The sequence below is a fragment of the Mercurialis annua genome, linkage group LG3 (assembly GCF_937616625.2).
Source record: "Mercurialis annua linkage group LG3, ddMerAnnu1.2, whole genome shotgun sequence".
In the NCBI taxonomy this organism is placed as follows: Eukaryota; Viridiplantae; Streptophyta; class Magnoliopsida; order Malpighiales; family Euphorbiaceae; genus Mercurialis; species Mercurialis annua.
This window is the reverse complement of record NC_065572.1, coordinates 9,272,132-9,389,139: the sequence shown is the minus strand read 5'-3', so window position 1 is coordinate 9,389,139 and position 117,008 is coordinate 9,272,132. Positions and strand designations below refer to the sequence as shown.

At 31.6% G+C, this 117,008-nt stretch overlaps 6 protein-coding genes and 4 long non-coding RNA genes across 10 annotated transcripts in view; 4 read left to right on the top strand and 6 right to left on the bottom strand.

Annotated features, from left to right (window-relative positions):
- The first annotated feature begins 8,989 nt into the window (after window positions 1-8,989).
- Window positions 8,990-11,465, top strand: LOC126675112 (uncharacterized). Its single transcript, XR_007639683.2, has 4 exons — window positions 8,990-9,247; window positions 9,343-9,406; window positions 10,764-10,837; window positions 11,244-11,465. It is a non-coding gene; the product is annotated as an uncharacterized LOC126675112 (long non-coding RNA).
- Window positions 11,466-32,579: 21,114 nt separating this feature from the next.
- On the top strand, window positions 32,580-37,330 carry LOC126674100 (V-type proton ATPase subunit d2). Its single transcript, XM_050368476.2, has 10 exons — window positions 32,580-32,905; window positions 33,050-33,170; window positions 33,567-33,674; window positions 33,752-33,854; window positions 34,764-34,844; window positions 34,956-35,041; window positions 35,210-35,269; window positions 35,371-35,419; window positions 35,658-35,792; window positions 36,924-37,330. Exons 1-10 carry the CDS (start codon window positions 32,725-32,727, stop codon window positions 37,053-37,055), a joined length of 1,056 nt encoding a protein of 351 aa, XP_050224433.1. The 5' UTR covers window positions 32,580-32,724; the 3' UTR covers window positions 37,056-37,330.
- Window positions 37,331-38,197: 867 nt separating this feature from the next.
- LOC126672220 (NAC domain-containing protein 89-like) lies at window positions 38,198-40,615 on the bottom strand. The gene is made up of 4 exons (XM_050366170.1): window positions 39,875-40,615; window positions 39,763-39,817; window positions 39,072-39,135; window positions 38,198-38,420 (listed from the first exon to the last, which is right to left on the bottom strand). The coding sequence occupies exons 1-4, from the start codon at window positions 40,613-40,615 to the stop codon at window positions 38,198-38,200; spliced, it is 1,083 nt and encodes a 360-aa protein (XP_050222127.1).
- A 215-nt stretch (window positions 40,616-40,830) lies between these two features.
- On the bottom strand, window positions 40,831-42,143 carry LOC126672219 (NAC domain-containing protein 105-like). The gene is made up of 3 exons (XM_050366169.1): window positions 41,387-42,143; window positions 41,161-41,236; window positions 40,831-40,900 (listed from the first exon to the last, which is right to left on the bottom strand). Exons 1-3 carry the CDS (start codon window positions 42,141-42,143, stop codon window positions 40,831-40,833), a joined length of 903 nt encoding a protein of 300 aa, XP_050222126.1.
- Window positions 42,144-54,702: 12,559 nt separating this feature from the next.
- LOC126674128 (uncharacterized) lies at window positions 54,703-56,091 on the top strand. The gene is made up of 2 exons (XR_007639441.2): window positions 54,703-55,368; window positions 55,704-56,091. It is a non-coding gene; the product is annotated as an uncharacterized LOC126674128 (long non-coding RNA).
- A 660-nt stretch (window positions 56,092-56,751) lies between these two features.
- LOC126673771 (tubulin alpha chain-like) lies at window positions 56,752-59,170 on the bottom strand. Its single transcript, XM_050368032.1, has 4 exons — window positions 58,988-59,170; window positions 58,619-58,853; window positions 58,035-58,405; window positions 56,752-57,558 (listed from the first exon to the last, which is right to left on the bottom strand). Exons 1-4 carry the CDS (start codon window positions 59,078-59,080, stop codon window positions 56,905-56,907), a joined length of 1,353 nt encoding a protein of 450 aa, XP_050223989.1. The 5' UTR covers window positions 59,081-59,170; the 3' UTR covers window positions 56,752-56,904.
- A 6,693-nt stretch (window positions 59,171-65,863) lies between these two features.
- On the bottom strand, window positions 65,864-87,171 carry LOC126672218 (uncharacterized). Its single transcript, XM_050366168.1, has 6 exons — window positions 87,159-87,171; window positions 86,846-86,914; window positions 86,399-86,562; window positions 67,096-67,833; window positions 66,304-66,540; window positions 65,864-66,091 (listed from the first exon to the last, which is right to left on the bottom strand). The coding sequence occupies exons 1-6, from the start codon at window positions 87,169-87,171 to the stop codon at window positions 65,864-65,866; spliced, it is 1,449 nt and encodes a 482-aa protein (XP_050222125.1).
- Window positions 87,172-88,277: 1,106 nt separating this feature from the next.
- Window positions 88,278-91,443, bottom strand: LOC126673866 (uncharacterized). Its single transcript, XR_008790311.1, has 4 exons — window positions 91,052-91,443; window positions 90,670-90,977; window positions 89,118-89,191; window positions 88,278-88,633 (listed from the first exon to the last, which is right to left on the bottom strand). It is a non-coding gene; the product is annotated as an uncharacterized LOC126673866 (long non-coding RNA).
- Window positions 91,444-95,920: 4,477 nt separating this feature from the next.
- On the bottom strand, window positions 95,921-99,278 carry LOC130014630 (uncharacterized). The gene is made up of 4 exons (XR_008790310.1): window positions 98,991-99,278; window positions 98,609-98,916; window positions 97,057-97,130; window positions 95,921-96,572 (listed from the first exon to the last, which is right to left on the bottom strand). It is a non-coding gene; the product is annotated as an uncharacterized LOC130014630 (long non-coding RNA).
- Window positions 99,279-115,961: 16,683 nt separating this feature from the next.
- The window catches only part of LOC126673862 (ABC transporter B family member 19), an 8,283-nt gene continuing 7,236 nt past the window's right edge, over window positions 115,962-117,008 (top strand). Inside the window, exons 1-2 of the mRNA XM_050368175.1 lie at window positions 115,962-116,426; window positions 116,509-116,563. Coding sequence (XP_050224132.1) covers window positions 116,163-116,426; window positions 116,509-116,563 — 319 coding nt within the window. The 5' untranslated portion in view covers window positions 115,962-116,162. The remainder of the gene's footprint in view (window positions 116,427-116,508; window positions 116,564-117,008) is intronic.

The following is a 117,008-nucleotide window of genomic DNA, read 5'->3' as shown; positions in this document are numbered from 1 at the left end:
TCGATTAGTTTATTATTTGGATAATTATATTTTTATGGATATGTTATAGAATTATAGTTACTTTTTATTGATTTAAGTTTGTGACCATGTAAATAGTTTTGCTGTAAATAAAAAATCATAATTATGTTTGAGGACTATTTGTTTCATTTTGAATCATATTGAACTTTAACTTAATGTCAAATAATTCAATCAAAAAACTTTATTTACAAAACAACTTTTTTATTTTCTTAAGAGGAACTATTTTTGGAGAGAGATGGAAAACCAGCACCTATTTGCAGATAGGTTAATAAATTTGAAAATGAAATTTATTCTAAATTTTAAAAAATAACAACTAATAAAATCTCAAAAACTGTTTCTCAGATCCGCTATTTACTAAATTTATGAATTGCTAATAAATATTCATAATTTACTATTTTTATGCTATCGGAGTCTTATTGTTCCGATCAATTAATTCTAATCGGTCAGACAAGCACTTGTTATAATGAAAGTAATCAATAATTTAAAATTTTCAAAAAAAATAATTTTTTCATAATCTCTAAATATAATGTTAGTAATAATTCACTAAAAATGACATGACATGCTTAATTTAATAGTAAAAACGTATTGTTCATATATTAAAATGTTCTCTTAAAAAATTCACTTATTCATTGTACCAAGAAAAATAAAATAGGAATGTAGAATAAAAGGACATATGAAGATCTACTAAAGTTTGCGAAATATTATATTTACTTATTTACAATGCTAAGATTATATACAACAATTGACTTGGAAATCTTAAAACTATTTTGTAAAAAGGAAAAATAGACATTTATTATATCTTTGAGCTAAATAGATTATAAATTAATAAAAACATTAATTTAATTTGTTACTATTTCTTAAAAGGTTGATGGTGCATCTTTACTTTGATTAAAAGGTATTATAAAATAGATTATAAATTCCACTTTTTTTAATTAAATAAACAGTTAAAGATGATAATATTTTTTTAATTTAATTATTTTGATTGGTTATTGATGATATTATTGTTTTCAATATAGAATGAATAAAAATGAAATTTTATTTTGTGAAAACATAAAATCCATTTTATTGTTAATTATGGATATTGTTTAATTGAATATGATATGCGTAGAATGAATTAGTTATCCAAATAAAATAGAGGAATATATTTGGAATTCCCTACAATAAACATTTGACAACTTCCAAATACACTTTATAATAGTGGTATTTTTTTCTCATGTTTTGACAATTTAGGTTGCCACATAATTGTTATTTCTAGTCTAATTATTTGCTAATGTTTTGATCCCTACAATAACAATTTGATTAATTCCGTAACGTTAATTATAAAAAGAAAGTAAATATTTAATGTTTATAGAGTGTATACTTATTATTAAATAAATGGAAAATATCTTAAAAACACTCAACCTTTATTTCCTTTTCAAATATATTATGATCTATTTTTTTTTTTGAGATAATAATATGACCTATTAATATTGGCAATTTCATTCAAATATGTATCTTTCATTTTCAATTGTACCCATAAATATTAAATTGGCATTTTTTTGTTTCAAAAAAAGCTCAAATAAATTATTTATTTTGAAAGTTTTTGAATGAAAAAGAGTTTAAACAAATTATTTATAAAAAAATTGATTTTTTTTCAAGTGAAACAATTGAATGTGAAAGGATTTAGACAAAATTGTCGATTTTAAAAAATAAAAATATATTAAAAAAAAGATAAAAGATTGATGGTTTTTAATGTATTTTACCTCAGTTAAACTAACATAGTCTACGATTATAAATATTTTATTTGCTTCATTATTGTTATTTCTAGTTCAATTATTTGCTAAAGTAAATTTTCATTTTACTTATATGTCGATCTTTGATTAGTTTATTATTTGGATAATTTTTTTTTTTATGAATGAGATAATTAAATTTTTATGGTATAGATTGGCTTTAGTTTTATCTTGTACTGTTATGCTCTTACCATTTGAAACATATCTCATTCGTTACGTCAATTTTTTTTATTAATTTAAAGTTTACGGAATGATCGATAAATAGTTTGCAGCAAATAAAACAAATCATAATTATGTTTGAGGACCATTTGTTTCACCTTAACTTAATGTCAAATAATTCAATAAAAAAACTTTATTTACAAAACAGATTCATTATTTTCTTAAGAAGAGCTGTTTTTTATGAGATCTGAAAAAATAGCACATATTCATAGATGCAGTAGTAAATTTGAGAATACAATATCATCTACAGTAGCAAAAAAAGCAACCGATGAAATCTCGCAAAATATATCTCAGATTCGCAATTTACTAAATTGGTGAATAGCTAATAAATATTCAAATTTAACTATTTTTAAGCTATCGGAAAGTTGTCGGAGGAGTTAGTCTTATCATCCCCATCAAATATTTATTCCGTCAGTCATACATTAAAAAATTTAGGAAGTTTAACTCTTCTAAAATCTAATATTAGTAGTAACTCATTAAAAACAATCTCAAACTTGTAGTAATATGAATCTAATATTAGCAATAATTCATTAAAAATAATCCGGCATACTTAGTAAGAATGTATGATTTAAATTTGAAAATCACATGTTTATTTTTTTCTTCCTCGTCGTAATAAAAAAAAATCAATTAGAAATGTAGGATAAAATAACATAAAAAAATCTACTAATATCAGATAAAAGGGTTTCCATACTTATTTAAAATGCCAATATATATAATTATGTATTTTTAAAAAAATTATAAAGTATTTTGCTAAAAAATAATATATAAATTTATTAAGAAAGTGCTTGAGTTTTTCAAGACTTATTTATTTGTCAACAAATGTTTCTTAAACAACTTATATAAAATTTGCACATACATTTTAAATATATAGGGAGTGGTCCTCAAGTTCAAAACATATATTAAGATATATAAAAACAGACATTGTTAAATGTTGTAAGGTACAGCAAAAAATATCTTGATTGATTTTTGTAGTTAAAAGGTGCTGATAAGCCCTTGAACTTTTCAAAATTCAAAAATAGCAACATTTTAGAAAAAAAAGTTCAAGGCCTTATTTGTACCTTTTCCCTAATATTTGTTATGAGTGATAAATAGGTGGCACGCCACGTCAGCTTAGGCGTTTGTTTTTTCATGGATGGATATTGAAATAAAAATATGGGTTTCGGAATAATCTGGTTGTGAGGCGGAGCGAGGTTCGGAAGCCGCTCGCCTACGTTTATGGATGACTTTGGATATGAAAAGGTTTTGAAAAATGGAGTCGCCATCTAATTAAGCTAGTAAATGTCTTTTATACCGACTGGGTAGATCTATCACGCTTATGGGTGAGACCATCTTACATTATACCAAAAGACCAAGTTCGATGGACACTACTAAAATTCTTATACTTAGTTTACTGATCACATCGTATTTACATGACATATTCGGTTATCTCATCTTAATCATACATGCAGTTCATATGATATTGTACTGAAAATGTAAACAAGTCTAGAAAGTTGGTAAAGGAAAGAAATAAAGCATGTGAGACGCACGTATGACTCAATCTGGGATTGGCATGTGAGACATGTGGCAGGTACTCCTAAACAAGCAATTAATCCTGGTATTTTTTATCATGTAGCAGACAGTGGTGGGTCTTGATAATTTTGCGTACACAAAGTCTAAATCGTATGCATTAAGTGAGATTAATTTTATTTAAGTCATCTTAAATGCTTATGCAACATTCTAATTACATTTCATGGCAATCCTATGATTTCTAAGTGATTTGTTGGACTTGCTAGATTTAATGCTAGGTTAACGTGGTTAAGTTTATTAGCCTGTTAATATTTGAATTATGGACATGCTTTGAAAAGTGTATAAATAATGAAAACATACACAAGGGAAGTTTGATATGCATACAAGATTAAGAATACTTTATAACCTTATAGAATCGGAGTGTTTAACACTCATCTATCATCTGGCTGTTTGTGTGATTAGAATCAGGACTCGGTCAAAACACAAATTTTTTTATCTTGTTGATACGGATCCATTTGTTTAAACTGGGGTCGATTCCCAATTCAAACAAACCCGACATAGCTTCTAAAAGTTTCTAGTCTTTGACGGACTTGGGATTCAGGACCCACATGAATTTAAGCCTGACATACACTATGTATGGTCCATTATAACATAGAATAATGTCCTACAACTAATTGCAAAACTGTAGGCTCAAACGAGGCCTAATTCCAAGCTCAAACGAACCCGAAAACAAATTGTGGAACGCATCTAAAAGATCTAGGAGAGTCCGTTGGCGAAGAACAGTGGAACCACATGGAGTTGTGATGGCACTACTATGAGTGGCGACGATGGCACCATGGTATGGTGGCGTCGGAACCGTCGCGGCTAGTTTGCGAGAGTTGTTGTTTTGGTCCGGTTTCATACAAAAAAGGCATAAAAACAAGCAGGAAACATGTAAGGAAAGGTCGAATATACTCGAAATATATGTCCAATGACATCAAAAACACAAACTAAACATGTTTCTAAGCTTAAAGTTATGGAAATCATGGAAAACCACTAATGAGGCAAACAATGACAATTTAAGTCCTAAACATGCGTTCTAAGCATCAGATTTGAACATGATTAGCATACAATGATTAAAACCGGTGGAAACAACCAATAAACATTTTTCTAAATCAATTTTATGGCAATCATGAAAGAAGAATAAGAATATATCAATTATGGCAAAAATATTAAAATAGTAAAAATAGACTAAACATGCATCCTAATGACAACTTTTAGCACAAACATGCATAATTGACATATGAATATGAAAAAGTGATAAAAGATGAATCTGGGTCCTTAGAAGTTGCGTTTTGAGTCCTTCATTTTCTAGCAGTCCGAATGAAGATCCAGCTTATGTTTGATCAGCAATTATGCATTTTGAAGAGATTAAAGCATAGAAGCTTATTTGATTGACTGGTGTGTGTGTGTGTGTGTGTGTGTGTGTATGGAAGTGTATGGTTTGGCCAACTAAGGGGATTCTAGGGTTTGTGCGTGTTCTTTGTGTTTGATTAATTACCTATAGTCTGACGGGTTAAACCCTTAATTAATGTATGCTAAGGTTCTATTTATAAAGGTTAGGGTTAGCTAGAGTCTAAGTTCGATTAGAAATCTATAAATGGGTGTTAGAGTTGAGTGGGATGTGTGCAAGTCAGTACATGGGTGAGCTTAGAAGTCTAATTAGGATAATTACAATAATTAAATTCGTATTAATCATTAAATGGAGTGCTAACTATGGCTAAATGGCTTATTTGATGTGCACAAGTATCAAAAAAGACTTTTGAGACCCTAAGGGTTTGAGTATGGTCAATTTAGTCTGTCAAACTTGCAAATTGACCCATAAATTTATAATATATTGTAATTACTCCAATGTCCAATTTGAAAGTTTTTTTTTGTAATTATGTCCAAAACTTTAAATTTTATTGTAATGCTAACTTTTGCGTCTTTAACAATTACTGTTAAACTTAAACTTTCATAGTAGCTCTTTTTGAAAGTTAGGCAACATTTTCAAAATTTTGTCGTGATTGATAAAAGATACAAATGTCTGAATTTAAGATTGAAATTCAAAGATTTAGACACAATTGCAAAAAGACATTTTGTTGGACCTTTGTCTTTTCATACTCCTTTGTTTTGACTTTCACAATCAACTATGAGTGTTCTAATATTATTTATAAGTGTGTAGGAACCTATAGGATCGCTCGGGAGTCAATTTAGAGTCTTCTAGCAAAAAACCACAATTTCTATATTTCGGACTTCTAGTAAGTTTTCGCGAGGGTGACACATTTTGTCATGGGAGTGACAGTGCTGTCACGGGGGTAGTAGTGTTGTCGCGGGTGTGACAAATTATATCACCGGCGTGACATTGCTGTTTTTTTCAAAAACATATCATTTTGACGAATGTCACGGGCGCGACATAGAGCATCATGGGCACGACTTTCATAACCGTTGAAAGCTTTACAGATATATTTTTAATCCACAAATGGATGGTGGACATGTGGCACTAGCCGTTGAAGTGTTTTGGCATCTTGCACATATCTCAGGTGCGACGCACAATGTCACGGGCGTGATAATATTGTTTTCAGCAAAGTGGTTTTTGTTTGTTTCCTCTTTGCTTGTAGTTGCATTAGGTATAAATATAAACTCACTTACAATGTTTTAAGTTTAATGATTTACAAACATTGAAACAACAAACCTCTCGTCTTTAAATTTTTTTTGTTTGTTGTAATTTTAGAGTAAGCTTGTAAACTCCTAAATCATTGTATGTTACAGTTTTGCTTTGAGAAAACTCAACCCTTATAAGTTAGATATTGGCTTTGGAAAATATCATAGTTGGTTTTTAGGTATAAAGCACTAAACTTGAAGTTAGCTTAAAAAACTTCTTGTGAATCTTGTATAGTGGATTCTATATTTCAAACTTTGTTTGAGTAGTGGATTATGATCTATTTGTGGTTCGAACCACTCTAAATCTCTTATGTCAATCCTCTATCCCTTAAATTTTTCTAAATCTTTTATTCCGCATTTAAAGAGTTTAATCTTTCGATTCACAATCCAAAAACCTTATTTGTCATACCCCATAGAGAATTACACCTTTTCGAACTGGACATAATTATAAAAATTAAAAGGTTTAGTCATAATTGACAAAAGCTGCAAAGCTTTGGACTTAAAAAATAATTGTGCCTTTTTAAAATCATGTATATTTACCATCAGTTTTTGCGATTTTTACCAAATATTTTCACAATCAATTTATATTGATGTGGCACGATGTTATACATAAGACAACGGTTGAAAAGATGATGATATTCTTTACACGATTTTTTATTTTTATCACGACCTTTGAAAGTCATATAAATCACCACCTTCAAATCTATCACCCCTTTTAAATCCGATAAATTTTAGTTGAATAGACATACAAAAAGTAGTGTGGTACTTTGAATCACATATGAAGGTGAAATGGGAGAGTTGGTGCTAGATTTGAAAGAAACAAAATGTCGCGATAAAATTGATAAAAATGTGAAAGTGGTGATTTAATATGTATTTAACCTTTAAAAAATGTTGTAGCACGTCATTTTCCGTTTGACTAGTCAGGTAAAATTTGCCAAGATAGAATTAAATAATTTAAAGGGTAGTGATTTTAATTTATAAATTTTAAAAGTTTTGGTAAATTTAAAAAAGGGTGTAAATGTGCTGATTCAATGTGTAATTAACTCTTATAAAAATTAAAAGGTATTGTCGTAATTGACAAAAGATGGATTTGAATTATAGTTTTTAAAGTAATTTTATATTTACCATCACCTTTTCGATATTTACTAAATATATCCAACAATCAGTTTGGATTGATGTGTCACGAAGCTATACATTTATAAGTATAAAATTAATCTTATGTGGCGTATATAATATCACCCACATCAACTCCAAACCTATTAAATGTATATTTGGCAAAAATTGAACGAATGATGGTTTGTACAAATATATTTGATAACATGGTCAAAATTGTGGATAGCTATAAACATTATACCTATTTTTTTTATCATAGTTAATTTTAATTTTAATTTTTGAAAGTCTTGTTACAATAGTTAGATAGATAATAATTGGAATTATTAGCGAAATACCTATTTTGGCCAAAGTATTTACACCGTTTTTGACCATCTTACCTTTATTTCATATGCTATCTATTTTTGTAAATTTATAAAAGTACCCACTATATATAGTAGCCCCTCATTTTAGGTTAAATTTTTACATAACCACTTTTTTTTCTCTCTCTTCTCTCTTATAGTTCTCTCTTCTTTTCTTCTTCTTTTTCTTTTGATTTTCAGTTTATCTTTTCTGATTGCTTTTCTGTTCGTCTTTTTTGTTCGCTTTTTCGTTCGCGCTTCCATTCGTATATTTCCGATGGATTTCTCGTCGTTTCTGGTCGTTTTTCTGTTTGTCTCTTCCGTTCGCACTAGTCCGTTCGCGCTATGGATTTCTTGACATCATTTTAGATTTGTGTAAATATTTTATGTTTTTTGTGTTGATTTAAATTTTTTGTAAATAAATTATTGTAGATCTATAATTTTTTGTTTATAAAATTGTTCTATTATTCATAAAATTATTTTGTCTTTCTCTTATTCATATATTTGTTTATTGCTACTGATTTTGTAAAGAACAAATTGATATATGGTGTACTTTTAGTGATTTTATAATATATTTACGTTATAGTGTATTTTTGGTGTATTAATAGTGTATTTCTAGTGTTTTTCGGGATATCTATGTTTTGGCGTATTTCTACCATTTTTTTAGTATATTTGCAGTGTTTATTGTGTATTTGCAGTGTATTTATGGTATGGACCAGAAAATCACTATAAAAATGTCATAAATACAGTATGTATACACTATTATTACACTACAAAAACACTATTGTTACACTATAAAAATACGATAAAAAAATAAAAAAAAATCCAGAAAAAAAATCTATATAAAGAAAATATATTATTAAAAACTGAAGGACTGTGCAATCGGTCGGTTCGGTCGACCGAACCGGAAAAAAACGAAAACTAAAATTTGGTGAAAACTCAAAACCGAAAAAAGGTATTTGTGAATTAAAAAAAAGTATTTTTCATAAATAAAAAAAGTCAGAAAAGAAAAGTTAAAAACTAACATGTAAAAGTGTAAATAAATTACCGAAACATGTATTCTAAAAAATTACCTGTAATACCCCGTGTTTTTATGACTCGATTCGAAGGTTGGTTGACTGTATAATGTTCGGTTTAGGTTGAACACTAGCCGTGTTTTCACTTCGGTTTGTGCATGTGTTTTGGTGTCGGTTTGGTTAACACTTGTGTGTGCGATTGGAGGATCGTATCGTAGCTTTCGGGACGTGTTCGGACATGTTTTAAGTCGGTTTTAAAGCCTCGACTAGACCTAGGACCGGACCTCCTGAGTAGAACCGGTTTGGAGGTCCGGTTTGCTCAGTTTTACTGAGCAGAGGGCAAACCGGTTCTCTGACCGGTTCTGCCCAGTAGAACCGGCCAGAGGGCCGGCTCACTTTGTGCTTGGCCGGTTCATTGACCGGTTCTGCCCAGTAGAACCGGCCAGTGAACCGGTTCACTACGGGACGGATTATAAAAGCCCGTTTCTGAAACCTAATCAGCCCCCACTTTTTCCTAAAACCCTAAACACGATTCTAATTCATTCCCAACTGATTTCCTACCTTTCCTTGGTGATTTAGACATTCAGTAAGTGTTCTAGACCTATCCTTTGTTGTTTAATTCATCGATTTCCTTGTCTCTTTGAGTTGGATTCATTAGTTATGGCGTTTGGTTGATTGTAGGCTTGTTCTAATCAAATATATTATGGGTTCTCTTCCCTTGGTTGTTCTTAATCTATTACAAAAGGTTAGTGACTCTAAATCTTTGTTATAGTTTGTGGAGATTGCTAGATGATGTGTTAATTCAATACTTTGGGTAGCTTGGCTTACATATCTGTTTTGCCTTGATTCTAAAATCTGTAAATGTTAATTGGTGTGGTTATTGGCTTGTTCTTGTCACTAATACATTGGGTGGATTTATTTGCTTAAGTTAATTGGAGGATTAATGCTTTGGGTAATGTTTTGAATTGAAATTCTTGTTTTAAGCTTTTATTACAATCTGGAAATCTTTGAGTAAATAAATCATAGGTTGTAGATGTTAATCAATACATTGGGTCGGTTAAAGAAATTGTGCTTATGACATCGTACTATCAATTGATTAACATTGTTGGATTAAATTCTGTTTTGAACTTTAAGCTAAAAGCTGGAAATCTCCTTTGAAGGGTAAATAGGTTAATAACTAGCAACTAATACATTGGGGGATTTGTGATATTTTGACTAAGGCTTAATCATATGTGAATTAAGGTTTCACAAAGGTTTAATTCGCTGTTTTGAATTGTTAACCTTGCTGGAAATTATTTGCAAAGGTTAGTTTAAAGCATTTGAGATGTTACTTGGGTGTTATTGAATTAAAGGCTTAGCAAACGTTGTGGCTTGTATTTTGCTCACTTAGGGTGATTGTAATCAAGCTACTAAGGGCTGGAAAGTGTTTTAAAATAATGATTTAATCTCGTTACAAACGTTAGCTTATCTTAGGTTGTGGTTTATCAATGGGTTTAATGAGATATAAGGCATGTAAGGTGTTAAATGGTTATTTTGCGTTCGGTCAACCTATTTTAGGTTCAAGATGAACTTGAAAGGTGTTGAATCTAATCGAGTCTATTTAAGTGATATATTTAAGTGTATGTACCTTGGGTGTTACTTGCCAAGTGTTGGCAAGCTTGTTTGGCTAAATTATGTTTTGGCATTATTAAGTTAGGGTATGAGTTCTTATTAAAATAACTTTGGTTTCATTTAAGATTTGATTTAAGACTTTGGTTTTAACTTTGGTTTATGGATGGGTCGGGTTAGACGTGGTCTCCCAACATGTGATGTTGAGCTATACTGCAGTTAAGGCTAACACGCTACTTTGGGAAATCTTTTGATTTTAAATGAAGTATTTAAGCTATGAAAGAACTTTGGTTTTGTTTTAAAGATAAGAACTCACCTAAACTTAATTTGTCTAACTTTGTTATTTGGTTTGAATGAAATATTTTGGATATACATTGGTTGTACTTGGTCACCTTGGTTGATTCTTTGGTTGTGTTCGAGATGCTAGTCCTATGTGGTGTCTAGTATTCTTAGAGTTAGGGCTTGTTCGAATTTTAACTTGTATAATGTTTTAGACCCGTCGACTGCTCGTGCTTCGGAGTCTACGCAGGGTTAGCTGTTTGCCAAGATTCACATGGATAAGCAAGCAGTGAGTTTGTAGTGCTATTTACCGCTTTATTAAGTACCGCATCGTATTTTAATATTATAAATGCTTTTGAACTGTTTTTACGGATTATGGATCTGGATTGAAACGAGCTACTCGATAGGCTTGTATCGAGACTGTGTGCACCGGTAAGTACTCTGGGAAACGGCAGACTGAAGTCTTGCTTACGCTGGTTTATATATATATATGACGAGGATTTGTTCCCGTCCACTCTGGGTTTATCAGTATGATAGGTCATACTTACGCTGGGATCATTTCAATACTGTTTTCCATAATCATACTATATTAGTATAAAATGTTTTGATTTAAGGGTTTTAAACTTAGTAAATGTAAATAGTATTGCGAACTCATCTCAGTATATCTGACCCCGTTGTTTTCCCAATTTTTCCAGGTTTATGATTTAAAAGCTTGGTCATCTCCAATTATTGATTCTTGGAGGTTTTTATGTTAATAAAATTACTCTATTGTTTTAAACTCTTAGACCGCAGTAGGACTAGTATTTGTTTTGATTATCGTACTCTGAATTGTCAGATTGGTCCGATTATTTTATTATTACCTTTGGTATGTATACTCTGGATTTATCTCGTTATATATAAAGCATGCTGTTGAGACTCGGTTCAGCTGAGTATTTCAGATATTTAAGTTGTTTATATTAGAACTGTGATATAAATTGCTAGACTTAGGTTGGAGTCTCGGTTGCACCCGAGCAGTGTTTCTGCAGGTTTATATGTTTGATTGTTTTCCGCGAGGCTTGCTACGGGTTTTGGTACGACCATACCCATACCCTAGCGCCGGTCGCGATCCATGAAATTGGGTCGTGACATTACCATATAATAATTTTTCTCTTACATCTCTTATAACTCACGAGCGAATTTTTGATTACAAATTCGATCAATTTCTATCTTTAGTCATTAAATTTATAGGTGATGCAGGAAGAAAGTAGGAAAAAAAGTTGGTGAACAAAATAAAAAATATAAATTTATTTTTTATTTTAATTATTTGATCACTTAGTACTTATGAGTTGTAATATTTGATAGAGCATAAAATTAGTTTGTTTCCTTTACAAAGAGTTTACCATTTACCCTAATTGTAATTGATTTAATCTTGCATATATTAGGTTGATCTGATTGATTTAATTACCTTCTGGACAACCATAATTAGTGGGATTAACATTCCCTTCTTATCTATATAATGTAAGAGAAATTCTTAGGTCGACTCAGTCCACCACGTCATCCGTGGACTAAACCTATCATATTATGACACGTCATTAAAATAATGGCATTATCGTAATATTGCTATTCAAAAGTGTAAATAAATAATAAAGAAAATTACAATAGTGCCACTATTTTAATGACTTGTCATAATGTGATAGGTTAGTTCCCGGATGACGTGATAGACTTAGTCTACCTAAGAATATCTCATAATGTAATGATCTTTGTTAATAAAATACACAACAATATTCATTCATATTTTTTATGGTATCAGAGCTGTAGATGAATAATGATGTGTCACTTTTATAATTAGTAAAACCATTAGCAAGCAGAAATGAGCCTAGTTCAGTGTACCATGCTCAAGGAGCTTGGCGTAGGTCATATATTGCTTTATTTAGCTTACAAGCATGAGATGGATACTTGGAGTCTGCAAAGCCAATAGGTTGCTGCATAAAAACACAATCTGTGAGAGTACCTTGTAAAAAAGTATTGTTAATATCAAGTTGATTCAAAATCCAACCACGAGTTATAGCAAGTGTAAGAACAAGACGTATAGTGGCAGGTTTTACAACAGGGCTGAATGTCTCAGTAAAATCAATACCAGGGCGTTGGTGAAAGCCTTTTGCTACAAGACGGGCTTTATATCGTGAGATGGAGCCATCTGGATGTTGTTTAATCCTATAAACCCATTTACAACCGACAATATTTGTGTAAGGGAATGGGGAACTAAAGACCATGTTTTGTTATTTTTGAGAGCAAGGAGCTCATCGCGCATAGCTTCACGCCAGAGAGAACACTTGTTGGCTTGTGTATAAGATGTGGGTTCAATTTGCAGAAGGGTAGGAGAGGTTGTCGTATGAAGTGAAAAGGGAATTTTTGGTTTATGAATGTTGTTTTAAGCCCGAGTGACAATGTGGGATGATGGGGCTGGTTTGGGAGAAGGTGATGAGGCAGATTGTGCATTATCACAACATGGCATCGTAGAAGTATGTGGAACAGAATAAGAAGAACTAACATGTGTTGGTGAACATCGAGAAGCATATTGATTGTGGGAGAAAGTAGCATCATCCATACGAGTAGTAGACACTGGTTGCGAAGCGGAAGATGTAGGAGGATTTAATGAGGATTTAACAGGCAATATATTTGGAACTATAGATGGTGCAGACATACACTCTTCCGATTCGGCAGCGGTTGTGAACAATGAGTTTAAATTCTTATTTGCAAATTGAGATAATATCTTGGAAAATGATTGAGAAGATATGGAAAATTCAGAATCAATTTTGTTTTTGTATGAAAATATTTTTTCAAAAAAGACAACATGTCGAGAGATAAATATGTGATTTGATTTTATGTCAAAACTAATGAAGGAGTGATGAGAAACAGAAAATCCAAGATAAACACATGGACGGGATCTTGATTCGAGTTTATGGTTGTTGTAAGGTCGAAGCCAAAGGTAACACAAACAACCGAACATTCTTAGTGATGTGTAAAGGGGATTATGACCAAAAAATTTGTGATAAGGCGTGTCATTTTGTAAAACAGGTGTGGGCATCCGATTAATAAGATAAACAACACTTTGAAAAGCGTAGGACCAAAAACGAAGTGGGATGGCTGCATTTTGCAAAAGAGTGAGTCCGGTTTTGACTAAATGTCGGTGCTTACGTTCAGCTGACCCTACATGTTCAGGTGTATATGGCGGAGAAGTTAGATGTTGGATTCCATAACGTGTTAGGCGATGAGATAAGGCAGTATATTCACAACCTCCATCACTATATACGGTCTTGATTTTCATTTGAAAATAATTTTCAATAAGAGTTTTAAATTTTTCAAAAACACTACCCACAACAGATTTTAATTTAAGAGGATAAAGCCAAGTATACTTTGTAAAATAATCAGCAAAAATAACATAATATTGAAAATTACCAAAGGAAGTAACAGGAGCAGGGCCCAATATATAACTTGAAAAGGCTTATCACAGTTAGTAGATGAGTTTTTAAATGACAATATATGACTTTTGCTACAAAGACAAGAATCACATACTGCATCAACATTAGAAGAATTTGAAACTGAAATGTTGTTGTTGGCTAGGATTTTTCTTTGAATTGGAGGAGATGGATGGCCAAGACGTTGGTGCCATATATTTGATGAAAGCGCATCAGAGGTGGACGAAGTGATACGAGATGATTTGAGAGAAGACCACTCGTAGAGATTGTGCTTACTCAGGCCTTGCGCCAAGGATGCCCCCTATTTAAATCCTTCACAAGAAAATGATTAGGAAAAAATTAAATGGAAGTCTTATTTTGTTTACAAAATTGAGAGACTGAAATTAAATTTTTCTTTATCAAAGGTGCACATAGAATGTTGTCTAGTTTAAATGAAGTAATAGGAGAGTAAATAGTAGAATAACCAACATGAGAGATAGATATTCCATTACCATTACCAACAACAACGTCTTCATTACCAACATAATCTGAATGCATGGACATATTATGAAGATCTGAGGTAATGTGATGAGTCGCACCAGAATCAAGAACCCAATTGTTATTATTGGGGTTCGACTGGACTCGATTTCAACATATATGATTTGCTTGGGGTCGAGAGTGGAAAGATGTTGATTGTCCAGATGAATGGCAAGTTTTTTCATTATGACCATATTTGTCACAAAAGTTAACAAATACGATTGCAAGATTAGTCTTGATGTCCCTGATAAGAGTTTTGATTCCAATATCGTGAGTTTGATTGAAAAGGAGAAGAGTTCATACCTCGTCCATAAGAGGACTGTTGTCGATTAGACTGCAGATTATGTTGATATGAATTATGTCCATTGAAATTGTTGTACAGATTACTAGTGGTGTTATTGTAGCCACCACGAGTTCTGCCACCTCCACCTTTATAATTTGATCGCTTTTGTGTGAATTGAGCTGTAACTTGTACATTCTCTTCTTTTGGCTCACCATGAATGATCTCCTCATTAATCAGTTTGTCATGGAGATCTTCAAATGAAATGGGCGTGTCACGAACACGAACGGCTGCTGTGAGTTCTTTATACTCATCTCCCAAACCATTTAATGTGTAGGACATGATTTGGGCATCAGTTAGAGGATGGCCAATGAGGGCTAAATCATCAAGAAGGCTTTTAACCCTGTTCATATAGGTTGCAATAAACCTTCCTTTTTGTTGGTCATAAGAGAAGACATGATGGAGATTATTCGAGTATTAGAACGATTGACATTGGTGGTGCTAAGCTTGCATCTGCAGAGGTAGTGCAATTGTTGATTGTGAGACTTATAGAACTGTGAACTGTGGCTTGGATACCTAGAAGAACGAGTCGATCCTGACGAGTCCAAAGAGTAAACCTTTCATCATATACTGATGGATATGGTTGTGAACCATCTATATAGCCAAAAAGTCCATAACTGAAAAGTAAATTAGTCATTTGAGACTTCCAAGAAGCATAATTTTCACCATTCTTTGCAAGTTTGAATGGAATTTGAGATGAGGCATTGAGAGAGATCAGATTGTCATTAGCTGAACTGATATTTTCTTGAACCATGACTGTTGGAATTGTGTGAGAGGTAGCTGCGTTTTGAGAGTCTTTGCTGGTTTCCATCAGATTATTGTATCAAGAAGAAGAGCAGAAGAACGAGTATGAAGGATCTTGGCTTTTTTTAATATTCACTAAGTGTATTTTTTTTCCTGTTTGTCTGCCAAATTAGATAAGTTAACAATTCTTGAAGGCCTCATATGAATTTCTTAAAAATTGCTAAATTTGCAATTTCAATTTTTTTTTTTTTGAACAAATGAATGAACTTATAAAATTTGAAAACCGAAATCATAAAATTAAACTTCGTTATAATTGGTGGATCAGTAAATCCAGGCATAATAAAGAATTTGCAAATGAATTTCACAAAACTAAAAGAACTATTTTTTTGACTAAAATATCCTTATTTTAAGGGTCATTTTTATTCTCTTTTTTCTTTTGCTGTCATTTTTATCTCGTTCCTTTTTTGTTTCTCTTTCACTTTCCCTTTTCTATATTCTCCATATCCAGTTATTACACGACAATAAATGTCAAACGACAAAGGTTTATTTTGTTAACTTATCTTTATATATTTAACTATTTATTCACTTAGTCTTGAATAATATTACCTTAGATTTTTATAATTAGTTGAATAAATTTTGTAGGTATTATTAATTTTAGTTTTCTTCTTGTCATTTGTTATATATTTAATTTCAATCATATATGTAATTGTTTTACATAAATTTTATATTGATTGCTATTTTGTTGTTTATATAAATGTACAATTATGTGTATATATTGAATTATAGATTAACAGTGTAACATCCCGTAATTTTAAGTGATTAAATATTGTCACATGTCTGATATTTTATTAGATAAGAGTATGTAAATTAAATTTAAAGATAAATTTAATTTACAAGTGTCTCTAAAAATATATTATGTCTATAAGATTTCAAATTTAAATTTGAATATTTATATACTTAGCGGGGCTAAGAAAAACTTATGAATTAGATGCATAATAATTCATAAGTCCCGAGCGACTATTTTTGGTGTTAATATTCACAAAATAATTTTAAAAGGTTATCGTGAAAATTTGATAAAATTTGGGAGTATAAATTTTATTAAGGGTGGTTAATATAGACCTGATAAATCGAAAATAATTTATTAAAATAAAATATAAGTCGGATGCGAATAAAAATTATATTTTATTCATTTTATATTTTATAGAATTTTGGGTAAATTTTCACAAAATTCGGAAATCGTTTCCGTTTGAACTACAGACGACTAATTAAGAAGTTGGTTTAAAGTGCATGATTAAACTAGTATTAAATCACACTTTTGCCAAACATATATAAACATTTCAAATCAAAAGAAATGAGCATTAGAGGCTCATTTCTTCAGTTCAAAAGAAACCCTCACCTGCTCAGTATCTAGAGAAGACGCAAGCTAGGATTTCGGATCGGTTTTGATCATTTCTCGTTTATAACTTCGTTTCTTCGACGATTACTCGAGTAATCGAGGTATTAAACCCGTATTAAACACTTATTTCAATTTTATTTTGAATATATATTTATTTATAAACGGTTATTGATCCGAACAATCGATTTAAACGTTCGAATTGTGCATTGATTGCGTATAAGTGTAATATGACGTTAAATTAACGTTTTTGCAGTATTTTGGACTATGAAAGCACGTCGGAATGGCCCGGGGATCGAATTACCCGTGGCCGACTTGCTGTGCGAACGCACATGAGTTGCTGTGCGAACCCACATCACTAGCTGTGTGAACGCACAACTATTCAATTGTGCTAACGCACAGTGGTTTGCCAACTAGACGTTTTCGAGGACTTTGACGGACTTTTACGGGGGACTTCCGGGGGGCGATTCCGAGAGATTTTTGCCTAGTAACCCGAGATGTTTTCCGACCAGATCTAAAACATTTTAGATAAATATTTTTAAACCTAAACCGAGCTGGTTTAAAAAGAGGTTGTAAAAGTAAAGCTAATCTTTTAAAAAGGACTTTAAAAGAGTTAAAGTCGACGTTCAAACGGTTTAAAAGATTTAGCAATCAGTTTTGCTAAATAAGTAGTATACGACTGTAAATTGTTTTGATAATCAAGTCGATACTAATAAATGATTTTAATTAGGTATTGCTATACCTAAAAGGACTTCTAGAGCAAAGTATAAATGTTTTCTCAAGGTGAAAACGGTTCAAATGATTTTTAAAAAATGAGACCATAAGTGTTATGTGAATTGTATGCTTTGTTTGAACCGAGGTTCCCGGACCTAGATGGTTACATTGAATGAGTATTAATGTGTTTGTCTTGTGTGTTTTGTGTGTTTGATCCGACCAGCTGTTAAGCAGTCAGACCACGACTCCAGGAAGTCTGTCACACATAGGGCTAAGTAGTGAACTTAGCAGTACTGTGAGTTTACGTGTTTATATTTGAATATCAGTATTCAACTGTTTTAAATCCACTAGTTTCGCATTACGTGCTACGCACGTGGCTCGTAACGTGACTCATCAATTTATCATATTAATTAAATTTATTATAATTAAAATTATTATAATTATATTAATATATTTTATTTATAATCAATAATAAATTAGAATTTTCATTGCAAACAAATTTAATACTTCTATTAATTAATTTTTAAAATCAATGAACATAAATAATATTTATTAATAATTATATAATGGGTTAAATACAAATTCATACACCAATTTTGACCTAATTTACAGTTACAACATAAACTTTTAAATTTGGCAATGTCGGTAATGAACTTTGTACTTTTGGCAATCGATACACCGATTATTTTCCGGGACAATTTTGCTGAGTTGGAAGCCGGAAAGAACACGAATACTGACACAATGAATTTTAGTATTTGTCATGTAATTTGGTACGTTTGCAAATGAAATAACGAACTTTAGCGTAATTTGCAATTATAACACTAACTTTAAAATTTTGGTAAAAACGGGCATCAACTTTTACTGTTTGGCAAATCAAAACACTGTTTATTTTCCAACTTCTGAGCCTACGTGGCAATCTCGACTTGCAACTCAGCAAAATTGTCTCGGAATATAATCGGTATATCGATTTGCCAAAAATGCAATGTTCATTACCGACATTCCAAGTTTAAAAGTTTATGTTGTAATTGCAAATTAGGTAAAAGTTGGTATATGAATTTGCATTTAACCCTTATATGATTTATTTTATGTACAATTAATGTTAAATTAGAATTTTTGTTATGATTTACTGTAAAATTAAAAAAAAATATCAAATATTACTTTTTTTTATCTTTGCACGTGAGTTGTAATGCGATTCACTGATTTATATTTCATTAATTTATTTTTATTACAAAAATAGAAAATAATTTGAAATTTACATAACATATAGAGTGAAAAATTGTAATATTTATTTTCGAGAAAAGTCATAATATTTATTTTTATTATTAATTAAAAGGACTATTTTTGAACAAAAATAATAATGTAATAATAAATTTTATGGGTTAAAAGTGCTACGGGTAATCTATATGTTATATAGTGATAGGTTTTACCGTCTCATATATACTATAAGATTTAAATCATTAGATATAGTAAAATATTAAGTGAAAATGGGTAAAATTATTGTTCTTTTTAAATCATAAAATATTATTATACTTCCTCTGTCCTATTGAGAAAGTTTCATATTCCATTTTACGATATTCCATTTAAAAAGTCTCATTTTATCCTTTATTTAGTCATTTTAAAAAAATGAAAATTTTCATTATCATTAATAGGAAAAAACATGAATAGATAAAAATAATAAATATTTGCTTAATGTGTTTATAAAAGCAAATAAGACTTGTAACTAAAATGGGACGCACCGTATATTTGTAGTAGATTTTATATATAATTCTGTTGAAGTATAAATCACTAATTATATCTAAAAATATTAATGACAAATGAGTAAAATAATTTGTGAAGTGATTTTTACACTCCACTATGTTATAACCGCACTCCATATTTTAACAAAAAGACCAATATATTCTTGTGGTGTATATATTTCTTTTATTTAGTTCCACCCATCAAATGCAGTAAATTCACTAAATATCATATTTTCCTAAAACTTTTCATTTATATTATTACAATTGCAAATAAGTCTTTTATGTTATTTTTATTTCTTAAATACTAAAATAATATATTGCTACATTAAACTGTAATTTTGTATATATAATAATTTTTAATTTGAGATTTTTCTCAGTCTTGAATTTTTTTCATACATAATTCATTTGTTTAAATATAATATTTTACATATAAAAATTATCTTAAATTATCATTATTTCAAAAAAAAATTATTAATTACTAAATCAATTTATTTTAGGAAAAATATTATCAAATCTTTCAAATTTTAAATTTTTTTATTACTAACTAATTATCTCGTTATATTTAGTAGTCAAACTGAAATAATAATAATATGTTCAACTATATCATATTTTTAAAATAAAAATAAGAAATATAAAAAAATTTACTTAAATTGCTTAATGTGTTTTTAATATATGTGAGTAGTTAATATATCTAGTGGATCCATTTTAATAAAAATTGTAAATAATCGGGTTAAGCACACAAATCACCCAAATAGTCAATTTGTTTTCATAAATACATCAGCTATTAAAGAAATGCAAAAATCTCTCAATTAAAAAAATAAGTTTCCATAAATACCTCAAATACAATAACACGGAGAATAATCATCAAAATAGGACAATTATGTCCTTCCTTAAGTATTCACATTTACAATACCCTCTCTTACTTCTTCTCGTTATTAGCACATTTACAATAAGACGATTATGTCCCTTATAAAGTTATATTAGCACAAACAGATGTCTTTCTCATGATCTTCTCTCTTTTACAAGCTCCACTGCCGGCAACAATGAAAGAAATCCGTTTCAGATCAGCTAGTATGTAGTTATTGATTCTGGTGGAAAGCTTGTCCTGAAAGACGTTAAGAATACGACGATTCAGTTTGAGGAAGATCTAGCGGCTGCGTGACGGCAATCCGGTTGAGATCCGGCGGCAGTCTGCTAAAAACGTATGAAATCTATCACTATCTAGCAAAAAATCTCCTCGTCCAATTTATTGATCAGTAGGTACGATGGTGGCGGTGGTGGTGGCGGTTCGTTGGTGGTGGTTTAGTAGTTGACTCTGCCACTACTTTTTCTTCTACTGAATTGTTTGTTCTCTTGAATTAGACTTAATCTAATTGCAGTAATTGATGTCTGTACAATTTAATTGTGCTAATTATGTTATAATGTTATTGCTTAGATTTTGTGTAGTATTTGCAAATTTAGCTAAAGTTAGAGTCTTCCATTTAAAGCCAAATTCTAATTATAGATTGTCGTGGTTTTATGTCACTGTTAAAGAAATGACAAAAAAAAAGACAAAGAAGCTAACAAAATTATGATCTAAATGTGCATAAAACTTTAGCTTTCATGGGCAAATTAATTGGTTAGTACATGAAAATTGGTAATTGTCAAAAAAGAGTGTTTTCAGTTTCAATTAGACTAAACTAGTTTAACATAATCTAAAATTAAGATGACATGAAGTTTATATAAATTTAAATGCAATGATCAAATGTAACATATGATGTCAAAATATTCCTTGAATATACAAGTTAATTTGTTGTGAAATTTAAACTTATTTTTTTAGAAAAACAAATTGACAAAAAATTACAATAACTAATATTGAAATAAATAAATTTTGTCAAAGATAATGAAAAATTTGGTTGACATTCGGTTGATTTACGGTTGATATTTAGTTGATTTTCAGTTGCCATTTGGTTGATCTTTTGTTGACATTTGTTTGATCTTTAATATTTAAAAAAATAAAAAAAATAAGAATTTCAACAGATTCAAACAAATCCATCAAAACAGTAGAAATCGATGTTTGTCAACATTAAGAAGAAAAGATGGTAATAATTGTTTTAAAATGAATCGTGGAAGAAAAATAATTGTTTTTTGATATGTGGTTGACATTTGGTTGATTTTTAATTGATTTGTAGTTGATGATGAGTTTACATAAGGTTGATTTTTAGTTGACTTTGGTTGATCTTTTGTTGACATTTATTTGATCTTTAATGTTTTTTTAAAAAGTAAAAATATAAGAATTTCAACAGATTCAAACAAATCCGTCAAAACAGTAGAAATTGACGTTTGTTAACATTAAAAATAAAAAAAGTGTTAATAATTATTTTGAAATGTATCGTGGAAGAAAAATAAAAAATATATATTTTTGATATTTGGTTGACATTTAGTTGATTTATAGTTGATGTTGAGTTTATATAAGATTGACTTTGTTTTAATATCAAGTTCACATAAACTTGAATTTGAATTGACATTGAGTTTATATTGACAATTACAAAAGGCCTTATAAATTTTATTTTTCAGTTTAATATTGATTAATTTCCCACTTTATAAATTAAATTTGACAATGTTAATATTTTAATAAATTAATTTGATTAGGCTAAGTTAATTTTAAATTTATAATCAGTTTTTTTAAGAGTTTATTTTGAGTTGAAATTGAGTTAACATTCAGTTTACATAAGGTTGATTTTATATTGATATCAAGTTCACATAAAGTTAACATTAAATTTGCATCGACTATTGTAGAAAGACTCATAAAGTAAAAAAATAATACCAATTAGTTATAAATGTTAAATACATGAAAGTTGATTTAAAGTTTACATAAGGTTGATTATAAATTATAACAACCTAATACTTTACAATCTGACTCGAATATTGCAACCAAACTAAACCAACCTTTTTCTAAATTTCCTAATGCAGTACAATTTAAATGAAAAAGTCTATACAAGGCATTTATATTATTCCAGAAAACAAAGACCAATTAACAGTAAAATCAATATGAATAGATAAATAAAATCTTAATATAAAAACTGATTCAAATTGCCATAAAAATGGCCATCAACAACTCATCTTTCTCAAGTTACAACTCATAGAGCCAAAAGACAACGCAATTATAATACTATCAGATAGATATGTGTCAACTATCCATTTGACGCCGGCAACCGTCAGTCCACCACAAAAAAGGAAGCGAATTTTCGATTTAAAGAACTGTTCTGATTACAATAGTAGCTGTCATAGTTTCCATCATCCTACATCAAATTCATATTAAATATATACATAAAACTAAAAAGAAAATAAAAATTCTAAAATAACAAAGACATTACTAAAAATCCAAAAAGAGTATATTTTCAAGCAACCCAGTCAATTTCTTCTCTCTTTTTTTTTTAATTTTAGATATTCAACCAATTAGTTGTAATAATCTTGGATCTCTTTTTAGACTCACTGTAAAAATGGTAAAGCACACTAATCATAATTGTAACCGTGAATCAATAAACCAATTTTGAATGGAAGTTCAACAAATTAAACTCATGTTCACACTGTCAAGAAAGTCTTCATCATTATCAAAAAAACATCGACAAGAACAAAGCACCAATTCTTCTAAAAATTTATAATTGTAGTAGCATCTACCATAGTTCAGTATCACCTGCAGTATTGATCGGATTTGGAGCATATATGGCGGCCAATATCCAGCTGTGACGCTTCCAATCTCGTCTCCTCCATCCTTTCAACTCCGTCGAGCGCGATACCAACATCAATCTCTCCCTTTTCAGATACGCCTTTGATCTCATCACCGGAGTTAAGACAGCTCTCGAACTCTCTTACCCCCAATAAAGTCCTGTTCAAACATTCTCGCCGTCGCCAGCGACCTCAGTACTTTGTTGGTGAGTCACGTGTAATTGTATAAGAGAAGAGAAGTATTAGTAGGTGTATATCGTGACAGTATAAGGGTATAATAGGATTAAAAATGTGTTGAGGTAAAGATGAAAACTTTTAAAAAGTAATGAGAGATTACTGCATAAAAATAATTTATGAGTCATTAATGTATGACTTTATAAAATATGAGGCACAGAGTGTAATTTCCTCTAAATAATCGAACAATGTGAGCCTATGCATGAGCCTCAAATACTTGAATTGAATTGAGATTGTTGCATTATGACTTATGAGTAATGATCTTCTATGAGGGTGGTATATTAGCCTACATGAAATTGTTTTGGAGCGCATTTATAAATCTTGAATTGCAAAAATCGGTTCCAATAATTTTTTTCAAATCACTCATTATTATACTTTTGATTTGCTGCTACTGAATATATTTGATATTATTGCCAATTTACTAATTGTTTAAGTTGTAGTAGAAAATTTTTAATTACTCAAAAACTTGTAGATATAGATATAGCATAAAATTTTATAAAATAGGTGAGAATTTTAATTATAGGGAAAAGGTGCAAAAATGACCCTAATGTTTTGCCCGTGTCTCACATATGCCACTAATATTTTTTTCATCTCAAAAATGATCTCAACGTTTCCAAAAGAGAGCACTTTAACCATTATGTCAACATAAATTTATAACAGTGTTAACTCAATATGATGTGTCAACAAAACATATAAATTAATTAATTTTTAATATATATAAATGCCATATGGCCAATAATAAACAATTAAAAGTAAAATTAAATCCACCTCATTATCATCATCTTTTTCTTCTTCTTCTTCTCTTTTATCAACACCAAACTCAAACAAATATCAAATCTTCACTCCTCTCATCATTCTCTTTTCCATTGTTTCTAACAATTCTCTGTTTGTTTCATTTTCTTTTTCACCATTTTTATTCATAATTCCAAACAGAAGAAAAAGCTCATATTTGTTATTTATATTGGATACGATTTTTTTCTGCTACCAAAGACCCGGAGGCATAATTTACATGTTTGTTTACAAAGTGTAGAAATCCAATAATTATATTATATTATGTTCTGTTTAGTTAATTTTTTTTGTTTTGAGAGGCCATGATTGCTTAAATGCAGCAAAGATGTTAGAAATTGTTTACACTGGCCCAAAAACGAGCTCATACGGGCTAATTCGGATTTTTGAGCTCAAAAGCCATCACTTATCCTTTTATTCCTATCTTAGCTTAATATTTCTCTTTTTTAGTCATTATCTTATTTTTAGTCATTATCTTAGTTATTTAGCTTAGTATTTATCTAAATAAGAGATTGTATCTTACTAGACTAGGTTTTCTATTTTAGGGTTTGTCCCCTATAAATTGCTAGCTTTAGGTTTGTATTCTCTACAACTCAAATTATCAATCAAACACAAACTTCAAAGCCCTGCGCTTTTCTATCCCCAACCCCCGCGGTTGGTTAATTTAGGAGTAGGAGTAGTTCAAACAATAATCTCGCCTGGGTTTCTTAACCTCCATATTAATGTTTTAATTTAGATAAATCAAACCCTGTTCAACCTTTCGGACCGAACCGGTTAAAGCATCAATCCACACAGTACCCATCTATAAATTCAAAGATTCGAGTTTGGAAATATTTTCCTGCGAACATCTTTTGGCGACTCCACTGGGGACGCGTTTATGGTGAGCACAAAAACCGGAACGGCGAAGGAAAGTGAGTTACAGGTGCACTTGTTAACATAGCCGAGTCCAATCCGAAGTAGGTCGCACATCATCAGGCGATTCAGACTCAGGCTTGGAGGCGATCATGACAAAGGATGACAAGTCAGGGTACAGCTGCTTGGGGACCTACGCACCTCCCGCTGGAACAATGACCGTCAGGTTACAGCTGCTTGGGGACTAACGCACCCCCCGCTGTGACAACGACCGTCGATCTCAAAGTCAAGCATCCAAACCAAGTACATGAGGACAAGACGAATGATTGTCTGCAACCTACCTCCCACTCGCCTCTCATTATCACGTGCCGATTTCATAACCATGCGTAATGAGGTAGCCCAGAAAAATCGGCGGTTATTGATTAGGCGATGAATCAGATGGATAAAGCCATCAAAATAATTTAACGGGAGAAAAAGGCAGATTTTGGTAGGTTAACAAGTGTCTTGGAATTATTGGTGAGAGCCGAATTGACCTGAGCACCGAATAAATTCGGATGCTAAAGACATTCGGCCAAGCAGAGGGTCAGATAATAGGGGATTAATATTGGAAATTTCTTGGTTGTCTCTTTCTGCATGGAGACTAAGGATATAGCCAAATCAAACATCTTGGGTGGCCGATATGTGCATAATTAATGTGGCAATTGTTGCATTGTCATAAATGGTCCAGGCATTAAGAAAAGTAATCGGCCAACTTTTGTGTTCAAATCAAAACACTATCATTACCGATTAAAAGAGTTAAAAAATCGGTTTCATATTAATTGACACAATTTGATAGTGGCCGAACAACTTTATAAGTTTAAAAAGAAATGTGATCGGCCAATTATTTAAGGGTTGGACGATTTCAGTGGTCAGTTGTAAGGGTTGCTTCGGAGGTCAAAGGCACGCGATAAAAATACGTCTCTTCACCTTACTTGACATTCAGCTAAAAAGACGTGGGAGGCATTGTTTACACTGGCCCAAAAACGAGCTCATACGGGCTAATTCGGGTTTTTGAGCTCAAAAGCCATCACTTATCCTTTTATTCCTATCTTAGCTTAATATTTCTCTTTTTTAGTCATTATCTTATTTTTAGTCATTATCTTAGTTATTTAGCTTAGTATTTATCTAAATAAGAGATTGTATCTTACTAGACTAGGTTTTCTATTTTAGGGTTTGTCCCCTATAAATTGCTAGCTTTAGGTTTGTATTCTCTACAACTCAAATTATCAATCAAACACAAACTTCAAAGCCCTGCGCTTTTCTATCCCCAACCCCCGCGGTTGGTTAATTTAGGAGTAGGAGTAGTTCAAACAATAATCTCGCCTGAGTTTCTTAACCTCCAGATTAATGTTTTAATTTAGATAAATCAAACCCTGTTCAACCTTTCGGACCGAACCGGTTAAAGCATCAATCCACACAGTACCCATCTATAAATTCAAAGATTCGAGTTTGGAAATATTTTCCTGCGAACAGAAATTTTTTTTTTTTAAATCATGTCATTTTGACTATAGTAACTGAATTAAGGCTAAACCCACAAAACCCTATCTCTCTGAACACCAAAAAGGGTACCATACAATACTCATTTTGAGAAATTCCAGAAATGGTAGCAAAGAGACCAAGTTTCGGTCATGCATTTCGTCGAACACCTTCATAGCATATTGTAAAAGGTCGAGTTTCATGTACATGTCGGTCAGTGCAGTGGCTGTGTATATATTTAAGTAAAAGCCAGATTTAATGAGATGGGTTTGAATAATTTGGGCTTAGAGATGGGAGTTAAGTTTGTCACATGCTTTAAAAAGATGAGGGAAAGTGAATAAGTGTGGATGTATAGAAGCAAAGTGGAGTTTTGCATGTAAAGAAATGGCTTCTCTGCATAATCCAGCAGGCTGCTACCAAAATTTTGCATTAATGGTGCTTCTTGAGAAGCTTTCCCTATGAAATCATTCATTAATTAACAAATAATTTAGCTTTCGTGGAAATTTATTACCAAAATAATATTTATTTTGTAAATTGATGTTAGTTGAACAGTGTATATTTGTTTAAGTTTGGTATAAAGAGATAAAAGAAGAAGAAGAAGAAGAAGAAGAAGAAGAAAAAGAAGAAGAAGATGATGATGATGATGATGAGATAGATTTAATTTTTTATTTTTAATTGTTTATTGTTGGCCACATGGCATTTATTTGTATTAAAAATTAAATTATTTATATATTTTGTTGCCACATCAGATTGAGTTAACACTGTTATAAATTTATATTAACGGAATGGTTAAAGTGTTCTCTTTTGGAAACGTTAAGGTCATTTTTGAGACGAAAAAAACATTAGTGGCATATGTGAGACACAGGTAAAACATCAGGGTCATTTTTGCACCTTTTCCCTTAATTATATCAAAAGTAGTTTCAATTGGCTAATATTTAGGTAGAATAGTTATTATTGAATAATAATTTAAATAGTATTATAGTTATTATTGAATAATAATTTAAATAGTATTAAGGATGTTAACGTAAATGTGCCTGTTCCCCTCCCCCTCCCCCCCCCCCCTCCCCCATCCGTGCTTTTATATAGAGTATAGATCGCAGTAGTGTAAACTTAGTCAAGAGAGATCCATTGAAACGAGCTACCTATTGGGTAGCAATTAAACTGCGTGATCACTAACATTGATTTTAGAATTACTTTTGTCGTGGGTATAGAGGTAATCCTGTCGTATTAAGTCATTGGAAAAGTGGATGCCCTGACTCAACAGGTAAATCCTGAGATGGAAATAATACAGTTACAGTCGCGGGTAAAACCGCGATGGCAGTTTCATAATTGCGGTCCAGGTACCAGAGATACAAAATTGGACGGCAGTTGTGAATATATATGTTAGGATATTTGTGGACTAGGGTTCCAAATGGATCGACAAATTGGTAATATTCTATATATATAACTGATTTATATATATTATGCGAGTTTAGTATTTAACTGTAAACTGTTTACTCATTCAGAAATATTTATATTTCCAACCTTGTTGTTGTTTCCCATTTTCAGCTGATTAGCGTTGGGGTTAGTCGAGCTTCCACATTCCTGCTTCAGGAAAGCTCTTCTTTTTTGATATTGTACATATGGTTTTGTACTCTCAGTACGTTGTAATAGTATAAGTTTGATATGCCAGCAGCCGTGTTACTAGTCCTCTGTTTACATACTATGATAAAATCTAGTGCATGTGTATACCTTTTTGGTGGCTGCATATTGGCATTGTGTGTATAGTTACCGAGTCGGCCTCATGTATTTGGTGTTTCAAAAACAATATGTTTTATATACGTCGGCTATGTGTAACAAGTCCGCGGTGTATATTTTAATATGTTTAATACGGCCGTTTTGAGACGCAAAGGTTTCTATTATTTTATTAAACATATTAATTGTTGAAAAGAGTGACGTGTGGTTTGGAATAAAACTCCCTATGTGTTATGGAAAGCGAGATATAAGTCCCTGGTTTACAGTGTCTACCTCGCCAGGTTTTCAGAAGAAATCAAGGGTTGAGATAATACGATTATCTAACCAGTACTTCTGAAACCATATTTCGCTTATATGTTTAATTTTAGAAAGGTATTTACGTTAAACAAAAAAGGTTTTAACAGTATTTTCTAAAAACGGATCGTATGCGAGGTACGATTTTATAATAATATTTGCAAATTTTTTTAGAGGTTTTAGGCTTGGTACGGATTTCGAAACAACCACTCTCATTTCCGAGTGCCGGTCGTGACTTGGTTTGGGGTGGCAATCAGGCCGTGACACAATATTTATCCATATTTTTTTACTTAGAAAGTATGAGGTACATTGATAAAAATACTTTAACCACTTTTGTAACTTTTATAGCAGATGTCAGATATTTGATGGTATTATTGCGTTTGTTTAATTCTTCTAAGAGACTATTTGCAAAAATTTGACAACTATTATGCTAGAAAAGACTTGATAGAGCAAATAAAAAATAATGAAGATTCTTGCAGTTTAATACGTATAACATCACAAACATTTAGGACTTTAGTCAATTTATAAAAAAAATACTTAAAGATAATAATTATAGCTGTGTTGAGGAGCAAATATCTAAATATTTATGAATTTTGGGATGAAATAAAAGTAATAGTAGTGTAAAAAATTATTTCGTCGAAGTGGAAAGACTATTAGTCATCATTTTTATCATGTCCTTAAGTTTATGATTTTAGTAAAAGATGAAGTTGTAATACAACCTGATGGTTTCATAATGCATTGAGAAGTAAAGAAAGAATTTACCCTTTGTTTTCAGTTAGTATTCTATAACTTACGTTAGAAATTTCATATAGTAATATTGATAAACTTTATCCGTGATCTAATTAGTTTAGTGTATGCAAAAAATAATCGTGTACGTGCAATTGATGAAAGGCCTAATCACTCAAAAAACCCTCACCTTTATTTTTTTTTTCAATTCCACCCCGACGTTGAAAATTTGTCAATTTTACCCACTTTTGAATTTTCCGTTTTCAATTGTACCCCAATTTTTTATCTTTTGTTAATTTTTTAACTTAAATGATGAAATCATTCAATTAACTAAGTTTAAACATGAAATTAAATTCTTTTTTATTCAAAAAAGTACAAATAAGTCCTTTATTTTTAAAAACTAACTAAAACCCATAATCATATTAACACTAACTTAAATTCTTAATTAATTTTACTAAATTTAAATAAATTTTAAAAACGTACAATTAATATATGCTAGACATGGAAAATGTTTTAAACAAATTTCCAAACGAAAAAGACGTTAATTTAATTTTTCAGGGTACAATTAAAACACAAAAATGCAAAATAGGGTAAAATTGACAAATTTTCAACGTCAGGGTATGATTGAAAAGGGGCTAAAAGGTCGGGGTTTTTTAAGACATTAGACCTTGATGAAATGTATGTTCGTGTTAAAATTGCAAAAAAAGATGTTTCAAGATGTAGAGGAAACAAATGAATGCCTACTATGAACATAATAGCAACATGTAGGTTTAATTTAAAATTTCTTTATGTGTTACCTGGTTGGGAAGGGTCACCATTAGATTTAAGAAAATTAGAAAATTCTCTAACAAAAAAAAATAAATTTAAAATTTCTAAAAGTGATTTCATCAAATTAAGAGTTATTTAAACACATTTTTTTTAATTTAGTGAAATTTGTTTTACTTGATATAGGAAATTTTACTTGTTGTTGGATATCAATTAAAATCTAGTCTTATTATTCTATATAAAAGTATTAGATATCATTTGAAGAGTACTTTAGTTCTCTTTCTGAAAATGCAAAATAGTTGTCCAATCTTCGGCATGCATGATAATATAATGCAATTGAAAGGACATTTACAGTGGTGAAAAAATATTTACCATTATAGTTAGAGGAGCAAGAGTTGAAAAGTTAGATAGCATCATTGACAAGATAAAAGCTATAATAGGTTGAAAACTATCTAAAAACTAATAAATGTAACGATATAGCTTTTTGAAAAAAAAAAAATTAGATGGAATAATACTGCAAAAACAGATGAAGCTACTGCATCTGTTTTGATAGTGGAATTCATGTATGAATTATCTCCTTTGTTCATTTATATTTTATAACATGTTATATGAGTGATTGAACATTGATCTTTGTATTTTTATTTTAGGTTAAGCAAGATTACAAGCTGGTGCGTGACAAATAGCTATAGTTTTTAGATGATGCTCGTGAGTTAATTCGAAAAGATTATGTATATGGAGATGGTGAGGAGAGTGCAAAAGAAAAAGTGCACATGTGGCAGACAGAGTAAACTCATTCCATTGATAATATTGATGAAACGCAAAAGAACGATGATATTTTTCTCGAGCAAATGGATTATACTACTTTGTTTAATATAACATCTCCTAATGGTTCAAACTTCTCAAATTACTCAATAAAATGCATCATCATTTGCTAACGCAATCAAATGCACCTTCCAAAAGTACAAAGAGGAAGAAGTGAGATCTTATTTTCGAAGAGATAAAAGATGTAAGTTCTTCAATGATTGAGATTATACAATCAATTGTAAAGACTAGCAAGCGAATATATTCAACGAGTGAAATTATATCGCAGCTTAGAAAGTTAGAATGGGTAATTGAGATATAATTTGAGCACTTGATTTCTTGCAACACAATAAACATTTGGTTGAGAGAATTTTTGCATATAACGATGAAATCAGACTTTCATGATTGAAAGTGAAGATGGAAGACATGAATTTAATTGGAACCTTCTAACAGAGTATATGTTACATTTTTTGATTTATGAAACTTAAAAAACAAATTATGGATTTTGTTTGATGTTCATTTAAGTTAGTAGTTTATGCTAATAAATTGGTGGTTCATGTTAAACTTATAAGTTATTTTTTATTTATGAAAGTTTTATTGTCCTTTCAATATGAAAAGATTATTTGTCCTCTTTTTACGTAGAGTTTGTGAGTCTTCTATTGAACAACGATGAATTAAATTTTTATTGTGGTAGAACAGTTATTTAATTTTGATTTTAATTTTGTAAAGCGATTTGCGAATAAAAATTTATGTCTTGTTTTCTATCAGGTGGAACACTTATACTCTTTTTGAATTCTTACACTCGTAACCGCTTGATATTAATGTAAGATTATTTCTTATGTCAAAAAAATGTTAAACTTATTAGAATTAACAATAAATAGCTTTATATACTAATTGGAACACAAATGATTTTGATCTTATTAATTCTAATTATTTATATATAATGTTTTTTTTGAGGAAATATATATAATATAGTATACAATAAATTTACTTTATAGGATTAAAAATTATATAAAAAATAAATTAATACAACTAAACCGTATTCTATATTGAAAGTTAATAAAATGATTATAATGTTAATTTAGTAATAAAATTAATAAAAATTAAATTTTAAAATTCATTCTAAAAATAAATATCTAAAATTTATTTTAGTTGTGAAATTTAAATACATTTCATTACATAATAATGTTTTTAAAGGGATAGTAAAAGACGGTTTAATAATTATTTTTAAAAATGTTAGGGTCATATTTAGACTTAAAATAATAATAATATACTAAGTGAGACGTGGTCTAAATGTTAGGGTGATATTTGTGCCTTTTTCTCTTTATTTTTTTGATGACTTAAGTAGCAATTTGCCCCCTCAACTTGTAAGCAATGGGCAATTAACATATAAATTAATTCTGTGGGCAAATTAGTCATGAACTTGCATATTATGGGCAATTAGCCCCATTTTGAAAAAATAGCTTAAACTTTGACGGGGCAAATTGCCAATTGAGGGACAAATAACTTACAAGTTTAGGGTGCAAATTGCCAAAATGGGGCTAATTGCCCATAATATGCAAGTTCATGACTAAATTGCCCACAAAGTTAATTCGTGTGTTAATTGCCCATTGCGTACAAGTTGAGGGGACAAATTGCTACTTAAATCTTTTTTGGCGCAACGGTTGTGTGCAATAATTTTTCATCTTTTTTTGATAGATAAAATTGGTTGATACAAATTAGTCCTTCCCTGTCCTCCATTTCATCACACATTCCCTCTCGATCTGTGCATCATATACGGTGTCGTTTTGTTCGAAGAGGAGCCTCCTATACTGGTTCTTCTTCCTCCTTTGCCTTAGATCTGCACTGATACAAAAGAAAATGTACGGCTTCGAGGCGTTAACATTTAACATTCACGGCGGTTACTTAGAGGCGATCGTCAGAGGACACAGATCGGGGCTATTGACGGCGGCCGATTATAACAATCTTTGTCAATGTGAAACCCTGGATGATATCAAGATGCATCTCTCCGCTACTGAATACGGTCCTTATCTTCAAAACGGTACCGTTTCTGTGTGATTGACTTTTTATTTACTGTATAGATCTTTAATTGCTGTTTTGATGAAGATTGATTGAATTTATGATTGCAATTTTGCGTTATTATTGTCAATTATTTATTTATAAGCTGGTGATGATTTGATTGCAGAGCCATCTCCGTTGCATACAGCTACAATTGTGGAGAAGTGTAGTCTTAAACTTGCTGATGAGTACAAGCACATGTTATGTGAAGCCACTGAACCATTATCGTCCTTCTTACAGTACTGCACGTATGTCGGACTACGATTACTACTTTTTTACTGGCTAATTCTTGTTTTATTATTGAAAATTTATAATAACTGTCGGCGAAATAGTTAAAATGTTCTAGTTTCTTAGGAGATCGATCAATTAATTGATTTTATCTGCATTTATTGTAAAGTAGTTTTCATAAGAAAAAAAATGAGAGTGCTAGTTAAGGTCAGAGGGTAGGGATGGAAAAGTAAAGGGGGATGAGCTTGGATTTGAGAGGAATAGGAGACTTGAATGCAAGGCTCACACACAATATTTGAATGTTCTGTCTAGTACTTTTGGCAATTAATTAAGCCCGTGCGAATTCCTCCTTGTTATATCCAATATGGAGAATTCATGATTATTTTGATTTATTAATCCTTCTGTGATTTTAATAGTTACGGTCACATGATCGACAATGTTGTCTTGATTGTCACTGGAACCTTGCATGAGAGGGATGCTCAGGAGCTTCTGGAAAAATGTCACCCTTTAGGCATGTTTGACAGGTATTTGCCCCCGAATATTACGCCTTTCCTGACCTAGTTTATGATCCTTAATTTCTTTAACTGTTTCTCTCCCTCAGTATTGCTACCCTAGCTGTTGCTCAGAATATGCGGGAGCTGTACAGGTTGGTGCTTGTTGACACACCATTGGCTCCATACTTCTCAGAGTGCCTCACATCAGAGGTATATATTACTGATGCTTGTATCGCTTTGCAGACTAGGATCTATATAACTGCATATTAAAGTGCAAATTCTAGTTTTTCCCAGCAACAGGCAGACAGCATTATAGTGAAATAATTTGTGTAACTCACTGTTAACCCCCCCTCCACGAAAAAACATAAGCAAAAAAACAAAGCATTAAAAATCCATGCTTATTGATTACTTAAGCTAAAAGAAAGTTTAGCTTTTCTTATTTGATGGTGAAATATTGAAAAATTCATTTTTTGATGGACACTGCTCTTTTACCCTTAAATCTTGTTCTTTCTCCTTTACCATTTTCTTTGTTTATCATCTCACTTATTTATTCATCATCCATTAGCAATTTTGGAAATTGGTATTAGGCCTTCCCTTAAAGACTTCAACCTTGCCCTCAAAGTTTGAAATTGTCACCGAAGGAAAATATTTTTTGTTTTTAGTTGTTTAACAGGAGTTTTGCTTAATATCTTGGCTAACTCAAATCAACTTTTTGCGATTGCCTGCTTTAAATGATAAGTCTGATTGAAAATACTGTTTCCTTTTCTAAAGAAAGAAAATCGAATTTTCTAATCATCCGGGTTCTTTTTTTCAAAGTTCCAATGTAGTTAGTTAGAAGTATATTGTGTTGGAATGTGGTTGAGATGGGGCAGAGACACCTGTTTCATATTGTAAAGAAATGCATGCATATTAAGCATTTTGAAAAAGTTGGGTGGGGCATTTGATAATCATGAAACCATCAAACCTAACGGAATGAGGGATATTTTTGGCATTTATAGAAATTCATGATGCAATATAATAAACCTTCAGGGAGAGTAGAATTTTCACCCTAATTTGATTGAATTATTATTCTTTGTTTATTTATTTTTGGATCTCACTATTCATTTTCTACATTTTTAGGACTTGGATGACTTGAATATTGAGATTATGAGGAATACCCTGTACAAAGCATATCTGGAGGATTTTTACAGGTTTTGTCAGGTGAGACCTCCTGAACTTGGGGGGAGATTTGAATTTTCTCCATATTCATATCCTTGTAGGGTTTATGCAGCTTTTATATTTTATTTACAAGTTTCTTGCATATTTATTTAGAAACTTGGTGGCGCCACAGCTGAAATAATGTCTGATCTCCTCGCCTTTGAGGCTGATAGAAGAGCTGTCAATATTACCATAAATAGGTATTTTTATGATTCTAATTTTATGGTAGTCTCTTTAATAGGAAAGAGAACAAAGAGCCAGTGAGTTATTATGGTTTAACTTCACATGTTATATTTTCTTATGAGTTTTGATGACATTAACTCCCCATTTTTTATCCTTCTAATGTCAATGTGTTTCATTTCATGTAGCATTGGCACTGAGCTTACCCGGGATGATCGTAGAAAATTGTACTCTAATTTTGGCCTACTGTAAGTTATTTGCTTATGCTTGAAATTAATTTACTTTGCCTTGGATCTTTATGATATTATTGAAAAATTTCCTCTGACAATGGGTATCTATGTCAAAAAAGCTATCCATATGGTCATGAAGAACTGGCTATCGGTGAGGATTTAGATCAGGTTTGTCATCTGCCTAAATTTATGAAATAGATAGAAGAGTTTGGGTTGCTGTCTAGATGCTCCTGTTTGTTCTGTCTCTCTGCTTTTCTAAAGGCTTTCATCTTGTTTGATGCTAGTAGATTTTTCCCTTGCGTGGATTATGTGATCCCACTTTTAAACTTCATTGTGCTTTTTAATTTACTATATTGTTGTATTGCTTATGTTTATTTATTTGTATTCTATTTGTTTTTTTTTGTAGGTTCGAGCTGTGATGGAAAAGTATCCTCCTTACCAGTCCATCTTTTCTAAATTGTCTTATGGTGAAAGTCAGCTGCTTGACAAGGCATTTTATGAAGAGGAGGTGAAGAGGCTTTGCTTAGCTTTTGAGCAACAGGTTTGTATACGGCTTCATATAATACAATAAACAAATCTTCTACTTTTGGTTTTCATGGGATATTGATTTAGGGTGTGTTTGGAATTTCTGTTTGGTGTTAGAAAAATGATTTTAGAGTTTTTTGAATTATTCATATGATATTTTATTTTTTTTATAAACTGATTTTTGAAACAAATACGTAGTTACCTGTTTTTCTCTAACAGCTGTCTTCAAAATTTTAAAGTTAATTAATTTTGTTTGTTTCTGAGAAATCACTTTTTTTAAATTCAATGCCCATAATCCTCTTCCTGAGCCTTGATTCTTTCAAAAGAACAATGTCAAACATCCTCGTAGTCTCGACAATGACTTGAGTTTTTCTTACGGAGTTGCTGTAGTTGGTATTTACAAAGGACTTATATGTAATAAATACTGAAACGAAAATGTTGAAACAGAAACAAAAAAAATATAACATTTTTTTATAGGAATAGATTATAAATATAGAGTTTTGGAATTCTAAAAGGGTTTCTGAAATAGGAACTAAAACTTAAGGTCCGATCAGTTTTCATGGAACATAGCGAATGATTACCCCTAGGGTTGCAGTTTAATATCTTTCCTTGTTGCCTTTAGCTTCATATAGTGTTACTAACTACTTTCAGTGCTAAATTACATGAACACCTCTACCTTTGGTAATTTTCACTTACAGTCTCTCAATTTTCTTCTCTCTCTCAACTTCTATTTTGTATTAATTGTGTTCCTAACATCACTCAAGCCCTGTTTCTGTTAAAATTTAATGACTTGGCGGTCAACTGGAATTCTTTTAAGTCATACTAAATGACTTCACTTGAAAATTTTCGGTTCAAATAAGACTCTAACTGGCCGCCATGCGATTAAATTTTCAAGAAAATGGAGGTAATGGCAAAATACTAATACAAAATAGAAGTTGAGGGAGAATGTAATGCGAGTTGAAGTTTAGAGACTATAATGGGAGAGAGATGATAAATGAGGGACTCTTAATGAAAATCACCCGAACATCTGTGTGAAATCCATGTTTAATCATTACTCAGCAAATTATTCCACCCTTATTGGCCCTTATTCACAATCAAATGTCTTCATTCATTACAAACTTATCAAAATGTTGTTTCTGTATTGCAGTTTCATTTTGCCGTATTCTTCGCATACATTAGGTTGAGAGAGCAGGAGATTCGGAATCTGATGTGGATTTCAGAATGCGTGGCTCAGAACCAGAAATCAAGAGTTCATGACAATGTTGTCTTCATTTTTTAGGCGGCTATTAGAAATACTTCATCTCGCTGTTTGCATAATCTGCTGTAAATTGCTTCTTCATGGACAGCTTTTTTATTATTTTAAGTTGCGGAGATTGCGCAGCTGCACTTTCTTTTTTATTTCAGAATATGTTTTTTAAAAATAAGTTTATTTAAATTTATTTTTTAATGTTATTTTGAAGGATGAGTGTTGTGTTCTAAACGAAAAGATGTTATTCTTGAAGTGAATTTGTATTTGATGTAATAAAAATTGTTGAAGAATTTTACTGATACTTACATGAATATGTATATTTAAATCTGATTTAGATTATGTTACTATTAATGCATGTGTGTATAATTGTAGTTGGGTTTTCATCTATTTTCAGCATCCTATAATATTCCCAATTTAATTCTAATTCCGACTATTCCACTTTTGAGACTTACAATATTTATTAATTAAAGTGGGTAATTTGAATTTATAAGTTTTTTTATATTAATTTTCACCTTTTCTACATTTTTTGATTTTTTACTCATAATTAATTTGCATTTGTTATTTACTATATATTTAATATTAATTTTTTTATGTAAAATATTGTATGTTTTGTAAATTTAAAGATTAATCAAAAATCAATAAAAAATCAACTCAATATCAATTAAAGATCAACATCACTGGCGGTGGACGGCTGGATTAGGACAAAACGGCAGTGGAGAGTTGGATTTTTTAAAAAACGGCGCCGGTGAGGAAAAATGAAAAGATGGAGAAACCGATTGCGATTATTGGTTTAATTTTTAGCGACGAATTTAGAATCCGTCGCTAAACTCACGAAAAAAGGCGGATGATATCCCGCCAACATTAACGACGAATAAAAAATGATTAAAACACTTATTTGATATGCACTATTAAACAGTTGAAACACTAAACTTAAAAAAAATAAAAGCACATACGCTCAAATAGTCTATTTTGAAAAGTTGAGATGTAATTTATCCAAAAGAAAATTAAATTATTTAGATGGGATGCAAAAAAAAAAGACCGGCGGCTTGAGTTTGAGAGTTCACAGCGTGATTATCCAAGTTCAGACAATGTGTATTTAGCAATGTTTCAAACTGAATATGGCGGCAGCAGCTCTGAAGAAGGCGGCAGCAGCTCTGAGATATAATCACCAGTCACCACCTCAGAATTGAGCAATTCATCAAGATGCTTCGCGCGCGGGAAGGGTAGGAAGTTCTCCAAGAAAGTAAAGGACTTCGTCTTAGTCTATCTACTTGTTGGTGTTCCCATTCCAATGCATCTTCTCCATTCTCAGGATATGCCGAAGGCGGCAGCGGCTCTGAAGAAGGCAGCAACGGCTCAGACAAAGCAACAGCGGCTTGGAAGAAGTGATATAATCTTCAACTGCAAATGCTTGATCATTACTTCCACAACTATAATTATATTGAGTAGTATGTTTTAATTTCCTCCAATATTTTTATAATTAATTATCAAAAAAATATTTATAATTGAAAAAAAACTATTTTATCTGTCCTACTCAATATTAATATTTAACCTCCGTATAAATGCAAAAACCATGACTAGATGAATGCAATAGTTATGTTCTTCTATTTTCTTGGAAAATTTATTTTAAATTTTTCAAGATATGTAAGCATACAAATCGATTTAATCATTACCCTAAAATCAAATTATAATTTATACATGATTCATCCATGATGTATTTTTAATATGATACAACATGAAACATTCTTTTAAAGGAAGTATTTGGATGAACCAAACCAATATATACAGATCATAAATTTGAAACATCCACGTATAAATCTCTAACTTTGTATACTCTAATTCTAATCCTAAAATCAAGGATTTGAACATAATAATTGTACATAATTGAATCTTTTAAATATTGAATTTGTTTCTTATTCTACAAGATTGAATGTATCTCTGCATTATTACGTTCTTTATAATGTTTTTACCCTAAAATCAAATTCCACATGTGTGGTGTTCTATTTCTTACTCAAATCCACAGGCTTGGTGTCAAATTACATTTACTTTTCTTGGGTGTTACTACTTCTATGAATCCTCTGCCTAGTAAATTTAGAGTCTTTGGGAATTGCTGTTATTAGAAGCTTTTTATAAGTTGTTTAATGGTCGAAGTACTTTTCGTGAGGTTTCAGAGAATGTGTGTATGCTTTATCCCTCAAGTGTTGTTCTGACGAGCAAATTTGACGCTGCTGAGATGCAATTGTTCCTTAATTATTAGGTCCTGAAATTAGTTAATTGTCAAAGAATTGATTACGCCTGAGCGGTATTCTTTGATCCTTACTTATGTATGATTCGTTAGTCAGAATTGTTGTTTTCGAATTTGCAAAAAGGAATGTTTTAATTTGGTATCTGTAGGAAGAAAAGACATATCTTGGTATGATTGTGACTACACAACTTATGAAGTGGTGAACTCCATATGCTATAATTAAATCAAGCTTTCGAGTCAGGATTCATTGACAGAATGGGCGGCAATGTTTCAGCATTACCATGAGTTTTGTATTAGAAGCTATACATAGAAACAACTCTTTTGTTATCAGAGCAGTAGCATGAATTTATGTGACAAGAAATAATTAGTTTGGTTTATTTGCTTTCAAGTCAGCTCTAAAGAGGGCAAAGCAGAACTATTCAAGATTTCATTCCTATTCTCTGTTTAGAAGTACATTCACAAGTCACAACCAAACACTTACAAACAACTAACAAAGAACCGAAAACGCATCTAAATTTGCAAGCAGGATACTCGAATATACCCTAATCTGTGTTGGAAGATTATTACACAGCGAGCAGGATTATTGAATATACTCAGCAGTCACCACCTCAGAATTGTGACCGTCATGCAGATAATCCCAGAAAGATGAGAGTACATCTTCAACTGCAAATTCTTCATTGCTTCCACGTGGAGCTAACCCCTTATCATCATAATAATTTGCATGTACTCCACCCTCTTCCAAATAAACTCCACCCTCAGCTTCAATCCTGCATCCTTTGTCTTCATCAGTTAGAGTCGCAACAGCCTCTCCATTGTGTTGTTCAATCCGGCATCGTTTCTCTCCACTCTCAAGTACCGCAGCCTCCTGCTTTCTTTTCTCCGTCTGTTTTCTGCCAGGTTTCAGTTCACAAATCACAAAATCCCAGCCCCTTCCCTCCACACTGTACTCCGTCATGATCCAACACCGGTCTTGGTCCGGTCTCGATTTGTTCCAATAACTGAAACTCTTCTTGTAGCCTACTAAATCAGAAACATGAATGGGTGATTTCTCACCGGAAGTCGCACCGTGCCATCCTCCGCCTCCAGAACCAAACTTGCGATCAATGTTGGTGCCGGTGCCCCTCGTAGCCTTCTTCTTTAGCTTGGTGTGGAAGAAAAGACGTTCAAGATTATTCTTCTGCTCTCCACCGAATCTTTTCCAAATCTCCCAAGGCTCTTCGTCACCGTAGAAATTGCAGAATGGAACAGGAAACTCCCTAGCAGAATCTTGACGGTTGTTGATGTGGAGAAGATAGAAGCCCACAAGTTCTTGATCAGTAGGGTTAAATCTAAATCCAGGCAACATGTTTCTCAAAGCCTAGCAGTACGTAGCACAAGTTCTTGATGGGTAGGGTTCTTGATCAGTAAATATAATTCTCAAACCCTAGCAGGAGCACAAGTTCTTGATCAGTAGGGTTCTTGATGAGTAGGGTTCACTGAATATAATTCTGAAACCCTAGCAGCGTGATGTGTGTTTATATAAGAGTAGTGAGTGCAACACTTACTTACAATTCCTCTTACTCAACGGACTCTCTTCTTTCTTGCTACAAAAGCAAATACTTCCTCTTCTATATCAAATTCTATGCTTATCCTTTTGTGATATCAAATTACAATTACTATTCAGTAAGCACATTTTGTGATATCAAATTACATATATAGTCACATCTTCTTCTTCAAAACTTCCTATTTCAGATCAATTGAGCAACTTTCACAGCAAAATTTCATTACATGTGAGCAGTGATCAGAATTTTGAATATAAATTTATACAACACACTCATTAACAAACAACTAATAATGATCACACTATGAATAATAGGATAACCATATTATCATTATTGAATATGAATTTACATTGACAGTAAAATACTAATTAACAAACTACTAACAATCATAGATAACACAGTATGAATAATAGCATAATCATAAGCTGTGTCAAATGATTAAAACTCTACATAACAAAAACTGGTCTAGGAAGTATAAAAGCAATAAATGTCCCTAATTAGCATCATAAAGCGGCAGTTCAAAATCCATCAGCTCCAAAAATTTCCCTCAAAAAATCCATCCAAATTCTCCTCACCTCCCTCTTTTACTTCAGTGTTCGGCTCTGCAAAGTTAGACGGCGGAAGCGGCTCAGAAGTGAGCAATTCATCAAGACGTCCCCAGTCCAATGCAATATCATCAGCAGTCACCACCTCAGAATTGACACCGTCATTCAAATATACTCCACCCTCATCTTCATAATTTGTACGTTCAATCCTGCATCCTTTGTCTTCATCAGTTAGAGTCGCAACAGCCTCTCCATTGTGTTGTTCAATCCGGCATCGTTTCTCTCCACTGTCAAGTACTGCAGCCTCCTGCTTTCTTTTCTCTGTGTGTTTTCTGCCAGGTTTGAGTTCACAAATCACAAAATCCCAGCCCCTTCCCTCCACACTGTACTCCGTCATGATCCAACACCGGTCTTGGTCCGGTCTCGATTTGTTCCAATAACTGAAACTCTTCTTGTAGCCTACTAAATCAGAAACATGAATGGGTGATTTCTCACCGGAAGTCGCACCGTGCCATCCTCCGCCTCCAGAACCAAACTTGCGATCAATGTTGGTGCCATTGCCCCTCGTAGCCTTCTTCTTTAGCTTGGTGTGGAAGAAAAGCCGTTCAAGATTATTCTTCTGCTCTCCACCGAATCTTTCCCAAATTTGCCAAGGCTCTTCGTCACCGTAGAAATCGCAGAATGGAACAGGAAACTCCCTAGCAGAATCTTGACGGTTGTTGATGTGGAGAAGATAGAAGCCCACAAGTTCTTGATCAGTAGGGTTAAATCTAAATCCAGGCAACATGTTTCTCAAACCCTAGCAGTACGTAGCACAAGTTCTTGATCAGTAAATATAATTCTCAAACCCTAGCAGTAGCACAAGTTCTTGATGAGTAGGATTCACTGAATATAATTCTGAAACCCTAGCAGCGTGATGTGTGTTTATATAAGAGTAGTGAGTGCAACACTTACTTACAATTCCTCTTACTCAACGGACTCTCTTCTTTCTTGCTACAAAAGCAAATACTTCCTCTTCTATATCAAATTCTATGCTTATCCTTTTTTTTATAAATTCTAATTCAAACTCTTATTTAGGAAAAATTGTACCAGTTTATCACTTTTTAAAAAGGTAAGATAAACATAGAAGTAGGATATTTAATTATTTAATGTACACTTCAAAATAATTAACTGATTTTAGAAATCTTGGAACTTTTTTTTCTTTCTATATGCTTTATTTGATTATTTTTACTTATTATATATATTTGCACATTATAACAAGAATTAAATTAATTAAAATAAAAAAAATACATAGATTTACGACCCTATGTATAATGGATACAAATAAAATATAATCCTTACTAGCTAGCTAGTAACATCTGTAGTTCCGTATTTGCTATATTGGGAAAGTAAATTCAATGCTAATATGATGCACATTAGCAAATGTTCATTACAAATACGCATGCAACCTTTTCTTTTAATTTTTTTAAAACTTTAGAACTTTTTCTTAAATTTTTAAAAGAATTAAATTAATTAAAATAAAAAGAAGAACATAGATTGATGACCTTATGTACAATGTATATAACTATAATCCTTACTAGCAACATCTATTGTTCCGTATTTGCTATATTGGGAGAGTAAATTCAATGCTAATGTGATGCACATTAGCAAATGTTGTTCGCTCATTACAAATATGCTCGCAGCCTTCTGTTTTGAATTTTTCTAAAAAAATTAAATTCTTTCTTAAATTTTTAAATTTTAATAAATTTGCGGGTTTATTTCAATTTTAATCTAGTCCGGATGAAAAATAAAAAAAATATAAATATAAAAACCAAACTACTGACATTTTATAATCTCTAAAATAAAACCAAATCAATAATTATAACATGAATCCGGAATTCATATCGTGCTCCATTGTAAATACGCTTGGTCTTTTTGGTCGGCTACTTTGTTTAAATATCAGGTAAGATGGGCAGCTCCTTCAACTCTAGACGATTTCTTCTTTCAGTGGATTTTGCTATCGAATGGCAATCATGGTAAATTTTGGAAGCTCATTTGGTTTTTTGGCGTTTGGCTTCTTTGGAAAGCAAGGAACAATCGGATCTTTGAAGATGTTAATGTTGATGTTCAATCCTTGGTTTTTCAATGCATTTGCAAGGCAGTAGATTTTTACAAAGCAAGGAATCAGAACTTTAGCTATTCAGGGAACGACGTTTTCCGATGTATTGATTTTTTTTGCTATGGCTCTGAGTAGCTTCTCTGTATTTGTTTTTTTTTGCCTCCCACTCATTTGTGGAGGTGCTAATCTACTTATCATTTATAAAAAAAAAATATAACATGAAAATTTCTAGGAACCAGTAAAACTCATTTTTTTGATTCATTTATGTATCTTTTTTGTTTGTTCAATTTTTTTTTAATGATGAGAATAATTTTCGTAAAAATTAAATTCTAAATAAGTATATTTCTTTAGTCAAATGAATTGTTGAATATAATTATATCTTTATATTCCTCGTCAGATATCCTTCACTCTTAGGTGTCTTTCTTGATCTGGCGAATTTGGAATGTTATTTTTCATCTTTACATCAAATTTCTTATTTAGTTGCATGTTTGTGATCGTATATCTTCAAAAATGTCGCTTTGGTAAGATGAGGAACTCTCTTTGCACCGAGAATGAATCTGGAATCCATATTATTTTTTTCAATTGCCATTTTGCTTGGAGGTTATGGTCTATTATTTATCAAAGTGCAATATAAGTTGGGAAGCTCCTTTTTCTCTTGAAAATTTCTTTACTCGTCGTGTTTCCTTACCGGTTGGCAAACATCAAAATCTTTAGAAGCTTAGTTTGTTTTTTTGGCATTTAGAATTTATGGAAAGCGAGGAGCAAACAGATTTTTAAAGACGAGATAGTGGATATTCATACAATGCTCTTTTGAACATTTGTAGAGAAATAGAGTATTACCGAGATCAGAATCATGGCTTTTCCTACTCTAGCAATGATGTTTTTCATTTCATTGATTTACTATGTAATTATTGCTAGTTGCAAGTTATATTTTTGATTCTTTTGTCATCCAATTTTTTGTGGTTGAGCTAATTCATTGTTTATTTTCAAAAAATTCAGCTGATCGATTAGGATTGACATTCTAACATATAGATATCCATTACTTTATATTTAATTAGTTAGTTATTTACTTAAGTTATAATTTTTTTAGTAATTAATTTTTCAAAAGATATACTACCTCTGTTTTTATTTAATTGTCCATTTATACAAAATTGTACATATTAAGAAAGAGTGTTTTTTGTCTTAAATTATAAGAATAAATACTAATATAACCCTATTATGTAATAAATGCTTTGTAAATTGAGTTATAGAGTCATTCATTAGGTAGGGATAGATTTGGAAGATAATAGCTAATATTATTTTAAAATTCTAAAAGTACAACTAATTATAGACAAATTCATTTGACAAAATGGACAATTAAATAAGAACGGAGGGAACAAAACAAGTTCTAATTGTGTATGATTATATGGTCATTTTGAAAGAAACAATTAAATTATACTTCCTCCGTTTTTTTTAGTTGTCCATTTAATAAAATATATTTGTCTTTAATCTATATATTGTGTCGATATCAGTGATTGGAGTCATAGAATATTTTAAATATCTATGACTCCATATTACAGTAAATTAGACATTTATTTTATAATATTTGTGGCCATATTACAGTAAAAAAATATTCTAAATTTTTAGTTTCAATTGATTGCGACCACATAATTATCGTTTAAATTATTATTTAGTAATATGTTCTTCATACAGCTATAATTTTATTATTATTCAAATTTTATTCAACATAAATAATTATTTCCTACATTTTATGGTACAATTGTCACATTTAATAAAATTTATAAAATAAAATACGAACACCACAAAGCAAGTATTACTTCAAAGAACTCTTATTTTTTTTGCCAAGGAGAAACTAAATGAGTCTACACATTTTAAGGATAGAAACATCAGCCATGTCTTCTAGCATGAGAGTACAATATCAAAAACAATTAAACTTCCAAAAAATGATTATAATCGTAACACATAATCCATAAAATAATATGCCTTCACATTTTCAAAAACAAAAAAAATCTAGTTTATATCTATAAATAATAATTGTCAGACCTATGTCAAAAATAATACTTGATGTTTTTTCTATTCTGTTTTGTTAGTTGTTCCACCTATTATAAAACCATTTATAAAAATTCAATACAAAAACAGGATTATCTGATACAATTTTGCCTTCAGCAATTACATAAACAATTTAAATGAAACGAACAACATCACAAATTAATGGTAAAGAAAAAAAAATTCATAACCTGATTCAGAGTATTGAGTCATTCAGCGACGGATACACTGTGTGGTCAAAGGGGTCACTGGACCCGCTGAAACATACAGAACAAATTGTATACTATTAAACATAAATAATGGTATTAGTTTAAATCCAAATTTTTAATATAAGGAAAATAAATTAAAACCAAATCTCCCACTAAATCAATGATTAAAAATAGACATACAATTCTATCATTTTAATTTTATTAAGAATTGAAATATTTTTTCAAGAGATCATAATTAAAATGCTTATTTATTTATTTTACAAAAAGAAATTTTTTACATAAGGAATTTAACAACATTACCAAATAAAGCATATTAATACAAAGATCTCACTAGATCGAACCGTTTGAGGTTCATTAAAAAGTGATGAAGCATACCAATAGAAAAATAAATGTATAACATACATTTTTTCCGATTGTTTCAGGTTTAATAAGCTTTCCATTCTTCTTGCGAGTTTTATGAAATATAATCGCTAAATATGGTGAATAACCATTTTCACCTCTTTTCATAAAATTAAAGGAGAAAATTTTAACATAAGTGAAATGAAATTAAGAATAATTGGAATTGAAACATTTATTACTAATCAAACTTGAATTCAAAGTCTAATCAAAGTATTTTGTTTTCAACTAATCAAACAACAAAGAGCCGCATTAGAGAAATTAAAGAAAAACAACAACCCGTTTGCTATAATCAACACAATATAATTGAAATTATTTTATTACCTCCTCAAAACTGTTGTCGTCGGTCTTCCACCTCCTACCGCCGTTTTGATTAACGTCGTTCCTCCACCTACGGTAAGGTTTTCTTGGTTTTTATGTTAGTTTTAATTTATATTTATTATTTCAATTTTTATTTTTATTTTGGGAAATTGTTAACCGCTGCCGTCCGGCTCCGGTTCACTGCCATTCGTCGCCCTTCAACGGTGAGTGTTTTTTTGTAATTTAAGTTAATTGTTAATTTATATTAATATTTGAAAATTATGTTAGATTTAATTTTAATTAGATATAGTTAGGTTATATATAAAATTAGGTTAGATATAATTATAAAAAATAGGTTAATTTACATTTATTTAAATTAAGTTAATTGAATAATTAAGTTAGATATAATAATTATATTAGTTTATTAATTATTAGGTTAGATTATTATAATCAGATCAATTTATTAAATATTGGATTAGATTATTATAATTAGGTTGATTAATTAATTGTTAGGTCGGAATATTATAATTGTTTTTTGAGAGATGAATATTATAATTAGAATACTGAGGATGTACGCTTAAAATCTGAGAAGACATGGGCAATCGGATGAGCGAGCAGTTCGGACCCGCAACTGGACCGGTGCGCCATACTGGAGGATGTAGGTCGGCCTTGAAACACAAGGAAGTATATGTATGTTAATATTTTTTATTAAATTTATTTTTCTTATTAGTAATTTTATATCCTAACTTAAAATTTACTATTTGTCTGGCAGTTTGAGGAGTTGGAGCGTGAACCGACTCTTGCCGAGTTGCTCCTCTGGATGCATACGCTGAAGGATGATCGGACGTGGTTCATTGATCAGAGGGTAAGGGATATGGATGAAAGTAAATTATAAGTTAAATGATTGTGAATTACAAATTTAATTTTATATCTAGTTAAGTAGTTTAATTGTAAATGTATGTGGCAACATTTCCTTTATGGTATGCTCATTTTGAAAAAATTATTTTTGCAGGATTTTTCTGAAAAATGAGTGATGTTCGTATTACGGAAAAAATGTTGAATTTTCATTATAAATTTAGATTTAAATATAAAAATTAATTCTATATAAAATCACCATCTTTACATATTTTTTTTATTTTAATCGCGTCCTTTAAAAAGTGTCAAATAAAGTCATCACCTTTTTCTTTTTGCAAATCTATCGCAAATGTGAAAATTCGGTGTAAAATAAATTGCTCCGTTTCTGGATGTTTTTGTTCGGTTTCAGTTTTATTTGTTTAGTTCATTGGCTCGTTTAAAACTTTTCAGTGTTTGTTCAAATTTCAACTTTACATTCTTGAAGATCTAAAGTTTTCTTATCATCGTTCGAAGTATCTTAGCAGCAGAACAGGTGGTTATTATTGATTGAGCGAATTTTTCATACTTGAATTCATCTTGTTTTTAGTCATCTATTAAATTTATATCTTTAAATTTTTATTATTATTTTCTTTCTTTTTGTATGTTCATTGCAGGGTTTCAATTGTTTTTTTAATATATAATGTAATCTACGATGTATTTCAACGGTACCATATAATATGTTAATTTTACCAATATTACTATTTTTTTGACAATAAAAAACATTCGCAATATTTTTATAAATAAATCTTTTAAAATTGTTGAATCGTGTGTTTTTTATTTTGTTGACATCGGCCCAAAAAACATGGTTATCAAGTGATGGGCTGTCAAGGAAGAGAGCATAATGGGCTGCAATGGGACCGGGCCCATATTAGCTATTTTTATTATTGCCTTTAGATTTTTAGCTGAGTTAGACTTTTAGTCTTACCAGGTTAGGGTTTAATTAAGTGTTTTAGTTTTAATTCGCTTCTTTTTCCTATTATTAGGGGATTTGTCCCTATAAATAGTGATTTTTATCAAATTAATAAAGACTACACAATTCATCAAAAAACACAAATCAAAGCTCAGGCTTTTCTATCTTAATCTCCGGATTAAAACCTTAACTTAGGAGTAGTTTGAAATCAATCCTGCTTAGATTCCTTAACCTCCGGAGCGATACTGATAATTTTAGTTTAGTTTGTTACTATTGTTCTTTTGTGTGACCTGATTGAAATTCGAGTTTCGATTAAAGCATCAAACCGAAACAGTTCCCATTATCAAATTCAAAGATTTGAGTTTGGAAGTTTTTCCTGCGAACATCTTTTGGCGACTCCACTGGGGACATGTTTATGGTTAGCACAAAAATCGGTACTAAAGAGCTAAAAGATATACACGCTCAATGAGTCGATCAAGCTTATTCGAAGGAAGCGAGACGCCATGAGATTTAGACTCTGATTTGGAAGCGATCATGACCAAGAGAGACAAGAACCAACTGTCGCACGAGGGAACTACTATACCTCCCACAGAAGGAAAATCGGTCGATCTCATAGTCAAAAATTTCAACCAATTCGAAGATAACGATTCGAGTGACGATAATCGTTTCCTATCCCCAAATCCTTCAACATTATCAATGGCCGATTCTATAACCATGAGGAATAAGATCACGCATGAAAATCGGCCAAGATATTATGAAGGAGACCAATTAGCGAGAGCCATGAAGACCGTACTTGACGAAAAAAATGACTGTTCAAAGAGAGATCAAGTCGGACATAGGAAGAAGCCTATTAAGCATAAACGGTATTATGTCAAAAGTCATGGCTCGACAAAACATCGCCGAGACTACCATCAAGATGGTTGTTCTTGGCTACACACCAACACGGATCGGCTCGCAAAGAGGGACTGCCGATCAGACGCAACCGATCAATCGATCTGGTATGAAGAACGATGCTGCAGATCACAGAAATGATGTGAGATACATGGAGTATTGTGTGGCCAATCACAATAATGCTTCAAGCCATATACATAATGGTGCAGTTGATCACAATAATGCTTCAAAACACATGAAGTATGGTGTGGCCGATCATTTGGCGGATCAAATCCAGACACCGAAAGAGATCAGCTCATCGAGCCATTTGGCCGATCTGATCAAAACACTGGAGATCACCTCGTTGAGGTATTTGGCCGATCTGATCCAAATGTCGGAGGAGATCACCTCGCCGAATCATTCGGTCGATCTGATCAAAAAGCCGGAGGAAATAATCTCTCTGAATCATTTGGTCGATGTGATCAAAACACTGGAGATCACCTCGTCGAGGTATTTGGCCGATCTAATCCAAAACGGAGAAGGAGATCAGCATTCGAGTTCATTGGCGGGACGACTACTTGAAGATCGGTCCGATATAATGGTGATCATCTTTACAAAGGAGATCAGATTATCAAGTATATTTTGTCGCGCCTTAATGTGAGATCAGATTGTCAAAAAGGCGATAAGGCATATGACTCATTTTTAAGAACGAATCAAGACGCTGGGGGGCAAGGCCGACTTGGTGTATATGGATGTCAAGGAACAAGTAATTTGATATCGCCGATCGAAAAGATGAAGAATGGAGTAAGCTCATTCGGCGTTCTGCTAGTGAGACATGATTATTTTGGTTCGCTAGTGAGACTTGATCACTTTGTTCCGCTAGTAAGGTATTTGATTATTTCGGAAACATGGTGTTCAAGATTATGGTTTTTCATAAAATCATAATATGACGGTATTCTTGTCGATCATATACTTTTTGTCGAGTCCAATCCGAAGTAGCCGAGTCCAATCCGAAGTAGGCTGCACATCGTCACGCGATTCAAACACATACTTGGAATAGATCATGACAAAAGGCGACAAGTCAGGGTTACAACCGCAAAAGGGGACCGACGTACCCTCCGTTGTAACAACGACCGTCGAGTTTCAGCTGCAAAAGGGGATCGACGCACCCCCGCTGGGACGACGACCGCATAGTCAAGCATCCGAACCAAGTGCATGGAAGGAGACAAATGATTATGTCTGCAACCTACCTCCCACTCGCCTCACACTATCACGTGTTGATTTCCTAACTGTACATGATTTGGCCTAAGAAAACTCCGGTTGAAGATCAGCCTAAGAAAGCTCTGGTTCTTAGAAAAAACACACCTGTCATGGTCGCACACAAGGTTACACCTACTGCGATCTTCAAAAATGGTACGACGACCATGATCGCCGACAATGGTTTACCCATCACGGATGTCAAGAATGGTAAATACAGGAGAACAGTGTTTGAGAGAATTTATGAAGTACGTTGCCCAATGTGCAAAACATGCTTCAAGACGGAGCAATATGTGTGCCGTCAACATTCGAAAACTTTCAAGCCAAAATCTGATCCGCTAGTGACAGTCACACTCGGGGGCAAGAGCCGATCATCCATAATGCAAAAATCTGATGATTAGTAAATACAAGTCGATCAGGGATAAAGTTTCCATACTTCCCGAAATGGTGCGATACGATCAACGAAATGCATTTACGAGCAAGACCCTACATGAGTGTTTCGTGCAAAGATCGACATATTTACTTAAGAGTGTTGTCAGCATAATCTTGTTGATCGATCAGCGGCCGATCATTGGTTGTTCACACTTGTGATAAAACGCAATGATAGGCCAAACAAGAGTGTGTTGTGCGACGATCGACATCTTTACTTAAGATTGTTGTGAGCATAATCTTGTTGATCGATCGGCGGCCGATCATTAGTTGTTCACACTTGTGATAAAATGCAATGATCGGCCAAACAAGAGTGTGTTGTGCAACGATCGACATCTTTACTTAAGATTAATGTAAGCATAATCTTGTTGATCGATCGGCGGCCAATCATTGGTTGTTCACACTTGTGATAAAACGCAATGATCGACCAAACAAGAGTGTTTTGTGCAAAGATCGACATCTTTAATTAAGATTGTTGTGAGCATAATCTTGTTGATCGATCGGCGGCCGATCATTGGTTGTTCACACATGTGATAAAACTCAACGATCGGCCAAATAAGAGTATTTTGTGCAAAGATCGACATCTTTAATTAAGATTGTTGTGAGCATAATCTTGTTGAACGATCAGCCAAACAAGCGTGTTTTGTGCAAAGATCGACAACTTTAATTAAGATTGTTGTGAGCATAATCTTGTTGATCGATCGGCGGCCGATCATTGGTTGTTCACACTTGTGATAAAACGCAATGATCGGCCAAATCCTTGCTCGAGAAGCTTAATGAGACGACCGGCGGTGTTTGAACTCAATGTAACCTACGAGAAGATCGGCGATGAGTTGGCTCGTAGAGAGGGCGTGATGATCGGCGACGGGATTGGCTCGGTGGAGACAAAGCGGCGAAGCTTAGGATCGGCAGGTGTATTTGATCGACAGAGGTCGTGGGCGTGAGGATCGGCAGGTGTATTTGATCAACATAGGTCGTGTACGTGATGATCGGCGATGGGTTTGTTCGGCAGGTTGTGGAGATCGGCGAAGCTACTAACCCCGTGATGATCGGCGAAGGCTTGCTTTAGGGTTTAATAAGAAATTTTGGAGAGTTTCCTTTTATAGAGTCCCAAAGTGAGAATGTTGAAGGATCATAAGAGGAAATAAATGCTTGGAGATGGGCCTCTTTTTAAAAAAGAACAAGCCTATGATTTAAACAATATAAGCTTGTTGGGGGCATTGTTGACATCGGCCCAAAAAACATGGTTATCAAGTGATGGGCTGTCAAGGAAGAGAGCATAATGGGCTGCAATGGGACCGGGCCCATATTAGCTATTTTTATTATTGCCTTTAGATTTTTAGCTGAGTTAGACTTTTAGTCTTACCAGGTTAGGGTTTAATTAAGTGTTTTAGTTTTAATTCGCTTCTTTTTCCTATTATTAGGGGATTTGTCCCTATAAATAGTGATTTTTATCAAATTAATAAAGACTACACAATTCATCAAAAAACACAAATCAAAGCTCAGGCTTTTCTATCTTAATCTCCGGATTAAAACCTTAACTTAGGAGTAGTTTGAAATCAATCCTGCTTAGGTTCCTTAACCTCCGGAGCGATACTGATAATTTTAGTTTAGTTTGTTACTATTGTTCTTTTGTGTGACCTGATTGAAATTCGAGTTTCGATTAAAGCATCAAACCGAAACAGTTCCCATTATCAAATTCAAAGATTTGAGTTTGGAAGTTTTTCCTGCGAACATATTTATATTTGGATTAAACGTAATTCGTATTATATAATTCATTTATCATCCGTATCTAAGAGTTGGCAGGTGTAGGTTTGAAGAAATTAGATTACCTGCGAACACACGATGAGACAAATAATGTAATGGGTTCCACAAAGCACGCAAAATCCTTAGAACCCAGAGGAATACGCCACGTGTTCACCATAACCATTCCATGATGCCACATGGATGCCACTGCTTTCTAATTTTAGCATTAAATTATAGACTCCCATCCCAATTAAACTGGATTTGAAATAGACATTAAACCAATATTTGTATTCCACTTCATCACTAATTATTTGCTCACTTTATTTCTCATTCTAAATTATTGAACTTTCAAAGCTCAACATAGCATTCCTCGTAGGGCAAAGGTTCGACCATCCCTCCGCCAGACGGTAGACTGCTTTAAAAAATATATTTCTAATGTAATACTAATATTATATTTAAGTTTCGTTAACTTCCGCTAATTATATCTCTATAAAAAAAATTAGCCAAAATATAATATGAGCTCTAGTGATATAATATAAATAAACTACTTATTGATTAAGTTGTAGAATATTTTATAGTCTTTTAATCTTCAAATTAGTTACTATTTGATGTTCTCATAATCATTAAGCATGACTATTTTATCGTCTTCAAAAAGATTGAATGAAGTTTATACTTTTAATTGAAAACATGAAATAAAAACAATCATGATAATGAAATAATTGGTCCTCTCCCTTTCGGTGTCGACTGAATATGTGCCCAGTGGCCAGCGTTCTCTGGTCATCAATTGTAGATAAAAAAAAGAAATAGTTGATGGTTGAAAATAAAATAAATTGAGATAATTAAAAAATTATATATAAAAAAACAACTAAAGACAATTTATGACCGGTTGTATTTTTACGTTGTTTACATTAATTACCGAGGGTTTCGGGGAAAACCTATATGGAGAACAGAAATTTTCATAACTCAATCATGTAGGATAAAATGATCAAAAAATTGACCTTTTCAAACTCTGCTTGTAACGCACTATAGGTTCAGAAAACAAAAAGAAAATGTGTACGAACAAGATTTCAGCAACAAGAAGAAAGAAATGGATTGTATAGAGAAACTCCTGAACATTTGGCAATTTTATATATGTTGATATTAATGGTGGCTCTTTTTCATTATTTAAAAAAAGATGAACCACCGGTTCAAGTACAAGATAATTTAAAAGAGATTCTCACACATTAAATTTAGTTTAGTTTGAATATTTAATTGCATTTGTTAATGTAAACTAATAGCTAATTAGTTTGATTAGTTTTACAAAATTTTATCTTTTTAAATTTTTTGTTCTTCTTTCTTTTTAGAAAAAAAATCTTTTTTCATCTTCATCTTTTAGAAGGTGGGAGAAAGTAATTCTTACGGTTTTAATCAAAAATTATACACTATTTATTTTATAGTTTTTACTTTTTAATTTAATAAGTTTATTAGAAAGTTTATCTATCGATTTGGATTTTATCATATCTGAATAAATTTGTACGACCTTATTTATAGATCTAACTTATTAAAATCTCATTGAAAATGATTAGAAATATTAGGCTTCAATGGATCGTCGGTCTAATTGGAAGAGGGCTAGATCAAAGCACATTTTCCAACAAAATAGTTAAGTTAATCTTACGGTATGCGTATCTAAATTTTTTGCTTTCAAATTAATTTTTATTTTTTGTGACTTGAATTGTTGCATTCTATTTAATAGTTTTATTTTTGACAATTTTCTATTTGATAGTTTAAAACTTGAAAGTTCACATATTTGATTTTTATTATATGATTTTCACTATTTGTATTTTTATATTCATCAATAAATTTTAATTAAAAAAGTAGAGTAGTATCCTATAAAAATTATTATTTCAAAACATATAATAATTATAAATATTGTAGATATAGTTTTAAATAGAAATATTTCAAATAATATATATATATATATATATATGTATGTATAAATTGTGTATGTGTATTATTTATATAAACTGTTTACTCAGATTATTTATGGCTTTATAGTTTATACAAATATAAAATTAGTAAATGATGCCACTCAATGCAATGAATAAAACAAAATGTTAAATGTGATTAAAAAAATCTAGCAGGCCTAATGAATCACTAATTTGGGGGACTGACGTGGCAATAAATTATAGAGCTCAAATCTTTTTGACGCTAACTAAACGCCAACGGTTTTTCTGCCAAATAGAAAGACTTCCATTATATAAATTCCCCACATCCACGTGTCCGTCTCACCAGTCAACCCCACCATCATTTTCTCACCATTCCTCCACGTGTCATCCATCTACACAACCAATAAAACGCATCGTTTTGAGTCATCTTCCTCCTATAAATACTCACTAAAATCAAAACCCTCTCCCCCTATCTCTGCTATTTCAAAACCAAAAAAAAAAAAATTCTAGATTCTGTTTGTTTCTCGAGAAAATTAAAGAAAAAATGACAGTGAAACCGATTCAAGAAACGCAATCTCATCTCGAGATTCAAGAAAAATCAGCGGAGATCATAGCTAATGAAAAATCTTTAGAGAATTATAAGTGGAGATCGAGGAGATGGTCGACTGGGGATTATAATCCAATCAAAAAATTAGGGATTGTTCATAGCCAAGTATTGAGGATTAGAGAGGAAGATTTACATCTTGGTGAAGATTTAATTAACGGATTATTGAGTACTGCCGTCGCTAAAGATACCCAACAGCGACAACAGCTGGCTTCGGCCCTTGATTTGGTGTTTTTAGCGTCAAGATCGCCTAATTTGCCGTCTTCTCCTCTTAGCGGCAACAAAACCACCGTCGTTAAAAGTTTAGCCTTAAAAGAATGAATTAAAGGTTTGATTTTCTTGGTTTCCTTTTTTTTCAAGAATGTAAATTATCTAATTATGCTAATTTTTCACATGTTAATTATGTTATATGATTTTCTTGTTACTAAAAATAAAATCAAGAATCCATTTCAAAATTTCATTTTGATAAATTGTATATATGAATTAAATAAACTGAATCTTTTAATCACGCACGTTTTTTTAACTTTGATATTATAAGTTAAAACCGAATCTAATATCCTGGAGAGAATTCGGGTTCGGATCCAAAGAACCCGGATCCAATTCTTGACAAAAGAAATTTTGTTAATTATTTTTTATTTATTTTAGTTTTGTTTGTTTTGGCAGGAAGATGAGACATGGAACTAGCTTAGAAGATGCAAAAGAAAGAATGATGTGAAAATTTGAGATAGTTTTAGAAGTTTGGGTGATATGGGTTTTTAACCTGGTTAGATGTTTGGGTGAAATGGGTTTCTAACCTGGTTAGATGTTTGGGTGAAATGGGTTTTTAACCTGGTTAGATGTTTGGGTGAAATGAGTTTTTACCTGGTTAGATGGTTTGGGTAAAATGGGGTTTTTACCTTCTTTCTTAGAAGACATTAGGATTGGTAATTGGTAAGCTAGTGAGTTGTAGTAGTAGTGAGATAATTTTGTCTTTTTTTACCTTCTCTTAATGTACAGTGAAGAAAGTTACCACTAGTTTAAAAATATGTGATTAAGTCTCTTGTTTTCTAAATGTTTGGGTTTAACTAATTTTTTTTTTATTACGTGTATAGCATAATTTTTTATTGCTATGGCAAACAAATTATTAATATTTGTTTCGTCTCAAAATATAGTCTATTTTTTTTTACAATTTAAAAAACATGATTAATTTTCTATATTTTTATCTTTTTTCATACTCCTATCAAGTATTAAGACTAATTTATTTATTTTAGCTAAGAGTAATTAAAAAAAAAAGCAGACTTTTAATAAACAATATGCCTTCAATTATTTTTTTACCAATGTATACCAAAATATAATAATTGAAGGCATTCGGTTACTTTGGTATAGACACGCATATTGTCACAATTTTTCATTAAAACAAAAAAGATGACAAAAGTAATTTAATACATTTTGAGTCTAGCTTTTGGATTAACTGATATGATTTTACCATAGAAGAGAAAAAAGGGGTCCACATTTCTTACTGGCTAAAATAAATCTGGAAATAAAGTGTTCAACCAACAAGCAATTTCCTTAAGCTTCTAAAATAAAATTTAAAAGAATTTTAATTCGAGTCAGAGTTCAAGTATTGAATATTAGATAAATTTGAACTTGATAGTTAGACTCAGACTCAGACTCAGATACAGAAAATTAAACATCCATTACAATGAATCTCATAGTATAATGCAAGAAAATATACTGTAAACTGCCAACATCTTCATTAACTGTAAAGGCAAGCTTCATAGATTTTTAGAAAGTAAACAACATAGTTAAAGATACTGATAAACTACAAGTTCATATAGCAAACCGACCAATAAGTCCATTGGCAACAAAAACATAACAGAAAAACCTAATAGTCATCACCTTCATCATCATCTCCTTCAGCAGATTCTGCACCAACTTCTTCATAATCCTTCTCAAGCGCTGCCAAATCCTCTCTAGCTTCAGAAAATTCACCCTCCTCCATGCCCTCACCAACATACCAATGCACAAAAGCTCGCTTCGCATACATAAGATCAAACTTATGGTCAATCCTCGAAAACACTTCAGCAACACTAGTCGAATTTGAAATCATGCACACTGCTCGTTGCACTTTTGCCAAATCTCCGCCTGGAACAACAGTTGGAGGCTGATAATTGATCCCGCATTTGAATCCAGTTGGACACCAATCCACAAACTGAATAGTCCTTTTGGTTTTGATTGATGCTACTGCTGCATTCACATCCTTTGGCACCACATCTCCTCTGTACATCAAACAACATGCCATGTACTTCCCATGGCGTGGATCACATTTCGCCATCATTGACGAGGGTTCGAAAGCTGTGTTTGTTATTTCTGATACTGAGAGCTGTTCATGGTATGCTTTCTCTGCTGAGATAACTGGTGCATATGAAGAAAGCATGAAATGGATTCGTGGGTATGGGACTAAATTGGTTTGGAACTCTGTTACATCCACATTCAATGCTCCATCAAATCGAAGAGATGCTGTTAGTGAGGAAATAACCTGCAGAAATCATAGCATTTCATCAGTTAATTAATGCAGCACAGCAATAAAAATGAGGAAACAAAACAGAAACAAAACGCTGCAACATAAGATTCAAGAAGTTCGGTGCTACATAATCTACCAAGGCCTAATTACTTTTATTGTTTTATTTGCAAACAAATTATATTCTTTATGTGAATACCAACATGATTGAGTTCTACAATAGTTAATACTTATAGCTACAAAATGAATTTCTAAGTAAATTCATTAATAAATAAATTCCACAAAATTCTGCAAAATTCGTATGAACCAAACACACTTCATGTTAATTATTTACCTTTTCTTGTCTGAATTCTACTCTAAAATTAATTTCACATGCAAATGAATTCAATTATTACTTTATGAGACATAGTACTAACAGCTAAATAAACAAAACATGACCATATTCATTTCTAAATCAATTCTACAAAACCCTGCAATTGTGTAATAAAAAGTACCTGAGAAATGAGCCTGTTGAGATTGGTGTAAGTGGGTCTCTCAATATCAAGAGATCTCCGACAAATATCATAGATAGCCTCATTATCAAGCAGCACAGACACATCAGTGTGCTCTAAAAGCGAATGAGTAGACAACACACTGTTATAAGGCTCAACAACAGAGGTCGAAACCTGAGGCGAAGGATAAACAGTGAAACCGAGCTTCGATTTCTTTCCATAATCAACGGATAATCTCTCTAAAAGCAACGAACCAAGACCAGACCCAGTTCCACCACCCACAGCATGAAACACCAAAAACCCTTGTAGCCCAGTACAGTTATCCGCCAGCTTCCTAATCCTGTCCAAACACAAGTCCACAATCTCCTTCCCAACTGCACATCACACACAAAAAACTCGATTAAAACGAGCATTAAACAACAATTTTCCAGGTCGTGGGTTCAATTTCCCCCCACAAACGCTAACTCTCCTTAAAATCTAACTACACAATTTCAGATTCATCAACCCAGTTTACTTTTAATTAATGGGTCAGATCTATTTTTGATAATTAACTAAAAAAAATTAAGAAAATGTTTTTTAGGGCTTACTTGTGTAGTGGCCTCTAGCAAAGTTATTGGCGGCGTCTTCTTTGCCGCTAATAAGCTGTTCAGGGTGAAACAATTGGCGATAAGTCCCAGTTCGAACTTCATCGATAACAGTAGGTTCCAGATCTAGAAAAACAGCGCGTGGGACATGCTTTCCGGCGCCGGTTTCGCTGAAAAATGTGTTGAAAGCGTCATCTCCGCCGCCAACTGTTTTGTCACTCGGCATTTGTCCATCAGGCTGATCGATCCCAACAAAAAATGAAATAATTAAACGTTACCCACAAAAATTAAATGTTACCCACAAAATTAAACGCCATTAAAACTTCAGATCAGCAAAAAAAACTAGAAAAATGCGAGTGATTTGATTAAAACCTGAATCCCATGTTCAAGGCAGTAGAGCTCCCAGCAGGAGTTACCAACTTGGATTCCAGCTTGGCCGATGTGGATTGAAATGCATTCTCTCATTTTTTCTGATTTTTTTAGAGCGGTTGAAGTTTTTAAGAGCGGTTGATTTTTTTTTTTGTTTCTGAGTGAGATTGGTTTTAGATTAGGGTTCGTGACTAGAAGGGGGGAAATATATAGGGGTTATTTTTGAAACGGCTAAAATATTTGAAATTTGAAAAGAGTGTAGTGGGCGGGATAATTTAACGGGCGTCAACTTACCGTTTGCAATTTGAATTTTTAGTTTTGGGGGAAATGGTGGCTAAAAACCCTAGCTAGCTCTTTTGGACTGAAATGTTCACTGTAAATGGGCCTTTGAAGAGTTTTGCAACATTGAATGATAATGGACTTAATAGTAATTTTAGTTGGCCCGATTCAATCTCTAGAAGGAGAGCTTTTTAATTGGGATGATATACATAAGAAATTAAAACTAAACTTAATCACCAAAAAAAGTCCTCACCTTTTAGCCCCTTTTCAGTTGCATCCTGACATTGCAATTTTGTCAGCTGCACCCTAATTCGCATTTTTGGATTTCAATTTCACCCTCAAAATCAAATTGGACTCTTTTTCACACGGGAAAAATTCATAAAATACATGATAAAGTACGTTTGAACTCTTTTCCACATAAAAAGTTAAAAATGGATGACTTATTTTCACTTTTCCAAATGGAGAAGAGATCAATTTAGTACTTGAGGGTGGAATTGAAAACCAAAGGTGCGAATTAGGGTGCATGCAGCTGATAAAATTGCAACGTCAGGGTGCATTTGTGTAATACCCCGTGTTTTCAAACTTGATTTGTCAGTTTGGTTATCCGTTATAAATTGGTTGTTTTCTTGCATTCGTTGTTATTTTGCATTTCAACATTTTTCTTATTATGTTTCGAATTTGATCCTGAATGGTTATATGTTAGAAGTAACACTTGTGATACCTTGGTTGTGTCTTTTTGAGTGTCTTATATATATGTATATATATCCCATGATCTCGTATGTGTTTGATGTTGATTCGATTTATTTTCGAGTATATATCAAAACAGCATTCACATGTTTTCCAGAACTGCCCTGTTTTAGTAAAATGTTGATATTTCCCAATTGAAATGTTGGATCAAACCCATTTTTTGATACATTGTTCATAAAAGTATTTTCAAGCATGAGTAAAATTTTCTCATTGTTTGGATGCTTCTAACTCTCAAAATGAAAATTATCAAAACCCATGTAAAGCCCGCGTAAGTTTATAAATAAACCCTTATTTTCATGTGAGCAACCCCCTTTTTTTTCCACAAACCCTAAAACGAATATTTTCACAGAAAATACACATTTCCTTTGTTCTAACAAGTCCGGATATGATTCATTACGCTAAGAACTTGATTTTTCATCATACTCGCAAGATCTACGCGATTTCTTCGTTGTGTTCTTCGTTGGTGGCTTGTAGATCCAATTGATTTCGGTCCAGCCCTTTGAACCTTGGGTTAATACATCAATTTTAATCTTGTTCATCATTCTTAGGTAATGTGTTTACTCCTAATTGATTTATGGATTCGTTGTTTTGTGATTTTGACTAGAAATGCATAATATAGGATTTTGATGGATTGAATTGTTCTTATTGATATGCTATGTTTAAACTACTGACCTTATATGATTAAATGATGGGTTATACATATATAATCTGATGTTATAAGTTTTTGTAATATCCCGTAGAATTATTAGTGTTTATTTTCGTGTGTGTCCAATTTTAATTGTTTAGGACCTCGAAAATAGTGAATAAATTCATCTCATGAATTTATAAGGGTGAAAATGTGGTTTGGAGTGTGTTTTGTCTTAAGTTTGACTTTTGGCAATTTTACGTGTTAAAAGTGAATTTTTCGATTTTTCACATAAAACCGTCAAAATAATTATTTTAATTATTTTTAAAGGCCCAAAAATATTTTAATTCAGCCCATATGATATGATTTAATGTTTTTGAATATTTGAGGAACTTGAATTTATTTTGCCCCTAGAGTTCGATTTATTTACAAAAATGTCATAATGGAAAACTTGTAAACAAACCAAACATGAATTAATATCTAGATATTTCCCTAGATAAGCTTGGTGCCCAAACAACTCAATCTTCTTCTTCATTTTGTGTGGGTGCCGAATACACCATAGCTCCAAACACCAAGCTTTATTCTTCCATTTTCTCTCAAAATTTTCTTAACAAAAGTTGACGGGAAAATTGTGTAGATCGTTAATGTATATTTGCATGTTCGTTTGAGGTACAATTTCAAGCTCAAATCTTTACTTTTGTTTGCTGATGTTGATGAGTCTTAGAAACATGCTTAGGATGGTTTAAAAATGGTGTTTGATGGTTGATTAACTAGTTTTGATTGTTGTTTATGTGGGTTTCGGTTTTAAAATAATTTTTACGTAAAATTAAATTATTTATTTTAATTTTCTGGGCTGATCTAGGTTAAAATATGCTTTAAAGTATAATTTTTTTGGATTTTTTAATATTTTTAAAGCTTAAAAATCGCTTAAAAAGGGTAAATCAATTGATTTTAAATTTCTGAAAATAAATTTGTTTATGAGTGATTTACATGTTGGGTTGATGATGAATAAGTGTTTATTTAAGAATTTTAATGGTTTGTTAATCGGGTTTAATTTTGATAATTGTTATTCGGTTAAAATCGTTTTAAAAAGGGTATTTTTGTCATTTTAATTTCTGGGCAGAAATTATTCATGAAAAATTTATGAAATATATATGTTGATCATTTGTGGAGTTTAAATGATTTTTGTGAATTGTTTTGACAGATTAATAATCGGTTTTGATTATTAATGGTTATTTCTGTTTTAATTATTAAAATAATGGAAAATATTATTTTAAAAATTATGGGCTGCTGTTTTTACAAGATGAAAATTAAAAATGTAGTTGAAATTAATTTTGGTGAATTTCGGTGTAAAAATGGCTTAAAATGGATTTTTAAGCGTTTTTAAGTTTTCCGGCCAAAAACACCGGAATACGGTGACCGGAATATGAGCAGAGGTGATAGAGCATGGTAGCTCATCCCTACGCTCAGTTGGCAGCAGTTAGTGCCGAAATAATTTTGGCAGAAAATAAGGGGGGGCGAGCCCCGGGTCAAAAATATTTTACGGAAAAATATTTTTGGCTATTTTTGAATTGTGGTATATTTGTTGAGATTTTCTAAAAATGAATTTTTAGAAAATTATGTGGATTGGATGTGTGTTAGAATTATATGGAGTTATAATTTTATGTTTATTTAATGAAATAAATAAACTATGTGGTGTATCGTACAGAAATACGATGACGCGGAAAGAGATAGTCGGAATCAAATTTGGTTATGTGGTTATGTGGTTTATTTGGTTGAGTCGGTCTAGAGTTTATCCTATAATTTAGAGTTAATACATTTATTAATGTTTAATCTCTAAATTAGATCCAGCGAGTTTTGTCGCGGAAACCGGCGGGCGAAGGTTTTAATATTTCGACGGGTGATATTTTTAAATTTGGAATAAGCGAGTACTGTGAGTGTGTTTACAACTTATACTGCTAAATATTAGTATTAAAAATATTGCGAACTGCTTTACATGATTTGCAAATGCTTTATTTTATTTTGAATTTAAATCGCATGAACTATTATACATAGTTTTGAAACCGATTTAGATTCATTGAAACATGCTTACTATTGGGCGGCAATAGTGCTGTATGATCACCGGTATTGCATTTAGAATGTGTTTGCATAAAAATTGTATGTGGAAATCCGGACGACGGTCTGGAAGTCAGGCGACGGCCTACACATATGGAAACAGATCTTCAGAGGCAACGGAATATAGACGACCAAAGGCAGGTAGAGAAACTGCCGAGATCTGAGAGGTTGAACCTTTTATTAAAAAAGTGAAATTGGCGACAGTATTTATGTACTGCCGAAATCCGTTGTATTGTAAGAAGAGTCTGGGACTTTCAAATACGTAAAATAAGAGTAATTGGATTTGACTGGCTAACAGTACAAAAGGAGAAAATAAATACGGCCAAAGGAAAATAAAAGGTTAACCCGAATGGAATGGAAAAAAAATGGAATATTTATGTTTCCTGTTTTGAAAGCATATAGGAACATGAATCATGGTTTAGGGTTTCATATGAATCGGTAATTTGGAATGCATTGCTTTCATATTAATGTTTATTAGTACATGTTGTACGCATTCACTCAATTTTTATAACTGACCCCGTTGAATTTATAATTTTTACAGGCGAGTAGTTTGAGGTGTGGATTTCCAATTTCTTGTTCCGGAAATCCCTGACTTGAATAAAGTGAGAATGACTTTCCTTTATGTGTGTAGAGTTGCAGTAGCTAGAATAATGAACGGTGATACCTTAGTAGTCGTTGAACTTATTTATGCTTTATATTTTATTATAGCGCTTAAACTCTGATTTAATGTAATGTGTGAATGTTGTGCGAAAGTCCGAGCGACTGCACGAGTATAAAATGCGATGAACGCATCTGCATAATGAAATACATTTAAATCCATAGTGAAATGGTCTGCATAATGAAATGCGGTTAAGTCCATAATGAAATGGTCTGCATAGTGAAAATGCAGTTATTACCATAGTAAGGTGGTATGCATAATGAGATGCATGATAAACCATAATGAGATGGTTTTGAAACTAAAATGCAATAATTTAAGAGAAAATTATGTGCATGTTTTAAATGGTAATTTTTATTTGAACGTTTTAAACTGCGATTTTAAAATGTTCGAAAATATTTTGTATTCCGCGAAAATTGTTAAGTGATATTTAATGTATTTTTAAGACTTGCTACGGGTTTCGGAGCAACCACTCTCATTCCCTAGCGCCGGTCTCGACGCCGAGAATCGGGTCGTGATAGTTTTGGAAAGAGTTTGGCATGATTCAATAACGAATTGGTGTAATTAAACAATGATAAGGCGATTTCTAGACTTATGCGAATTAGATTCGTTTAATAAATTATTTAAATGTTTGAATCCAAATTGGTTGGTTATTAGGTGTTTCTTATATAAATAGTTACTGATATAAAAAAAAATTATTTGTAAATGAGAATCAAAATTGGTTTGGTTTGTAAAACTTTTACGATTTGCGAAAATGGCGATTTTAAGGAAATTGAACGTTACGAATATAATATGGTTTTCAAATTCTATACCTACTGATATAATATATTCTAAGTGATGTTTTACAGGTTTCAAATCAGTAGTAACATATTTTATTTCATCGATAGTTGGTTTTGAATCATTTGGCTAGTTTAGGCAATTTTCGGCAAAATTATCACACTTAATTATTTGAGTGCTTTGGCTTAATTTTGATTTAAACCAAGTTATTAAAGGCTGGAAAATATGTTTTGAAAATGATTTGAACTTATAAAAGATGTTAGTTTACCTTGGATTGTCTTGATAATCGATGATTGTCTTGGCATTTGAGTTATGGATATTCTTACAGGATTTTAAGGCTATTTTATGTATATTGTCACGACCCGAATTCCACCCTAATCCAAGTCACGACCGGTGCTAGGGAATGGGAATGGTTGTTCCGAAACCCGTAACAAGCCTAGAGCCTCTAGAAATTTATTGTAAATATTATTAAAAGATCGTCCCTCGCGTGCGATCCGTTTTCAGAAAATACCGTTAAAACCTTTCTCGTTTAGCGCAAACACAAATCTGAAATTATACATATAAGAGAAATCTTGTATTCAGAAGCACTGGTTGGATAACCTTGTTATCTCAAACCTCGCTTTCTTTTGAAAACCTGGCGTGGTGATCACTGGAAACCAGGGACTTAAGTCTCGCTTGCGTTAACACACAGGCAACCCTGTTTCAGATCACACGCCACCGTTAATATGTTTAATAAACTAAGCGCACACCTCTGCGTATCGCAACGGTGGTATTAAGCATATTAAAATACACAGCGGACCGGTTACACTTAGCCGGCGTATAAAAACATACTGTTTTTGACCCTCACAAAAACACACGAGGCCGACTCGGTAACTAGTTCTTGTGTACATGGGAGCATTTTTTTTCTAGAAAAACAATTCTTGGTGTTTCGAATTGTAAATATTCAAAGATGGTGTTCAATATTACCAGAATTGAAAGTTCGTGTTACAACTATAAAATACATTAAAACTCATGATTTCTAAAGCAATTAAGCCTAAATAAAACCATATACTATGGTGCAAATTTTGATATTATTTCAATGCAGTATCAACACAGTTTTTGTATGGCCAAATCTCCAAAAAAATATCAAACTTTTGCGACTTTTGTCAGTTATGTCAAATTTTTTAAAATCGACAAATATAATCGATCTTTGCATATTACGTTTTCTATAACCAGTTTAGTTTTTTGTCAGCATGTCGGACACGTCAGATCTGACTCAGCAAAATGGCGTTGGATCGAATTCAAAGATTTGGCTTTAGCTGACACAACACGCAAAATTTTTGGGTATAACTGACCTAACACGCAAAGGTTCGGTATTTTATTATGATGAGTTTAATGTTGTTTTTTATTATTTTTTTATAGTAAGTCATTATATATTTATAATTTTAATTAAATATATAGTTCATTATTAATTAAAAGATGTTTATGTGTAAGACGTGTATATAGCTTTGAAACATTGGCGGGCCCAGAAAATTATCATATGAGGGGCAAGATACTAATAAAAATTTATTGACATCGTCGAGTTTTCATGTTCTGATAACAATGAATTATTGCTTCATTGTCTACACTACTGAAAATGTCTTTCTCAATATATGTTATTAAGCTATCACTCAAAAAATTGATCCCTAATTCGATTGCACAATCAAGTCTTCACAATCTCCATAGCAGAAAACACTCGCTCCACAGTTGCAGTTGAAATTGGTAAGATAAGAGTTAGAGTTATAAGTTTGTATACCAACGTATACACAATATGTCTTCTTGTACTCACCAAATTCATAGCAAGAGCACTTGTTCCATACAAATTCTTGAATTCTTCACTTAATTTTACATCCATAATATAGGTTTCTAGCTGATTCTCAAGAAAAACAACCTACACTTCAAAAAAAATCATTTGAATATAATTGAGCAAGACACATTAACTTTCCCTTATCAAAAATTGAGAAAGAATCCATTGGACTCAAGCAATCAACACAGATTACTAATCCAGTAGTCACTTTTATTAAAACGGTTATTGAGCTCTTGAAGATGCAAATCAATAACAAAATAAAAAATATCAACGCGATAATGATGTAAATTTGTCACCTTCCCAGCATTACATCGAGATCGTCTACGAACAACATATATCGCATCCATGTTAATGATATCTACATCATGATTGGCGCAAAACATGAAAACTTCATCTAAAAAGGAGCTCCATCCATGCTCTCTCATTGACTGTAACCAAATTTTTCCTATTTCAACCAAGTTCATTGCATTCACAATATCTTGATCTTTTCTCTGCAGCGCCAGCGACAACTTGTTACTAACTCCCAATATGTTCTTCATCAAAATAATACAAAATAGAGGTAATGTCATAAAAATTCACAAACTTTACATGTTTTCTCATTTTAATCATGCACTTTAAAATTTTTCATTTTCATGCACGAACTACCACTTTTTCTCAAATTCATGCACGGTGCTGAGGTGTCACGGCTCCATTGGTGTAATTTGTTGAGGTGGAGGTTATTTTACACCAATAAATTAGTGCCACCTCAGCACCGTGTATGAATTTGGGAAAAAGTGTTAGTTCGTGTATGGAAATGAGAAAATTTAAACTTCATGATTAAAATGAGAAAACGTGTAAAGTTCGTGATTTTTTTTTGACATTAACCGTACAAAACATAGTATCAAAAGACTGCAAAGAATCCAACAGACGACATGCTTCACCTCTTAATTCAGACTTTGGATTCTCCTTGAGAATTTCAAGTACTTCAATGAGTGAAGAAAAAAGTTTGATCAAACTAATCAAAGTATGATAATGAGTACTCCAACGGGTATCACAATGCCTTTTAAGAGTGCTTTCTTGATTTTGGCCTCGTCCATTTAAGAGCTCACCGAGCGCTTCAAAATACTCATAGCTTGATATTTCATAAGAATGTTATGACGCTTGCAAGACCCAATAACGATATTGACAACGCTATTTGTCATAGTGAAAAGAACTTCAATGGAAACATACTTTTTGGCAATATCAACAAGTGCCCATTGAAGTTGACGTGCAAAGCAGTGAATATAAAATGCACTTTTATTTTTCTTGAATACTAAAGCATTTAGACCATTATACTCACCTTGCATATTGCTTGCTCTATCATAACCTTGACCGCGCAACCTGGATATACTTAAATTATACCTTAAAAATAAATCTTCAATCAGTAATTTGAGTAATAAAGCAGTAGTATCGGGAACATGAACAATTCCTAAAATTCTCTCGATCACTTGCCCTGATTGTCTACAAAACATACTACAAACACTCATCTGCTCTTTAACTGATACATCTCGAACTTCATCAACTAAAATAGAAAATAATTTTCCTCTAAGATCTTGAAAAATAATATAAGTCGACTCAATCACATAAACATGTACAATATCCTTCTGAATTTTTGGAGATGTTAACTTCAAATTTCCAGGACATTTATCAGCTGCCTTTTTGATGTCCTCATTATGATCACACCAAAATTTTAAGATTTCTAAATTATTATTGTGGTTGTTTGAATCAATTAATTCATCATGACCACGAAAAGCTATGCCTTGTCGTAATAAAAAAATGAATACAATCAATGATGCACTTAAGCGAATCTGATAGTCAATCTACTGTTAATCATTTTACTTGTTCATAATTGTTTTAATATGCTGATGTTGATTCATCAAAACTTGATAATTGTTCAAAGCTTTGTTATGTGTACTATTAGGACCACAAATATGTTCTTGTAATTTTTCTTTTCTTTTTCAATTAGTAAACCCTTCAATAATACAAGCATCTGAACTACCTACATATCTTTTGCTACCCGTCTTAAATAGATAACAACACAAATAATATGTTGATTCTTTAACGATGCTGTACTCTAGCCAAGTAGGAAATGCATCAAACCACAATGTGTTAAATCGCCTCATCACTTTTCCTTGCATGGTTTGCTTGAAAGTGTAATCTCTAGATTGACAAGGCTCCTTTTGCAAATACGCTCTTTGAACTTGATCTCAAATGTTAGGAGAACATTCACTAGTAGGAATTCTAAATCCAAGGTCCGAAGGAAAATTTGATAGATCAAACTCTACATAATTCTTCTTCGTACCATGAGCTTCACAATTTACATCATTATCGTCACTTTTTTTTGGTTGAGACGGTATTCCAAGTTCTGCTATTGATTATTTTTTAAAATATTTTTCCATAGAATGTCTATGTTAAAAGAAGTAATTGCTTGTTAAAAATTGTTATGTAAATACTTTGGGCAGTAGATCTTTTCTGTTATAAACCTTAATAATTATTATGAACCTTATATTGTAATACCCCAAAATATTTAATTATCTAATTGGACCACGTGTCCAGTTTTGGTTCGCCAAAGTGGCAATATCAGAAGAATTTCTGATAAAAGTACAGTAAATAAATTTTAAGTAGGTCGGTTTTGGGAAATTAATTATAAGAAAATTTAAGATTATAGTTCAATTCTAAAATTAGAATTGGAATTAAAAGGAAAAATATCAAGAAAAGTCTAAAATAAGATATAGGGACCAAAGTGGTAATTTAGCCACTTTGTGTCGAAAATAGAAATATTGGATTTTTACGGGAAAGTGTTAATATCGAGCTTTGTATTATTTATCGGATATAAATAATACGTATAAGTTATAATAAAAGAGTTTAACGATTTGATTATGGATTAAATCGTAGGAAAGCAAAGTTTAAAGGGTAAATGATAAGAAACAAAAAGAACAAGGACCAAAGTAGCATTTTAGCAAGAGATATAAGAAGAAGAAATTGAATAGAGGAAGCAGTGGAAGTATCGAGAGAAATTGAGAAGTTATCGCCGATTACCGTCGTTTCGCCGCCGTTTCGCCGTTCGATGTCCGATTCAAGTGATTTTCGTGGCAATCTCTTTGGAATTCAATCCTCTACTGATTCTGAGCTTCGTTTTAAGGTAATATCTTGAGAATTGATGTTGAAATTGAATAGAAAATGGCTGCCTTTGTATTAAAGTTAAGGATTTTGAATTTTGACGATTTAGACTTGATTATAGCGTTTATGCAGAAACCACGATACGGGCTTTGTCGGAAATTATGTTTAAAAGGTGTCGGAAGTATTAGAAATCGGCGAAACACCCTGAAAGTGGGTTTTCCAGGACTGTGTGCGCAATCGCACACGGTGTGCGGACACACACCGCAGTGTGGAGACGCATACTGGTGTGCGGACGCACACTGCACTACGCGGACGCACAATGCCTTTGCACGTCCGCACAGTGAGTTCACAGGGACTAAAATGGACTTTTTGCCCGAGGGACTAAAATGGACTTTTAGCCTTAAATAAATGGGATTTCGATATTTCAATATTAGATTCTAAAAACGATTAAGGTCCCCGATAAATTAAAAAGTAAAGTTTTAGCTCGACGTTTTACGTGAGCTATGATAATGTTAAAAATAAAACTAAACCCTAGAATTTAAAAGTATTATACGTATTAGAGTATGAGGTGCACGTCTAATCATTAAACAATTTGTCAGACGTGTCAGCGAATAGTGGGGTCAGTAGACGCGGACTAGCGAGAACGTACTATCAGATCGACCACATCATTACTTGGATAGCGGTAACTGTGAGTTGTATTTTTACTTTCATGTATTATATATTAAAATTATTTTATATAAATATATATACTGTTTACACGCATCGCATTATATATAGTTGATTGAAATGTTATATGTTTTATTAATTCCTATATACGAGAACTAGTATGCGATCCGGAGAAACTAGCTACCTATTGGGTGTCAATAGGCTGTGTGATCACCAGTATTGAGTCAGTCTAGTGTATTTGCATTTGAGAAATGATTGGATACGTATGATATGATATGAATTCGATACGAGAGTGAACTCGGCTACGGTGTAGCCTGGAAGTCCCTGTATCTAGTGGGCTGGGCCCACTAGTGAGTTGGACTCACAGCTTGAGATTTACGATTGGGTTGAATGATATATGATTATTTGAGAAATGTGTCGCATGCTAGGATATTAGTTTCGTATGGATCAAATACATGTTTATATGTTTTATATTATTGTTTTCTTGAGATGCGATGCTACGTTTCTACAGTAATACTGTTAGTAAATGTCAGCTCACTCAGTATTTCCCCAAATACTAACCCCTCACCTTTGATGTCTTTCAAGTGCTTAGTTTGTGGACCTAGTTATAAGCCAATTTTGAAGTCCAGAAGTCAGATGTGTATGTATAGTTTCTGACTTCTGTGAATGCTGCAGTAGTGGTCCTGTGTCGATAGTATAGTAGCCTAGGCAGCCGTTCATTTTGATTGTATATATTAACTGCTGTCATTGTTCTATATGCTTTTGATTGGCTACGTATTGTATATATGATCCACGGCCCCAGATGCCGGTGAGATGTTTTGAGACACTAACTGATGTATATAGTACCGCGAGGCCAGTTCGTACGGGGTACGGTAACTAAAGCCCGCGAGGTTAACAGAACAGTTAGTGACCGTATCTAATTCTCTAATCATATGTTTAGTCGTGACATATATTTAGTCCAATTCTCTAATCATATGTTTAAATTCTAGTTCTAATATTATGTAATCATATTTCTAAACTCTAGCTGATTACAAAAATTAAAATTATCAATTTATCACATATCACATTGAAATGATATTCAACAATTAGCATGATATATAAAAAACAAAAATAATAAAAATAAAAACTGACCTGAGTATAGAAATGAAAGACAAGCCCCAAAAGAGAAGATGATCTACTCCTTTACAGTGTAGAAAATTGAAAACAAAATAGAGTAAAAAATAGACTAAATGAGAAGAGAAAAGAAAAGTACGTTACTTGGAAAACGGAAGGTGAAAAGGCAATCTTAATGGAAAAACTACAAATTGATTCCTATTTTTAGCCTTTGGTTCAATAAATATAAATCCTACTTAATGTGATACGAAATAAGAGGTAAATGAGATTATTTTCTAAAAATATATGTCGTTTTTGATTCAATTTTATTTTTTCTTTGAATGAAATAAAATAATGTTCTTTATAGATTAATATTTAATAAAAATAAAATTTATGTAAAAGAAAGACAAACCATGAAATTTAAGGTGGGAAGATTGTATATTTTAAGTGGATAAAGTCGAACTATTCATTTCTATATAGTTTTTTTTGAAAAAATACAATAAAATGGTGAATTGCCCACCAATACCTTCTTCCTCGGTCTGTCACTGCTTGCAAACTGAATTAAAGCACATGATCATACAATATATGTTTAAGTGTTAACACAAAACACTTCAAATGAAAAAAAATCTCAAAATATACATAAATTTGTAGTTTCAATAGCTTTTCTGTGTTGGATGCTATAAAACCTTACCACTAGAAACCATAAACCACATTGTTTAAATAACTATACCAATCTCTATGTAGGTACATTCAAAAAAATTGAACATGCATATGCCTCAAACCACAAATATAAATAAATTATATCGTTGATGACATAAGTAAAAAAATTTAAAAATATCATTTAATAAATGTGTGTGCCAATTATCCTCTCCCCTCTCTCTCAAATAGAAAACCATAGCCGTCAAGCGTTTCTCCTTTTGTTTTCGTTTCGGCTGCCGTCAATGGTTTATTTTTGCCGTTGACGGTAGCCATTTTTTATTGCTTTAGAATAAAATAAATGACCGACTCTTTTTCATCTTTTTCATTTTGGTTGGTAAATCTATCGACGAGGCGAATCAATTTCAATAAATAAAAAATCAGAGATGGATCAAGACCTTTCAAGATTGAAGATGAAATCGTTATAGGTTATATTAGTTTTTTTTTGATAACTATTTTACAGCGATTGTCTTTCTTTTTGAAAGTTTTGCTGTTCTTTCTATATGAAAGATTTGTTGTTTTTTTATGAAGAGTTTGTGAGTGTTCTGTTATACAGAAAAGGATTGAATCTTATGTGTTAGAGCAGTTATGTAATTTTGATTTTATTTTATAAGGCGATCTGCGAATCAAGGTTTATATCTTGTTCATGTCAGGTCATTAGAAACGGTTATACACTTTCTGAATTCTTACACCTGTAACTGCTCTTTATTATTAATGAAAGATTATTCGATTGTCAAAAAAAAAATGTGTGTGCCTACTTACCGTATTTGTTTGGATGTCTCTCTACTTCATCAAAGGTGAAGCTTTTTCAGAAGCCATTACTCCAGAAACATCTTATACCATGAGAAATTGATTCTACTTCTTCGTACAATTTTCGAGTTTCACCATAAAGTTACAACATATGCAGATGGATTTAAACCTAAAAATAATTTAGAGAATTCAAGTGACATAAATATCATACAATAAACGATATTAATATCTTAAAAATTTAGCATATGATAAAAATGTGGCAAACAAGTATATTTATATATAGAGTAAATTTGTTGACCAATGTAAAGGATCTTAGATTAACCTATAATTACTCATAATACAACATGCTTACAATAATAATACTTGATAAATATCTTATCCAGACCTTACTAATAATAGAACCATACTCTCTAACTGCAACAGAAAAAGAACATATAAATTTTAAATAGCCATGATACCTAATAACTAGCCTGATAAATATTTAAACTTTTAGTTGATGGAGTAGATGCAATGCATATTAGTCTCAATTCATGCTTCACCTAAAATTATTTATAGCAAAAACATGATATGACTTATGACCTTGAGAAAAACTCTCTAATCACAAACTACGAAATATATAGTTAATTAAAATTATAAATATATAATTGCATAATATTAAAAAAAAAACAAACAATAAAAAATAATATTAGAAAATGCTTAATCACAATAAAATATCAAAACTTTGCGTGATATATCAGTTTTAACCAAAAAATTGTGTGTTGTGTTAGTTATAGACAATTTTTTTAATTCAATCAGACGTTGTTTTACTGAATCGTATCTGACGTGGCCGACATGCTGGGAAAAAACCATAATATTTAAAAATCGGTTATATTTTCTGATTTTGAAAAGTTTAGTCATTAGTTAAGAAAAATCGCAAAAATTTTGCATTCTTTAGAGATTTAGCTTTTTTTATATTGAAAACTGGCGTAATAGTCCAAAAATATCCGAACGTTTTTTTATTGCCCAAATTTTCAAAATTTTCAATTTTAACCCATTTCTTATTTTTCAGTTTCAATTATAGCCAATTGCTCAAATTTGAGTGGGAAACAATATACGCTTCATATTACTTTATATTTGGAATTTTTAATGGTAAATGATAAATTAGAATAATATGAAGTAATGTGAACTACATTTTTTAAAAAAATTCACTTCAATTTGAGAAATTGGCTATAATTGAAATAGAAAAATGAAAAATTGGCTAAAATTAAAGATTTTGAAAGTGTGAGCTATAAATAAAAAAAAGTAAAAAAGATAGAGTATTATTTGATGATTAAGTTTTGAATATTTATTGAAACTACAGTTAAATTCAAGAGAAGTATGAGTTTCTTCCGTTTCCAAACCTCATTTATAAAGATGTTTTAAATTTTCAAAAATTACGTTTCCTATTTTAATATTCTTAATTTATACTATTATTTTTACTGAATTTAAGAAGAATGGTGGTCCTATTGCCGGAATTTTGGTCGGCCGATGGTAGTCAGCAGTGCTAAACGATGGTCTGGGGGCTCATGATTAATGATAGACCTACATTAGGACCTGAGGTGTTTATGGCCCCCTCAAATCCTAATTTAGTCCCTAAGAAAAATATACATATACTTCTTGATCTTTATAGTTTCTTTAATTTAATTAAGATTAATAGTCTAAAAAAACCTCCACCTTTTAGTCAAAAATCCGCACCTTTCATGTTCAAATGGACCCTTAATCATTAAATTGACCTCTTTTCATTTGAAAAAAGAAGAAGTTCAAACCAATATTTTATATTTTAACATATATTCTAAATAGTGCTTATTTTTATATTTAAAACAAAAAACTCTCCATATGTTAAAAATTTAAAATCCAATAATAATTTTTATTTAATATAAATAACTATTATTATGTTATAAATATAATTTTTTTGTTTAAATTATAATATTGAATACTATTTAAAATATATGTTAAAAGATAAAATATTAAAAAAGAAGTCAATTTGATGTTTGAGGGTGCAATTGAAACCAAAAGGTGTGGATTTTAATATTTGAGGGTACAATTGAAAATAAAAGGTGTAGATTTAGGTAAAATCGGCGATTTTACAATGTCATGGTGCAAATAAAAATGAGTTAAGAAGTTGAGGTTTTTTTAGACTATTAGTCTTTAATAATTTTGATGAAAACCAATTTATTTTTTTGTTTTAAAAAAATTTCTTTGATAATATAATTTAGTTTTAGTTCCATATTCCATCTTATGCAGTATCTTATGATATTCGACTTATGCTGTAATATTAAATATATGAATTTATACAATTCTATTTATTTTACTAAGATAATAAATAAAATAAAATTATACCTTTTGGATTATATATATTTTCAAATTACTATTAAAAATTTATTAACATCCCTTCTTAATATTTTGATTTAGGTTTGCCAGTGGTTGACCAGTGTGGTTATTGACTTGTTGACTGTTAATTAGTTGACTCTTAATCATATATTATTGATGTTTACTGTGCGTAGGCGGATCTTAAGTGGATTGTAAGCGGATATTATCACTTACTTACAATAATATAAGATCTACCAAAAGTTAATGATATTAAATTCATCAAAATTTATTACCGAATCGGCAATGATTTTTGGTGGATTTTAGTGGATGTTTTAAATACAAAATTTTAATAAAAAAATTCTATATTTTTTCATTCCAGTATTTCTATAATTATCTTTAAAAAATGGATAAATTTATAAAAATATCCCAATAGATTAATCAATATAATTATATTATAACTTACTAAATTTACATACAGAAATTATATTTAAATAAAAGTACATCAGATTTAGGTTTATCAAAATTTTACTATTCGTTTGATACTTGATTTAAAAATAAAAGTAAATCAAATTTAGGTTTATTAAAATTTTACTATTCATTTGATACTTGATTTAACTTTACTCAAACTCAAATAAAACTTGATTAACATTCTATTAATACTTAATTGATTTGAGCAGGTTTCTTTTAGGACACTTTAAAGTATTGAAAATGGCAGGACATCTTGTAATATTAAAATGTTTAATTAAAAGTTAAAATTGGTAGGTCAAAGCTTAAGGGCAAATTGAGACTATTCAGCCCATTATTAGTCCTACATGTTATATGTTTACTTTAAGTATAACCACAAACCCATAATATGTCTAACTCTTGTGTCCTTCGCCTTTTGCTTCTTTTCATGAATTGACATCACAATTTTCAAAATTTTCATAAAATATAATATTTTTAGAGTGTTGTTGCTCTTATTTAATTCTTTATGTTGATGAAAGGTATTTTAAATAAATTTTGTCGGATATATGATTTCTAATTGTTTTGGTCTAAATTTGGTTGGTCTACATATTAAAATAAAAAATTATTTTTAATTATTTTAAATCAACATAGAAATTTATATTAGCTCGGAACAAAAGAGTTACAAATGTAAGATTCAGAATAAAATCCAATAATCTGACATAAAACAAGGCGCATATGCTAAAAACACAAACACCTCGATCATCATAGATCGTCTCACAAATTTTAAAAGTTGAAATTATATAACTGCACTAGAGTTATATAAATCTGTTGATACATCAAGATTCTGCAACCTGCAAGCTTGAATTAACGCAATAATTGCTGAAGTTACAAAATTTGCTAGAAAAAAATTTGAACCATCACAAGAACTTGAACTGAATTAAGAAACTGAAACTTGATAAGATTCAGCAAGAATTGGTAAAATTGAACACCCAAAACAAATAAGATCTTAATAGAATCCGCTAAAACAGCAACAAAACCATCGAAACATATATCACAATAAAAAACAACTCCAGAACGAAGAAACTTGCAATCAAAACCAACTCCCGAACGGAGAAATACATTCAAAAACCTTAAAAAAACATAAAATTATAAACAGGGGGCTAAGAAAACGGTGAAATTCCGGTCTAAAATCGGAAATCACCATTTAGCACAAAAAAACAAACAAACAATGGTAGTTTGATGATGCATGAACATTAAAATTACAAAAAACAACATTAAGTTAACAGTGATAGTTTAATAAACGATAACTATAAAATAAAATAAAAAATATCTTTCTATAATATAAAAATGTTTGATAAGGATAAGTTAGAAAAATAATTTAAAAAGTTCAGAAAATACAAATTACCTAAGTTTTGCTGGAAAAGTCATTTTTCTAATCAAAGAAAAGTCAAACTCCTAACTTTTTAGAAAATAAAAAAATTGAATTTGAATCAAGCAAAAAATATTACTATTTTTTAGAAAGTGTATTTGTCTAATCTACTTACTTCCAATCAAACGAACGCCCAATTTTTTAATCAAAAAACTGATATGATGTTGAAATTATAATGAAATAATAATTTTTTTTAAAAATAATCAATTTATAAATGAAATAAATATTAAGAATTTTTATTAATTTTTTAATAGAAAGTATATTTCTGTCTCGGAGGTAAAAAGGAGGAGGCAGAATTTAGCACGACTTGGCCAAATTTAAATAAAAATGATTCAATTTTACAAATTTAATTTTTTTTTTAATATTTCGTGCGGAGAGGCGAACGTTTGTCTTTTACACAACACTACTCTATTTGTAGCCACCTAGGTAAGCACAGACACGGACACAGATTCGGAGAAACGGGACACTTGGACACGGCAAAACGGTATAATTTTAAAGTTTTCTATGTAAAAAATAAAGTTTCGTATCCGAAACGTCGAGTGTCCGAAACGTTTCCGAAACGGGAAACGTCGATTGAATGAAGTGTCCGTGCTACCTAGTAGCCACTAATGAAACTACGAATTAATATAAGATATCCACATGTCAAAAAGCAACATAATTTCAAGCTGGCTTTTATGATTAAGCAGATGCTTATCAACATAATTATTCAATAAAGGTAGCAAAAAGGACTTCAAAAGTATGAATATATATTAAAATTATGATTATGAGTAGAGGGCCCTTAATTCCATTGCCAGAGGTTATGAGGCTTTTGGTTTTATGCTGGCTTCCCATGATATTAAGCAAGAAACATTTTATGTCAATCATGAAATATACTTAATTATCAAACTGTTATCATATGTATTATTTATCATTTATAGACATAATCCTTTTAAACAAAAATTAATATTAATGTTTCCCATCAAATAATAATGATTACATATAATTTGTGACATACAGTTGTTTGCATTTGATTTAATAAAATTTTACAAATTCAAAAAAATAATCTATATGCGACCACTAGTCTTGACCTTGACCTGGATTCTGCCCTGGTCTCCCATACATAAAGAAATGATAATGAATTAGGTGTAAATACACATAAAATCAGCTTTATCTTATTAATTAATCCATATTTTAGTTCAAATCTATAGTTAAACAGAATCAGCCGAAAGAACTCGAACTTCAAAATGTGGTCCAGTAACTTTGAATCTCGAGTTTAAGGACTCGATTAGAAATTGTGGTCCTTCATGTCAATGCCTACTTTTTTGTGGTTTTTGAAATGGCATTTTCTTTATTTTTTGGTTAAAATTAAATGGCAGCTATTAACCTTTAATTTTGATATATATTTAAATTTCTAACATTTGCTAATTTTTATCCCCTTAAATTAGTGTACGGATTGGCAGCATCAATTAGGATTGCAAATCCAGCTGAAACCAAAAACTAAATTATGGCTCTGTTTGTTTATAACAATATTGTTCGAAAGACTATTTTATGTAGTATATTTTTGGTTAATTTTTTTGGATTGAGTTGGTAAGAATAATTCATGGAATTTTTAAGAAGGCCTTCTTTTAAAGTTCATAACACATGCAATTCTCAAGCTATAATGAGCTATTAAAATATAGCTAAAAATTTATTTATTTTATTAAATATTGGAATTACTAAAATAAATATATTTATAGAATCTGAATGAATTAAAAAAATAAAATAAAAGGCCCAATGCCTTAAAAACACCCGATCTTTTAGCACCTTTTTATTCATATTCTGAAGTTGAAAGCTGGTCAATTACTCTATTTGCATTTTTTTTTTCATTTCAATTACACTTTTAAACATTAAATTGACATTTTTTTAATCTGAAAAATATCTTTAAAAAGTTCTTTAAATTGATCTTTTTGCATTAAATTGACCATTTTTACATTAAATAAGCCTTTTATGAAGAACATTTTTAAACGTTTTGTAAATAAAAATTGTCAATTTAATGCTTAATGGTACAATTGAAACGAGAAAATGCGAAATAAGATAAAATCGATCAGTTTTCAACGTTAGAGTAGGATTAAAAAGTGGTTAAAAAGTCGGGTATTTTTAAGACATTAGGCCAATTTAAAATAAAAAATTAGCCGGTGATGAAAAATTGAATGTTGTATACAAATTTCTGAATAATTTTAGTTTAATATAAATACTCACATAATTGCAATTTAATTAAATTATAGTTCATTACAATTTATTGTTTAAAGTGGGAATTTTATTTTTCTTCCTTTTAGTCCGGTCTAGTAAATTTTTAGCAATCTAGTCCAGTATAGTATATATTTAATTAATTATTAGTGCTTTAAATTAATTATTAATGCCATAAAACTTCAAAAAGAATGGGACTATTGCTTATAGAATGAATCATTAATAGTTGTAACCCGACCTAACTGACTGGAAATCTCAGGAAATAGGTTTAATGGGTAATAACAAGTTATAAATGATATGAACCAGAACATACAAAATTAATGCATGATTCCTGAAGCGAATAGAGGATGAGTTAATAGAATCTCTTAATGAAGTCTATATTTTATATGGAGTGGAGTACCTAACTACAGGAATACTCTACATAACTTCACCTTTATGGAAGTGGGGCCGCTTCTTATGAAATTTAAAACAAAAATTTATAGAACGTTCACTAAACTGGGATAGACGTGCATGGCCATTAACGCACGGGATTTAAAAAAACACTTTTAAAAAGGTTGTGTTTGGTTTGATGTCCGAGATAGAGTTCAAAACTACGAGTAACTGTTGTTGAATCAGAATTTTACGCACTACGCAAATGTGCAAATCGAAAAATACATTCGTTTATGCATAATCTTAGTGAAACATAAATTATTCGAAAAACTATTTTAAAAATCCAAAGTGGGGGATTGTTGAAAAGATTATTAAATTTAAATATAAAAAAAAGTGTCTTATCATAAGAAATGAGAAGATGGAGAGTTTTGTGGTTTTCCACGTTGCTTAGGAGAACTCAATTTATTGGGTTTATAAATTTGGTTTTTTTCATATGGGTTTGTGCCCCAAGAGGTATCCAGTTTTATGAACGGAGTAGGAGTTACATCTTTCCATATTTACCACACGCGCGCCGTTCGTCCGGTCGGTCGGCCCGGCCTTGTTTGGGTTGGTGGTTCGGTTCAGCTAGCATTTTATTTTTTTTGGATACAAAAGTATTATTATCTTATTTTAATTCTTTTGTAACTGTTTAACTCTCTAATTTAACACCTCCCACGTTTTTGACTGTCGGTGTTTTCTTTCATTAATCAGAAATATTTTCTGTATTAATTATTTTTCATTAAGATTGCCTTTTCACCTTCCGTTCATTTTTACAGCAATTGTTCTAACAGTGACATAGTCAAAAATTAAAACTGTAAAAGATAAAATATTTTTCTTTATTTAATATGAAAAGAGTTAAAGATTATTAAATTAAAAATAATCACTATAAAATATGTCTTAAAGTATGTACAAATCAGTCAAAATTAAGTTTACTTAAATAAATTAATTAATAGAAGCCGAATGTTCTTTTTTAGTTCATCCAAATATTTCTCCTTTTACTGTCCATGTGGATTTGCCACTGCATGGGTGAATAAGTTATTAAATCTAAAAAATTTTATAAACTTTTAAATATGTTTTTCTGATAATCGAAAAGGAGAAAGCGCTTGTATGATAAAACAAACCCATAAAACTAACATATTACTATCCAGTATTTATAGCATTTGAATTAGTAATTCATTCCTATAAACTTTTGAATATTATAATTGTGGTATAATATTTTAGCAAAATAAGGTTCCATTTCATTAATAAAATTAGTTAAGTGACTTAAATCCCTATGTTTTGTATGGCTTAAATTAGTAACAACTCATGTTATATCCCATAAAACACAAACTCTCTAGCATGCTAAGATTTAATTTCCCTTCAATCCTAAGCCACATTTTATAGGAACAAGTCACATGCCCACATATTACAAAGTATTGTTAAAAACCATATGTTAAGGCTTAAACTATTTCACCAAAAGGAATCTATTGTTCCCAAAAGAACCTACACCCCAACCAAATACAATTCATCTCATTTCTATATAGGCCTAATTACTTTAAAAAACCCCATCTTATAATATTTTTTCGTTTATACCCTTACGTAGGAAAAAGTTCATTTGTACCCTTTTTTTGATTTTTCGTTTTCATCTCTACTCTAAAATTTAAATTTTTGACAATTAAATTAATTGAAGGATGAAAACATTATAAATGATTAATAATATTAATGTTTAATTAGAATATAAACTAAATATAAAGGATCATTTTGAATATTTTTCCAAATGAAAAGAGGTCAAATTAGCTTTTTAGGGTAGAGACGAAAATAAAAAATCAAAAAAAGGGTACAAATGAACTTTTTCCTAGGTCAGGGTATAAACGAATAAATGTTATAAGGTGAGTTTTTTTAAGTAATTAAGCCTTCTATATATAATCTTTTCACCTTAAAAACAAATTAATTGGATTTATTTTATTTTATTTTATTTTATTAATTATCTTTCTTTCATAGTTGTTTTTGTACATTTAGCCCTAAACTTAAACACAATTGTACACTTGATTGAGTGTTAAAATATTAGCCGACCATTTTCCTGCTCTTTGTGACTTTCAACTGCCTTTATAACACAATCTTCTTATTAATTATATTCTATAATAACCCTTTTAACTTTTTTTATATATATATATATAGTATTTCATAAGCTCAACTACTTCTATAGCCAGGATTTAGGGGAAATACCTAACAATTGCTTGAACATTGTCTCATTGGTGATGATTACTATGCCTTTAATATTTTTATACTAGGGTAAAAGAATATTTTTATTATCTGTCATTTTTTTTCATTTTTAAGGGATTTTTTTATCCAACCTGGAAATTTTATATTCACATACTAGAGCGGAACTAAGGAAATAGAATAGCGCAACATAAAAAATTAGGGCGGAAGACTATGTTTTAGCTATCACGTCTAACCAACCGTCTTCAATTATTTCTTACTTTTTAAATATATTTTTTATTTTTTTATCGTCTTCTTGCTCTAAAAATAATTATCATTATTTCTAATAAGCTCTCACATGCTTATTAGTTTTGAAACACAAAACATAGCCCTTTATATGTTATGTTATGCATTTATTAAATTAATTGAAAGTTAATCTCAAAGTGTAGATGAGTTAGTAATGCGCTCTTTTAATTTATGTGATGTAGCGGGTTCGAACCGTACTCATGTATGCAGCCGTCTAAAACTTGGGGCCAGAGCTTGCCTCCCATAAGAGACCTACACAGCTCGAGTAGAGATTAGTCTGAATGTGGAAGGTTTAAGGTACCGTCTCATAGTTGAGAGCCATTCAGAAAATCTCATGGACCCTATATCAAAAAATTAATTGAAAGTTGCAAAGGATCAACTCTGAAACCTTTAAATCATAGAGACTATGATATCATGTTAGATAATCAATTTATTCAAAAATGTAATTGTTAGATGAAGCCGCAACAACAAATATTGTTATCTCTAATAGTTGGCTCGAGTTAAAAATGATAATATTTCCTAGAAGATGCTAATGACAGAGGCTCTTAATAGGCATGATTAAGCAGTGTTTACACTTGGTATTAGCTGTGCATTAGAGAAATAAAGGATGTTTCCAGCTAATGAGTACTTGTAGCAATTAACATAAAGTAAAATTAGCACTCAAAGGCTTGCCCTTTATAGTCGCATTTTACGGTGAAATTCTTCATTTATTAGACAAACGTTCGTAAAAAGGGATTTTTTTTTGTTCTAAAATTTCTATTGAATTTTGAAATCTTTTATTTGATTCAATTATACTATAAAATTGAATTTATTTATCAGTTAATTCAATTGAAAAGTCATTTAATATAAATATAATTAATTTTATTAAATAAATAATTAAATCAAATAGAATTATTTTCATTTCAACCAAACATTTGTGACTTTTTAAAAGTTATTCTAATTATAAAAAAAAAAAAAAACATGCAAAGTCAAAACTAGGCTGAAGCTAATTTTGGTTTGAACAATGTACCAGACTCCATGAAGCCCAAACTTATAGTATTAGGTTGCATCAAACAATTCCTTGGCCCTTTACTATTTTATGATTTTCTTACAATTAAATTGCAAAAGTTAAAGTTTTTTATTTGGTTGCAAAAAGAAATTGGATTACAAATGATTGGAATTGTAGATGTGACTCTAGACTAAGATTGGTAGAATATTTTTGGAGGATTATATTTAGGCATACATTTGGTGGTGTAGCCTTTAGATTGTCAATTATGACATGAATGTTCAAGATGGTATGGGATAAAGCTTCATTTGATTTTGCCAACTTACCTACTTCTCTTTACTACTATTGCACAAATCAAACCAAATCAGATTGATAAATTTGGGTTGATTTGGTACTATAAAAATATATATTAATTTTTTTAATATTGTTTGTTTGTTTTGATTTTTTAATTTAATCAAATGTTTCTTATCAAACCTTATGAATATCTCTGCACCACTATCTTTTTTATCACTAAGCAGTCATTTAAGAGTTTTATCTTGTGATCCAGTTTGAGCAGAGGTTTTGATTGATAAATGAATAATCTACTTTAACCGATTTCCATCTCTGGACTCTTTTAAACTATTAGCTGATAGTTGAAAACTTAAACCGAATTACAAATCAACTGAATTAATTTTTTTAGTTTGATTTAAAAAAAATTATTCTTTTTATCTCAAATTAGTAGACACTATTTTCATTTTTCTTATATCTAATTATATGTAGTTATTTATTACTTAAATGCTTAATTGTCATATATACCCTTATAAAGTTGAATGAATTAAAATAAGGGGGTGATCATAAAAATTTACCAACTTCATACGTTTTCTTAATTTTATTACGTGTTTTAAAACTATCATGAAAATACACCAATTTTTATTTTTTTCAAATCTACACAAGGTGCTGAGATGTCACTCATTTATTGGTGTAATTTGCTGAGGGAGAGTTCATTTTTAACCAATAAATGAATGTTACGTCAACACTTTGTATGAATTTGAAAAAAAATGAAAGTTGATATATATTTATAATAAATTTTTAAAGACGTGATTAAATTGAGAAAACGTGTAAAGTTGATGAATTTTTATAACCCTAAAAAAATATATACTAAATGACAAAAACTAATACTATATTAAATGAAGATAAGTGTCATATTTTTATAAATATTAATTTATTTTTTGAGAGATTATTTTTTTGAAGTTTATTTTATTTTAAACTGTCAATTTAAAACAGAGGGATTTTAATTGTGATTTCATATAATTAAAAAAAATAAAAGAAATTATTTGATTTGATTCAAATCAAATGCATACCCCTAACAACAACCACTACCACTAATTCTTCTAAACTCATAACATGGGCAACTTTGATACTATTTGTACATTGTTCAAATAGCCAAAATAATTGCTCTCTCCATTGATAATTATATGTTTTGGAAGTTATCATAAACATTCTTTGGATTTATAATTATATGTTTTGTCCCAAATGATAATTTCAAGACTATGGACTTATATTTGCTTGCCTCTAGATATATACAACTTTAAGACTAATTTACACTTGTAAAACTAAAAAGGCAAGATTAAATGTCATGAGTTTAATTATATAATCCATGCTTTGTATAGCCCAAAATATACACCTCCCTTAATTTTTCACTATTCAAATATTCTATACAATAATATTATGAATTATGAATAAAAAACGTTCCGACTGATCATATTTCTTCGTATTTGCTAACGAAACGATAGAATAAAACATAATTTAACTAAAATGTTATATGTAGTTAGCCTTATGGTGAAAAAGCCAATTTTAAGGATTAATTACTTAAAAATACCGCACCTTGTACTTTTATGAGTTTATACCCCGACCTAGAAAAAATTTCAATTATATCCTATTTCGGGTTTTTCGTTTTCACCTCTACCTCAACTAAGCGTACAATTGACGATTTAAATAATTAAAGGATAAAAACGTTAATAACAACTAAATAGAAAGATTTTATCATATTTTTTTCTTATTTGGACAAATACAAACAAGTCCTTTAACTTTAAAAAAGTTTAAATAAATCCTAATAATTAATTGTTTTTAAAATATTTATTAAAAAAATTAAATTATTAAAAAAATTCCGATCTGCAACCATACTTCTCCGATTTAAGAACCCGTCACTAAATTTAAACAATTACTTTTTCGATTTTCGCGTTCCTCCTTCCATGGAGGAGCAGCGATCTGTTCCTCCTTCATGGAAGGAGGACGGCGGTTCCTCCTTCCACGGCGACGGTGAGTTGGAAATTTTTGATTTTAATGTAATTTTTAATTATTTTTACGGTTTTCGATTTTAAAAAATTATTAATAATTAATATAAATTAAATAATTATTATTACTTGATTTTGTTTGAAGAAGATAGTGTTGTAAAATTAATAACATTAACTTCTAATTAGAATATAGGATAAAATGAATGACTATTTTAACTTTTGTTAGATGAAAAAAGATTAATTTAGTATTTCATAGTAGAGGTGAAAACGAAAAACCCGAAATAGGATATAATTGAAATTTCTCCTAGATCGGGGTATAAACGCAAAAAAAGTATAAGGTGTGGTGTTTGAGAATTAGGCCAATTTTTTAAAACTTGCTCCAATTTAATTTAAATATTTTAATTTTTATAATAATGTTCAAATTGTATTTTTTTTTGTTGCAATAGTAGTCAAATTTCACTTTTTGTACGAAATTTTTTGAGTAATATTGAATTTTTTAATATATCATTAATCATTAAAAAATAATAATAGTCTAATAGAAAATAACAAATGTGACTGCTAATTTTGAGTTCAAATATTTCATTTTCAAAATCAAGCGTAATAATTGTACTTTTGTACATTTGGAGTTCATGGTTTCGACTCTGGTTTTTCACAAGCAGTGGTTTCATCTGATTTAAAAATGGTTTGAAAATAAATACTAATCTCCGCTAATTTTTACTAATAACTAATTTAGAGTAATTCTATCACTAATAAAGAAAACATAATCAAATATTAAATAAATCTTAATTTGCAAACCTAAAATCTAACTGCAGAATAATACTTTTTTTTCTTCAAAAGGAAAACAATAAATCTATTACATAATGAATATTATTTCAGTTGATAAATCTAGGCTTAATACATCTGCGTGTCCCTGGTTCTTCTTTTTTTTACACATAAGGTCCGTGCACTAAAATATTCCACCATTAAATTCCTGCACTTTAACTTCCATCATACCGAGATCCCTCTGTTAACCGCCTGTTAGCGCGAGCAATACACGCGCCGTTAATAAAACTAGTATTTATTTTTATAGTTTGATATATAGAAATAAGATTCCTGCACTTTTCTCTTTTTGCATAAAATCCATGCACTAAAATATTCCATCATTAAATCCCTGCACTTTAAATTCCATCATCCCTAGGTCCTTTTATGCAAAGGATCAAATTGCCCCCTCAACTTGGCACAAAATGTTAAATGAGTTAATCTCATTGTTTTTGCTACAAACAGACTCAAAGGCTGTGTTTTCGTATAAAAAAAAGCCCTTAAAGAGTGAGATTTTTAATTTCATTTAACTAGTTGAATCAATTTTGATTAATTATATTCTAATTAATCAAAACACTAATTATACCCTAATTTTATCCTAATTAAACTAATAAAACATGATTAACCCTAATTAATAAAAAATAAGAAAAATTTAACGTAATCATTTTCTTCCTCACATTTACGCCGTCGCCTACCATCTTCCTTGAATCTTTGCCACCACCCACCACCTTCTTCACATCCGTGCCACCACCTACCACCGATACTACCTTCGTTCTCAGGCAAAGAAATGAACTGTTTGAGCCTAATAACGGTTCATCTGTTCTTCGCCCGAGAACAGATGAAATCGTGGGGATTCCCACTGTTCATCTGTTTTATGGCTGAGAACAGATGAAAATGTGGGAACCCAACCGGGTTCCAATGCTTTCATCTGTGCTCGGCCAGAGAACAGATTCGTTGGAACCCAGCTGGATTCCGACGATTTTTTTCTCCAGAGGGTTTAAAAGAGCGAAAATAGTCCATAACTTTTTTTTAAATGATAAGGATAAAATTGAATTTTATAAATGATTAAATGTCAATTTGAATATTAAAGTAAATATTAAGTATCTTTTTAAACTTTTTTCCATTTTTAAAATGGAGAGTACCCTCACCAAGGTGCAACTGGGAAATGGACAAACGAGGGCCTTTCCGATACAAAAACGCAACTTTTGGGTCTGTTTGTACCAAAAACGGAAAGAATGACTCATTTGATATTTTATGCTAAATTTAAGGGGCGATTTGATCCTTTGTTCATTATTTATGGCATATTCCGTATTGTACTCTCATTTGGTTGTTAATGAAAATCAATTATTCAAAAAATATTATAACATTACAATGTATTTAATTACTATGCCTTTTTAGGATGGCATGCCTTTTAGGAAATTGAAGTGGAAATTGCTTAATCAAATATATTCTTACCAATGAAAGGCATGGCTACATTTAGAGGATTTTTTGAGCGCAATTAGAAATAGCAAGTGTAGCCCTTTTTAAAGGATTTTATTAAATACTGTCCCTAATTATTAAATACCGTTTTTTTTTATCCTTTTTTTTATGGAGACGTTTTCATTTAACATCTCCCTAAAAGAGGAGATGTCCTCAGTTTACAACTCCCCAAAAGGGGAATTTCTCCTAAAAACGTTTCCCCAGAGGGAGAGACGTTTTTAGGAGACATCTCCCTCTCTGTGGAGATGTAAATTGAGGATATATCTCTCTCTGGAGAGATGTCAAATGAATAATTTAAAAAAAAAAATATTTATCGATTTTTTTAAATATAAACAAAAAATATTTTTGACAATTAAATAAAATTTTGAAATTAAACAAAAAAATTAGAAATTAAATGAAAGACATTTTTGAAATTAAAAAATTTTATTTTTAAAATTAAACAAATTTTTCTGAAATTAAACGAAAAACACTTTTCAAATTAAATGAAATTAATTTGAAATAAATTTTTGAAATTAAATAAAATTAAACGAGATTTTGTTATCCGTTTTTCGTGTTTAAATGTGAGTTGAGAGGATTTGAATTATGAAATTTAAAACCAAAAACAAAGGCAAAAAAATAATGTTTGGAGGCGGTGTTTAGTAATCCAGTTCTTAAATTAGGCATAACTCATTTCCATGTGAATGTATTTTCATATTTAGTTTGTTTTTAGTCTATTTTATTTATTTAGTTAGTTTTTATATCTTTATATTTATCACAATTCTATACAAAATTTAGTATTTATTTAGTTTTTTCAATTAAGGACGAAATTATTGTGAAGGAAAGAAATAAACATACATTTTAAAGGGTCAAATAAATAAAAGATACAGAAATTTAAAGATGAATACTGCCTTAAATTAATATGGGCATCGACAATGTAGATTTTTGTTATCTTCTGAATTATTTGACCCAAATCAATATGAATAGCAAGAGAGGGCATAGGATTGTAAAGAAGTTTGGCTAATTTCTGAGTTATTCGATATCGATATAAAAATGTCACGACTCATTTTCATGAATCGCGACCGGCGTTAGGGTATGGGTATGGTTGTACCGAAACCCGTAGCTAGTCTTGCGGATAACCAAACAAAACATAAACCTGCAAGAAAACCAATGCTCGGGGGCAACCGAGACTTCAGCCTAAGTCTAGCAGTTATAATAATCAACATTTAATATAACATGCTTTCCAATATTGAATTATAATTAGGCGTAACATAAATGATTCTGAAAAATTATATAACATGCCAAAGCAATAATAATCCAGTCGGACCAATCCGACAACAACTAGAATAAAATAAAGACGTCTAGTCAACTACTGCGGTCTAAGAATAAAACAGTTTGATAGTTCTACTAAAAATAAATGGAACCTCCGAGGAAAAGTAAAAGCGGAGATCACCAGACTCTCTCAGATCATAACCCTGGGAAAATTGGGAAAACAACGGGGTCAGATAATACTGAGATGAGTTTATACCACTATTTACATTTATCAAGTGAAAACCTTTAAAACCGTTAAAAATATTTATAACAATATTATGATTAATAGTTGGAACCCTAATCCACAATTCTAAATAAATAACATTTCCAATAGGTCTGGTCCCGAGAGCTGAGCTACACCGAGTTACCACTGACCACACTTATACCAGAGTCCCGAGAGCTGAGCTACACCGAGTTACTCTACCTGGTCCCGAGAGCTATGCTCACACCGAGTTACCACATTACCATAATTACCTTTCCCAGATCATTACCGGTGCGCACGCAGTCCTAATGATGCCCATTAGGTAGCATGTTCCAACTAGAAGCCATAATGTAAAAACAGTTCGAAATATACGTACAGTATATATATATTTAATACTAAAATAACAATTTACTTAATAAAGCGGTAAATAGTAAGTACAAACTCACTGCTTGCTAATCCACGTGAAATACTGGCAAGCACTAATTCTGGTTCGCCTCTGAAGCACGAACAGTAGACGAGTCTAGACAAATAAAATAATTATTAAAACAGACCCTAACTCTAGAGAGTACTAGACACCACATAGGACTAGCACAATTAACACGTAGAAAATAAACAAGCCAGAACACACCAAAAATACTCATTAGGTATTAAAGCCCAAACACGATAAGTCTATTGAGTTCTCGCTTTAAAAACCAATTATAAATATTATTAAATAACTTTAAATAATAATAAATTGTCAATTAGTGTGTTAGCCGAGTTACCAATAACTACCAAGCTAACCACACTTGTCGGGTGACCCAAGTCTAACCCAACTCAAACGCTTATCAAATATAAACCCGAGTTTATATTTATAAAATAAAATCATAAAATAATAAACCATTTTAAAAGCGGAACTCAATAACTTCAAATTCAAGTAACCCAAGTTACAATCCAAAAACTTAATCAAATAAGTTTTAAAAACGTTCAAGGGCTAAATCGTAATTCAGCCAAAATGCCATACCAAAAAGATATTTAAAATCAAATATAATTACCCGAGTAATTATATTGATTTAGATTATAAAATAATCATCGTTTTCAATTTGTCAAATTATATAACGAAATCCAAAAATTAAAATATTATTTAATCACGTTGGCACGCTAAGCCCAAAATCTAAAATTAATAATTAAATAATTATTATTAATTTTATTTTAAATAACTCAAATATTATTTTTAAGTTTTTAAAAATAATATAACTAATTTGATAAGCTCTCAAATTAAAATGAAATCCCCCAATTCTCTTTTGATATAGTCAAAATAAATAATCAAATTTAAAATCATTTATTTTATAATAAGATTAATATTAAATCTAACTTTAAAATATTAATGCCCAAAGTAATTTCAAATTATAAATAATGATATTATTTAAAACGTTAATTGATAACTCGAAATCAAACTCGTAAATTAAAATTAAAACTAATTAATAAAAGTTAAATATAAGTATTTAACAATTAACCTAAGGAATCTAATTGATTATGTTCTATTAAGCTAGTGACTTAAACAACACTTTAGCCAAACAAAATCAAATTGAGCCAATTACCTATTAACACAACATCATCTTCTACCCTTATCCCTGAAACCAACCCGCCAAACACCTATTTCAATTACAGAAACCAGACATTGAACCTAATGATTTCAAAATCTACCAAATTCATCAATTTATTAACCATTGCCATATTAAATCATGAACAACCTAACTAAAATAAAACCTTAAACAAGAATAAAGAGTCAAGCCAACACAAGAGAAACCAAATTCAAGGAACCCATATTCAGAAACTTGAAACCGAGACAAACAAATATTGATTCACCGATGATTCAAAACGACTAACTAAAATCATACTAAGCAATTAACAAAACAAGACTACCAAACATTATAACTATATTTCGCCCCAAATCACCTCAGAGACAAACCCAGGAAATCGGCAGAAACAAAAACAATGAACAGTTCAAGGCTAACGTACCAAGCGACGAAACGGCAGAGATAAACACGAGCTCAGCGGCACACCGTAAAGCGTAAAAGAGCTAGGGACTCGAAGGTAGGAGAGTCTAGAGTCTCCGGGATCAAACGAAAACAATTTCGACCTAGAAACGATAACAAACGAACCAAAACATTGAAAGTTGTTTTAAAACTAAAAACTGAAATCAAACGCGACGATGTAACGGCGGTGGCTCAAACGAAGGAAATAACGTACCGTTAACCGAACACGAAAAAGAGGAACGTAGAGAATCGAGTCCACAACGTCTGAGATCAAGCGGAATCAATTTCGATCTAGAAACGAATAAGAACGACTCAAATTTCGTATAGCCGTTCAAAAGCAAAATCTGAAATTATGAATAACTTACCGATACTTTTCTCAAGCTTTGAGAACGGAAACGATCAATGATTTTTCAGCGAAAAAGGAAGGGAAAGACGGCTATGGTTTCTTTGAAGTGTGGAGAATGAATTAGGGTTGGAGTTTGGTTTAAATACGGTTTCGAAAGAAGAGAAAAATATGCCCAAACTGCCCTCCTTGGAGGGGTATCGCTGGTCTCGAACGAGACCAGCAAAATATGCCTGGTTCTCGAACGAGACAGGCTGGTCTCGTTCGAGACCAGTGCAAATTTTGCACTGTCTCGTTCGAGACAGGCACAGTCTCGAACGAGACTGTGCGGGGAAAAGCTCAGGTCTCTCATGAGACCTGGGTTTTCTCCTTAGTTCAACCATTTGGTTGAACCAAGACACAAGGGGACCAAGAATTCCAAACCCAAAATGAATCGAACCTTTAATCGAACCACAAAAATCAAAAAGGCCCGAAAAATTACCGAAAAACCCTCAAAAATATTAAAAAAAAAATTACGGGGTATTACATTCTCCCCAACTTATAAAAAAATTCGTCCTCGAATTTAAATAAAACCATCGACGTACCACATAACATAAGGTTACACGTCCAGCTAAACAAAATGTACCAAGCCGAAAATAAAACGCATCCACAAGATACTCGACGTAAACCAGGACAACAAAAACAACGAAACAGCAAACGACCTCCGTCATTAAAGAACAGTTCTCAACCAACTCAACTGTATTTCAAAGGTATCCCATGCTCAAACGAGATACGCACACGCGTAAGCAAAACTCAACAGGTTGTCCCACGAAACAACTCAAAACTTCTAGCTGCAAAAACCGAACCACTCAAAGGTCACTAAAGTACCGACTTAGCTTCCACTAGGCATAACGATACCGCAACTCTAGGTGGAGTTCAACTAAGATAAAATAACTCTATTACACAACACTCGGCTGATACGCTTAGGATAATTAAAACGAATCTCGAATCTCAAAACTGACATTGGTTCACAAAATAAACGATCACAATGCGCCTATGCACCAAATTTTGTTTTAGCAAAAGATGCTCTACTAATAATATCACAATATAATCAACTGAGAGTCACAAATACTCTATACCAAAGTGGCTTCCAAAACCAGCTCGAAACTCACCTATTACAAAGTTCTCCGCATCCATAATAAGATCAAGTACTAAGCTCGACTATATTTCTTATAATTCCAAACTATTTGCCTCAAACAAAAACAAGGATACTGCAAACATAGCTGATAAATCTATCGTTCCAAAACAATTTCTTACTTCCTCTTACAACAACTCGATATAAAAATAATCGATAACAGAACCCAATAAACTCCAAATAACATATCAGTACCACAACACCCACTATAATAATCATCCAATTCTAATGATTAATACCAGCTTGATAATCTATTAACTTGTGAATCAACAACACAAAAACTCATAACGCAATTCAAAGAAAAGCGAACCTCTCTCATGATAACAAAGTAAATTTCTATATTAATGATAAACAATATCCCTCATAATAATTCTTTCAATCATTTAGAAACATAACGCCACGACTAACCTGAACATTGACTGCATCTGACAACATAAAATTTTGTCGCCCTCACCAAGGTTTCAACAACTGTTCCAACGATATCCATTATTACGATAATACCATTAATTAACAAAATCGATCAACCAATCATGGTTGTTGAAACCTATTAATCGCGATTCCAAACTTTCAAAACAACTATCTCATATAACTAAATCGAACTCAAATCCTCGAAATTATTCAATCAATTGACTACAGCCTCGTATACAACGAGAGATTAAACGACCAATTTACAACGACCGGATAGTTAGTTATGCTCGAAACTAATTCCTGTGGGTATAAAATCTCTTTAATACCAAATATTTTATATACATAAAAATTTCCAATTTGTTTAAAAGACTCTACGTCTTACACCTTCTTTTGCATTCAAATCGAAATACCTTTACCGTTGAAAAACCATCGGTTTGCAAATCCTTGAAAATTTACAAAATATCCACCTTTCCAATCCAAAATTTTCCCTACTTTTAAATACGTTTGCAAATTTATAAAACAGTTTGACTTTCGAAATTTATGTTCTCTTAAACCAAATTTGTTAAAACATTTTTTTTTAAAAAATAGTTATACTTTTCTCATAAAAAGTCAAATTGTGCAAAATTTCCCGTATTCAAAATATCCATAAATGTTCCAAACATCTAAAATTTAAGTCGCTCTTAAATTTTCTCAAACAAAACACTATTTGAAGAAATCATACAAACAGAAAATTTATTATTCCTTTTTGAATCAATTTTAACAAGATTTTCCCCCTTTCCCCAGAAAGGTAAAATTAGCAATGTAAATCTCTTGTTTATAAACATACTTTTATATCAATATAACCTTGGACACTTTCAATCTTGAAGATAAAGTTTCTTTTAAAAACGTAGTGTATACACACACATGAGCACAACCAACATCCTTAATCCACAAATCCTCAAATCACCAATTGGAAATTATTACAGAAGTTTTCTATTCTAATCTAACCATACACTGCACTTGGTATAATTAAATCTCGAGTGAAATCTCAAAATTAATCTAACTCATAACCACAAGATTCTGATACTACAGACCAATCACTCACAACATAAGCGTCCAACAACAATCATCATCATCACAGAGTATTTGTCTAGCTACCTTTCGGTAACAGTTTCAAAATCATTTGAAATTCCACAACTTTATAACTACATTTACCCCAAAGGGACTCGCGAGTTTATTTTAAAACATCTTTCTCAAAACACTTTATCGATAAAATTCATTTTACATAATTGTGCGCCAGGGTGATGACATCACTCATCCCCAAAGAGTTGCATCCAACCCTAATAATTTCTATGCACGTGATGCATGTACTATTATGCATGTATCAATTATTAATTTATCTTATATTTGGTGAACATACTCTGTGTTCAATGCAAACCTATTTGTGACATTCAAAATGCATGTTTATGATAAGTCTGGGCACAATTATGTGTTGAAAATATTTCAAATATTTCATCAAATCAATCTTTGAAATCCATTTTCCAATAAAACATTTGCTAGACGTTTCACTCTGTGAGATACGCACTCGATAACCTCAAAATATCCCTCAAACTCCGTACTTGCAATCTATCATCATTCATGTTTTATAACAACTTAACCTGGTAATTATCTAAAACTTATCACATGAAGTACCCAACTAACCTCAACCCAAACTGAAACTTATTCAAAAAGAAATAACACATCAAAACGTTCCTACCAAATTTACCGCCAGCTCCCGCATCGCATCATCAGACTTGATGGAAACACCAGTGCATTCATACACCGATCAATCTTCTCGGTTCAGAGTTTTCAATATCCGATCTAGGATAATCGGATATCATCGGCCAATCCGAGGGAATACTTCCCTCGTACTCCTCGATATCAAAACCCAAAGGTTTGATCCACGAAAGAGAACAGCAAAACTCCGTGCAGTTCTAAACCGAACAAAGGAAACAAGGTCAAAAGGAAGGTCTTACTCAAGGGTCAAATTATACATCGAGGTAAGCCAATCATAACTACGTGATTAAGTCATCTCACGTGCTACTCCACACGAAGAGGCAAAACAAAACAATTAACTTAGCCCAACAGACAAGCGAGTCAAACAAAATAAATTATTTTCATAAGAAACAAATAGGAAAATCATAAACCACGTAAACGTACCATTGAACACAATTAACTCAAACATACCTAAAACAAATCGGAATATGTCACGACATATCCTTGAAATCTCATTACAATTTTACCATGTAATTATATCGTCCTTTAATAGTACGCTTCAAAATTCGTTTTGAAATTTAAAGTCAAAAACGAAAACTTCCAAATTTTGTTGAGCCCCACGATTTAAACAAAATCACAGTTTGTAAAAATTCTCTTCTTATTAATCAGTTGCTTTAAAACGGATATCCGAGTATCTCAACCATAAATCATCGAGCTAGCCGAGTCATTACAACTACCAAGCTCAACTCCTAAATTTGGGTGACCCGAGTCGAACCCGAAACAATCGTTTATAAACGTATTCAAAATATTTGTAAAATCGGAAAAATATTTTAAAAAAATTTCCATCCTTTCAAATTTGGGAGCTCAACTAAAACCAACTGTTAAACGGTAATTTAAAATCTCAAGTGAGAAATCTTTAATCTCAAACATTTACTCCATAAATCATAAAAAAAAAAAATTAAAAAGCTGACATACTACAACACGATAAAATAACTTCAACGTTAAATTCCTAAAACAATGGCTCATCTCATAAATTATCATTTTGAAATCATCGCTTGTTAACACCAAGCCAAACGTAATATTTCAAAATACAAGAATTTATTTTTACTGGTAACTTAACCAAAAATCAACCTTTTTAAGAATAAAAAAAACAAATCCTCTTTTAATTTTGTGTCAAAACACAAATCGAATAAAATAATTTTCTCAATGAAAATCCTTAAAGCAGCATGTAGTCAAACCATATATGACCACAAGCCACGTTTAAAAGTTTAACCCAAAATTTCTTATTTAGAAAATAAGGTTAACGCCCAACATACGATCACATTTAAAATTAAAAGTCGAGGCCAAAGCCAAGATGTACTTTATTAATAAGGTCAAAGCAGTTCAACGCATCATGTAAAATAATTGTAACCATTCCATATATTCTAAATCATATCAGGCTTAAATGCCAAAATTTATCAAACAACATCATACCCAAGTATGAGTTTAGAAATCATCATCAAAAGATTTCCCGAGAAATCAGAAGCAATTAAAATCACCCAAGTGAAATAAACTCAACATTATAGTACACAGCAAGTAACATCCAAGTGAAATTAATTGTCAGACATAGCATCAATACCAAACAAAGACTGACAGACATCACCTATAGGATGTAGGCTGAAAGTTTGAAAACAAATGATGACGTTTTAAAAGACAAGACATGAAACCTATATCCGCAGTAGTTCCTAAGACACAACAATACTTAACAGAGTGAACACATAGCATGCAAATGGCCTTGGTTTGAAACCAAAGCTCTGATACCAAGTTTGTCACGACTCATTTTCATGAATCGCGACCGGCGCTAGGGTATGGGTATGGTTGTACCGAAACCCGTAGCTAGCCTTGCGGATAACCAAACAAAACATAAACCTGCAAGAAAACCAATGCTCGGGGGCAACCGAGACTTCAGCCTAAGTCTAGCAGTTATAATAATCAACATTTAATATAACATGCTTTCCAATATTGAATTATAATTAGGCGTAACATAAATGATTCTGAAAAATTATATAACATGCCAAAGCAATAATAATCCAGTCGGACCAATCCGACAACAACTAGAATAAAATAAAGACGTCTAGTCAACTACTGCGGTCTAAGAATAAAACAGTTTGATAGTTCTACTAAAAATAAATGGAACCTCCGAGGAAAAGTAAAAGCGGAGATCACCAGACTCTCTCAGATCATAACCCTGGGAAAATTGGGAAAACAACGGGGTCAGATAATACTGAGATGAGTTTATACCACTATTTACATTTATCAAGTGAAAACCTTTAAAACCGTTAAAAATATTTATAACAATATTATGATTAATAGTTGGAACCCTAATCCACAATTCTAAATAAATAACATTTCCAATAGGTCTGGTCCCGAGAGCTGAGCTACACCGAGTTACCACTGACCACACTTATACCAGAGTCCCGAGAGCTGAGCTACACCGAGTTACTCTACCTGGTCCCGAGAGCTATGCTCACACCGAGTTACCACATTACCATAATTACCTTTCCCAGATCATTACCGGTGCGCACGCAGTCCTAATGATGCCCATTAGGTAGCATGTTCCAACTAGAAGCCATAATGTAAAAACAGTTCGAAATATACGTACAGTATATATATATTTAATACTAAAATAACAATTTACTTAATAAAGCGGTAAATAGTAAGTACAAACTCACTGCTTGCTAATCCACGTGAAATACTGGCAAGCACTAATTCTGGTTCGCCTCTGAAGCACGAACAGTAGACGAGTCTAGACAAATAAAATAATTATTAAAACAGACCCTAACTCTAGAGAGTACTAGACACCACATAGGACTAGCACAATTAACACGTAGAAAATAAACAAGCCAGAACACACCAAAAATACTCATTAGGTATTAAAGCCCAAACACGATAAGTCTATTGAGTTCTCGCTTTAAAAACCAATTATAAATATTATTAAATAACTTTAAATAATAATAAATTGTCAATTAGTGTGTTAGCCGAGTTACCAATAACTACCAAGCTAACCACACTTGTCGGGTGACCCAAGTCTAACCCAACTCAAACGCTTATCAAATATAAACCCGAGTTTATATTTATAAAATAAAATCATAAAATAATAAACCATTTTAAAAGCGGAACTCAATAACTTCAAATTCAAGTAACCCAAGTTACAATCCAAAAACTTAATCAAATAAGTTTTAAAAACGTTCAAGGGCTAAATCGTAATTCAGCCAAAATGCCATACCAAAAAGATATTTAAAATCAAATATAATTACCCGAGTAATTATATTGATTTAGATTATAAAATAATCATCGTTTTCAATTTGTCAAATTATATAACGAAATCCAAAAATTAAAATATTATTTAATCACGTTGGCACGCTAAGCCCAAAATCTAAAATTAATAATTAAATAATTATTATTAATTTTATTTTAAATAACTCAAATATTATTTTTAAGTTTTTAAAAATAATATAACTAATTTGATAAGCTCTCAAATTAAAATGAAATCCCCCAATTCTCTTTTGATATAGTCAAAATAAATAATCAAATTTAAAATCATTTATTTTATAATAAGATTAATATTAAATCTAACTTTAAAATATTAATGCCCAAAGTAATTTCAAATTATAAATAATGATATTATTTAAAACGTTAATTGATAACTCGAAATCAAACTCGTAAATTAAAATTAAAACTAATTAATAAAAGTTAAATATAAGTATTTAACAATTAACCTAAGGAATCTAATTGATTATGTTCTATTAAGCTAGTGACTTAAACAACACTTTAGCCAAACAAAATCAAATTGAGCCAATTACCTATTAACACAACATCATCTTCTACCCTTATCCCTGAAACCAACCCGCCAAACACCTATTTCAATTACAGAAACCAGACATTGAACCTAATGATTTCAAAATCTACCAAATTCATCAATTTATTAACCATTGCCATATTAAATCATGAACAACCTAACTAAAATAAAACCTTAAACAAGAATAAAGAGTCAAGCCAACACAAGAGAAACCAAATTCAAGGAACCCATATTCAGAAACTTGAAACCGAGACAAACAAATATTGATTCACCGATGATTCAAAACGACTAACTAAAATCATACTAAGCAATTAACAAAACAAGACTACCAAACATTATAACTATATTTCGCCCCAAATCACCTCAGAGACAAACCCAGGAAATCGGCAGAAACAAAAACAATGAACAGTTCAAGGCTAACGTACCAAGCGACGAAACGGCAGAGATAAACACGAGCTCAGCGGCACACCGTAAAGCGTAAAAGAGCTAGGGACTCGAAGGTAGGAGAGTCTAGAGTCTCCGGGATCAAACGAAAACAATTTCGACCTAGAAACGATAACAAACGAACCAAAACATTGAAAGTTGTTTTAAAACTAAAAACTGAAATCAAACGCGACGATGTAACGGCGGTGGCTCAAACGAAGGAAATAACGTACCGTTAACCGAACACGAAAAAGAGGAACGTAGAGAATCGAGTCCACAACGTCTGAGATCAAGCGGAATCAATTTCGATCTAGAAACGAATAAGAACGACTCAAATTTCGTATAGCCGTTCAAAAGCAAAATCTGAAATTATGAATAACTTACCGATACTTTTCTCAAGCTTTGAGAACGGAAACGATCAATGATTTTTCAGCGAAAAAGGAAGGGAAAGACGGCTATGGTTTCTTTGAAGTGTGGAGAATGAATTAGGGTTGGAGTTTGGTTTAAATACGGTTTCGAAAGAAGAGAAAAATATGCCCAAACTGCCCTCCTTGGAGGGGTATCGCTGGTCTCGAACGAGACCAGCAAAATATGCCTGGTTCTCGAACGAGACAGGCTGGTCTCGTTCGAGACCAGTGCAAATTTTGCACTGTCTCGTTCGAGACAGGCACAGTCTCGAACGAGACTGTGCGGGGAAAAGCTCAGGTCTCTCATGAGACCTGGGTTTTCTCCTTGGTTCAACCATTTGGTTGAACCAAGACACAAAGGGACCAAGAATTCCAAACCCAAAATGAATCGAACCTTTAATCGAACCACAAAAATCAAAAAGGCCCGAAAAATTACCGAAAAACCCTCAAAAATATTAAAAAAAAATTACGGGGTATTACAAAAAATATGAAATTGATTCGAATTTTTTCCCAGTTAAGCTACTTCCGTGAGGCTCGCCGGCAAAACGAGCCTCCTAAATAAAAATAATAAAATATTTTTTTATATCTCATAATATCATCTTAATTTATTGAATTTTACACTGCTTCTGTCTCAATAGACTTGTCCACTTTCTCGTAATTACACAGATTTAAAAAATGCGACTGATATTATAAATATTTGTAATTTTCTTTAGTTTTCTTACAAAGTCATTAATTTTTAGTTTCTTATATATTTTAAAAAATAGCAATAAATAAAAACTAATTAGTGAATTTAAAATAAGTAAAATCTGAAAAAATTATTTTTTAAAAAATTTATTCAAAAGAAACGGGCATGAGTAAAAAATTAATAGAGAAAATGAACAATTCTATCAAGATAGAAAGAGTATTTTACTATAAAAATTTTAACGTGTCAAATATGATAATTATTTTTATTATATATTAAGACTCGAGTTCAATTCTGATACTTTGAATGTCGTTAGAATTCGAATTTGAGCTTTTAAGCTCATTCGAGTTCGAATTCAATATTGTACAACACAGTTGAATTCGAATTGGAGCTTGAACTTATTAAGATCGAAGTTGGCTCCATTAGTTTATGCCAATTATTCGTGTTTAAATTACAATTGTATATCTATCTAAAGGAGAATTTATAATTGTATTTCTATATAGAGGAGAATTAATTGCCAAGCATAGAAGCTATAGTAAATTGGATAGAAGTAACTTAAATACATGCACAGTTTTTTCACATGGAATGCCATAACTATAAGTAATAAATTTATGGCCTAATTATTTAAAAAACCCCACCTTATAACATTTTTGTCGTTTATATCCCGACCTAGAAAAAAATTCATTTGTATCCTTTTTTTGATTTTTCGTTTTCAACTCTACCCTAAAGCACTAAATTGAACTTTTTTTCTTAAAAAAAAGTTTAAAATAGTCCTTCATTTTTTAACCTATATTCTAATTAGACTTTAATGTTATTATTAATACAAAAATACCTTCTTCTTTATAAAATTAAAATTATAATAATTATTGAATTTGTATTATCTATAAATAATTTTTAAACACAAAACCGTAAAATTATATAATTTTTTTTTTAAAAAAACAATCGAATTCTCCGTCCGGAGGAAGAGGAGCCCGCGGCTCCTCCTCCATGGAGGAGGAGCCGCTCCTCCTTGACAGCAAGGAGGAGCTGCTCCTCCTTGAAAGTAAGGACGAGCAGACCGCTCCTCCTTGACAGCAAGGAGGAGCGATCTGCTCCTCCTTGCTGTCAAGGAGCAGATCGCTCCTCCTTCCTGCCAAGGAGGAGCGATCTGCTCCTCCCTGACATGGAAGGAGGAGAGATCTGCTCCTCCTTCCATGAAGGAGGAGCAGATCTGTGCTCCTCCTCCATGGAGGAAGAGCGGGTCGCTCCTCCTTTCAAGCGACCCGGAAAAAAATAAAAAAAATAATTTTTTTTGTAAAAAAATCTATAGCGGTGTATAAATTGAAAGAGTACGGTGGTTTGTCGGAAATGTTTTTTAATTTATTTAGTTTTTTAATAAAAATTTAAATATAATTGATTTGTTGGATTTATTTAAACATTTTTAAAGTTGAAGGATTTATTTGTATTTTTTCAAACAGAAAAAAGATGATATAATCCTTCTATTTAATTATTTTTAATGTTTTCATCCTTAAATTAAATAAATTGTCAAAAAATAAAATTTTAGGGTACAGTTGAAAACGAAAAATCAAAAAAAGGGTACAAATGAATTTTTTCCTAGGTCGGGGTATAAACAAAAAAATATGATAAGGTGGAGTTTTTTTAAATAATTAGGCCTAAATTTATCTGAACTATTAACAGTTTTTAGATTCCTTTAACTACCTTTTGGATATTTTTTTTATAACCAAAAATAAAAATAAAATTATGCAAACCCTCTTTTCTTTTAAAGGAAAAAATAATAATGGAAAAGCTACAGTTTTCTGAATTCTGATTTTGTGGGCATTTTATTCAAAAATTGGGACCTATCAATTAGTTATTATAGTATTTTTTTTTTGGTCAAAATTATTATTTATTATTATTGTCGACCAATGGCCAAATTGAAAGGATTATTAGGCGGTGCTAGGGGAAGAAATTTTTTTCTTTCACTTTTCTTCACGGTTTCTCCATCGAATTGTTTCCATTGGATGAAAATGGTGATTTTTGGTTTAAATCGGAGATTAAGGCCTTTTTTCGTCCATTTATTTATATTTGTATTAATTATTTTTCTCTTTATGGAGTAGGATTTTGGTTGTGGTTTGTTTCTTTATGGTTATATTGATCAATGTTTTAAAATCCGGACCGGTGAAAGAACCAATGTGGCTACCAGTTTAAGGTTCAACCGGTCGAACCGGTTAAACCTTTTTAATAAAATTACTCCATTCTGTATTTTGAGCTTTTAGATGTACATGAAATAATTTTTTAAATATATTTATATATAAATAAAATCAAGAAGATATTATATTTTGGACTTTTAAAATAAATAATATGGGCTTCATATTATGCACAAGCCTTTTCTCACTTTATCAAATATAATTGATAATCATTTGTTTTTTTTTTTACGGTCATTTGTTTTATTATTACATCCACTTTTACAAATTCTTCTTGACGGCTGCTCTCCATATCATGCAGTTAGCTATTTCAAAGTTCATTTGCTCTTTGTAAATTATAATCAAAAAACATATTTGCTCTTTGTAATGGATTTTGTTCTTTTGTCAAACATAATTTCATATGCATAATTGTCGTTTTCATCCGAATTTAGAGCTGCTAAGTTATTCATTTCTACTTTTGAAATTTCTATTTGAAGCTTTACTGAATTTGGAGCTGCGGTTTAAACATTTCTTCTCAAAAAACCAATCGGATTGTTGAGCTGAGCCAAACCGGACGGTTTTCTGGTTCAACCGGGTCAATGGTTTTTGATTTTTGACGGTTTTTTCCGGTTCAAACAGGTTGAACCGGATTTTTGGGTTTTTAGAGGTATTCGGACCGGACTGACCTCCGGTTCCCGGTTAAACCGGTTGAACCGGCCGGTCCGGGTTTTAAAACACTACTATTGATGTTTTTCCGTATTTTATCAAGATTTTATTGTTTTGAAAGATCACACGTACCTACTCTTGATAAATTCAGTTTGTTGTTGTTTCTTGATCCATTTCAAATTATTTTTGTAATGGTTCGAGTTTATTTGTTATAGATTTGGTGGTTTGACAATTTTTTACGATGATTCAAACTTACATATTGCAGATTCTTGATAGATTAAAAGATTTTACAGAAAAAAGCACAATAACATTAACTTTTGTATCTATCATCCATTTTAATCCATAATACATTCACATGCATGAATTTAATATTATCGGTGCACACAAAGTTCTATTTTCGTCCGATAGGTAAGCATGTTTCGTAGGATTCAAACTGATGTTTAAAATATTTCATATGCGATGTATTTGTATAGAACATTTTTTAACATAAGACAGATGCAAGTTCTCGATATTTAAAATTAGTAATACAAATTCATTGTGTTTTATGCAAGTCCAACACCACTACGATCACTACGGTTCTGATTCTGATCTTGACACTCTGAAACTCGGCAGATGTAACTTATATGTAACAACTATCACATGATGCACATTCATATAACTCTAAATTGACCTCTAAACTCAAATATATAACAGCTATCACATAATAATTCTGTTTTTAGTGATTGGTTTCTTGGTAATTTGCAGGATCATTGTGTTAACCTCAAGGATAATTGGAAGGTGGTCTTTGGCATAACCTGTTGGAGTTTGTGGCAGCAACGAAATAACTTCATCTTCAACGGTGAAACTCGCAGTTCACGTGAGATTGTTCATGCTATCAACCGTATGGTGAGCTACACGGATGAAGCTCAGAAATACGCCCTCCTCAACAACCCAGGCTTGGGTCCTAAGAAGGAGCTTCTTGTCAGTTGGACTCCTCCACCTTTAAACTGGCTCAAAATTAACACAGACGGCGCGGTTCGCTCTCCCTCAAACAATGCAGCTTCAGGAGGTGTGGCTAGGAACATCAATGGAGATTGGGTCTTCGGTTTCAGCAGGTTCATTGGAGTTTGCTCAGTGCTCCAAGCTGAGCTTTGGGGCGCTTTTGATGGCCTAGAATTTGCTTGGAGTAAAGGTTATCAACATGTCATTTTGGAAATGGACAGTAGTCTTGCGGTTGAAGCTCTCCTCAGCAATAAAGCTACTTCCAATGCTAATACTTATCTGCTTTGTAGCATCAAGAATATTCTGAAGAGGAACTGGCAAGTTTCTATCCAGCATACGTTTAGGGAGGGAAACCGCTGCGCTGATTGGATGGCTAATCTTGGTTTCGAGCATGGTCTCGGTCTGTTTTGCTATGATACTCCTGCTGGTCACATTACAAGTCTTCTTAGGGATGATATGCTTGGGGTCTCCATCCCTCGCATGAGCAGAAATTCTTAGGCCTCTGGTTTTTTTTGCCAGCTCTCTTTTTTCAAAAAAAAAAAAAAAAATACATATTCCTATAATTCATTCCAGTTACACATCCACACAATTAAATATTCACATATTCAATTAGCCGACTATCGATCTCTAACTCTACTTAAATTAAAAAACTTTATATCAATTCATTTTCATAAATTACTTTCTTTTTAAATTTCAATATTTGATCTTTTTATCGGCCGAATCGCTACTCTAGACCCGACGTTAAAATTCTCAAATTCAATTCTCATAACCCGTCAGCCGAAGTTGTCTCTTCCAAGGCCGGTTGCCACAATTACAAATATCTTAATTGATTTTTAATGTTTTAAAACACATAGTTAAATATTAATAAAAAACGACATTACAGAGCTTAAATCGGCAACATAAAGCTACCTCTTTGATCCTTATAGTACGCTTTCATTATCAAATGGCAGAAGGTACAAAAAAACCCTCGACTTTTTCTCAAAAGTATAGATCAGCCCTTTTATTTTTTTTGGGCACAATTAAGCCCTCGTGTTTTTAAAATTGAACAATCAAACTCTTGTTGTTTTAAAATCAAACAAATAAATCCTTTTAGTTTATTTTTAGGACACTTACCCGCTCAAATTTTTGGTAAATATTTTAAATATTAAAATTATTTTTGAACTTTTTTCCTATATGATTATGAGAGACATGTTAACCATTAACGAGTGTTTCTAATAGTGCTGGATGAAAGAGGTTATTTGTTCTATTTGAAAATAAAGAAGGCTTAATTATACTCCAAAAAAGTAAAAGGACTGATTTGTACTTTTGTGAAAACTACGAGGATTTTTTTGTACCTTTTGCCTATCAAATCAACAATAAACATGTTAACATATGCAATTCATTCAATTCAGCCTCTTCCTATAGTATACGAAATACTATCAATCCATCCATTTAACATATTTCATAATTAAATGATACCCACAATCATAATGCACAATTTATGAATATAATTCATCAATTTCATCACATCAATAGTTAATTACTTCTAGTTTAAATTAATCTCACACAAACAATTAACAAGCCACATAACTTACATAATTCATGAAACTTATTAATCAACTTTAAACTTTAATCAAGTTACATGCAATCCAATTTCATTAAACATTACACAAGTGCTCAAAAATCCTCACATTAATAAAATTACCTAAAGCATTCTCAAAATCAAAAAGTATTTATAATAAATACCTCGAGAATGATTATATCCAAATTGGAGAGGGTTTCACCAAAAAATTTGAAAAAAAGCATAAATTACATCACTTAATGTAACTTGAAGAAAATATGAAAGTCCTTCCATAATTTTGCTTATATGTGATGATTCTTGTCTTTAATATGATAGTCCAAGTGTCTTGATGTGTTATTAGGGTTTAGATGTGAGAGAGAGAGAGAGAGAGAGAGAGAGAGAGAGAGAGAGAGAGAGAGAGAGAGAGAGAGAGAGAGAGATGAGCTAGAGAGCGAGAAAGAAAACAAATCGTCTAAAAGTGCAGTTTAAGCTCAAAGTGGTAATATTTATAGACTACGCACACAAACGATTATGCAAGACCTTTTAAATGACCGTTTACATTTACGGGCTCATTTAGTTATATATATATATATATATATATATATATATATATATGTGTGTTTATAAACTAGAAGTTGATAATCTTCTTTAGACAAAACATAGAAGATTTAGTGCCCCAATTAGAAAATTAAATATGGCCTTCCAGAATCCTATTAAAAGTAATCACTAAGATGCCAAGCCAATGAAAGCAATCAACAAGAATTTGAGAGCAGCCAATAAATTACAAGCTGCTGATATGCATTTTGCCAACAAGAATTGGAACCATAAACTTTGTTCATTTTTTAATTAGTTTCTTCCTCTTCTCATCTTTAAATCCATCAAATAGGATTTCTTATTTACGTAATATGATTCTTTTTTAGTTGATTTTTTATTTTGTTAATTAAATATTTGTATACTGCTAATTAACACTTTACTTTTATAACATTTCAACAATAATATGAAATTTGAAAGGTTTTACTACATTATAATTTTTTATTGATAACATTAATGGAGGAATTTAAAACCAATAATTGAATAGAATAATAAGATACAAGGGGATAGAGGCTAACAATAGAAGAGAAAGCCTTAAACCCTAAAATAACATAAGGCGCCTTTATATAGGCGAACTAAACAATAAAGGAAAATACTATACTACCTTACAATAGCATATTAATTACGCTAACATTTATAAGTTATGAATTATACAAATATTCAAGATTTATTCATTCAATTTATATTTTTTATGGTTTTGAAATTTGAAGAGTTTTTATTGATGTTTTTAATTTAGAGAACTTGAATATTTTTGCTGTATTTTTATATTTATAAATTATTAATATTGAAGTGAAGGCTTAAGAAAGTAGGAACTTCAAAGATCAAATGGTTTCACCGTCCAATCGGAAAGCAACTAAATTAAAGTCCTGCTACTCACTTAATTGAGCGGCACAAAAAAGGCACCCTTTTACAAATTCAAGGCTCGATTACATTTTTTATTTGATTATTCATTTGCTTGTATTCTTTGAGTCTCATTTTATCTTATTTGTTTGTTAAATTAGAGTCTTGAAAGTTTATGTGGCGGGTTGTATATAACTTATACTTTAATCTCTTCAATGAATATATTTTTGAAAAAAAGTTTCAATAATAAAGGGAACCAAAAACACATCCTCTTTTTTTAATCGGTTATTTTTTTTATAAAGAATTAAACTTATAAGAAATTTCATACTTTCAAAAAATTAATTCAATTATAAAGTTTAATTAGAAAATTTGATTTCAATCGCGCAACGCGCGAGTATCGACCTAATTTAATAATAATCCAGAGCGAGTCCCAACTTGTAGCTAATCAAATCAATAAAACATTTAAAGATGGAGATTCCAAGATGAGAATATACGTGGAAAGAGTAAAGCACATACTCTGTAGATTTTAGACGAAGAAGGAAGATGGGAGCTCCAGTATATTTCCGTACTAGAAGATGAAGATGTTTTTTTTTTGTCGGAAGATGGTTTCATCTATAGATTAGAAAACGACTACGAGAGTCTCAAATCTAGCCACGTAAATGGGACTAGAAAATTACAATATAGAGGCTATTTGACTACATAATGTGTCAGCCAAAATAAAATACCAAAAATCTAGATCTAAAAATAAATCTAGATAAATAGGTACAAATTTATAAATCTAAAAATTACAACAAGAAATCCTTAGATTTACACATATCGTCGGGAGTAATATTCAAGCTGTAAAAATTAAATTTACAAACTAATCTTGCAAAAGGAAGCACAAGAAAATTCAAATTTTGTCGGCGCTTGTTCTGATCGGCTTCTAAACGAAGAACCACCAAGCGATTGAAGGATGCAAAATTCGGATTATAAGTGTTAAGATTTCATGTTGAAATCAAGAGCAAATACCTTGTAAAGCTTCCCATTTGAAGAAGAATGACCCATTCAGGGTGAATAGAAACCCATATAGGGTAGATGAAACCATAAGGGAGAAGAGAATAAAAAGATAAAGACATAAATATATGGGGATACCATTTATTTATTGAAAGATAGAGAAATTTAGAGGGCGGGGAGGTGATTTTGACCAAAAATTGGTCAAAGAATCACCTCCCATGAGATGTGCGGCGGGTGGAGCTTTAGGGTTTGTGGGGGGAGCAGTTTGAGAGAGAACTTGCCAACTAAAGTCACAGCAGTTGGAGAGGAAATTACCAAGAATTTCATTCATAGTACAACCAAGCTTCAACATTGAAAAGTCAAAAAGAATATTTCTTACCTAACTTTAAAAAAAAAGAGATATATACTATTAAAATATTTGGAAGAGGGAACACTTCTTGAAAGCAAGAAGAACGCTGACTAGGTAATGCGAGATGCACCTTATTTATCTTTCATTAGTAGAGTTTTGTATGAAAAATCATAACAGTCGTCATTAGCCGAGATGCCTCTTCAAGAAGGAAGAAGAGTATTTACTAGCAGAAGATTCATGAAGGTATTATATAACACCTATATCATCCATCATATGATAGCAAGGAAGATATTATTTTAGAGCTACTATTTGACAACCATAAAAAAAATGCAAAAGATGTACCCCTCCATAAAATTAACATAAGTAAAGTAAAGATGAAAGACATTTACTGAAGAAAAGTAACGTATCGTTTTTATAATATCTAAAATGTTGATCACGAATAATGGAAAATAATTTGACTACAAACGCTTTAGGAAAAATTGTTCCAATTTGCACATCAACCTCAAATTTTCCTCGGTAATCCACCCTCCATCATGTAACCGCGCTTCCGACTGACATCCAAAGAAGGATCCAATTGATAAAAAAATAGAATTTAAAGGACTAGTAAAATTAAAATTGAAGAAAAAGGATTAGATAACTAAAAACCGAATAAAAAAGATTTTGCAAATGGGTTTATCCTATGTATAAAGCAATACCAACAGAGGTTTATTTGCCTCCTGAATAAAAGGTCAATTAAAGTCAAGTTTATGATTTTGAAGAAAAAAAACACGTCGAACTTAATGTTTTGACTCTTTTTATCTTTTTAGATGAGGTGCAAAAAATGATTGGGGTATTATATACAAATTTAGCCAGAGGTGACATAGTTATTGGGTAATTTGAAGTTAAACGAGTACAACGAATTAAAATTTCAAGTACATAATTTTTTTTAAAACCACAAATTTAACCTTATTTAATTTTTTGTGCTAAATGTAGAGAGTAAAATGAACTTTTGTCTTAAGCAATACTCATGTCCAACACTTTCTTTCCTAAACATGGATCTACTAAACCAGCAACATTGGGAACTGTCAACTCCGACCTATCTTTTTTATGAAAAATTACCTTCAAATTTTTATTTTTTTTATTTTTTTAAAACTGACCAAATTAGTCTCCAACAAAAGTAAATTCACAAGAGTAAACTCTACCTTCTAGTAAGGCTGAGCAAAAACCGAAGCAGACCGAAAAACCGGACCGAACCGAACTGAATTTCATTGTTTGGTGCGGTTATTCAGTCAGTTTGGTCTGGATCGGTGTAAAATATGTTAAACTCTGGAGTTTGGTGTTTGGTTTGGATTGAGCCAATGAATAACCGAAGAAACCGAAAAACCGAGGCAACCGACCCAGCAATACGACGCCGTTTTAAGTCCAGGGGTTCCACACATGATACGATGCCGTTTTCTCCCTTGCTAACCTCTAACCCTAATCTAAAACGCACCGTATGGCTTGGGCTTTCATATAAAAACCATTTTATTTCCCTAACCCTAATCATTCGCCCCTTTTCACTCTCTCATACGCTCCTCTCTCTTAGTCTCTCTGATCTCTCTCTAAAAAACCTCTTCGTTTTCAAACCCTAACTATTCTCTACTTCAATCTCGACTGTAATCTCTCATGTTTATCTATGATTTACTCTATACTATTATATAATATTTAGTCATATACAATTTCCCCTAACAAATTGGTAGTTTAAGTGGTTGCGATCAATGAATCATTGAATCCGTCTCCTCCTTGTGCAGAGATCGTGAGTGTGTTTGTTCTATCCCTTTGATTTCTTACCTTCTGTTGTTATTTATTTTACTATTTTAAACCTTTTGATGTCTGATTATTGGTGTTTCTTCTATGCATGTGTTCTGTTTTGAACAATGGAGGCTTGGTGGAAGCCCTAGCTTTAACCACGGTAAGTGAGTTTCTTTATCAATGTTTTGTTCTCTTTTCTGTGGTTTATGTTGTCTGTCTCTGGTGTTTGATACCTGTTTTTTTCCTTTGTATGTTTTCTTTATGAAACATGGAGCCATGGTGGAAGCTCTGAGTCCCTAATCCTGAATCCCTTAATATTACGAAGGTATTATAAAAAGAACTTTTCTGTTCTTTCTTTCTGTTCAGTTTCTTGTTGTTTCGTTGCTCTATTAAATTACTTATTTGTTCTTTTTATGGTGAATATGTATTTGAAGAAGATTCACATACTCTGTGAATCATTGGTGGGAGCCCTAACTCGATTCATTCTGTTCTGTTCTTGATCTTCCAATCTGCTTGATTTGTTGCATCCACTTGCTTTCAGTAAGTATTTTTAATCTCTTTTATTTTCTTTTTCTGATATGTTTAATTAATTGTTTTTCTTGATTTGTATTTGATGTCTTCGTCTGATGTTTTATGTGCAGATGTCCGAGTCTGACCCTGAGCAAGTTCTTGCTTTGGGTGCTGCTGGAGATGGCCTGATTCAATCGTCGTTGCCGTGCCCTGAGCAGGAACATGCTGCTGTGGTGGGTGAGGGCTCATCTGTGCCCACTCAACAGAAGTAAGGGGATGTAACTGTGGCTGCAAATAATACAGCTGAAAAAAAGAAAGCAGATTGTGGTAAGATCTAAAGTATGGGAACATTATGAGCGTATTGTTGATGAATCCTCTGGAAAATTGCTTATGGCTAAGTGTTTGTATTGTGCTAGGGTTTATCATTCTGATACTAAATTAAATGGTACTTCAACTCTTAGAGCACATAATTTTGCATGTCTTAAAAATCCACACGCTAAACATACTAGACAGGCCTTGCTTACTCTGCAACCTGTTATTAAATGTGATGGGGATGAGGGGAATGGACAATTGGGTACATGGAAGTTTTCACAACAGGCTGTTAGGGATGATGTTGCTTATATGCTTGCTATAGATGAGCTTCCTTTTAGATTTGTGGAAGGTCCTGGCTTTAGGAGACTAATGAGTATTGCATGCCCTAGGTTTGTTATCCCTTCTAGATGGACTGTGAATAGAGATTGTTATCAATTGTACCTAGATGAGAGGTTAAAGCTAAAAACCTTTTTAAAAAATCAAAGCCAAAGGGTTTGTATTACCATTGATACCTGGACCAGTATACAAAGGGTCAATTACATGTGTGTAACATGCCATTGGATTGATACTGAGTGGAAGCTTCTTAAAAGAATTCTGTCCCTTGTCCCTGTTTGTGGCCACAAAGGTGATTACATAAGTAAGACCTTAGAAAATTGTTTCCTTGCTTAGGGTTTGAAAAATGTATTTACTGTTACAATGGATAATGCTGGGAATAACAACACTGCTATGCTGCTTTTAAGAAAAAGATGATGTTGTGGGGCACTGATGTTTGTAAATGCTTGTATATGCATATGAGGTGTATCGCACATGTTATTAATCTTGTTGTGTCTGATGGATTGAAAGAAATGAATGCTTCTGTGAAAAAAGTTAGAGATTGCATTAGATATATCAGAAATAGTTCGTCTAGGCTAAAACAGTTTAATGATCTAGCTAAAGAAGCTAAATTAGGCACTAAAAAATCTTTTTGCCTTGATGTGCCTACTAGATAGAATTCCACCTATCTTATGCTTGATACTGCTTGTCTTTTTAAGTCTGTGTTTGATTCTTATGAGGAAGTGAGTGAAAGTTTTAGGAATGACATGGCAGAAAACCTTCCTAATATTCATGATTGGCAAGATGTTAAGAAGTTCTCTACTTGCCTATCTTATTTCTATACCACTACACTACGCATCTCTGGATCATTATATGTAACATCAAACATGCATTTTCTGGAGATATGTGATCTGTCTGTCATGTTAGATGAGATGATTGTTAGTGATGATGTAGAAATTAAGCAGATGGGCATGAAAATGAGAGAAAAATCCTACCTCTAAATTCAATGACTTGTTGTTTTCTTTGAATAACCTGTTTGGCAATGAGCATGGTTCTATTTTGTTTGAGACTGTCAAGTATGAGTTAAATGTCTTGTTTGATGAGTACCAAAATGCCTATTTGACTGGTTTATCTGGAGGTGGAAGTTTTCAATTTAATTCTAGTCAGCCTGAAGAGGGCCTTTTTTATAGTCAAGTGCCAATCCTGCCAGTGCCTCCTCCTGCTAAAAGGCATACCTCCTTAATGAAGGCTAAATTTGCTGAACATAATAAGGAGCGTGCGGAAACTAGGCCAAGGAAATCTGAGCTGGAAATATACTTGAATGAGGACCCTGTTGAGAATGATGCTGTCTTTGACATATTACACTGGTGGAAGCAGAATTCTGCAAGATTTCCAATCCTTTTGAGGATGGCTCGTGATATCCTTACGGTCCCAATTTATACTGTCGCTTCTGAATCTGCCTTCAGCACATCTGGTAGAGTGCTAGATTGTTTTAGGAGTTCTTTAACTCCAAAAATTATGGAAGCTCTTGTGTGCACTCAGGATTGGCTCAGAAAAGAAACTGTCCCTCTTGTGGTTGAGGAAATTTTGGATGAGCTTGAACCTTTCGAGCAAGGTTATGCACTCTCACTTTCCTCTTTTATTAATGTGATTTTGACTTCTTTAATTAGTTTGATTGGTTGCTAATCTGCTTCTTTACTTTTTCTATGCAGACTTGCCAAACTGAGAAAGAGTCCAAGGACTCTTTCTAGTGGTATTTTGTTTTTGGTGGTGGAAGCAAATGCTAAGTTGTGCCTGTTCTGTTTTTGTCCCTTCTAAAGTATTATCATGGCCCTTCTGATGAATCCTTTAGTGTGCACCCAGGATTCATGTCCCTTCTGAAGTTCCATTTTTGAGAGGCTTGTTGTGGGCTTCATCTGGCAAAGTGATAAGGTGGAAGCCTAAATTCCAACTGTCAATTTTTTATGTTTTAAATATCTCTTTAAAACTTGTAGTTTTACTTGCTATTTTTCAATAATTCATTGAATTTGAAAAATGATCCTTGTTTTGGTTGTATAACCAATTGGTTTAAACTTTAAAGCTTTTCAATTGAATTTTAAAATTCATACCTTACCTAAGTTCTGATTTGCTTTCTGAATTTTGACTCTTTTTCTTACATCATTTACAACTTTATGGTTTCTGCCTTTTGAATTGTGTATGCTTTATTACAACGTCTATTTTTCAATTAAAACTTTTTTTTGGGCAATGATGATGCTTCCACCTTAGCTATCACATTGGGCCTTCTGATTTGCATGATGAGGCTAATTGCAACCGTGCGAATCGGATCGCCTAATATTGATTAGAAAATATTATATCTGAGCCCCCCTTTTTAAACTATTTTTTTATACCTTCGTTGTTTTTAGTAGTATTAGTAAGGTCTAACTCTAAGGTATCAAACCTGAATAAAGAACTGTTTAAATTTCAGGACTTTATTCTTGAACTCTTGTTCAGTTCACTTTTGTTGCTGCTGATGCAAATTGAGGTTGCCTGATGTTTATAATTTTGGATGCTTGAGTTGCAAGCATTTTTGGATGCTTGAGAAACTGATCTTTTAATATTCAGTTCACTATTTTTTTTGCATATAACAGGACACAATTGTATGTAATAGCATAGGTAATTATTTGTAATAACATAGGTAATTATTTTTTGCATATAAGTTATTTAGTATAACTTGTATTTATCTGCTTCCACTGTAAATTTTATAGCAACTGTAATGTAAAAACAAGCTATGTAAGTTATGTTATTTGCAAGTGAAATTTTAATGCAATGATTTTTCTTTTAATCTGAAAAGGCTTTTTAAAAATTAATTGGACTCAAAAATACATGGGCTTCGGTTGAAAGCCCAAACCGATTTAAAAAAACCGACACCGAACCGAAAGAAAATTTTGGTGATTTAAAACTTCGGTTACTTCCATTTTTAGGAACGGTTCGGTCTCTATTTTTCAGTACTTTGGCACCGTCGGTTTTGAAAATTTTGGTACCGAACCGACCGATACTCACCCCTACCTCCTAGCTTATAGCTCCTAAGAAATTTCGCAGAAGAAATAATTAAAGCTCAATTAACTTAAAGATTTAAGTGGCAATATGCCTCCTAAATTTGTAAGCAATGAGCAATTAACACATAAATTAACTTTGTGGGCAAATCAGTACATGAACTTGGTGATTATAGGCAATTTGCGCCATTTTGACAATTTACCCCCTCAATTTGTAAGTTAATTGTCTCTTAAATTGGCAATTTGCCCCCTGAATTTGTAAATAAATTTGCCAAAATGGGCTAATTGCCCATAATCACCAAGTTCGTGTATTGATTTGCCAATAAAGTTAATTTATGTGTTAATTGTCCATTGCTTACAAGTTGAAGGGTCAAATTGATACTTAAGTCTTAACTTAAACATACATAAAGAACAACTGGCTTTAAACTCATATCTGCTTTTGATCATAGAACTATCAACTCAAATATGCTTGCTTAATTGGCAAAATTGAAATTTCCAACATAAATAAACTAAAATTAATTGCGCTCAATAGTTTAAAAAATCACAAAATTTAGCGTGTTTTTCAAATTTAATACAATCTTTTAATTTTAACAAATAAATATATAAACTATCGTTTTTTTACAATTTAAAACACCAAACTATTTTCTGTTTAAAAAATACTGACGTGGACACTAGAATAAAACACACTAAAGTTCGTGATATTTTTTAAGCTAAACAAGAAGATAAAACTAAAATAGCAAAATAAATGGTCAATTTTTAACCGTCAGCTTATTTTCTATGCTCATTTAATTTCTTAATATTATTTTTCTTTTCTTAATATTTTATCTTACCTCTTCTTTATTTATCGACTTTTTTATAAAATATTCTGATAACATAACACTTCATTCGATCAACTTTTAAGTGTTTTAAAAATAAACATAATTTTTAAAAAGTTTTAAAATAATTTCATTTTACTGTGTTTGTGTTTAAATATTTTGTTTTACCGTATCCGTGTCCGAGCTACCCAGTGGCGGAGCCACTTAAGGCTTAAGAGGGGCATTTGCCCCTCTTATTTTTTGAAATATATAAAATTTCTAGGCTTAATACATAGTTTGACCCCTGAACTTGTACTCTTTTACCCATTTAACCTCTAAACTTAACGTCTCACCTATTGAACCTCTAAACTTGTTAAATAATCCGATTTGACCCCTGAACTTGATAAATATGTAAATATTGAACCCTTCGTGTCCACCTGTCACTTGAAACATTCTAGAAGAAATTGTGTACGGAGGGGTTCAATGTTTACGTATTTATCAAGTTCGGGGGTCAAATCGAGTTATTTAACAAGTTCAGGGGTTCGATAGGTGAGACGTTAAGTTTGAGGGTTAGATGGGTAAAAGGGTACAAGTTCAGGGGTCAAACTATGTATTAAGCCAAATTTCTAAGTAATTTTTTCTTGGCTTAAGGTCTGAAAAACTACCGACCTTTCAATTTTTTTTCAATTGCACCCTCACCTTGTAATTTCTTCAATAGCACCCTATTTCGTATTTTTGGCTTTCAATAGCACCCCGACCTTGTAAAACAGTCAATTTTATCCTATTTTGTATTTTTGACTTTCAATAGCACCATAAATTATCAAATTAAACTCATTTATCGAAGACTTATTTGAACTTTTTTTAAGTTAAAAGATTTGTTTAAAAGTGTTCAAGTAGAAAAAAGTATGATTTCACTTTTAAATTTAGTTTTTTTGAAAATTTTCATCCTTATAATAATCAATTCATCTAATTTTTTTACTTTAGGGTGCTATTGAAAGTCAAAAATACAAAATAGGGTGTTATTGAAAAAATTACAAGGTGAGGGTGCTATTGAAAAAAAATTGAAAGGTCGGTAGTTATTCAGACCTTAAGCCTTTTTTCTTAAAACATGTCATGTTATATAGAAAAATAGTACATATTGACCCCCTTAATTTAAAAAAAATTACATTTTGTTTACTATAAATAAAAAGTTAAATTTTGTCTCCCTTAATTTCGATTTCTGGCTACGCCCGTGGAGCTACCTAGCTGATAATTATAGTTGGCACAGAAATCGATAGAGCTCAAGTAGGACACCACAGAGTTAATCAGATTCCGCTTAACCTGGATCAAAAAATTGATAGTTTTTTTTTTTTTTTAAATTTTTTATCTTTTTAAACATTTCTTTTAACATTAACACTTCACTTTTTTCACTATAAAACTCCTTCCTCTTCTGTCTCTTCAAAAAAAAAAGCTCACTCTCACTTCCATAAACGCTCTCTTTATATCTCTCTCCTTCAAATGGCAATATACCCACAAGCTCAACTCACTCCCAACTCACTTTAACACCATTCTTGACTCAGTCTGACTCAGTTTGAACTCAGTTTGAAGTTCTTGAAGTTGACAGAAATTTTCAAGAATGGCAGGAGAAACAGTAGTAGATAGTAGTAGTAAAGCTTCATTGCCACCAGAAGCGGAGAAAAAGAAAGAACAGAGCTTACCGTTTTTCGAGCTCTTCTCATTTGCTGATAAATTTGATTGGTTACTTATGATCTCTGGTAGCATTGGAGCCATCATTCATGGCTCTTCAATGCCGGTTTTCTTCTTATTATTTGGTCAAATGGTTAATGGTTTCGGTAAAAACCAATCTGATTTGTCCAAAATGACTCATGAAGTCTCCAAGGTAATCACAAATTCCCAATCTTTATCTCCTAATGCTGTAAATTTCAAGGTTAGATCTAACAAAAATCAATGGTTTTTTGCAGTATGCTCTATACTTTGTGTACCTTGGCCTTGTTGTTTGCATATCATCATATGCAGGTATATAATCAAAGCTTAAATCTTTTGTTTGTGGGTGTGTTATATTTATGTATAAAATGGATCAGAATGGTGTTTGTGGGTGTAATGCAAGTGTTGTTAAATCAAACCCACCCACCACTACTCATGTCATCAATGTGTAATATAAGCTCGTGTGCACTGTTGAAATCGGACCGGAGGGTTAATGATAATGAGCTACTTGTGGTCCATTATGAGACACACTGGTCTCTACACTCTTACTAGTCCTTTTCTTCTTTCTCTTGTCAATTTCACTCTCTTCCTTTTTCTTTTTTATCTATTCTGTCCTAAGTAGTGTCCACACTTCATTCAATCAACGTTTTTTGTTTCGGAAACGGGTCAAAAACTCGGCGTTTCGGAAACGTGTCACCTTTCCGAAACGTGTTGAAAGCTTGGCGTTTCGGAAACTTGGCGTTTCGGAAATGTGGCA

Coding starts and splice junctions, on each gene's coding strand:
- LOC126672220 (XM_050366170.1), bottom strand. CDS start 40,615: ATGTTGCCTGGATTTAGATTTAACCCTACTGATCAAGAACTTGTGGGC. Junction 39,136..39,762: donor AGATGCGTTTTCGGTTCTTT/GTTAGTTGTTTG, acceptor TTCTAATAACAG/CAATTCCCAAAGACTCTAAA. Junction 38,421..39,071: donor AGTAGTAACACCCAAGAAAA/GTAAATGTAATT, acceptor TTGCAGTTGAAG/ATTATATCACTTCTTCCAAG.
- LOC126674100 (XM_050368476.2), top strand. CDS start 32,725: ATGTACGGCTTCGAGGCGTTAACATTTAACATTCACGGCGGTTACTTA. Junction 33,171..33,566: donor TCCTTCTTACAGTACTGCAC/GTATGTCGGACT, acceptor TGATTTTAATAG/TTACGGTCACATGATCGACA. Junction 35,420..35,657: donor TCGGTGAGGATTTAGATCAG/GTTTGTCATCTG, acceptor TTTTTTTTGTAG/GTTCGAGCTGTGATGGAAAA.
- LOC126672218 (XM_050366168.1), bottom strand. Junction 67,834..86,398: donor GCAAAGATTCAAGGAAGATG/GTAGGCGACGGC, acceptor ATTGACTATCAG/ATTCGCTTAAGTGCATCATT. Junction 66,092..66,303: donor CTCGATGTAATGCTGGGAAG/GTGACAAATTTA, acceptor TTTGAAGTGTAG/GTTGTTTTTCTTGAGAATCA.
- LOC126672219 (XM_050366169.1), bottom strand. CDS start 42,143: ATGTTGCCTGGATTTAGATTTAACCCTACTGATCAAGAACTTGTGGGC. Junction 41,237..41,386: donor CACTGAAGTAAAAGAGGGAG/GTGAGGAGAATT, acceptor CATTTGACACAG/CTTATGATTATGCTATTATT. Junction 40,901..41,160: donor ATTAGTATTTTACTGTCAAT/GTAAATTCATAT, acceptor ATATCACAAAAG/GATAAGCATAGAATTTGATA.
- LOC126673771 (XM_050368032.1), bottom strand. CDS start 59,080: ATGAGAGAATGCATTTCAATCCACATCGGCCAAGCTGGAATCCAAGTT. Junction 58,854..58,987: donor GCCTTGAACATGGGATTCAG/GTTTTAATCAAA, acceptor GGGATCGATCAG/CCTGATGGACAAATGCCGAG. Junction 58,406..58,618: donor TGCTAGAGGCCACTACACAA/GTAAGCCCTAAA, acceptor TGTGATGTGCAG/TTGGGAAGGAGATTGTGGAC.